Source organism: Vidua macroura, chromosome Z (assembly GCF_024509145.1).
Source record: "Vidua macroura isolate BioBank_ID:100142 chromosome Z, ASM2450914v1, whole genome shotgun sequence".
Classification (NCBI taxonomy): Eukaryota; Metazoa; Chordata; class Aves; order Passeriformes; family Viduidae; genus Vidua; species Vidua macroura.
In genome coordinates, this window is record NC_071611.1 from 56,259,840 (window position 1) to 56,404,018 (window position 144,179).

The window sequence follows — 144,179 nt, forward strand, 5'->3', positions numbered from 1 at the left end:
TCCTTGTATTCAAAATAATCTGCAAATTAAGTTGGCCTGAAATACTGAGTTTGTATCCTTTTAGAAGAAAAAGGATAATAATTGAAATTCAGTTTCTTTGTGAGTAGAAAACTGCTTTGATATTATTGCGAACCAAGAAAAATTTACAGTTTCTGAAAGAATCAATATTTATGCACCTAAACAGTCACCTTTTTGGTGCAATATTGTGGATATCCTGAAGCAGTCATTGTTAATAAATGATAACAACAGAATTTTGTCTCAGTGCAAGCTTTGAGCAAGACCTGTCATACTGGCAAACCAGATGATCTTAGTGTGATCTGTAACTACTTCCTTCTGTTTTATCCCAACAGAAGAAATTGAGAAATCTGGGCAACTTCAAAGCATCTGTGATGAGGATTCTTGGACATGCTCACAGGCAGAGCAGACATGCAGAACAGGTGAATCATTGCCACTTGGATTTTTGCCACGTAGTGCTCCCTGCCTTGTTATCATTGACCATAGTTTATCTACATATCATTTTAATGATAAATGCCATTAACATATCCTATATTGTCTTCAGCAGCTTGGTGAGTCATGGTAAATAAGCAATAAATCTCCATGCAATAGTTTGTTCCTTTATGTGTATTTCTTTTGCATTCATTCAGAAACTTTCATTACTAATTGTTCTATGAAGTTCAATGCAAGCAGTAACAGAACTTAGTTATATATTGAATTGAAACCTAGGATCAGTAAGTAAGAATTAATGTGAACTGTGCTTCAGCAGAACCAACCAAAAAAGTCATGTGGTATTTAGGGAAGGACTTAGAGAATACGCAGAAGGGAAGCTGAGAAAATCAAATCCAGGTAATTACATGAATGAAATTTGTTTTCTTATTCTATTGGATATTCAGGGTATTTGTCTTTACAAAACCAAAGAGCAAAAAATTGGATCCAGAACACTGTATATTAACAGTAATATTCTGGTAAATACTTCTGTGCATTCTCAGGAATGTGTTTTTAATTCCATTTACAGAAACATCTCAGTCACCAGCATGCAAACTGGGGAGGACCATAAATGAGTTTTCTTTATTTCCATTGGAACAATAGAATCTAGAGCAAGAATTTTCACAGAGAAAAAACCAATTCTCAGAACTGCTAAAACCTCATTGATCAAACAGAATGAGTAATAAATCTACAAAATAACCAGCTGTGTAGACTCTATTATTTTATATCTTGCAGCTTTCAAAGTCATCAGGAAACAATTAGCAATAGCATGCAGCAATAATTTGCAGCATTATTATTCACTTCCCACTTCAGAATACTGCGTTCAGCTGCTCACACATTAATGCACAGCTGGTTTGCAGGAGATGTGCAAGTTTTTGAAATTTAAGATAAGTGAGTTAATAAAAAGTTTGACTACATTAAAAAAACAACGAAAAATAAAACAAAAAAAAACTGTTCCCAGAAGTAAAAAATGTCAAATAACAAAACAAGTAACAACAAAAAACCCAACCAATCAACCAACCAACTAAAAAAAAAAAAACAAAACTATTAAAAACAACAAAAAACCAACCTCACAAAAAATCGCAGCCAAAAATCTGTAAATGAATGCCACTAGCCAACAAAAACTGAGGATATCATAAGAAGAGAAATTATGTGATATTGGTTGTAAACTGTTCCATTATACACACAAGTCACTGAGTTTGACTAATATATCTTAGAAATATTTTGAGACTTTTATTATTTTTGTAGTAGTCGATTATTTTGAATTTCTAAAGCACCCATATTAAGTGATTTCAATTTCTAGGAAACCAGTCATATAAAATGAAGATTGAGCCAATGACTTAATTCTAAATTTACAGTATGAAGAGGACAAGGCAAATTATTTTCAGGTCATTTATCAAATTCTTAGAAAAAAGGCATTATTATTTAAATTTACAGTATGAAGAGGAAGTGGATCATAATTGTGGACAAGTAAGAGCAGTACACAACAGATATGGTGTAGGTAAGTATGGCTGACAGGACCAAAGGGATTATACGAGGACCTTAAATGAGGAGGGTAAACTTTATAAATGTTAATATGTAAAAGTTATGCAAAGGTGAATGTGAGAGGCGGTATTTGAAAAATTAACATATTCTTGTGAACTTAATATTAATAAACATTCACATTATTTAGAAAAATTCTAGCTCTTGAACTTCTAGAAAAATCTATATATTCTGAAAAAACTAGAACATTATATAACATTCAGAGTTTTGCTGCCCAGGTAAATGATGCTGTATTTCTTTCTGATGTGTTCTCTTAACAAGGAATAAGAAAACCGACCCAGAGCACACACGAAGCTTTTCATTTATTTCCCAGGTTCTTTACACCACATAACATTTGGTAGGAATAAGTGTAGATAATATTTAACTGGGTTTTTTTTCAGAATTGACGTGAAAAAGATATCCATTTAACATTTTTGTCAAGCAGATGTAAGAATACATATGAATGAGGGTTGTTAGTCACAATAAATGTCAAAAACGATAGATCCTATTAAAGGAGTGAAACAACAGTGAATCACCTGTTCCTAATGGTGGTAGTGATGCAAGAGCTTGGGCTGCTAGAACTCTAAACTCTTGTCTTGTATTTGATTCAGGATTTCTTAGAAAAAAGCCTGAGAATAGTTGTCATTAAGATGTTCTTTATTATGGCTTGAAGTGCAAAAGATGTGAATACTGAAATACAAAAAATACCCCTTTTTAAATGCTTGCTTTGTCTCTTCTCACTCCTCCTTGATGTTAAAGTTAATGAGACATGGCTCAGAAGTATTTAAGATGTTCTCATTTTTCTTTTTTTGCTGACTACTTATATAACTAAATAACAACCATAAGGATGCTCAAAATTTGCAGGAAATAGAGATAGAGAAATTCGTTCTTGTTTGTCCCTGTACCCTGTATCTCCTGTCTTTGTTATCATCTAGTGCAGTTTCTTGAGTTGGCAACCCAGTTACATGTTGCTGATGTGTTATACAAGGAAAGTCACAGCATAAATTATTTTAAAATATGGGAGTATTGAAGGATTTAAATAAGAACAGTAGATGCTTAGGTTGATATAAGTAATTTAAGCATGTTTCTATGTGCTAAGAAATATAAGCTTGTTTTTTGAGATGCAGAAGGATTTTTTTTCTTCCCAGAAAAAAATTAAAGAATTTTAACTTTGAACAGAGAGACAGTTGTAATCTACTAATATTCTTGGGTATATTTTTCAGTTATTTTGGCAATTTATGATGGATTCAAGTTATAGCAGCAGTTGTAGATCACTGGTTGAAAATCTCTTGAATGTCACCTGTACCTCTCATACACATTAGAAATCTACTTCTAAAAATGAAAGACATCCAGCTTGAACCAAAGGGCGGTGTTTTAATTCTAATCACATCAAACAACACTCATTAGAAATTGCAAAATACCTCAAAGAGTGCTTATTATTTTTGTGTATCTCAGTATAATTTCTTACCTAAGTATTCACATGATATATTGGTTTAAAATGTACGTATATCATTAATCCTTATTATTAACTCTTCTAATTTAAATATATGTATAGATCTTAAATTTTAAATATTTTTTTTCTAATGAATGCTAAAAAGGTGAGATTTATACTACAACATGAAATGCAATTTAATCTATAAAATCCCGTCTTGGTAGTGTCTTACCATATGTAAATTAAAGTAAAACTAGGATTATGCAGGCAACACTAGTTTCCAGAAATTTAACCTTGGTGAGTATTAGGACCATTTTGTGGTGAATAGGGGACAGTTAAAACTGAAATAATTTTGGATATGGTCATAAGAGATATCCTGAGCTAGTACTGTTAAAATGTACCATAGTCTTTGCATCCTCCGACTTCCTAGCTGCTTCCTTCCCAGACTCTACAGAGCAGTCAGAATTTTTTCCCCTATCTAAGGCTGACTCTGGGGGCATTGTGAATGACTGGCACAGAAAGAAAAAGCAGAAATGCCTTTGAAGTAGTATTTGATGGTAGCATTGCAAGAGCTGAAATCTGTTCTGTGTCCTGATTCAACATGCATGTGCATCGCAGACTCAGTCCTGGGCAGCATCTAATACATGGGTGCCTTAAAGCTGAACATCACACACAAACCAAGGGCAAGTCCTGCCTGAACAGCCTAATGGCATTCTGCAGTGGAGTGACAAGTGAACAGTGGCAGGGCTAGGGATGTCTTTCATCTGGACTTCTGCATAAATCCCCAAAACATCCTTCATTCCAGATTGGAGAGAGATGGATTTGATGAGTGACTTGTGGGTGGATAAAAACTTGGTTGGATGGTCACATCCAGAGGGTGGTGGACAATGGCTCAGAGTCCCAAAGGACATCAGTAACAAGTGGCGTCCCTTAGGGTTCCATACTGGGACTGCTGTTATTTAATATATTCATGACATACGCAAAGAGATCATGTGCACCCTCAGCAAATCTGCAGAAGATACCGAGCTGAGTGATGCAGTGATGTTCCTGAAGGATGGGATGTCATCCAGAGGGACCTGGCCAAGCTTGAGGAATGGGCCTGTGGGAATCTCATGTGGTTCAACAAGGCCAAGTGCAAGGTGCTGCAGCTGGCTCAGGGCAACTCCCAGTATCAATCCAGGCTGTGGGATGAAGGGATTGAGAGCAGCCCTGCTGGAAGGACTTGGGGGTGATGGTGGGTGAGAGGCTGGACATGACCCAGCCATGGGCACTCACTGCCCAGAAAGCCAAACGTGTCCTGGGCTGCAACCAAAGCAGCATGGCCAGCAGGGTGAGGGAGGGGAGGATTTGCCCCTCTGCTCTGCTCTGCTCTGCTCTGGTGACGCCTCACCTGCAGTCTTGCGTCTGGCTCTGGGGTTCCCAGCACAGGAAGGCAGCTCTTGGAGAGAATCTAGAGGAGGTCACCAAAATGATCAGAGGGATGGAGCATCTCTCCTATGAAGAAATTGGGCTGAGAGAATTAAGACTGTTTAGCTGAAGCAGAGAAGGCTTTGGGGTCACCACATCACAGCTTTGCAGTACCTGAGGGGAATCTACAAGAAAGATAGGGAGAGATTTTTACAAGGGCATGTAGTGACAGGACAAGGGGGAATGGCTTTAAACTGAAAGACAGTAGATTTAGATTTCATTTTAGGAAGAAATTGTTTACTATGAGGGTGGTGAGGCATTGGATCAGATTGTCCAGGGAAGTTGTGTGTGACCTGTCCCTGGAAGTGATCAAGGCCAGGTTGCCTGATCTGAGGCAGGTCTGAGCAGCCTCCTGTGGAAGGTGTCCCTGTCCATGGTACAGGAGATGGAACCCGGTGATCTTTAAGATCCTTTCCAACTCAAACCATTATATGATTCTATGATATAAGATCATCTGCAATTCTGCCATGTAATTGCATGAATGGCTGGCAGTTTCTATATGGAGATCACGTTCTTAAAAAATATTATTTAATATTCACCCCAAAACTTTTAAAGTCCAAGGCAACACAAGTAGGAAGACTACTGGAAGATTAATGAAATGTCCCTGCTCTTGTTTTACACATGCAACCCTGCATTGCTCTTGAATTGCAACACATATGTAACATGGCACTCTTTAGTCCCCAGGGACATTGTACACTACTAAATCGAAGAGCCAAAGATACCTAATGGCCTGGGTTTGCATATATATAAACATTTAAGAAATTTCCATAGATGGATATGAAGAGACAAATCTCTTTTAACTAAATTGCAGAAGGAAACTTGTAAGAAGCTGTGAACTAAAGGGAAAGGTTTAATACCTCATTCCTCTTAACTAAATGTGTGGACAATAAGAAGCACTAGAAGTGGTACAGGAAGTGTCCATTGTGGGATGTTTTCTAATGAGTGTGATTATTCTTCCATTACCTAAAAACTGTTGTGGGATTTGCTTCTCAGAGGCTCTTATGCCCTTCAGCTTCATTTGCAAGTTGTTCCATATGGCAATTTCTTTATGCATAAAATCCATCTTGCACTTCCTGGAGAGAGGGATCCAGACCTCCTGCATCTACTGTGTTTAGGCTGGACCTGACTGACCCTCTGCAGGTGGAATCTGGACTTTTAATCTCTTGGTCATTCTGAAGTTATTCTTTATGCAGCTTCTGTGACAGCTCATGATAGTATAATATAATGTGACCTGAAGCTACACTTGCTGTTTATAAATCAGACATGTTAGATACCTAATATTAACTCTGATGTGTAAACAGAAGTTCATTAGAGAAATTACTGTTCATTCTATGCATAAATGAGTATTGCACCTTCAAAAGTTATGTTAGGCAAATTATTTTCAGGTCATTTATCAAATTCTTAGAAAAAAGGCATGATTATTTAAATTCATTATTTAAGTCATGTTAAGAAACAATAAATCCAAATTCTCCTAGTATATATGCAAAGACAGCAATTAGATCAGTTCTTACAGAAGAACCAAGTACATGAAGCTAAAAATATTATAAATTCTATACTCTATTTGCTATTCATGAAGGTATTCAAATTGCAGAGGTCTGATATGATTAGAACGCTGGAACTGGATGACCAAAACAGAACACCAATTCTGCAAATAAATGTCTTTGCGCTGTTTTAAGATAGAATAACTGTGATACCATTGTCACTTTCTTTCTCATTTGTGGTTAAAACAAGATATATGCAAACATAATGCAATTATATATAGAGAGAGAACAGAAAATTGTTGGGAATTTTACCTCACAAGGGTTGACAAATAATGGCAGACATTGTTAAAGCATATGCCAAACTCTTAAGTACATCAGAAGTAACAAAAGAAATGCCAGGGAAAGAAAAAGGTGGACAACACAAAATAATAAAATTAAGTAAATGGTCCAAGAGGAAAAAAAGCCCAAAACCAAAACAATCTACATTTTAATACTTTATTGCAGAATACTCTTGGACAAAGAGAAAATCTGCTGATTCCTGCTGTCAGGAGTTCCGCAGTGATGTTGCACAGGATTTGACAGACCAGCATTTCTCAAATACAGAGGCATTGTTTTCTAGGTAACATTTTTGAAATACATGAAATAAATATCTCAGTGTTACAGGAACAGTTTATAACACCAGGCAACAGACTTTACCTCTTCTACTTTTCATTTTTTTCTCAGTATTTTTACCTTCTAACATGCAGAAACAAATTTAGTAATTAGATGTCAAAAATACCGAGAACAAACCCTGGGGTCAAGTTCAATGCATAGATTATATGTACCTGTAATTGCTACCATCTGTTAAAAATTAAGAAACAATGACCTAGAAAAGAAAATATTCTGTAGGAGGTAGCACAGGTACCTGTCAGGTTGCATAAACATGTGTCACTTGTGAGAATTCAGAGCGTAAATTTGATGCTGACATTCACATAGGGTTTTTCATAAACTGATTCCACTGATTGCTCTGCTGAGACAAAGCTCATGTAAGATTGCAATTTTTCAGATTTCCTCTTAAGTATTTAAGTTATGAATTCTGAGACTTCCTAAAGAAAGATTGGATTTTGTCTGCATAATTTCCTCTAGGAATTGAAGCCATGACCTGAGGCGGTTTCACTGAAGTGAAGAACCTCAGAGTATCTCTTTCATCTGTAGACTTTTCCCCCCCATATATCTGCACATGAAAACATTCTATCCCTGTTTAAGGTGATTCCTGTAGCTTTTCCAAAATGAATTAGGAAATTCTTTTGTTTCTGTGTGTGTAATCTCACTAAGATAGTATTTGATTTCAAGATTGTATTCAGAATTCTTTTGCAGGGAATTGCTATGTGTCCCTGAAGTTTCATCAGGTTCTTGATTTACAGCAAGCAGAGCTGCTTTTGGGAATCTGTACTGACCATTCTAGTTATTTCTGATTAACACATATTGATTCCTTATTACCCACAGGAAATTTAGTTATGATATGAGTAAAGCTGCCTGTATTCTAGGATGTTTTGTGTGAATGCTTTCATTTTGGCTCTGATATACTCATCCTGCCTAATTGTATTCTATGTTAAATTATGTCATTTATGGGTTCAGCACTCTATAATTAATAAATTGCAATTTAAACCACTGTGTGAAACTTAAAGGTATGACAGTAGAGGCCAGAATTTATATTCTTGGCAGATGTGAAGTTAACGTTAGGTTCAGGCCTTACTCTAACCATATTTTCAGTAAGACTTGTACCTTGGACAATAGAGCCAACAGAAACTTAGAACTTCCTGATCTAACAGTGCTTTTTGAATTTTTATTTTTTACTTTCCCTCTAAACAAATAAGTACAAATAAGTAGCTCATGCTGTTAGGAAAAAATATTTTCCAAACCCAGGGGTCATTTGTGACATCACTTTTTAGCTTAAAGCAACAGATTATATAGTCACAATTGCTGATTCAAGCTTTCTTTGTTAATTTTGGTAGACTATAACTGCTTGCTGTAATAACCTCAATACTGACTCAGCTTAATTCAGAAAATTCATGCTGTCTTTTAGTTGCAGTAAAACCTTGTAGTGTAGGGTTATTATTCTGAATGAAGTTTATTTCAGAGCAAGCTGATCATAGCAACTCAGTAACTTATTTGGTTTTTGCAACAGCAAAATATCTGTGTTAATGGTTCAAAATCTTCCATTACATACTAAGCCTTTGGAAGGGAAAGCTGCTTATCAGCAGATTCTCAGCCTTCTTTTTCTAAGCTGTGCAAAACTCCCAAACTTTTATTTAAATATCAGTATGTGTTGAGTTTGATTTTTTTTTAAATTCTTTTGTGCTTGCAGTTGTCCACAATGAAGCATGACAGTCCTGGATTTTATGACTATTATACATTTTCCTGATATTTCTAATATAAAAAATATTTATGATGTCTTTTATATCTATTGTATTTTTCTGATATAGTATTTCATATTACCGATTTTTACTTATTTGGTGAAGGTTTTATTATTCAGTGTTATTTTCATGCATATTTCAATTTTAGCCCTACCTTTTTTGGAGAAGTCTATGATAATTTTCCAGAATAAAGTTCTTGAGGTTATCTCCATAACATATACCTGCTATAACCATAAGATAAGAACAGCAGAAGAGATTTCTAGCAACAGAATTCACTTTTATTCAGCAGTATTTAACAGATACATTAATCATGTCTTCTATGCACAAAAGCAAAAAAAAAAATAAATTGAAAGGATGAGCATTTGTCTGTGTTATAAACAAAAGGCTTTACTCTTTCCTGCTATTCACGTTTCTCTATATTCTTGAAAAGAAATGACCTCTTAACTGTCAGACCATCTTACATTTGGCAGTACTATAAACTTTTAAAGGTTTCACAGGATAAGTCCTCAAAAAAAAAAAAAAAAAAAGAAATTACTCCTCTTAAAAGAAGTTCAGAGAATCTTCAGTTTGATATATATTACTTCAGACAATATTTTACTCTTTTAAAAACTCATGTGTTTGTCTTGCAATCCATAATTTTCTGTATTAAGTCAATGTACAATTACTTAATTTGATTCAATTTGCCATAATTCTTCTAGACTTTTTATGTCTAGCATATTGTCTTCATCTCTCTACTAATTTGTTAAACTTGAAACTTCTAACTCATGTTTTCTGTTAGAAATTAGATTTTTGCCTCTCCCTACCTCTCTGAATTTTGTGAAGAAAACACATGTATTACAAGTATGTTTTTTTTCATTCAAATTTGAAATATTAATGGAAATAATTTGAAAATACTAGACTTAAAGTAATAGCAATTACATATACTGTGAAATTTTATCTATTCAGATGCTTAATTTTTAAAAAAAAGTCTTCAATGGAAAACTGATTCTAATCATGATACATATTAATTGGAAAAATTTAGTATAAATTTATATATTTTGAAAAAAATCTATACTTATTATTTTTTATGATAGTCTACAACAATTAAACTGAAAAAAATTACTTATAACCTCTCTAAAGACCATGCCTGATAGTGTTTATTGGTCAGAGCATGCTCTAGCTTGTAAAAGTCACATCCTAATTTATCAGTTTTCTCAGGGGTCTTTCTTTCTTCTACACAGCTGCTGCACAACACATGCCATGGTTTTATGTTCTTACACAGTGTATCAGTCCTTTTCCCTACTAGCTGTGCTTCAAAGATTTTAGATATTTCAGCTAGAACAATCTCTCCCTGTGGGTTATAAAACAGAGATAGAAAACCACAAGTGATGCCACTCTGTTTAGGAATGCCTATTCATCACCTTTATTCCCCAAACTCTATGGTGGCTGACTCTTTCATTTTATTAGTCCCTTCAGGAGAAGAATCAGATCACAAACTGTCACAATTATTTCAGACAGAATTTACTGCAGAATGTGGTTGTAGCATCAGAACTAGATGAGGAGAAATAGAAAGATCTTCAGCATTAGTTAAATAAATGGTAAAAGATCCTTTATCTCCTCTGGCACAGAAGTTAGCTACTAGAGGAAGAGTCTTCAAATGCGTAGTTAAAGCAACACACATACTCATGTCAATGTAATTTTGCCATCACAGACATAATATGAAGGAACATGAATAGGTATTTATTCCAAACAATTATTTACTTGCTATTTCTACACTGAACCCTGAACTTCACCTATAAATCAATTTTTTATTAGTTTTCTCTGGTTTTGGTTGTTTTTTTTTTTTTTCAATTTTTCTTTCCACACAATTAACACAGACATGTAACCCAACATGCTGGTTCAGTAGTGCATTTGTTTTAGCATAAAAAAGTTGTTTTCTAAAGAACTGATAAGCCAAACTTTGGAATGTTTCAATAGAGGATTTTGTGAAGAGGCTACCCACTTCAGATTAGGATTTAGACCAAACTGCATTTCAGGAGAGCACTTTTGCAATCAGAAAATTAATTTTTTGTGTGGTATATTTCACCTTATTTGATATTTTTGCAAGCAATGTATAGTCTAGCTGGTAAAACAGGGATGGAATTAATACACTCAGCTGAAGTGTGTAGCTGTCTGAGCAACAAGTAATTAACTTGTGGTGGGGTGTGTCTCTCTGCTTTCCTCACAGATATTTCTAGAAAGGTCTTGATTTTATTTTTTTAGGAACTCCTGTTTTCCTGGTCTGATGTATTTGAGTGTCTCAAACACATGAAGCCACAAACTGGTCTTTGAGTTTAATGGATTTTAGGTCACTTTCCACAAAAGGAAAGAAAGGACTAATTGTTATATTTTAACAAGGAATGAAACCAACTAACTGTTAGTTATTTAAGTCATTTAAATCATGTGATAAAAAATATTTTTGGACATTTGAATATCAATTGAAAAGCTGTCCTCATGTTCTACAGATGCATCTGTGTGCCTAAAAAGAAGGTGCTAAATATGTCCTTAGGAGATATTCATTTTACTGAGAGTATTTCAGCTTAAAAAGACAATTGTACAAGCTACTTAAGTAGATATGATCTTAATAATTGTATGTTGTCCCTTCCCTCCAGGGAGTCAACAGCTCTTGCCAATTTGGTGTTGGAAAAACTTACTGAGAGTCCCTTCCAGTGCTGTGTCCAAGCCATTTATGATGAAGATGATGAAGAACACAGGGCCAAGGATGGAGCCCTGCAGAACCCCACCAGTGACAGGTCTCCAGTCAGATGCCACCCCATTCACTGATGTCACCCTTTGTGCCTGACCCGTGAGCCAACTGCTCACCCACCCCATGATGTGTTTATCCAGCTGTGAGCCAGATGTTTTATTCAGGAAGATGCTGGGAGGGACTGTATCAAAATCTTTGCTGAAATCAAGCAACTTCTCTTGATTGATGAGGTGGATTACCTTGTCATAAAAAGAAATCAGATTTAACAAGAAAGATTTGAATTCCGTCAGTGGTTTAGGATTCCTGAGCTGATTTCTGGCTACACAAAACCATCTTTGTATTCTTCCAGGCTAAATAAAATGAACTTTTCTTTTTCTGATCTCTCCCCAATCTTCCTGGATGCAGGCCAGTGCATGAGTGGATGATCTTTAGTTGACAACCGGAGTCAAAATATGACACCCTGGGTTAGGAAGGAGAACACAATAATAGATAAATATTTCTTCCTCTGTAGTGTAATGTTTTGCTCATCTTGGGAAAATCTTTTTCTTCTGATCTAGGAAGTTTTGAAATTTGTAAATATCCAACCTTGGACAGATGTTTGCTTGTTGCAGCTGTGTGATTTCGAATATAAAAACTGTGAATCACAAGCTTCCTATTAAGGTCTTTAATAAACCTGATTCTAGTGTTGACAGAAGGCCAGACCTTAGGAGCAGCTGATGAGAGAGAAGTCCAATAATGTTCTCAACTTTCTTTCAAAATAGTGTTAAGTGAACATTTATTGGATACATGTTTGCTAGTGTCTTTGGTGACTTTGTCTAAGATTTTATCTTTTGCTTGGGTGCGCTAATCCAGTGGGTCTAGAAACATGTGTGATGACCTAAATCAAAATTTATGCGAAAGCAAGAGTTTGGAAAGGGTTTGAAAGACAAATGGAAGAAATGTCCTTTGAAGAACCGAATGATGATACAATTTGCATTTCTTTTGTCTTTTTTTTATTATTTTTTATGTGTGGCATTTTTTGCATTTATTATTTTTCCTTCTTATCACTGTGTTATTGTCATTAACTGCTTATGAAGCTTTACAAAATAAAGTCTATGGCTAATAAAATACAGAGGTTTATATATGGTTTTCAACACACAAATAACCCTACTGACTTCAGGAAGAGTGAGTCATGTGTAGTAAGGTTTTAATTTTGATTAGGAGTGCACTCCTGAAAACAATTTTCTAACAGTTACTATTTTTGATGCTGTACATTTTCACACAGCCTTGAGTGCATAAACTTGGTTCCTGGTGTAGGATATGGAATTAGAAGACAGATTTTAGGGATACATTTAGTAGAAAATCCACAGATCTACTGAAGTTTTGTGGAATACACTGATGTTAATTTTTATGTCAGTTTTAGTAGCTGCTGGCCCCATTATTTTTTCTCTCCTAAGGTGATCTTTGTAACATGTCTGTCCTACTTCCTGTTTTTATTTCAAAAATTAAATTTTCACCATATGATCCATAAAAATAATGCAGTCATGAGCTAGACTTTGAAGAAAATAAGATAAAATTAGTCTGATTAGTCAAAAATTTAAATTAAAAAAAAAGCACTTTATGTTGCACCATTTTAACTGTGTTTAAATAAAGTGGTTACTACATCTCTAGGTATGTCCAGGAAAAACGGGGGGGAAAATTTAACATAATTTCAAACACCGTGTGTTCATACAGATTTATTTTACTTCAGTGATTTTGTAACAGATTTATTTGTTTCAAAACAAAAAGTATTACAAGGTACATTTTAGAAAGGATAGCCTGAAAAAAATGCAATAAGCAATTTTGTCCCTTGTTTATTTTTTCAGCTGTAATTTCTTATTTAACTATAGAACTGAAATTAGTTAAATTGAGTGAGAATTGACAAAACAGTCACTTTTGGAAGAAATAGCTGGATCTCAATGTCTGTGTAAAAAAAGAACTAAAGAATGAATCTGATATCATACAATCATTACAGAAATTGCACATTAAATTGCTAAGAAATGGGAAAATTTTAATTGGCTTCAGTAATTTATTGCTTTCCAGTGATCTTTCAAGCATGCACAAAAAGACATTTTCCCAATTTCTTTTAAACTGCTAGGCCCAATGTTGAGTATTCTGTGTAACTGTCATAGTGTAATACATACAAGAACTCAGGTTTTCCTACCCATATATTTAGGCTGAAGCCCTAAGGCCTCCAGCCTCTCCTCACAGGGTCAGTGCTTCAGCCCTGACCACCACCATGCTGCTCTGCAGAGCTCACTCTGGTTTCTTATGTCTGTCTGGTACTTCTGGGTACAGAACTGCACCACTACCTCTGGTCTCAAGACAGAAAGTCCTCTCCTGGTAGCCACCCCTGCTGCAACATCACACCACTGGTTTGACAGAGCAGGAAATTCTGCTTTGTGACTACAGAGCAGGTTTAATCTCATGAGGTAGAATAGAAAAATACACCTCTGTCTCAAAATGTGCCATGCTTTCCTTACAGAGAATACAAACCTGACAATCAGTGCTCTCATGCTTGAAAAACTTGCCATGAAGGAGAACACCAGCACTCATTTCCTGTAGTTTGGACAGTAAAAGCTAAGTACATAACAGAGTGTAGGACCTTAGCTTTCAGAATATACCTATTGATTTTAAAGAGTTTTCTAGCAATATTACTGCTTGAGATTGAATCTTCTGCTTGCCAAACTTCATCCATTATCAGTAATGTTAGCTGGTTTTAAAAGTCAGTATATGGAATCTAAGTAGCATTGGCCCATGCTTGTGACCCATATAGTGCCTTAACTACTTGGCAATGCACAATTCCAGTTCTTGTTGTATCCTGAGATTTCTGAAAGGTTTACAGATATTTATGACATCAGAATGGGCGGAAATGGTAGCATATTCTTATATCTTGGCACAGTCTGGTTTAAAGTCAAATAGCCTGGGAATGGAATGCTGTATAAAATTGACCAGCTTCCTTGTGATGCCTAACTCAGACTTTATGTTTTCTAGAAGGCAGGTACTGTTTTCAGTGAACTAATTAGCCACCTCATTTCATTAAAATCTGCTCTGTAATCTGCATGCCATCTGTTCACTTTAGTCTAGGAAAAAAACCTTTAACTCAGCTCTGTAATTGTGTCACCATCAGTCAGGGTTTGTTCACTCCTTGTCGATTGTAAATCCTGTAACCACCCCCAGCTTCTTCAAGAAAGTTCTGCATCAATCACCCCACCTTAGCCTTTCTATTTGTCTCAGGATTCTGTACCCACCTCTGTTATGTTACCATTGGTTGTTATAATTGATGTCATTTCTCTCTCGTTTGTCCCCATTGGGCGAGTCAGGTTTCCACCCCTGTCCGCCCACTCCCTATTTAATCTGCTGCCATCTTTTGTTCTCCAGTATTTGTCACTGCACCCACCCCGAGAGCATCTTTGTTCCTGCCCCGCCTGGGGAAATAGACTCTTTGGGCTTGCAAACAAGTGTCCTTCTCTCATCTCTTCTTCTCCTCTCAGCGTGTGAAGCTACCAAAGCTGTGTAACCCATGCCGCAGCACTCAGCACTACCAGGGTGGTAGACGCCATTTCCCTGGAGTGCCCACACACGTGGCGGCCACCCGGCCTCACACGGACAGTGCTAGCCGGCGCATCTCGACTGCTTGAGGTCATGGCAGGTAGCCACCGCAGGTGGCCAGCAAAATTTATGTTAATTCAAAACACAAGGTGGCAAAAGTAAAATTATAGCACATTTGTCTTAGGCCAGTTTTGTTTTGACAGAAGCCAGTGGAAGCTACACCTCTCAGTGATTCATAAAGACTTTAAGTCAGACTCCTACAAAGACAAGTAGATTTGACTGTAGATGTTTTTCTTTGTTGGTCATAGGTCCATTGCTACTGTTCTTTTCATTGGCTTGGATTATGGAAGAGAAAGGGTTAATCAGTGTGCAAGCGTTGTGTCACTGGTGATATCTTGGTCGAGCTGAAGGTTTCGCTGCTCACCAAAAGAAGGTTGTGCTAGCTGACTAGCTGTGCTAGAGGTCCCTTCCAAACCAAACCATTCTGTGGTTTATGAATCTATGGTCCTTTCCTTCATATTTGCAAGTGAAATTCAAGATGATCCAGCCTAGGTCTCTCAAGGTGGTGATCCCTGCCAATCCTGGGGCTTGTTAACTCGGATTCAGTGTTGTGCTAACAAGAGTTGTATCACCTTTGATTTGTTACTGACTGATGGCTCAACAGTTTAAAATGTGAGTATTCAGTGTTCAGTTCTATCTGTCCAAAAAAATCTCAGTGAAATAGAGTTAATATTCTGAGTACTTTCAGCAAGTTTCTCAACCTTTTTTTTCTTTCATTTGTTTATTTTTATAGTTAAAAAGAAATTGCCTCAAACCTGTTTTAATTTCATCTAGGCGTTTTGCATACAGATTTTATTTTCATGGACCTCATCCTCAGTTACCTCCACTGATCCCAGCTGTGGCTCTCTGGTACCTTTTTTTTCTCTACTTCTTGATTTCTCGTTGAAGAAGAGGTTTTCCCTTTTGCTGGGACACTTTTACCTTAAATCACAAATGTGTACATACTTGCACTGCCACATGCATACACAGATGTAAGCATGCACAAACCCCAGATGCATTATAAATACTGTGACATTATTTTTTTTCATTTAAAACATTTACATGTTTATTTATTCCAGATAACTAAATTGATTAGAGGTCTCTTGTTCTTCTTTTATAGGTAACTCTTGTAGCATATTTTTGAATTGCCTCTCTTCTCTGATATAATCTCAGGCAAAATCTTCCTTCAAAAGTTTCCACTACCTTGCTAATAAAAGCATTGGTAATATGCAAAGGAAAACAACATCTTTTAAAGAGATTAGCTTAGAATAATTTTTAAATTATTTTAAAAATAATTTTTAAAAAGAGTGATAAGTAAGGCTTCTTACTAGGAAACTCCAACAAAATAATAAAATTATAGAAAAAGAGAGTGTCTAGCTTATGTAGATAATTCAAGAATTACATTCAACTTAAAAATTGACACTATACTGAGTGAGACAATTACTTCTAGCTGAAAAACACTGATGTGCCCAGAAAGTGTGCACAAGTTCAAAGCAAAATGTTTCACAGTATTTTTCATAAGAAGCTGCTTTCTTTCTTTTCTAAGTTTTAGTGTATATTTTTTTCAGTATTTAATAAAGAAAATTAGACCAATATGTTTCATTTTGATTATGACATTAGGAAATATCATCTGGATTTTATTTGTTTTAACATTTTCTGTCATGTCACGGAGGATTATTTCTTTTCAAAGAATTCTTGAGATGAGCCTTGGTAATGGCTTCTAACAAGTGTGTAACAAGTACAAAATAATGGTTAGCAAATACATGTGCTGCCAGCATGAAGTTCTGTAAAAACTGGAAGATTGAGTGCTGGGCAGAGATTTTTCTCTAGACATTTCATCTAACATTTGACGTTTTGAGAATAATGATGGTATAGAATTTTGGTCTTTAACAATGCTTCTGCCCTTATTTAGAATTCATAAGAGCTTGTGCTCTTATGCTCAAAAGAGCTTAATTGCCTTTAAATTTTTATTGAATTTGTAATTATGTCACTGACATTATCTAGTTTTAGATAAGAAAAAAGGACAAATGTCTTTGATTGCAGTGATACCTTTACATTAAAAGAACAGCTGATGAGGATTCCATACTTTAAAAAAACAGGATGAATATAAATGAACAATTGAATGTATTGCTTTAATGTACTGATTTTGAAGAGTCCCAAATTATTGGATTCCGATCACTGACTTCATCACGCACATCACATTTATTCAAAACCTCACTGAGTTTGCAAAACTGCATCCATCACTATAGCACAAATAAAACTGCTCTGGCAATGTAACAGCAAATGAGACTTTGCAGGTCATCTAAAAATGCTGCTGACCTTTATCAGAGCATGTCTCAAGGACAGACATTAGTAAGATTTCCTGATTTCTTTCAGATCCAAAAAGCACGTAAGGAAGGTTGAACAATCTGAAATTACTATATACTTAAATTCAGCAGGTGGGGGTTGAACATGCATTTCATGTATCAAATTTTATCCCTCAACAAAGGGCAAAGAAAGACTGAAAGTAAACATCCTGTATGGTTTCTGTCACATCTGACACATGCTCAACTCTTTTCTGCTTTCTCTTATTTAGAAATAGGGGAACAAAACACAAATGGTTGTCCAAGACAATCAAGTGACAGGAATTACATTTTTATTGTCTCAATGTTTATATCTCATAGGCTTTGTTTTTCCTGATTAGAACAGTGATTTTGGAAAATATGAAGTTTTTATCACAGGACACTTTTCTAGAACACCAGGGAATTAGTAGAGAAGCTAGAAAAGATAACATAATCCAATTTCCTTTTTGCTTAACAAAGGCAAAACAAAATTTAAGTGCTTCATACGGAAAGTTTTCACAAAGTAATTCTTTTGGCCTCCTATACTGAACAGGTACTGAACATCTTGATTTTTATTTTTTACCCTGTTGTTCTGAAAGCTTGTGAAGTGCTGTGGAAAAATGTGCTGTGGAAAGACATAGCTCAGCATAGAGGAGTAGCTGTGCAGGTAATAGTTCACCAGGGATAAAGTTTGTGCACACATTAGGATGAGGAACACCAAGCTTGGTTCACTGCCCTAAGAGAGGCATGAAACAGAGAACGGAGCAGCACTGATGTGTCGTGGTCATGGTCTGTTTAAAACAATGTAGATAAGAGAAATTAAGATGAAAGAATGACACAAATGGTGAAAGTTGAACTTTGCATCATCCACTTGATAATACATTTTCCTTTTCAAGCACCCATGTAGGGTAATGAAGTAAAACCTGTACATGTTTGACATGTATGACTGAAGTCACTCAAACTCCACCTGACCATGAAATGACATGAACTGAAATCTTTTCCCTACCCTCAAAAAAACCAGTATAACTTAAGAGAGGACGATGATCAGAGGAGACTCTACTTGGTACCCTGGGAAAGTCAAAGGGCTATACCCATCTCCTCCCACTGGAACATTGGGTAAACATTACTCTGTAAAAATGCAATTGCTTATGCTTTCTGAAATCAGTGGATTTATCAGCAGTGACTTCTGACCCTTACTCTGTCTTAGTAGTCAATAAATTGCACTATTTGTGAATCTTGAATCTTGTTGACTGGTCCCAGGCTTATAGTGTAACCCAAATTATTTGTGCACCTGGGATTGCGAGCATGGCAAAATTTACAGTGTAAATTATGCTCTTTGTGTATCTGGCATCTTTACAGATTTATACTGGAGAATTGCCTACTCTAAAATACTATCTGTGGAGGATCTGCTGAGACAAAAGCAAACACTTGTTTAAATTACATGTGAAAGAATCTTATAAACACCAAGGTTTGTTCTCTTTTTTTGGGTTCCTCTATTTTGAATCAATTTCTACAGGAGTTATAACTCTTCTAGCAATTTCTCTTACCTGACAAAAGTCCTGTCATTCTTATTTTCCTCCTCTTCATTTCTATCTCATTTGTCCCATCTGTTTTCAGACAGTATATCTACTAGTGTATTTTTATGCTTCCAATTCTTCTACTGTCCAGATGGATGTCATAATAGGCTCACTTGTCTTACATTTTACTGCCACATTTGTTCACCTTTCTCTGCGTTTCTGAAGCCCTTCTCTGCAACGGCTACCTGCCACCACGACCTTAAGCCGTCGAGAAGCGCCAGCTAGCACTGCCTGTGTAAGGCCAGGTGGCCGCCACGTGTGTGGGCACTCCAGGGAAATGGCATCTGCCACCCTGGTAATGCTGAGTGCTGCGGTGTGGGTTACGCAGCTTTGGTAGCTTCACCCGCTGAGAGGAGATGAAGGGATGAGAGAAGGACACTTTTTTTGTGAGCCCTAAGAACTTTTATTCCCCCATGTGTGGTCGGAACAAAGCACTCTCTGAGCAATGCAATGCAAAATGCCAGAGGGCAAAGAACTTGCAACAGATTAAGTAGGGGATGTGTGGACAGGGGTGGAAACATGGCTCGCCCAATGGGGACAAACAATAGAGAAATGACATCAACTATAACAACCAATGGTAGCATAACAGAGATGGGTACAGCGTTCTGGGATGAATAGAAGGGCTAAGGTGGGGTGATTGATGCAGAACTTTCATGAAGAAGCTGGGGGTGGTTACAGGATTGACACTCCAACAAGGAGTGACAACCCCTGACTGACAGAACCAAACAATGAGAAAACAGGGAGAGGTGAGAAGACTGACAGGTAACTGTGGATCTGAGTGGCAGGAACTTTCTGGGTAAATAACTTGGAGCAAACCACTGTGAGGGGAAAAATAGGGGAGTACAAGGAACAAACCTAACTAACATGAATAAAACCCCTAACTAAATCAACACAACCTACAACACTTCTCCTTAGCTTATACTGTAATTAGGCTTTGATCCTGGTTGTGAATTAACCAGTTTATGCTATTACAATTTTCATCTTGCTTGATTACAGAAATGTCTTTTTCATTACTGTTATGAAGATATGATACCAATTTAACATGAGAAGGTGGTTGGTGATTTAGACCTCCTCTCTCGATTTCAGGTGGGATGAGTTATTTTTTTTCTCAGCAGCTAGTACAATGCTGTGTTTTGGAATCAGAATGGGGATAATCTTTATAGCAAGCTGAAGCTTGCTCTTTTTTTTTTTTTTTTTTTTTTTTTTTTTTGCTAAGTCATGTTTATCCTAAAATAAGGACTCTTTTTTTTTTTTTTTTTTTTGTGAGAGAGCGTAGCTGGGACAAATGGCACAAACTGGCCAAAGGGATATTCCACACCATAGAACATAATGCCTAGTATCTAAAGTGGAGGAAGATACCCAGAATGAGGGCCAGTTGAGGTATGTGGACTTTCCTGCAGGAGACAGTTTAAATAACTCTATTTTTTTAAAAAGTCAGTATTTTGTAGTACATATAATAACTTCTTATACCATGTTTTCCTAATGAAAGTTTTACTTGCAGCTGGGTAACATTAAGGAAGATTTACCACTTGCAGCATGGGCTGCCTTATGTGCAAAAACAATCTGCAAATTGTTATTTTAAATCTGCAGTTATTTAAAAACATTGAAGTAAACTGTGAAGAGAGCCTTTAAAAGACAGACATTTGATTTGGACAGAGACTTTGTTCTGTACAGGCTGGATCAATGGGCTGAGGCCAGTTAGATGACGTTCAATAAGCAAAGTGCCAGATGTGCATTTTGGTCACAACAACCCCAGGCAGCAAGATGGGGGCAGGATGACTGGAAAGCTGCCCAGCAGAAAAAGGAGCTGGGGGTGTTGGTTGGCAACTGGCTGAACATGAGCCAGCTGTGCCCAGGGGCCAAGAAGGCCAGTGGCTTCCTGGTCTGTATCAGCATTATTGTGGCCAGCAGGGCCACGGTAGTGGTTGTCCTCCTGTACTGGGCACTGATGATGTTGCACTTTGAGTACTGTGTCTAGTTTTGGACCCCTAAATTCAGGAAGGACATGAAGGTGATGAAACAAGTCCAGAGAAGGGCAATAGAGCTTGGGAAAGGTTTAGAGAGTAAGTCATGTGAGGAGTGGCTGAGGAACTGGGGAGTGTTTAAACTGGAGAAAAGGAGGCTCAGAGATGACCTCATTGCTCGCTACAACTGCCTCAAAGGAAGCTGTAGAAAAGTAGGGGTAGAAACTCATGGCAGGACAAGAGGAAATGGCTCCAAGCTATGCTAGGGAGGTTCAGGTTGGACATCAGAAAGAAGAATTGGAACAGGCTGCCCAGGGAGGTGGTGGAGTCACTAGTTCCAGAAACATCCAAGGAAAGACTGGACGTGGCACTTATTGCCATGGTCTAGTTGACAAGTTGCTTCAGTCAAAGGTTAGATTCAATCATCTTGGAGCTCTTTTCTGACCTTAATGATTATATAATTTTACTAATTCAGTCTCACTAATTGAGAAATTATTAAAATAACCTGGTGGTTTCGGGTGCAACCCCATTACCGCCAAAATCAAAATTCTCATTTTCATCATGAGATGGGATTTTCCTGAAGTCTAGGATAAACCCAAAACGTCTGGTTGCAGAAGTTATGTTGCCTGAGGCCCTGCCCTACCATATGGTTATGCTCCTACAGTGTTTTAAATACATGCATATATAGTTATATCATCAATATCTGTCTAATTTATATAATCTATATCTATATCTACATATCTGTCATCTCCCAGAGCCTTGACTTCTTGCAAAGGTGCCCATTGTTAAAAGATTAGTTGCAAAACAATTCAAAAGATATGAATGGTGCTGAGATTGGGACTTTAGGTCGCACACTGCAGTGCACTGTGCCAGAAAACAGATGCATACATTTTTGAATCTTTTATGGGATTTGCCCTGTAGACATGCAAGGTATATCTCTCAGTGTCTTGGTTAACTCTGCTTTATCTTTCCCTTGGTTAACAAAGCATGTTAACATAACAATGCTTTATCTTTCCCTTTGTTGTGGTTCAAGCTATGAACTAAGAACCACACAGGCTCACCTTCCCCTGGTAGATTTGGGGAGACAGTCAGAGGAGTAAAAGTGAGAGAACTCATGGCTTGAGCTAAAGTCAGTATAGTAGGTAAGAGAAAAAGAAAAATAAGGAATTAATTCAATACTTCCTATGGGCAGGCAGGTGTTCAGCCATCTTCAGGAAATCTGGGCTCCACCATTTTTGACTTTGACTTGGGAAGACAAACACCATCACTCAGAAATTTGTTACAATGCAAAAAGACCATGATGTTTGTGTAGAATCACACAAATACTTGGCGTGGTTTACATTGCATTCAATAATTCAAGCATCATTTTGTCATCTCACTCATGAAGCTTTTTTTTTTTTTTTTGTATTATTTTACTACAAACTTTCCAGCTTCTTCAAAAATGAAAAGATTTTATTACATTTTCTTATTTTGGTGCTGACTATTTTAAGTTAATAATAATACTTAAAACGCCATGATTTTACTCCCAGACATCATCACAACGACTGTGTCTGACAGCAGGACAGAAAATTTTATTTGGTCATTTGAACTAGGAGAGAAATTTATAGCAATATATAATAGCAATATTCCTTCTTGTTCTTTTGCTATAATGAAAATTGCTTTTTACTTTAAACATGGTGTGCATAATCAAGGTGGTAATGGTTGGAATAGTGAGAGTACAGGGAAAAATATATTCCCTGTTGTTAAGTAAATGCCATTTTGTAGTTCAAAGTGAACAGGAAGAAACATTATACAGTTTGTTAAGTTTAGTCAGCTCTTAGCAAAGTGAGAAAATTTCTCAGGTGCCATGTAGCAAAAAATATTTTTGTGTATACAGACCAGGCAAATGGAGAAGCTATGAAAAACTGAAACATATTTGATTTTGCTGTGCGCACTGGACTTATGCAAGGTGGCACACATGAGATATTTGAGAAAACTCAGCAGACAAATGCAAACTATGATATCATTTTATAGACTTGTCATTAGGCAAGCACTGAGCATGGTTTGCATCTGCAGTGAAAACATATCACTGGTACTAAAAGAAACAAAACAGCTTAAAACCTACTCCTTGCAGAGGAAAGGAGCACTTTGTGCACAAAATGAGGTGTATTGAATTGTTTTTTCTTTGTCCCTTTATTTAGTTTCAATCCTGTTTCTATTAAACAAATAGACTCCCAGTAGTTGTACTTCATTATAACTACATTATACTTTCCATGCTTCACTGTGTTTTTTTTAGGTAAAGTGGAAAAAATCTGTTTCAAACCCTGACTAAATTTAATAGTAAGGAGTCTTTGCAGCAGCTTCAGATGCCACTTAGGATCAGTACCTTGGAAATTTAAATGTGTTCTCTTTTATAGTAAAAATGGAAATGTTTAATTTCAAATTATTCAGATTAGTTTTTATTTTTCAGTTTTATCTTATTAAACTAATTCTCAATTAAAAGAGTACTAGGGAAAAAGTCTTGAATGCCGTAATTACTGGAAGTTCATTATTTCCTTAAGAGAATTCGTGATTAAACTATGCTGAACTCTGCAAGAATCTTCCATTATTATTCTGGGATTTAGTCTATGCAGAGTATTTATATTGGTGACATTCAGGTTCTGAATGGTTGTTTCCCTTGTGATAATCTATACTGTCTAGCAGTCTTCAGTGATTGTTGAAAAACCAACTGAAACAAAAAACCCCTAGATATGTAAGATTTGCCTCCTGGCAGCCAAGTCAAAACCCCAAAAAACTGTTTTTAATGAAGTACAAATAGTTATTTTTATTGCTCAGAAAATCCTTATCCCCTTCCAAAAAACAGGGCTTGCTCTTCTTGCTCTACTGTTCATTCCAACCTACCTGAGCTTCAACATTTCACTGAAACGAGAATGGATAAGCAAAAAATATTTGTAAAGCTCACAGTGCAGGACAAAACATTTCTCATTCTGAAGTGCTGAGATTTTTTGATTATTTAGCCTAGGTGATGCTAAGAATGAGAGTCGCTTTTGCTGGAAAACTTAGATGTACCTGTGAACTGGGTTGCTTTAACAGTTTGGTACTTGCAGTGCTGTTTTGAAAAATGTGCTGTTTTACCAGCAGCTCTGTTGGCTCACTTTGGACAGTGGGGTTGGTAATTGGCTGAAGTCATTCACTTTGCTCTTTTTAAAAATAAATCTTTAGCTGGCTAGGGTCCTTTAACTTATGAAATACCTGCCTTGAACAATGAGTGCTCTTTAAAACAGCCGCTTGTGATTTGTGTTGAGATGTTTCTTGTTACACCTCAAAACAGAATGCCTGAAAAGATTGCGTTGCTATATTGGTCTCTAGCAGAGATCTGTGTCCTTACAGCAGATAGGCAACCCAGAGCAAGCTTTGAAAAGCGACACCCAAGCAAACAACAGTGTAAGTATTCTCTGATGTTATTGTTTTTCGGGTTCTCCATCAATGAAAACAACATCACTTTTAGGTTAATTAGCTAGTTGTAGGAAAAGATCACAGTGAAAAAAAATTATTTAAAAAAAAATTTCATTAGCGTTTCTTTTCCTGTCTGTGCTTTGAATAGACTTTTTAAAGGTAATGAAGACTTTTTATTGGTCAAACCCCTGGCAAATCTATTAAGTCATTCAGTTATTTATTTCTTATTTAAAGCTACTAAACCATATGATTTTATTTCACTTATTACTTTTTGAATCAATGTAGCAAAATTCATTAATTTAAATTTCTGTATTCATAACAATGTCCAGGTCAGATCAGTGAAGGATTCTCTTGCACTTGACTGTTCTTACCAAAGTAATTCATATTCATAAAAAAAACCCTCAGTGAGTATAAAATCCAAACAACTGATCAGTTCTTAGAATGATCAAGATCCGTCTGGAATATTTTAGTGGGAAATTAATGAAGACACACTAGGAAAATATGATCCATCAGAACACAGGTGTTCTACCTGTGATAAAAAGAGGTTCTCTGAAAGTTTGCCACCACTTTGATCCACCGGTGACATTCTAAAATCAAGAAAATAATTATGTTTAATTTGTAAGAAATAGGGCTCACTGTAGAGAAGCTGTGCAAAAAGATTCTGCTAGGATACAATAATGTGCGTATGACCCACAGATTTTTCCCTTTCATTCTTTTAACTGTTGGGGAAAAATTGTGTTCCAAGGAGTCTAAGCATTTTCATAAATCAACGATTAAAAAAAGCAATTAAAAATACTTAATTTTAAAAAAATTATACCCATTAATTTTACATTATATTATTATTAAAATATGAAATATATTTCTTGATATTTTAGAGATGAGAAGATATCACTTTGAGGAGGCAGATTTCATCTTGATTTAGATCTATTTTGTTGTATTTGTTATAAGCATGCAAATTTTCTATAAATTGAGATTTTTTAATGTCAACTTCTATGAAAAATTAACTTACATCATTTATTTTTTCATGTGCCTGTCATGCTTCTGCTTTAAAAGTAACTCTGAGGCCTAATATTTACACTACTGTAATCTCCAAGGATTTAAACTTTCTCAACACCATTTATGATCACAACTTTGCTGTTGCTGAAGTACTTTTCCTCTCAGAGAATGCAAATCCATTCATTTAAAACTGCCAGTAAGATTTTAAATTTTAAATGGTAGTTGTAATACTTCTGTTTTACCCAGACAATGGTGAAAACAGAGGATGAATTAATTGGTAGAAAGTAAATAGTTTTTTTATAGAATATTCATACATTCATATGTCTGGTGTTCAGTGCTGCTTCTAACCTGTTTCTCTGGCAGCTGACACTGTAATCTCCACTGAAGAATAAAGAGATCTCACTCGTTCAGATTTACCTGCTTTTCTTGTGGTCCAAATGCAACAGATTTGAGTCTAAAAACAAGATTATAAATTTGCAGATTTTTAAACTAGTGTCCTTGAGTCATAAGAAGTCAATTATTTTTGATATTATGAAAAAATAAAAATAGTTTGTATGTATCTCCCTGAAAAACTGCTTCTAGATAGCTTCAATTCTGAGATAGAATATACTTTTCAGATAGCTTTTAGAATATTATTGTATCACTGCTCCTCAAGCTGCGCAGAACACATACAGTTTGAATCATTGTTTTACTCCTCTTGAGTCTCAAGAAACAGGAGACCACAGACTTGCTAAGTTTTCACTTAGAAGATGTTCAGGCAACTAGCCAATCAGATATTGCTTTGCAAATCTAGTTCTGTTAACCAGATTACTGTGCAAAAATTTGGGAAGATCTCCACAGAAGCCCATACAGTCTCTACTTCAGACCTGACACCATTCTCATTCTCCTCTTTCATCTGTCAGCATTTTTGTCTGTATTTTCTCTAGACTGCTTCTGGTCTTCTGGCTCCAGCTCCATGCATGTTATGAAGCCTTACCCCAGAGGCTTTTCTCTGGAGGCCTTAAGTCTGCCACCCTTCTCTGTCACTCTGGATTGCAGTAGACATATCTTATGCTATGCCTAGAGGAGATATTTGAAGGTCTTCTGTGTACCAGCTGTACAGGAACACCCCAAAGATGAAGTTCCATTGTTAACAAGCCTCCTTTTCAGTTCCACCAGAGCAAGGAAGAAGATGGGGATGCAAGCCAGTAGAGCAAAATTCAAGTATTTTCTGGTTTGCGTGGGCATACTTCACTTATCACCAGGAGGGGATGTATGATGCCTGACAATCGTGAGTGTTCATGCTGAGCAGAGGCACGAATAAATGTTCTCATGCATCTTAATTGGTGATTATTCACCCCTGTAACAGATCCTGGCTAGAATACAGGCAAAGCAGAACCAATTGTTCTTCCTGGCACTGGCTCATTATCAGCCTTAGGTAGGAGCAGATGATCTGTAGCGTCTTGTGCCTATGAGACTGTGGGAAGCAGGCACTGAAATGTTTCCAAAGCACAGTGTATCAGGCTAAACTGGTCTCCTGTCCCTGTGCTGAGCTATTCCTGGCACTCTAGTGAGCACTAGTTAGAATCGGAGTACTGCCGTGCACTGTGTCATCCTTGGTTACTCAGAGCCAAGAGTCCATGGTTGTGTGCAGAGTTAAAACACCTGCCCAAGCGTTTATGATGCATGTAGCTGTTCTTTCCACTCATTCTTGGCAGTGAAAACCTTTGAACTGGTTTTGGTCATAAATGCTGTGATGTTAAAAAATTATTTCTACAGTACAGATGAATACCATCATTTTAAGCAGATGACATATAATAGCACATAGGATTCACAAACATTTGAATATCCCATTTAAAATTCTGTTGCATTAAAAGACATTGAAATTGGATACAAATTGCTTCTAACAGCTCACTATATTATCATATGTCTTCTTGAAGTGATTAATGAATCAGGTATGTTTGAGTCTTTTTAAAGTATCACATGAACTATACTTATTCTAACACAACTAAATTCAGATACTTCTAGTGTTGCCTTAATTCTGCCCTTGATAAATTTATGTTTAAACTTCTAGTGACTGGGCTAAAATACAACCCATAAATTTCTACTTCGAAAAAAGAAGAAATAAATCAACATTATAACAGGAGCATAAACAAGATGTTTTGAAGGACAGTTTTCTGTTTTACCTTTTGCTATTGATGTACCAGAATTTGTAATGTCTTTAGACATTGTTCTTTAAGTTGAGTGAAAAATGCAGTAGAGTCTACAATGGGCTAAAAGCTTTGAAGAAGCTATTGCATAATAAGCTACAATATGAGTTTATCAGATTCAAACTCTTTCATAGCAACCACCTGTTCACATCTGATACTCAACAGCAAGTGCAGATGGCTCACCCTTCTGTCATTAAAAAACAAGTGCAATTTTCCTCACATTTGTGGGAAACAAGCAGCTATGCCACAAGGAAGAGTTAATTGATGAAAAATTAGTTTTCTGTCCATACTTTGAACTCCATAAAGTTTTTTTATTTGTTTTGTTTTTGTTTATTCTAGCTGCACAGAGAAAAAAGTCCACTTTCTTTCTGTCATGCTTTTAAGCCCATTAAAGTTACCTTTTCCAAGTAAAATTATTATTTCTTTCAATGTTTTTCTACTGCAGCTACTCTGTATACTGTGGTGTGTTCTGCCTAACTGTTGTCTTTTACCTGTTCTTCATCCAAAAAATTTTGATTCTAGTATCAACATTGCTGAATATCTGTTTTATCTATGATGATCACCTATGTCCTCACTAGAATAAGACATCAAAATTCAGATTATTATAACTCTTATTTTACAAGAATTGTTAGTTGTTCAGAGCTTTGAAAAATGTATTTCAAGAGCTAAATAAATAAAATTATATAGTATTAATGCCCTCTAGTTAGCATGAATTATCTGTAACTGAGCACAGTAGTGTTCGAATCTTAATCATACATCTTTCAGTCATACATGAGAATATAATTTGCACAATAAATGCACAAAGGGAATGCAAGCAACAAAAATGTGCATACCTGAAGTTTATAAGTCCCTAATGCTTGCCAAAAAGCAAATCAATATTGAAATAATAGCTTCCAGCTATCATATGCTGAATGTTACAGACTATATTCAGAGAGTTAAATCTTAAATTTTTATGTCCTTTAAAAGAAAAGAGCAGGTATATCTGAGGCTAAGGATTAAGAATAAAGCTACTTGAAAAACTATTCTAATGTAACAAGATCACCTGCTGCCATTTTGGGGTTTGATTTCTTTTTCTTTAATGAAAATTTTTATAGAAGAAAGCTGAGTAAAACAGTATATAGCATTTATGTATTCAAAGCTCTGCAGTTTCAGGTATATTCTCCTAAAAAAATAAACAAAACCAAAAAAGGGTTGTAATTTTATTTAAAAGTATTTTGCTTTCCATTTGACCATTTCAGTAATTCCCTTCCATGCCTTGCCCTCTAAACTTATCACTGTACAGTGTGGGCTTGGGGTCTCTCTGAGAGGAGCAGTGAATTAGTTTAATGCAGAGTGAAATATCACAAAGCAAAGGATGCAGCTGGAACTCTAGCATCAGTGTGGAAAGGGGTGGCACTATAAGACATCTTGTCATTTATTTATCTCTACAAACAGAAGAATGATCTTGCAAGTTAAGTCACAAATTAAAAATGAAGGGAAGTAACAACAGCTAATGAGAAACCAAAATGTTTTTTGGGGTGGGCATGCACAGAGAAAAGTTTCACTTGTTTGAGTTGTACACGTCCTACCAAGGATGTCTTGTGTTTTTGAACCATGGAGTCAACTTGAATCATCACACGAGGGGGAACAGTGGATGGAGGAGTACCCTGATCTCCCAAAGGGGTGGCACCCACGCCCACAGAGAGGCAGGAGAGGCAGGAGGGGGTTGGGTCAAAGGCGGGGACACAGGGAACAAAGGAGAGAAAGGGATTATGGGAAGAAGAAGCCCCTCCACGTGGCCGTCCTCCATCTTGTGAAAACAAAGATGCCGACCACATGGCTGTGGATTCCTCAGGGAAGCAAAAGAAAGGATTCAAAGAAATAGAACTGTGTGTGGTAGCACCAGAACTGGGATTCTTAACTGGGAAAAAGGGATTGGAAGGGGGGTTTGGGGTCAGTTCCTCAGCAAAGTGGCCAATTTTGCTAAGGTGGGGACGCCAGGGGGGCTTGCGGGAACCAGGACTACAGTCCACGTTTGTGGAGCTGCCCTGTGCCTTAGAGCGGCAGAGTACTCCCCCCTGCCCACCCGGGTTAGGGGAAGAAGGGGTAGGAGAGGAAGGTGGGGAATGGGTTTAGGGGGAACAACAGTTTTGCCCAATGGCTTTTTCCTTTCCTGGCTCACGTCCTGCACAGACTCCGCTTTTACAACCTCCGAGATCAGCAAATGGAGGGTGGTAAAGTAGCCTTTAACAGAGGGATCCCTGCTTTCAATCCCCTCTGCTAACTTTGCTCCTACCCGCTCCCAGAACTGTTTTTTGAGAGCGTCCCCCGTGGTTACGCGGGGAAAGGAAAAGTACAGCCATCGGACAAAACTCTTGACAGAACTTTTGGGGTAGGGGCCCTTCACCGATAGGATATCCTTAACTTTGGTATAGAATTCCTTCTGTGGGGTGGTTAGCACGGTCCCCATACTATTTCCAGCCACCCGACCTCACCCCTTGTCAGAACCCAGAATGTCCCCTAGTGCATGAGAAGCGGAAAATAAACCAAAAAGGGTGAAAGACCCTGGTGGCTGCCGCTCGCGTTGTGCACCACGCATCCCCTCATCCTCGGGAACGTGTCAAAGCCCACCCACGTGAAGGAGAATATTAGCTGGGTCTGTCCCTACCACTAAATACTCACCAAACCGGAATCTCTGCAAATAAAAACTGCAGAATCCTCAGTTCCCGGAAACGGCATCTCTTCGGCTTTCCACTGCCGTGAAAGGTTGTGCTTCTCTTCCCACGCGGGGAAAGAGTCGCATGCTTTCCTCGGGGGTGGCGGAGACTTCACTGACCTACTCTGGGGAGTCTCTGCTCCCATTTTCAGTCCAGCATGAAGCACTGTTTCAGTGCGGCTCTGCAGCAGCGGCTCTCTGTGTGGACTGCGCTCGCTCGGCTCTGCAGCGGTGCTCACTGGTCGGCAGCATGGGTCCACGGCGGCAGCAGGGACTCTCTGCGCAGTTTCTGGGTGCTTCATGGTGAAATCTGCCTGTGCGGGCGGCTCCACCGGCCCTGGCCCCACTGTTGGGCACCAAATGCGGCATTGTGTTGTTTTCCCCGGTCCCGCGCCGCTCTGGGGCGCCTAACAGGTGCGGTTTCTCCTTGGAACCAGGGCGCCGCTTGCTCCTGGGCTCCGCTTCCGCAGTGCGCCAGTTGGGGCTTGCAGGGTTCTGTCGCCCACGCGACGGTCGAGGTAAAGAGGGAAGGAATTGTCTGCTCCGCCCGCGTAGTAGGCTGGGGAGATTTTATTTGCCGTGGGGAGCTGTGACGGAGAAGCTACGGCTCGCTCCCCTGCACCCACGTGGACGAAAATGACAACGGGACCGGGTAGGTGCGGGATTTTATAGGGGGTGGGACAAGGAGGGCAAAAGCCCTCCTGCCCAATGGTGACAGGCTCCGTGGCAGTGACATGAACCATGGCGACCAACGGGAATGTGACGGGGGCGGACTGGGCTCCAGGGCGAATGGGGTTGCAGGAACAGGGAAACAGACACTGAACTCTCCGGAGTGGACAAGGGGGTGGTTACAGGACTGGCAGGGTGAGCTCCAATGGTAAGAGACTGGGAGCGGACCACCGCGGGGCAGGGGCAATGCGGGGGTGCATGAGGGTACCCAGAACTGGCTAACGAACACAGATCAGAACCCCTAATCTGAACCCAAACCCGGGATGCAACACTCTCCCTCCAGGGAGAGCTTTGCCGTCTCCGCCCTGCTGCCTCAGGAAGGGGGCAGGCCCCGTCCTGTTCCCCACGTCCCTGCCCCTATCTTCCCATGGTTCCCGGGTATCTGGGGGGCAGGGGGAGGAGGGGGGTGGGCGGAGCGGGAGTCCCCACCCCCCCATTCTCATGTTTCCCGGAGACCCGGGAGGGAGGGAAGCAGGGGGAGGGGGGAACAGGAGCAGGTTTCTGAGCCTTTTGCAGATTCCACAGATCGTGTCTAAGTGGCTCTTGAGAATCATGTAGAGGGACCAGAGGTCCAAGACAAGCTTGTCCCAGAAATAACATCCATGAATGCTGAAACACAGCTTGAGATAAAAGAGATCCCTGAAAAGCCCAGAAGCCACGTGGTTACCTTGGCTGCTGTACCTCCAAAGAATGCTGTTCCGAGGCAGCCTCCATCGAAACGCCAATGGTTCCACTGTGATCGGAAGGGACATTTTGTAATCCAATGTCCATTTTTGGGGAGACAGTGGGAATGGGGGAGGGCGAAGGGAGACCCCACTTTCCAAAAAAACTGAAAAAGGAATGCGAATCTGCCTCGCGTAAAGATAAAAAATAAGGCAGGCCACAGCACCTCAAGGGGAGCTGTGATTTATCAAGTAGTGCAGTTGGTGAGTCACAACATCAGAGCACCTGTGGGTGCAGCAGATGACCCCACCAATTGGGAGGTGGCATCACACTGCAGGCGCTGCAAAGAGAAAAGATCCTACATCTCTTTAAAAAATGTTTTTTCCCCAAAGCCACGGGAAATACCCTTCCAGCCACCCCAGTCTGTTTGTGTCCCCAGTCCATGTGTTTGCAATAAAGTTGTTGTCCCAGTTCCCCTATCCCTAAACACCCAAGGATGAACCAGCCCCAACATCGTCGCAGCAAGCCCTCTCCATCTGCAAAGGGCAGCCATCACTGCAGCAGCAGAAGGAAAAGCCAGGAGCAGAAGCTGAGTGAAGAAGCAACAAGACGAGCAGTGAAGACCAAACAGCTGTCCTTCTTTATATACTGAAAAACAGGGATATGGTTCAGGGTTTGGGTTCAGATTAGGGGTTCTGATATATGTTAGTGAGCCGGTTATGTGTACCCCTCTGCACACCCCGTGTTTCCCCCCCTCCCTCCGCAGTGGTCTGCTCCCAGTCTCTTACCATTGGAGCTCACCCTGCCAGTCCTGTAACCGCCCCTCTGTCCACTCTGGAGAGTTCAGTGTCTGTTTCCCCATTCCTGCAACCCCGTTTGTCCCAGAGCCCCGTGTCTGCCCCTGTTGCGTCCCCGTTGGTTACCCCGATCCATGTCACTCCCCCGTAGCCTGCCCCCATTGGGCAAAGGGGGCTTCCACCCCCCTTGGCCCGCCCCCTAAAATCCCACGCACCCCTGGTCCTGGGGCCATTTTGTCCAGGCAGTTCTAGGGAGCAAGTCACACTTCTCTGTCACAGCTTTACACAATAAAAGCTTTCCAGCTAACCATGAGGATGAACTGGACATTCCTTCTCTCTTCATCTCGCCCTCGTGCCGACAGCAGAAGTGGCCAGCCCCACCCCGGTGCACGGAACGCAGTAGCGCCCGGGACAAGCGGTGCCCTGGTCCCGCTGAGAAGCAGTGCCTTTGCCAGGCTCTCCAGAGCTGCCTGGGACTGGGAAAAAACAAAGCAATGCCACAGAGCACCTTGTCAACAAGACCGTAGAACTAAGTGCTGCATGTTGTTGCTTCTTGATCACCTTCAGGGACACCCCACCACATCCGTGGGCAGTCTGTTTCAATGGTTAACAACCCTTTCTGTGAAGAAATTCCTCCTAATGTCCAACTGTTGCAGCTGAATGTCCCCTGGTGCAGCTTGAGGCTATGTCTTCTCAGCCTGTCACTGGTGGTCTGGGAGAAGAGGCTCTAGCCCTGTCTGGCTACAACTTCCTCTCAGGTAGAGAGGTATAAGGTCACCCTTGAGCTGTCTTTGCCTCAGGCTAAAGGACCCCAGCTCCATCAGCTGCTCATGTTGTCACAAAGAAAAATGCAATAACATATTGGCACAAAGAAAGTAATCGTTGATTAAAATTTGTTCAGGCTGTCAGAATCTCATAAGCAAGGATATTTTCTATGTTTCATTAGTCTGTGCACATTATCAACTGTTCTGCTTCACTGAATGTGAGCTGACAGTTTTGAGGAGCAATGAAATCTTCCTCCTATTATATTATTAATCACACTACAACATTTTTATGGCTATATCTACAGATACAAGTTCAGTGGCAGAGGTTACATAAAGATGGAAAGGCTGGGATTCATTTTGGTGCCATCAGTTATGCTTCTAGGAAGATTAAATTCATATCTGTGTTTAGCAACAGTGAGAGATTGCCTCTTTGTGATGCTAGGTTTGTGCAGCATACATGCATACATACTTGTGTCTGACTGGCTTCAGTACTGCCATTCCTGGTTTCCTGGCTGTTTTACAAAGGGTCATGCACTTATGGAAAGGACAGCACTGGGAGATCTAAGCAGAATGCTTTTCCCTCTCAAGGTGGGGGACCAGGTATCAAACAGGAGTTTAATATAGTCAAGTGTTAATGCTGTAGCAACATCTTAAATAAACCTCGAGTTTAGAAGAGTGCATGCGTAATAACCACAACACATCCCTCATGCATTTCTTTAGAGTGTGCTTAAAAAATGTATCCATCATGGAACTTTTGTTTCCTAGAACCTTAGTGCTGACTGGTCTCACTACAGTCTCTAAAAGAAGACCCAAAATGTCAGTGCCGTTACTAAATCCCAAGCTGTCTCACCACCAAAGATTCAATTTCATTGTGGCTAACAAAAAGCAGTTACATATGTAATCTGAATTACTGCATGCAGTTACAGAGGTGTAAAACTGCGAGAAGATAAATTATCAGAACCTCATTGATGGCAGAGGGACTGAACGAAGACTTTAGCCTTTTGGAGCTGTTAGGAAGGACACAACGGGGTTCTGAATGTTTGCTTCTCTTTATTGTTTACCAGCTATTATTTACTAAGTGAGAGAAATTTAAAAATTAGACAAAAACTCTGATTAAGAAGCATATGCAGTACTGTTTCCTAAACTAGCCACTGCTATTATTCTACTGTATGCTCAGCTTTAAAAAATGCAGTTGAAAGCTGTAGGTAATCCATAAGCTCTGCATTCTGGCTTTTGCTTTGTTTTGGTTTGGGCCTTTTTTTTAATATATTTGGGCCTTTTTTTTAATATATTATCTTTCATACAGTATGATGAAAGGTAAGATTTTCTGTCATGGAATTTATTTCCAAAAAAATAAGTACTCTTTCACACTAATTTATGATATTTATTAGGAAAATAAAAATTACATAGCCAACCTAAACAACATATGGCTTTGACTTCAGTGTTTAGGCATCTGCAGAACAAATTTATTGTAATAATATCTTATGTATTTTAATTTCACTAAGTTGAATAATGCATATCTTTATTTGTACTTGGCATTCTTTAATAGGAATTGGGCTTTTTTTCAGACAAACAAGATGAAAGGCTGAGTTTTCACAGTTTGATATTTGCCACTCTCTGTTATTTAGTGATGTCTGAATACAGCCTGGATTAATTTCATAAAAAATGCCTGTCTTGTATGTTTCCAAAGAGTACCAAACATTTAAGAAAGATGCTGCATTATGTTCTAGTAATTTTTGAGTGTTCAGTCCTACATCATTTTTGTTCTGTTCCATATATGGGCTTTTGTGTTTCTACTTTTGCCTGTGACAGATGCCAGAAAATATTGCAGCACAAAATGCCAAAAGAATTGTCACCAGGGAAGGTTTGAGGGCTTTTTTGTACTTAAAGAAATACTGTTTTTAATAAACTAGTCAGCTACACTAAGATTCATAGATTAATATAAAAATTGTTCTTTTTGCTTCTTTTAATAAAAAAACTCTTGTTTTTTTTTTTTTTTACTAAGGATTGTAACTGCAAAAAGTTTTGTTATATGATTAATTTTTATTTATTTATTTTTTTTTAATTCAGCTTTCCAGAGAAATGAGGATTTTTACAGTCACATCTTTTGGGCATTCACTACTTACCTCTGTCTTCCCTCACCACCCCAATAGCTTTCAAATCCTTTTTTGGTAGATGAAGACAAAGGGATAAATGTGCCAATCCTAGGTATTTGTGCAATTTATGGAAGCCATCACACAGATTTGGAGTGAAAGCCAAATGTATGCCAAAGAAAAACACTGAGAGTTGAAACTTGGGTATTTCTGTAGCTGGTGTTTGTTTTGTTTTGTTTGGTTAGTTATAACAGTCACTGTGTTGCACTTATAGAACAGATGAATCCTGAAATAATGCAGAGAACTGAAGGATTTTCTCCATAGCTGTAGTAATATCAGTGGTCAGGCTAGTTAGTTAAAAATAACTTCATGTGATGAAGTATTTATTTTGCCATTAATTTGCAGACATGTATTCTATGCCAGTTCTCTGTCCAAGGTGATGTGGTGCATTAGGGAATCTTGCGTCTTGGAACTTCATGCCTCCACAGTTGGATTATTTATATTTCTCAAAATGGTGTGCACAAACAATTAATAACTTGGAAGCAACTTTTGTTTATCAGTCTAGAAAGAATAAGCACCATTGACATCTCTCTAAAGCTTTTATGTCTTGAATAAATAACAACTACAAATAGCTGAGTTTCTCTTGTCACTGCTCTTGTAACTGCTCACTTTACCTGTGAATTCTTTCATATATTACATAATTTTAATCCCAGTCTACCTTTAATTTTGTTTCAGTAAGTATAAAAAATCTTCACCCATGACAAACACTTCTCTTACTGACCAACAATTTTCAAAATAGTGAATGGCTGATATCCATACAAGACCACAGACACACATCTTGTATTTAATTTTTAAAATCTTGCATTAATTTGTATGTCTGAAAGTTTTAAAAGATTAAGATTAAATTGAGTTCCATGAAAAATATATAGAATTTGAGTTAGGACATTAATTAATAAATTATTTTTCCTGATTCCCTTTTCTGCTTCCATTATTTTATCTAATTTCTTGTTCAGCTTTTAATTAATAAGAAAATGTCAGGTTTTGCTTCTGTTTTCTAAGGTAACAATTATAGGAAAGACCCAAAAAACTCTTAATCCTTTTTCATTAAGAACCAAGATTTTGAAAGTTCATGGCAGTGCATGACTGCATCCCTGAAGAAAGAAATTTATTATTAGAATTTTATTATTCTTGCTGATAAGTAATATCTAAAGGTTTTTCCTTCAGCTCTGATGTTTTTGCTGAATATAGAAAGCCAAATGCTTTTTATTTTAAGAGGAAGTTCTTTCAATGCTTTTCCTTGGTGGAAACAATGTGAACCAAGATGTTACTTGATGCATCAGCTATAAACTACCTTGCATTCCTACTCATTTCTACATCAGCCTCCTGATGTCATTTTATGACACTGTATGTACATAAATCTTATTTAATTTTAAAATGCCTGTTAGAATAAGCAAGCTTTCTTGATAATTTCCTTTATTTTGCAGTTTAACATGTTTTAATTATTATGGAAAGTGAATGGAAACTGTCAGGAATAAGTGGACTGTGCTGGTTTTAAGGCAGTTTGATCTTTCAGGCAGGTGAATCAAGCAGACAGAAACACATTACCTTTCAGAAATTTGAATAAGTAGGTTTTGCTTGTATTCATGTTATTTCATATCAGGAAGTTAAATATCTATATATTTCAGTTGCAATTTATTTATGAAAACAATTTTAACAGAAAAGGTCAAAGCTTTGTCAGGTGCCAAATATGTCATAGGAATACATAGTTACATTATTTTTTTATAATTTTTTCATTAAATCAGTGAAATCAATGGAAGAATCACATTGTTTGGATACTCTAAAGGAAAGAAAAAAACCACCTAACCTATGCTTTAAAGTGCTACTGCAATGATTCAGTCAAAGGCTAGAAAGGTGATTTAAACTTATTTTAGTCTTGGTTAAAAACTGTCACAGTATTTTGGTAAATACACATTCAGACAAGGCCAGTAGCTACAATTTTTACTCATTAGTGCACAAGCCATAATGCAACATTACCTTTTGATATTTATGCATGTGCGTGTGAACCTGTCAGGCTTACTTACTTCCATTAAATGTACTTGTGTATGAAGAACAGCATAGCCTAGAACAGAACAGAATATTTCAGGTGCAAGGGACCTACAAATCTCACCTTGTTCAACTGCCTGAGCCTGCCTGTACAGGCGTTAAAGCACATTCTTAAAGGCTCTGTCCAGATACCTCTTGAAAACCCAGAAGCTTGGGACATCAGCCTGTTCTAGTGTCTGACCACCTTCTTGACAAAGAAGTGCTTCCCAATCTCTGTCTGAACTCTTCAGCTTTGTGTTATTCCCATGTGTTCTGTCACTGGATCTCAAGGAGAAAATCTCAGCACCTCCTCTCCACATCTTCTGCTTCAGGAAGCTGCACAGAGCAACAAGGTTGCTCCTCAGCTTCCTTATCTTCAAATTAGATCAAACTAGAGTGAATGAATGAATGAATGAATGAATGAATGAATGAATGAATGAATGAATGAATGAAAAAAAGGCACTGAAAGTATTAAAAGAATACATCACAGGAATTTTTTCAAAAGCAGACTTCTTTTCTTTGATCATTTTTTGCATGTTTCTTCCTTTCGTAAATTCATGCAAATGATACTTCTGTGCACTATTAATTATTTTTCATCTCCTAAGAGCAGCATTTAAAAGCATCAGGAATAATGGATTGCGGGCATTAGTAGCACTATATTTACATTATGCTTGAGTGGATGATAAATGGTTTCATTGTAATAATTTAACATTTTATTTAATTTTTCTTGATCTAGACATAATTGTCTTTCTGTTATTATATTAACATTATAAGTTAGTCATAATAGACTAAGTTATTACTTTTCTTCCTTATCAGAACTGGACTGGGTTCACATAGTTTGTTGCTGGAATCCATGCATATGAACCAGGCTAAAAAAAAGACCAAAAAAAGGGTATATCTTTAAGCCCAGCCTTTAATTTGGTAGGAAAATTCTGATATGTGCACAGGCTTAGGACTCATCACTGGGGGAATAAAGAGAACAAAACATCAAAAAAAGTCAATATACTTTTCTGTGTCTACAAAATACAGTAGAAATCCTTCCTGGAACAAGATGCATAGATTCTTGGCTTGTGACGGGGAAGAGATGCTTGTAGTTTAGAAGATGCTTGTTTAGAAGAGAGTGGTTTAATGCATAATGTGGTATAATGCATAACCTCTTGTGTATAATGTTGTGGTCACCTGTTTCAACAGCTATTCTCTGAGGAGCTTTTCCTACCATGTAGCGGTTTGTGAGAGTATTCCCCTCATGTTATCTGAAATATTTTACTTCTGAAGTGCAAGATTATTAAATAGATATCAGTTAAAAAGTAGGTAATATTACAATTTGGAGACCATTCCTTATCAAATAGCAAAAATTGTTTGCATAACTTAAATCATAAGAAACATAACAGTGATTTTTATTTTAATGTTAAGTAAAGAAGTAGGAACTAATTAATAAGTTTTTACTATCAATTTACTTAGTTTCATAAACATGGCATGTAACTGAAAGACCAGAATTGCAGCTGTTATTCTTGGAGACTTGGTGGAAGTCTCCTGAGAGACTGAGAAAACAAGCAACTCCCAAGACTTCAAATGTACTTCTCCTCAGCTACCAGACAACGTATCTGCTAACGGTTAAACTCCAAGTATTGAACAAACGTATCAGTGAAACTGTGGATTTATGATACCTCTAATCTTGCACTTACTCCTGAGATCCATTACATGGGCCACTTAGTCTCCTGGTCAAGATGTAGCTTCCAGAGTTCTTTAACAAAGGAGCCCAAGAAAACTGAAAATTTCCCTTCAGCTTACTCCACTCTGTTGGACCTTGTGTCCAGATACATTGTTCCTGTGGAGGTAGATATTCTGGCCAAGAAAGGTTGATCTTTTCACACATTAGACCACCTTGTCAGTGCTGATCTGTTCTTGCACCTCCACATGCTTATTATGACTTTGCAGACTGTGTACCTGACTTAAAGTTGGATTTTTTGATTCCTCCTAGTTGCATACTGTTATTTTAGCTTTACTTTTTTTACAAAGTTATCTAAAAGAGGCAGATAATAAAAAATATTTCACTTTCTAGCTGCAACTGGATAATCTTGCAATGTATCTGTGTGCAAATCAAACATAATGATTTGCATTTAACCTTCAAATCAAACAGGTTTGTAGCAACTAGTATGTGAAGCAAAAAGAGTATATTTCTGAAATATGTTTCTCATACAGGCTTGTTATTTGCTATTTTGAGACAAACTCAAGACCTCTCCATTTCCAGTGTCAGCATTCCCATTACCAAGCTGTTTGTAGGTAAAACATCCACTTTAAATGAACAAGGAATTAAATCAGGAAGCACTAAATGTAGCCTTATAAGAATAAGCAGAGTGTTTTGGGGACAGGCTGTTTCATGTAACAGAGAGGTTATAAAATCAATAAAAAATATTCAGATCCAGAACCAAACCTGCTCCTTCAATTAAAAAAGGATTCAGTCCACTTATCAAACTTTTCTCTCTGTCAGGGAGTACAGCTTTGAAAATATTTTATAGGCTTATATTATTTTTCAGACCACCTGGCTTATGGTTATGTACACATAACCATAAACCAACTTATATGGGCAGGGAGATGGCTGTTATTTCACCTTATGCAGCAATCTCTACCCTCTTTAATAGACTAAAAGTATTTAACATAACTGCCTTAAATGTAGGATCAGGGACACTGGTTCCTCCAATTCCTCTCAAAGGAAGCAAGCTGGCTTCGCCTTTACATCACAGCGCGCATGTGGTGTAAGATAAGCTGCTCAAGACCAGCAGTTTAGCTCTGAACTGGTGAGGCAGCTCCCTGCAGACAGATGTCAAGTGTCATGCTCTTAACATGGGCACACAGACCTGAAGCTTTTGCTTATCCCCTGTTTTTCTCATCTTTTGCCTATGTGGGTATTTTTGTGAGTGACGCATGGGGGAGGAGCGTTTAACCATTTGGGGGAAGACACTTCAGAAGCTTTTTTAGAACAGTGACTCTGATTAGGCTGGCCAATATCTTGACAGTTCTGACTGCATGGTCAGTGCTATTATACCGCCAGTCTGTCATGCACAATGACGTTCTGCACGGGGCCAGCAAGCCTCGGCACAGCCGCAGCACACAAAAGGCACCCTCTGTGCTGTCCTTCTGAAGAGAAAGATGGCATCCTTCTGTGAATCGCAGCAGTCTAAGCCAGAATCTGATACAACAGGCCAATAGTTTGACCCAGAAAATAAAAGGGGAAAGTCCGAACAATGCCATTTTGGAATGACAACTGTAGGACCATTAGCAGTGTAATGTGTTTGTGCGATGTTTTAGGCACTGTTAAGAAATGATAGGTTGTATAGGGATTGTTGCAATCAGTTTGTGAAGAAGCAACATAATAAGAAAAAACCCATCTATAACTAGAATATTAAGCATCTGCATAATGAATCATTTAGGCACTTTTTGAAAAGTATGCATTGTGTAAAGAATACTATATGCACTAAAATGACATGATACAAAAGATGGTTTCGAAAGAATTTAGTACTTAAAATAATTGTGCATATATTCACCTTTTTAATTTCTATTTTTCATTTCAAAGTTAGCTAGTCACAATATCTAAGGCTGATCAAACCATCAATTGTGGGTTTTTCCTTAGCCAAAAATATCTGGGAGTTGATTTGTTGATTTCAGTTTCATCTGTGCAAGTTCAGTTTCAGTTTAAAAAATACCGCAAGAACATATTGAAATTTAGTTGAACTAAGAATAAAAAACTCAGGAGGGTACTTTAAAAACATACAATTAGCCAATTGTATATATACTACCATCAAATTCATTTTAGTGTCACAGACTGATAAAAGGGCTAAATCTTCTGTTTTCTCAATATTGAAGTTGTTTAAAACTGAGCTTTTTTGCCACATTTTACAACAGAAGTATGTTAAAGTTTCATTCAAGCAAAAAAAAAATCTCAAATTACAATATCTCCCAGAGATCAATGTGGTCAGATATAATAATTCTTTTTTTCTGGTTCTAAGTAATTTATGAACTAATATTTTTTTTTACATTAATTAATATCAGGTCATTCCTGTAAGAATTTTTGCTATGCTTAGCTGAATGTTTTCATCAATTTTAATAAAGAAACTATTAATTTTGAAATAGGTTAAAATAAATTATTGCAAATTATTTTTCACACTTTTAGCAGCAGGCAGTAAACTTGATTGTGCATTCTATAATGGAGTTAAAGTTAACCAGAAGGTATTGTCAAAAGTCCTAATTACTCCATAATATAGGAGGACTGATTACAATTTTTTAAATGAAGTTAACATGAAAGGCTTTAAAAAAGAAAAGAAAGTAAAATGCTCTGTCAATATTGTTTCCTTTTTAGCTTCTTCCTCATTATTAAAAAAAAAAAAAGAGGAATTTTTTAAATTGTCTTCTTTCCTTTGGTTTGGCTAAATAAAATAAATCAACATGATGGAAATTTTCCTTTTGGGAGAAGTTGGCTACTCCTTCCTGCATACATCTCTTAATACTATACAGCAGTGTCTATTTATATGGCACTGCAATTGTCCATTTATTATTTCTTTATATTAAGTGAGGGCTTTTAGCCACAGTAACTGGGGTTTTTTTAGCCACAGGTCATATTGGTGCATCACTCTTTCTAGACTACTGACACTTGTCCTTTCACAAGTTTTCCACATCTGCCTGGCCCTGGGACAGCAGGCAGAATTGGCACTAGCTTTCTCTCTCAGTGCCCGGTGGGGATGTGGATGTCGCTGTGTGTGTGCAGCCTGTTTGGTGGGAAGGGTATGCTGCGAGTGGCACTGCCAGTGTCTGGTGCTGAGCTCTGGGGATGCACACAGACCAAAGCTGGCAGGGATGAGGTTAATGAGAGAAAGAGCTGAGAAAACCCAAATGTTTGCTATTGGGCTGGCATAAGGAATAACAATAAACCCCAGCATCTCCAAACAGCAAGCATAGAAGGAAAAAGATGTGTATTTTGGAGTTAGGATGGATGTGGGGAAAGACCATCATGTCCATTCACAGTACATGGTGTGTGACAGGACACACTCTGAGCAAGAGCCTCTGTCCCTCGGCAGATGACAATGTCCAGGTACTAGACAGACAGGTGGGGGGTGGCATCTGTGTCCAGACCAACCATGAGGGAGTCCTTGCTTAGCAGAATTGCAGGTTGGCAGAAAAGCCACCGTGATCCTAGAGGTCCATGTGGGAACAGCTTGAGTCATTAGTCAGAGGGCACAGCATGTTGCTAATTACTGTGTTAAAAAGATACATCGGTTCACTATTTAAAAATGGGAAGCTAACATTTCTTCCTTCTGACAACTTCAGCAGTAGCTTTGTTTGGTAGATTAATTAATGAAATTGATGAAGCAAATGATCACAAAACCTAGCCACCTGAAAGAAAAGCTTCACTGTATGTTATTTTCAGTCACTTGGCTGCTATATTGTTTTTCTTTCAAAATCCGTAAATCAGTGATAAATGTGTGAGTAAAATCCCTGAGTAGCTTTATCTTCTCAGTATCTCTAAAAATTAGTTACCTGTGATAAAGCAATTTTTCTTAGTCTACATTCCAAGGGGATTTTTAGTTTATAAGAATTGATGCATTTTCTGCATAACCACGTCTTACTTCCTCCTTTCCAAAATAGTAGCTTAGAAACTGTTGATATTGTACTGACCAAGTAAACATTTTAAGGTTTAGACTTTTTTTTTTTTTTTTCCAGTGAACAAATTAAAAATGGTCCTATTGCAATTTGGTTTACATCTTACATTCTTTATCTGAGCCTTAGCTGCTCAGATACTGCTGCTTAAATGCAGAAGAACATATATAGCTCATTTTAAAATGATTTTATTTTCATTTTATCATTGATGTATTGAGTGGGCAGAAACATATACTAGTATGAGGATTTAATATAAAAATCAAGTAAGTTAATGAGATTTAACTGTGAAGTACTATGCTTTATGTAATAGAACTGAAGAAACGTTTGCTGAAACATTAGGGTACAAAATACTTTTGTGATATAGACTGTTGAGATCAATTTATTGAAATGCCAAGAAATGCCAGCTGATGAGCAAGCGTAGAAAGCTCTCATGCCAAGTGCTAAAAAAGGAAAATAAATGCACCTTTGATTAAAGAAGGCTGATACAATGGGAAGTAAATGCCTCATTTAGAATAGAAATATCATGAAGAATATTTTCTAAGAACTTCTCAAGCTTTCAGTATAAATATCCATAATTTGTAAAATTAGTTTTAATAATGTTAATTTCAATGGTTTTCATCACCCCTAAGTACCATACACTTTACCTGCATAGCAGCAGTACTTAGCAAATCTTCCTGCTGAAATTTTTTATTGTTAAAAATACATTTATTGTGAGATTTCAGATAAATTTGAAGCTCTTCCATACAGCTGAGAGCCTCAGATTTTATTGTTCTATTTTTTCCATAGAAACCTATTTTCAAAGAATCCTATCAAACATTTCATTTTCTCGTTAATGTGTACTATAAGAATGTGCTTTGATCCCTTCCAGTAACTGTGAGCCTTCTGTGAAGTTTTAGTCTTGAAACCTAGCAATCAGTTACAGCAAGAGGGTTCATGGAGCTGAGCCTTTCATGTTTGCACATGCTTAGTGAGCACATGATAACATTCATTCACGACAGTGTTTTCAACCTATGAACTATCTCTTAAAAATACTTTTTAAAAGCAATATATTAACTATTCCTGCTTAGCAGCATTGCTTGCTTCCCTAAGTCTTTGCTGGGTGCTCAGATGGTACATCCTTGTACCTACTACACCGATGCTTATTAATTATTGTAGTCAGTTTTAGTAGGGAATGTTTGTTAGGGGGGAAAAAAAATCTAGATAATACAAAAGAACCTTCAGAAAAGGCTGATCATGTACTACATTTCTGACAACTGAGCAACAAAATTATATTTTTATGTGAATTGAAGTATATATTTGTTATATTTGTAATAACTACAGAGCAAATTGAGCAAAAATCTTTATTTCGTTAAATCTTCTCAGCTGATTGTGATCTGTTTATGGCAAATCTGATATGATGCAGGCAGAGAAAAGATATCTTCTGAGGATGTCCTACTAGAGTGACAAAACAGCTGTGGTTTACAAACACAGAACGGTGTTCACAGGAATCACAAGACCAATTAAAAATTATATTAGTAGGACATCTGTTCAGAAAGGTTCTACAAGCCTTTGAGTCTGTAAGGCTCACTTTTCAATGGAGTATGTAGTCTTTAATTATTGATTAATTCTTCACTGGGCCTTTGAGGAAACATACTTATGTAATGTGTCTGTGAGGATGTCCCATATGTCTGACAACTTGCTGCAGAGGAAGAGGGAGAAAGAAACAGTAACTAAAACTATAATTAGTGTTAGTGGAGATGCCAACAAGATTTAGGCAGTGATCGTACTGCAATACAAATATTTCTGTAACTCACAAAATCATAGAATGGATTGGTTTGGAAGGGATCTTAACATTTGTCTAGTTCCAAACCCCCATCATGGCCATGGATGCTCCCCTCTAGACCTTGTTGCTCAGGGCCCCATGCAGCCAAGGGACACTGCTTGCCACCAGGCTCTCTCAAATACAGCCAGCTCCTCTCCCACAGAACAGCCCATTCTTCAAATCCACTTTGGAGATGAGGATGTCACATGGGATCATATTGAAGGCCTTACCAACGTCTAAGTAGATGACACCTGTAAACTTGTTTAGCCCCTGCATGCTTGAAGATCACCAAGTTAGTCAGACAAAATTTGCTTTTACTGAAGCCATGTGTCAGACCTCCTTGTCTTGCATGAGCCTTAACATTTCTGGCCCGAGGATCTGCCTTGTGTTCTTACCAGGCTCACTGGTAAAAACACTGGTCTGTAGTTCCCTGGGTCTTCCTTTCTACCTTTTAAAAAATTGCAGTCATGTTTCCCTTTGGTTTGTTTTTTTTTTCTGATTTGTGTGGACATTAGAAAATTTGGAAATGGATAATGAAAACAGACAAAATTAAAAATTCCAAAATAAAAATGTTGTCATATTGTTGTTATTGCTGTCCACCGACTGCTAAACACTGTTATGAGCTCAGTGTAGCAGTATTTTCTAATAAAAACTACCAAAATGCTAAAATTCTTCAACCTGCACTAAATTTTAATGTATTAGCATTTTTAAAAATTATACAGGTAACATCCAAAGCTTCATTAAATGTCTGAGTTGCCATAAATAAAGAATTCTACATAAGTTTGTCTTAAATAACATCTACAAAAGAATAATAAGAACTTCAGTATCCAGTATTGTGTGACTCCAAATACATTTTTCCTGCCTACTCCTACTGATGTCATGGCATCATTTAAGCAAGTGGTCCAGTTGCACAAGCCACAGGGGATCAAAAAAATTCATTATAACACTAGTTTTAACATGTCAGAAGTCTCAGAATGTGGAAACTTGGCATCAGTAGCATAAATTCTTACACACTTTTGACACTTAGGATGACAAGGAGAAAATGATGGCACAAGACATTATTTCTTTCATAAATCCATCACTTTGAAAATTAAAAATGTGAATTATTCTTCAGAGATATTTCCTAATAGAAGCTTTTTGATTTTTCTCAGGTGCTGCCTGAATGCTTGTAATTTTGTCCTTTTCTCTCTCTGTGGATGTGACTTTACATGTAAAGCTGTTTTGCTAGAAGATTATTTTTGTTACGAAAGTTAGTGCATTGTATAGACGACTAAATATTTTCCAGGGATCAGTGCTTAATCTCTTATTTTTGAAAATTAATATTCCAGCATAATTATGTTTTCTTTTTTTAAGTGATTCCAAAATACTCTCTCTTTAACCTTTGTCCAGAACAGGAAAAGAAACATCTCAGCTTGAAGAGGAAGCAATCAATCTCTCTTAAATTGAATTTGACTACTTTTTCCTTTATAAAATGTACCATTATTTTATCTCTTCTTCAGATGCTTGCAAAGTTTAACTGTCTCTCTGAGGCTGACTCTCTGAGTAACTTCCACTCTATTACTCAAAGTGTCACTTCTGAGTAATCTTGTATCTATTAAAATACTGCTTCTGCACAGACATCTAACTGTGCTAGTACAAAGTTCCTTATGAAGACAAAAATGTGAAGAAAAAAACAAGGACAAGGGCTTTTGCAGTGTTTATATCTTTTTCCCTGTTAAGATTTCTGAGAAAGTAGCAAACACATTTCAAAGGATCTATTTCTGTTGCTTTTTTAAAACTAGGCTCTAGCTATGAAAATCCTTATAACTCAGGATATGACACTTACAAATTGTCACTCTAAAGCATCCTCCTACACCACTTCAGTAAAAAGTCTTGGGGTCACTCACTACTCCCAGAGACTATTTTTTGTTTGTGTCACCATTCATTATGGCACTTCACGATATGGCTGTGGCTGCTGCTTCCTCCTGCTGCTTCAGAGCTTAATCTGATTTGCATTTCTCTTCTGCCTTTTTTTTTTTTTAACCTCATTAGGCTTTAGCTTTCCTCTTTCCACTTGAAGACAAATAAAACCTATTATATACTTGAAATATATTTTGTTTGTGCAAAAGAGAAAAAGAGAATGTAAAAGATATGGTGACTAAAGATAGCAGTATCTTGTGACCGCTTTTTAAAAAAGATAGAACTAAAATGGTCTTTCAGAACCACTCCAAGATACAAGCTAATTTTTTAAATGCATGTCATTATATTAGTTTGTCAAATTGCTCTTTACAACTAAGACTGGACAGCCTTCTGTACCAATGATTTTAAATGCCCCATTTTGGATGGGGTCTTCCAAAGACCAAAGCAAAATTATTACCTCAAACAACTGGCCATTTTTCTAGTTACTCAGATATATAATTGTGAATAATTCTGAATGTTTTTATCATTTTCCAGACGAATCACAAAAAAAAAAAAAAAACCATGCAAATTTTGCTTCAGTACTAGCATCACATGAAAATATTATTTTGGTAAAGTAATCAGTATACTGAAATCAGTATACAGCCAAAGACAAAATTGGGAAGTGAGTATTCAGAACAATGCTGCCTAATTAACAGTTGCAAAGATAACACATAATTACACTACTTTGCATGAAAAAAAGCAAGTCAGATGGTGGTTTATCAAAACAATAACATGAATATTTACTTAGCAACATCGAATTGTATGACAAATTCTATTCTCATAAGACTTGTGAGGAAGAACACTCTAAAAACCACTACTCACTACTACAAGTTTCTCAGTTCTGGGAAATTCTGATTATGCTGTGTAACATTGTGGATTGATTTTGTGACTTATTTCTGCTAAAACCAAACATGTCTACGTGCAGAACGACCTGCAGAAAGACCACTTCTACAAATAGACACGCAGAATTGGACCACACAGGAAAACAGGACTTTCTTTTTATCGAACGATCTATCAAAAACCAAGCAACCAACCAACCAAACCTCCCCTCCTTCCCCCACAAATAAAAAAAAAAAAAAAAAAAAAAAAAAAACCAGGAAAAATCAGTTGAGAACACATTGCTTAAAAAAGTTATTTCATAATAGGACTCCTACAACAAATGCTCACCCTTCAGTGAAACAGTAAAGGTGGATAGAAATGGGCCCTTTTGCCCATTTTTTGGCACATATTTTTTGCACGACTGAGTGCAAAAGGACATAAAGGTGGTGACAGCCATAAAATGCAGAGAAGAAAAGCAGACCCACACTGCTCAAAGACAGCTTGGTAGGGGTGTGATTGCCTTTCTTCTGCTACACTTTTCTCCTACATGGTAGACTATGCTGCCTCCAGAATCTCTTCTAACCTGGCTTCTGGAGCGTACTTTATAATAAAAACAGCAGGAAAAAAGATTGGTTTTGGACATTTACTTTGGTGTAAATTAGATCGTTTGACAATTGAATTTTATTCTATTGCTGACTCATTATCAAATTCTAACCCTTTTAATGTATCCACTGTTTCTTATTCTATCTATCTATCTATCTATCTATCTATCTATCTATCTATCATCTATTTGTCTATCCATAAAGCAATAAATTACATCAGGTCTTCTCTTGACAGATTCACATTGCTAGTTCAGCTGTACTGGCTCTATATAGTGGATGAAGTCTTTGAACTCTTTTCTACCTTTCTTGGCAAAAAAAAAAAAAGTGATTGTACTTTTTACTATATTCTAGTGAAGATTAGTGCAGGTCACAATGTGGTATTTAATTAACATGCTGCATAGCTGCATTAAATCACCACTTGCAGAATAGCAGAAATAATTTTCTGTATTTGTAAATATGATTGCTGTTTAAATATCTCCCATTTCCTTCCAAACACTTGTTCACCATTGCCTAACAGACATCAGCACAATTCAGCATTAAATTGTTCATTTGTTTTGACCTTACATAGGAAGATACATAAGTATATTTACTAAAGCATATAATGAATTATTTATATTTCTTTTGTAAGTTTAATGTGCAGTTTAAGTTAAGCTATCAATTAAATCCCTACTATTCTACAATATGACTTAAGAAGTCTGAATACTCAACAGTATAAACACACTTTAGGCAAGGAATTAACATATTCTGAGGCTAATTCTACTAAATAAAGGGAGCACACTGATATTTTGTTTTATCACCCATCTTCTGCAATCCAGTCTTTTGCAGGATTTTGAGAGGGGCAATGGAAAATAGTACACCAAAGAATATGGAGACCTTGTGTTCACTAGGATACCAGTGAAGTCAGGATTCCTGTATATCTCATACACTCTAGATTTAGCATTCTGCACTTTTTCTTCAAGAGAAACTCTCAGTAACTGGAAGTCTAAATGAAACCAATTAAAGAGACCCCACTTGGAGTACTGCATCCAGCTCTGGGGTCCCTAGAAAAGGAGCCCTTTTGGAGTGAGTCCAGAAGAGGCCACGAACATGAGGATGGAGCACCTCTCCTGTGTTGAAAGGATGAGAGAATTGGGATTGTTCAGCCTGGAGAAGAACAGGCTTTGGGATGACCCCATTGCAGCCTTCCATCACCTGAAGGGAGCAAAAAAGAAAGGTGGTGAGGGACTATTTACAAAAGCATGTAGTGACAGGACAAGGGGGAATGGATTTAAAAAGAAAGAGGGCCGGTTTAAGTCCCATATTAGGAAGAAATTCTTTACAATGAGGATGGTGAGGACAGGAAAAATTGTGGATGGCCCACCTGTGAAAAATTTTCAAGGGAAGGTTTGATGTGATTTTGAGTGAAGTGAAGGATGTCCCTGCCTTGGCAGGGGAATTGGAACTAGATGATCTTTAAGATCTCTTCCAACCCAAACCATTCATGATTCCATGACTCTATGAAATGTATTTTAACATTTCTCTTTGCCAAATTCCATATCAAAACCAACAAACTAGAAGAAAAACAACCCTGAATGGATCTGTTCTTTTACTTTCTGCCATTGACAAAGTACAATTACTTTTACATGTTCTGTAGGACAGATATGAGTGTGGGAAATTGACGTAATACTGCATTACATAATTGTTAACTGTGTTTCCCCCAAATCTATTGAAAAATCACCTTTATATAAATGGATTGCTGGAAGTTGAATGACAGAAATATAAAGAAGTTTTAATTTGCAATAAAAAAGTGGAAGTAATGCTATTATATACAAAAAGAAATAAATTTATTTTGTGGTAAATAGCCTTGCTGAATATAGTCTGATTTAAGTGAGTGAGAACTCAGGTTAAAATGGAGCCAGAGATTGTTGGAATACCATAGTTTGAATTATTTATGTAGTAAATATGAACTAATAAAATATTTCTGAAGTATTTTAAAAGCAGATAATAGGTAGGTATTAAGCAGCAACATTTAAAATGGTATTTTGACACTCTCTTTTGGTTGTTGATTTCAGTACCCTTACTTTTAAAAAAGCCTTCCTTTGCTGTACTCTGCTGTTTAAAAGAAAACCAGGCAGTTCAAAATTTGTTTGTTTTCTTTCCACATACAAGAAAAAACATTTGCTTTCGTTTCCTTTTTCCCCCTTAATCATAAGCAAATAAAAGATATCTTTTTTTTCCCTACAACATTGAACCAAAGAGATAATACTGCATAATATCCAATTTTTTTAAGAAATAAAAACACGCAAAATGTTTTTTATTTCTAATAAACTCTCTAAAAGCAAAATGTCACATGGAAATGTCTGTGCCCTATTCCTGCCTTGTGATTCAACTGTTTAAATCTTACTTCTTGAAATTCATAATTTTCTTAAAAGTCTAGAAGAGCAGTCCTTCTCAAATTAGAAGAAAAGATAGAGGATTTAATTATGACTAATGAAGTCATGTTTGCCAAAACTTATTTCTTGTTTCAAATTCTCCTTTACACAACTGTGTGCTTCTGCAAAAATCTGCATGCCAGTTTACTCTGTGAAGGTGACATATTAGATTAGTTTATATGGTTCTAAAAGCATCTACAGATCACACGGGATGATCAGAACCTTCCTTACAGCAAACTATTACCAATTCACTATTAGTCTATATAGTCACTGTCCCAAATTGTACCAATAAAGTTGCTTAGTTTACACCTCATCACATGTAACTTTTAAATATCTTTTGGAACAGTGGAGGTTTTATCCATTTTTCAGCCAAGGAGTTGAGTTAAAATCAGAATAAGTGGCTCAGCCTCTACTAGGAGGTAAACCATTATTGGTGTAATTTCTGTCACTAAGAAAGACAGAGAGGTTAAAAATCTCTCTGCACTTGACCCTTGAGAGTGTACATCAGACAATTCAGAATTTCCTCACTCATTAGGAAAATGTTAGAATACCTTAGTGTAGATGAAAATCTGACCTCAAAAATAATGGAAAAGGGGAAACCCAATTTTTTCTACAACTCCTGGGCCACACTGCTTTAGCCATTCCTCACCACTTAATCTGAATTAGAGCTAAAAAGTAAACAAGATTTTAACAAAATAGTCTTAGGAATGTCATTAAGAACAAACAAAAGGAAGCAGTTTATCATTTCCTCCTTGAGACAGTAGAAAGTTTACGGACTTTTAAAAATATTTAGCAAAGAAAGCAATACCAAAAAGTAGGCATTGGGCTCAGAGTTTCATTGGCAAATGAACACTTTTACCTGTTTCTGCAAATGGAAAAATTGGCCCACAAATTTTGACATGAGTGGGGCATTCAACTCAGCTGGTTTTCAGGTGCTCACCAAGCTGCTTTTTTACTCCCTCTCCTCTGCAAGACAAAATTAGAAAATGCAATGAAAAAACTTGTGGGTCGAGATACTGACCAGAAGATTGCTTATGAATTGCTGCCATAGGCAAATCTACTTCACTTGAGTAAAATTAATTTAATTTATTTCTAATTAGCAATAGAGCAGGATAGCAAGTAATAAGAACAAAAATTCCTCGTAAGCTTGTACTGTGTAGAAGATTCATCTTAATGCTGAACAGTCTTGTATGAGAAATTAGAACACGAGGAATCTAGAAGATTAACTCAACATAAACAGTGGCCTATTTTACAGATTTTCAGTTAGCTGACATTTTTGTAGTTTGTGAATGTAAATTTTCACTGTGTGCTCTACTTAACAGATGTGTTCAGGTTTGCAGGATTTTAGTGTCATAATGCTTAGTTAATGTTTCAGGCTACATGAATGTAAACTTCTCAGAGTTTGAAAAACACCTTGAAATAAACACATCAACCACTTGTTTCAAGAGTACTGTAGATTTATCTTCAGAAGAAAGGTTTATTTCCCAGGGCAAGGCAGGCTTGACAGAATTTGAAGTATATGTGGAGAACCTGGACAGATTGCTGTAATATCTCACAGCAATCAAACTTTTTGCAGTTGTGACAAAAATTATTCCTTTGCCAGCAAGGCACTGAGTGAATAACTGGAAAAGGATATTTGGTTTAACAACAAGGTTTATTTGTGCTAAATGATACAACAAGGCAAATGGTAAACCAGAAGTTTCAAGTGTAAAGTCCTTGTTAGTAACACTCTTAGAAAGCTTGTAAACTGTCAAATCAATAAAATGAAAACCAATCAGCAATTGCAATGATATAAAACTTAAGACATTTGTAAGCAATAATGCAGCATTAGCGACTGTTAGATGCTTAAAGTACCTCACATAAGTGTAAAGAATACTTAATAGTTTCTTACTGTTAATGAGTTGTCAAATTACCTATTTTGTTACTGTCTGCTTCCCTAATACTGTATACAGGTATCTTAAAATACATTAATCCACATTAACACAAGTGCTTTTCTGTAGCTAAATATATCTCAGTTTACAGTCTTCATGAGCCTAGTACAATAAAATACAGCAGCATCAAATATAGCAAAAATAAACTATAACAAAATTAGTGAGTTTTTACAATGCTTTTAGCCTCAAGTCTGTTCTGCCCCAAATAATCTTAATGTTTTATTTATAATTGATTTTAAGTAGATTTAGGCTTAAGCTAAATAACAGTCATATGGGATAAGTCTTAGTCCTCTCATCACATTACACCAGAGATGGTAATACAAATTAGTGATGCAGAAGCACCCCAAAAATTTAAAGCCAGAATTAGATCAACATAAATAATAATAATAAACCCCAAACAAAACAAAAGAAAACAAAACAAAAGCAAAACAAACAAAACAAAAACCCTACTAAAACCAAACCAAACAAACCCAAACAAAAAACAAACAAAAAGAAAACAAAAACAACAACAAAAAGCAAAACAAAGTAACCACCATTACTCTGAAATACAGCTGACGAAATGCCACTGGATAGTCTCATCTTGCCTCCAAATAATAAAGAAACTTTGAACAGTTCAGTTTGGCCATATTAGTTTACCCCTCTGTTTTTCTTGTCATGATAGCAGAGCTGTAAATTCATGTTGCAGCACTAAAGCAGTTAATTACACAAATCACCAAGATACCTGTGTGTTCTGTCAGATGTATTAGGAAGGAAGCAATAATATCTCTTTTAATATACCACTGCTCTAACTGGAAAAAGCAATTCATAAGCTTTACTAGAAACAGTTTCAAATCTGTAAAAAAAGGGATCTTTTTGAGGGTAGGGTTTTCTTTTGATTATTTGTGTTTGTATTTTGAGATGACAGTGGTATTTGATATTAGAAAGAAGAACTATTCAAGTTAATAGTAGTTGAGATTCATTTAGAGACAAAAGGTCCTCTGGAGGCAGTCAGAAAAATTTTGAATGCTATGGCCTCATCACTATGCCACAGTATCATAACTCAGGATGCATGCTAATGTAAAAATCAACATTATCTCATGCTGTACTAAGGAAGGTGACAAGGGGGTGGGAAGAATAAGCATACTTAATATCTAGCTCCTACTGGACTGAACTATAATAAATATTTTTACCGTGGACAGGCCAGCATAATCTAAAGAATGAATAATATTGAACAATGCCTGAAATGGAAGACCCTAATCCCCAGTATTAGTTCTTTATAAACAGCATCCCTGAATGCTGTTTATAAGACACCAGATGGAGATTGATATAGGGGTAGTATTATTAGTTTTACAACATTTTTGTTTACCTCTCCTTGCTTATACCCATATTCTTATATCCATAAACCAAATATTTGATTCAAGTGGATTCTTGGAAAATCAGAATTAATTTTATAGTCCTTATGCTTCTTTAGGATACATAACTTCTAAATGTTCAAAGTGCGTGCAGTGGCCTTTTTATAATAGTGAACTTTCTAGAGTGAAAAAACAGTAATGGCAGTATCACAAAAATTGAGAAGAAATAAAGGTTTTAACTTGTTTTTTCTGCCTCTATTAATTAGCCAACTATAATTAACTGCTGACTATCTTTATATATGAAATGTTACAACTACTTCACAAGTTCATATTTAGTCAGTTGGTTCTTACTAGTTTTAATAAAAATGTCATAACTGAATATGCATGCGTGGCTGTAAATGTAAACCACTTTATAATGTAGGATTTAAATAATAACACCTAGAATATGTCCTCCCTAAAACCCCTTTTAGTTCTGAGGAATTATTTATATGGAATGATGAACACTTTAATTCATCCTTAGACCTCCCAGAAATCTTTTGAGGAAATTAAGGGAAAAACCTAAAAGTAGAATTTTCTCAGTCTTTCCTTCTCTTTTTCTATTATATGAATGAAAAATCTGTTTTAGTTTTTGGGCAGGAGAAAATATAAAAACACCCCCAAAATTTATTAAAAATAATTTATAACTTAATACTCAACCTTCTAATACTAGAAGTGGCTTATTTTAAATACTTACTTTTCATTTTTTACTCATTGTTCTATAAAATAGCTGAGTAATTTTTAATTTTAATTCTAATTCTAATTCTAATTCTAAGTGTAACTATCATGTACTTCAATAAAAATAAACCAGTAGAAGTAACATAAAAATTAAACATTCATGTTCTACTCATTCAGATAATTCACCTTCTTCACACTGTAAACAAAACATACCTTTTGATTTAGGCTCTCTCAAATTACAAAAACTTAACATTCAAACTTTGTACAGGCCATTACAGAAATTAGGGAATAGGCCAGACAATAAATATATAGATGTTAATTGTCTGGCCTATTCCCTAATGAAAGATTGCACTCCTCTCTTATAACACAAGAATCACAGCAACAACAATGATAGTGTTTAAAGACTGACCCTGCAAAGTCCTGAAAAATCTGTCTGTCCAATAATATAATTTGATATAATCGTAATAATAGTAATAGTAATAGTAATAGTAATAGTAATAGTAATAGTAATAATAATAATAATAATAATAATAATAATAATAATTGGTATTGGTATTGGTATTGGTATTGGTATTATTATTGTTATTATTATTGTTATTATTATTCCATGTCTGCGTACTGTTTATTATTTCAGTCAGTTTGTAATATAATTATTTTTCTAACTACATCTACTCACCCTGAAACCCAAATAATAACTATTCTTATCTTGCAGTTAAGATATCATTACAATTTTCAAAGGAAAAAAATACATCTCTGAAACATCTTCTTCTACTACTTTTTGCAAAATGAAATTTCAAAGTTGAGCATTTACCAATTTTATTAATACAGTATTTTCTTTCAGTAACCATATTTTTCCACATATTTTAATTTGAATAGTTAATTGATTATTTGTTTAGAGAGATAATGAGTAACTACAGGCACATTGTCTGTTTTCTATAACTTAAGGGTACAGAAAACCTCTGAATATTTGAAACCAACTCATTTCAGAATTTCTAAATCTCAGTGTGGTTATTTCATTTTATTCCTTTAATATTAATTTTGGCCTGTCAGTGCATGTGGAAAAGTTTGCTGTATTTTTTGGTTTGCAGTATATGTACAAGAAAAGTTATGAGAATAAAAAAGCATCTATCCAAATGCCATCCAAATGGAGAGGAAAGATAAAAAAATATACAGGGTTTTAAAAATAATCTAGTTATAGCATGTGGGATTACATCTTCAATTGATATTAAAATATTGGAGTAACTTATTTTAGAAATACTTACCTGTGTAGGTTGAAAAATCCTTACTGGGCTTCTTTGAAAAAGTTAGTAGCTAATGGTTTATAACTTGGAATTAAAGAGCCTAGGGCTCTGAGACTCCTGATACTCCCTCATCTGCTCTGAGCCTAGCCTTGTATTTTTTTGTTTGTATACCACTAGCAAATATATGTTCTCTATACAAGTGGGATAAAGAAATGCAACAGGTTGTCAAAAATGCCTGATAAGTAAAGGATACTGAAAAGAAAATACCATAAACTTTATTCCTAAGTTCGTGCAGAAGGCAGGTCATCAGATCATGTACTTGGAGATGTGCTAATGGTCTGGTGATAAACACCATCTTGGGGCTCCATGAATTTATCAACTAAGATAAGACGTGACTAAGAATACAAACTGTACAGAGGTTTAGCACAGAAAAGTAGAACTATGACAACTATTACTAGAAATGTGCAGTGAAGCTGGCTGATTATTCCTCATTTATTTCTTTTTTTATATGTATTGTCTTTATAATTACTGCTGCTGTTGAGAATTTTTGGCTTTTAAGAGTTCCTTTCAAAGAAAGAGATTGTGTTTTTCTTCACATTTATAGTTACACCAGCATACTCAAATGCTCCTATGCTGTTAACTAGACTGAAAACAGTGGCAAGTTTTTACAAATTTTTAAATTATTATTTTTTCATAAGACAATGCACCTATATTTTGAATACTATAACTGCCTACATGAATTTACAAAAATTAACACAATGAGCATTGGTCCTCATAACTAATTTTTAACAAAGTCTAACATATGGATAAGTCAAAATTGAGTCATTTCTATTACCACCATCCCTTACAATCACTAAGGAGTGGCTACTAAATCTGGTTTTAATTTCCTTAGCTCAAAGGTGTTTGTTCTTCACTCAAACACATAATCTCTTACAAGACAGCACCACCCAATCCAAATCTTGTTGTCAATCTTGAAATTAATTTAGTATTTTTAGTTTTCAAAGTTGCATTCAACACCACAAATACAGGTTTAGACTATTTCTACTTACTAGAATAGGATCAGTAGACTTATTTCTGTGTCTGCTCCCTTGCATCCTTTTCTAGCACAGCACAAGAACATAAAACAGCTGGAGACAGACACATAAGTAAGCAGCCATCCACTTAATATCTAGCCTTATTCCTTCCTCTCTGTGCAGAGTAAACCCTAAACATTTTTTAAATACTTATTTGAACTGGCTTAACCTTAGAAATAAAAGGTGCATCCAAAGTCCACATAAAATTTATGTGATTATGACTTAAACAATTCTCCCTTTCAAATATTCGGAAGCTCTCATGATTAAATCAGAATCAGTTGTTAATCTTATAAATCAGATTTATATTTGGATGGTTCTAAACACTATTTATAAAGAGCTATTTTTTGAACTTGCATTTGAGGCAGAGTAAAAGGAAGTTATATCAAAACAATCCTTCAACTTCATCTACAATAAACCTTTCTCAAACTTTTAAGAGAATTCTGACTGTCATTATGATAGAGCACCAATATATTGGCTAAAGCAATAATGTGAAATACAATTGTCAGAAGGTATACAAGATTATTTTTGTCAAGCATTCTAGGTCTCAGTGTTTTGACATTTAATACTTCAAAATTAGAACTGTCAGTTGCGTTAATCATTTTGGAAGTAGCTTATCTGCGATATAAAGCTTTTAAAATTAATTCTTAATTCTCTTACAAAAGATTGATCCTTGTATATTAAAATGTATTATTAAAATATGTGTATTAAAATAGTTTTGATTAATTCAAAGGTCTAGTCTATTTGTTCCTACTCCAAGTAGGAGTAGACTCTTTTTTTGAAGAGGTTACACAAAGACAACATCAACCACACCATCTCCCTTTAGCAGTCATCCTCTATTGCCTCTGCCTCAACTATCATGTGTACCAAATAGTATTGTTCATTTTTTATACCCTGAGCTAGGGATGAATTTGAACAAGCTTGAGATCTCACTACCTGCAGGCCACAGAATGCAATTTAATCACTAGAGTGTTTTTGTCTAGTCTGTAAATACCACTTCAGCATTAACTGTGTTATAATTACCTTTTGTATTTTGCTTTTCTTAGTCTTGCAATATCTGATATAGCCTTTGGAGGTAACCTTTTACTTTCAGTAAAAATTTAGTCTTCTAGTAGCAAACCTATACAAAATCAGAATATGCTCGTTTTACTGATGTGCATTATTAGATGAAAACCAAAAAATAGTTACTTAATAGTGCAAAAAGTATCGAATGTTTGTGATGAAGAAAATCTGATATATCTGGTGATATCTGTGTGAAAGGTGAATGATTCTATGTCCTGTAGGTGCAGTGGTTTGTTGAATCATACCTCTACACTTAACAAGGACATTTTCTCTGGATATCATGAAATATATATGGTTTTGCAAATGTCTACAGAGAGGTGAGACTGTGCATTTTGTGGGGAGCTATAGCTCAGATCCTGTTCTTCATTATGAATTAGCTTCTAAAAAACTCATATTTGACTCATATTTGAGTTTTTCAGAAGCTAATTCATAATGAAGAACAGGTATCTGAGCTATAGGTCCCCACAAAATGCTATCATATCTGAAGAAGTAAATCTTTTTCTCAAAGGAACCAAAATTGGTTTACATTGAGATTTACTTTAGGAGGCACCACAAATTTTGAAAGGAAAAAAAAGTCCTTCAGATGAGTACTTGTCATCATCAGCTGAAATAAGACTCATGCAGAAGAAATATTGCTATTCATACTTTTAGCAGTCTCAATTTTCTACCTACTTTATAAAATACTTGACAATTAAGTATTTTGAAATATTTCTATATAAAATAATGTTTTTATATGTAAAACAGACAGGGGACAAAACAGCAATTATGAAGGTTTAAATTTCAAGGAGGTTTAATTAAGCAGTTTACCTTTAGGTTAACTAAGCCAGTTTATTCAGCTGTAATGTAGAATTGAGATGCTGCAAGACTAAAGTCTAGGAAAAGTATTTTGGTACACAGTCAGTTTTTCACTTTCCTTTCAGGTATGTGCTCTGAAGCAAGAATGATTTTCAGGTCTGATTTATGGAGTCCGGTCCTAATGTAGTGCTTGAAGAATAAATGTGAGCATTATAATGCAAATAAAAGACTTGAAACCTACACACCTAAGCTTTGGATTACTCAGATATTTTTTTTAACTAGGAATTACAGTAAACCCAGACAGACAAGTGCACTCACCATTAATGTATTCATAAATATTAAAATATATAATGCTTAAGCACATCACAGAAAGTTTTCTTGTAGTCATGGATAAGATACATTCCTGAGAGACAGTAGTTCTTTCAAGCATTTGTGAGCAAGGCAATATTTTTAACCTATCTCCTACAACCCATATAATCTCTTTAGCAGAAAGGCTGTTGGGCTCAGTACTTATTCCCATTGTGGCTTTCCAAAGCTCAACACAGCAGACATTCAGAGAGAAAGATTAATAGTCTGTGAGCTTGAGACAGGCATGGGAAATACCTATTTTATGGTGCTCAAAAAAACTTGCTCAAGAAGTAGGCAGCTAATTCTTTGGTGTCAAATCAAAAACATTTGGGGATTCTAGTAGAATCCAAGAGCAGTTTTTAGGATGCAGACTGGGGTCACGGCATCTATCTGCTTGTTTAGAACCATAAAGATTTCACACATTAATTTTCACTGTAATTTTTAAAATGTGAAATAATATTGAAAAATTAAACTCCTATAACAAAGACTTTAGATTTCCATCAAAATGGTAACATTTGTTCATAATTTAGCAAAATTTATTTGTTCAAAATTTAGCAAAATTCTTTGTTAATGCTTCAGCTGAGAAATTGAGACCCATAGTTCTGCTCACTGCGTCTCATAGTTGTTCAGTCCTGCCTAAAAAATCTGGCAGAAGCTCTGTTATTGTACATGCTATAAACTCTGAGAGAAAATAAGTAGAACATTACTTATCCATAAGTTTGATAGAGGTAGAAAATTTCAGATGTGGATTGAGATGCTAAAATCCTCTATTTACCTTTTCTCAAAGGCTCAATGATTGATCTTCTTAAATATGGAAAAATATATTGATTGTGAAAGGCATATCATACCAGCCAACCTTTGAGACCTGAAGAGCTGCCAAAGTTGCTACAAGTAATTTTAGTCTCATGAAAATAGTGAGAATTTTCTTGATAGTGTAGATTTTTTCATCTGAACGAGATGACACTTTACATAGTGGCCCCATACTTCAAATGTTATCCTCTGCCATCAGGCATAAGCAGTCATTCATCTATTTGATACTGACAACTTTGCTATGTTAAAAATAGTTTGAAGGGCTAGGACATAAAATTCCTGTATGTCTGGGCTCATTTAAGCATCTTCCTAATATGGTTAAAAATCCCCCAGCCCTAAGGAGTCTGAAAACTAACAGGAAATCACAGGTATCACTTACCTACGAAACAGAGCCTGGGAGATCTCTCTTCAATAATAATAGATTAAGAGCAGAGGAGATATTTTTTATTGGAAGATAATGGGTGTTAATAATTGCCTCTTTTTTTGCAAGACTCAGTTGGAGACTGAAAGTCCTGAAGTAGGTCCTATTTATTCCTTGTCTTAATGAGGACTTCACAAAGGAATCAGGATCAGTGGCAATTATGCCTAGGCTTAGTTCCTTCATCAATTGTTTCCCTGCAATTTAAATTAATGAGAAAGATGAATGGTGTAAGATCATCAGTGTTCTTTCAATTGTTTCATTTCACTGCTTGTGGTGTAAAGAAATTTGATACTTCAGGGTGTATGGTTAAGCTTCTAAGAGACCACGTGACAAGAAGTCCTGCTGTTTTTCATGTTTATATGTATTTGATTTCAATTTTTTTGAGTTTTTCTTAATTCTCTGTCCTGCAATAGGCAACCATTTGGTTTTTCTAACCTTCAAGGGTTGTTTTCTGCTTGAATTTTTTAAAGATATGTTTATATTCTCATTCCAAATGTCTCACTGAAATTTCTGTCTTGCTGAAATTTCTGTCTGGGTCAGGCCTCTGAAACTAATGCAGCTGCTGAGGTCACATGGTTTCCAAGTCTTTCTCTAACTGCACTTTCTGTGCAGTAAGTTAAGCTGTCTTCGCTACAGCTGCTGTGTACAGGCAGAGCCTACTACCAAATGAGCATGGCCTGTTGTCACTGAAATACAACTGAAATGCAGTAAAAATGTTATAGTGTTGCACTATCCATCTGACAGTGTTCTTACTCTTTTCTCACATCTCTGAAACAGAAGCACAGTTTGGAAGACAGCTACCCAAGGAAAGGAGTGCCATAACCAGTGGTTAAAACTTTATGACAAAAGGTACAATAAAATAAATATATTTAAACCACAGATTTTTCTCATGTTCAAGTAAAGCTGCACCCTACAATCTACATGTATAACAATGTAGAGTCTATGTCAGTAATAACTATAGAAGGACATCTTTTTCTGCATTATCCTCAAAGGCAGAATCATAACTACTTTTCATGCTACACCTGTTAAATACACTTATGTAAGCTCAGAAATCCAGCATATCACTTTCTAAAAATATCAATGAGGAAATTCCTGAAAATTTTGAAAATCAAGATAAGTCAAGTCTTTTTCTTTCACAGTTTGTCTCCTAGATCATTGTTCCTTCAGACCTTCTGCCTAACATTACACTAAGAGATGGAAGAGCAGCAGACAGAACTGAAGAATTTTCAAACCAAAATAAAACAAGTGAAAAAGAAAGTACTTCTCTATCTTTCTTCTAGCACACAATATAAAATATTTATGGTGCTGGAATATATTTACCCACTGTGCTACCCACTGCACAAGTATGAAATTTAGTATAGCAACACATTTCACAGGCTCACTCTGATTTTAAGTCAGTGAGAACTTTGCCGTTATTTTCTGGAATGCATGAAACATTCTGAGGGGTTCACTGAAGTTAATGTATGTACTCAAGTCTTGTGCTCCATGCCTAAGTATTTAGTCACATACATTTCTATATTAATTCTTTATTGAAAAAAAATGTTGCTCTTATGCACAGCACACAAATTTAGTCACAAAAAATTAATTCATAAAAACACAGTAGCTGACTGGAGCAGTTGTGCTTACTAGCTGTAACAATGAAAATGTACAAAACAAATTCTTTGTGCCTAGATAGTCAAAAAACATAGATTCTGCAGGTACTGATTATTTTGAGAGGAGCTAAGATGTTAAATATTGAGACACTGGGTTTTGGTCTTTGTACTGCAAAGGAAAACTCAATTTGCAATAACCGATATTTTCAGTGGCACTAAAACACCTGTATGTAAGGATCTGTCTTGCAAAACAATCCAGTTTTTCTCACAAGAAAATAAAAATCCTTATTGATTATTTCAATTTACATAGTATTTACTGAGGTCACTGAACAAGTCATAAGGGCAAGAATTCATCTGAGGTGTTGGCACTTAGATATTACTAATTTGTGGTCTAAATTTAGTGATATAAATTGGGTAGTGATTTGGATTGTACATATTTTGACTGTTAAATTTCCCAGAGATTAAATTTGTCTGAATTTTTAATAAATAAATTATGCAATAAACCTGTAAGGAGAATAGATTAACTAATTTGGATTAATCGCAGTTCTGAGAGCAAGAGAACTCGGATCTCCTGATTTTTCCATGTTACTGGCCATGAATAAACAACAAAAAATCATGTTTAAAAATAACAAATTAAATGAGATCCAAAGGCTTAGAATATGGATGTAGATGTCTACATCTTTTTCTGGTGTTCTCTGTTCACTAGCATTTTAATTTAGGAGTTAATTTTTTTTTGGATATGAAAATGCCCGTGAATATTCAGTTCTTTTTGTACCAGGACTTCTCCCCTGGATCCTTCAACTTTGTGACACAACATCTGAAAGTCTCAGTTTGATAAATCAGTTTACAATTAATTTAGTTCAATTGCAATTAATTTAGTTCATGCCAGCACAATAAGGGCCTGTAAATATTTACAGATTTCTGTAGATTAAATAATGACAACTTACATAAGTAGTGGTAGTTATGTTCTTTTGTATCATATGGTGGACATGTAAGGAACAAACATGTTTGTCTAGCAATTGCTTTTGCTTATAACATCTGGGCAGGATATTTGCAAAACACTCACATAATTCAGGAACAAACAGTTGAGACAAAATTAGTTGCAACATCAGTGTAAGTTTGTGGTGAAGAAAATCCGAACATAATTACATTTGTAAGAGCACTGGAGGCTTTGGTTTTGATATTTAATTCTACTGGCATGATGGAAATTCCCTATCATATGGACTTAACAAATGCATAATTAGCATTGACATGAACTCTATGCTAAAGAATTTTTTCATAGTCTATTCTAGGATGATTTATGATTTGATACAAAAAAACATAACTACCACTTTTTGTGTACTTCACTTCCAAGGCTGACCATCAAGGTTTTAGATTTTCATATGAAATAAAGAGCATTACAAGTAAGACATGGTTTTCAATTTATTGTAAAATTTATAGGTATAACATCAGGAAATGCAAATCATGGAATGATAGAATGTCTTGGGTTGGAAGGGACATTAAACATCATCTAGTTCCAAACCCTGTGCTATGGACAGAGGCACCTTCCAGGAGACTTGGTTAATCAAAATCTCCACAGAACCTTGCCTTAAACAATTCTAGGGATAGGACACCCAGAAATTCTCTGGGTAACCTGTTTCAGTGCCTCACCATTCTCACAGTAAAGAATATTTTTACAAGATCTAATATAACTCTACCCTCTGAGATGCTGAAAAAATTGACAGTGTTATCAGTTTAAATATATGTGTTCTCAGTTAGACACTTGGAAAGTGTTAATTATCATCAATTCTATGGAAGACAGGGGGTTATTGAATTTGCAAATTAGAAAACATTTCATCATGTTTCACAATAACAAAAATGGAACAAACAACCATTTCAAAAGGTACCTAGAATTAATTTTCTTAACACCAAATCAAGTGACCCAGAATTGATTTTGAGAAAACTTGCATTTTGTGACCACTATGGTAAAATGGATCGAAAGAACAACTTGATTTGAAGCTGTGATAAACTTCCCTGTAGTGCTTCTCCATTTATATTCATGAAGATGCCATTAAGACTCAAAATTTATTCAGTGCCAGCAGTCCTTTAAGAATGTCTTATGCTAAACATGCAATTATTAAGAAGGTCTCAGCTTTCTCACAAAGTTTCTTCATTTTCATTAATTCAGGAAATATTTGCAGGTGTTTCCCAGAAACACAAAACACAATCAAATAAAAAAATAATGTACTGAAAACAATATTCATGGTGAATTAGACTGGTATTTTATAGACCAGTTTGAAGGCAGGTTACTACAATTGGAGGTTGTTATAGATATCTCTATTAGAGACATATCGCTTGTATGCACTATTATAACTTATTGTGTATAACCCCAGAACACTGTGAGGAACTGAGCAGCAAGTGGAACAAAATTAAAGGGAAGGTGGGAAACTTCAGGGTCAGTACTGTTGCTGTTAGTTTTTGCTGTTTCATTCTGTTTTCTCCTCACTAGAGGAATTCCTACCCTCTCTGGGTATACTGTTACATGGTTCTTTTACTTTCCCATTTTCCCAGTTTCTGTGGTTTCTTCAACACTCTTCAACATTCTTTATCACTCTGTAGTAGATCACAGAATCACAGAATAATGAAGTTGGAAGAGACCTCTAAGATCATCAAGTCCAACCTATGCTCTAACACCTCAACTAGACTATAGCACCAAGTGCCACGTCCAGTCTTTTTTTAAACACATCCAGAGATGGTGATTCTACCACCTCCCTGGGAAGACAATTCCAGTACTTCATTATTCTTTCGGTGAAAAATTTTTTTCTAATATTCAACCTGTACCTTCCCTGATGTGGCTTGAGACTGTGTCCTCTTGTTCTGTCAGTTGCTGCCCAGTGGAAGAGACCGACCCCCACCTGTCTACAGCCTCCCTTCAGGCAGTTGTAGAGAGCATAAGGTCACCTCTAAGCCTCCTCTTCTCCAAGCTAAACAACCCCAGCTCCTTCAAACATTCCTCATAGGGCTTGTGTTCCAAGCCCGTCACCAGCCTTGTTGCCCTCCTCTGGACGCACTTAAGCATCTCAATGTCCTTCCTAAACTGAGGGGCCCAGAACTGGACACAGCACTCAAGATGTGGTCTCACCAGCGCCGAGTACAGGGGAAAAATAACCTCCCTACTCCTGCTGGTCACACAATTCCTAATGCGGGCCAGGATGCCATTGGCTTTCTTGGCCACTAAGGCACATTGCTGGCTCATATTCAACCAGCTGTCGACCAGCACCCCCAGGTCCCTTTCCGCCTGAACACTGTCCAGCCACACTGTCCCCAGCTTGTAACGTTGTAGGGGATTTTTGTGGCCAAAATGTAGAACTCGGCACTTAGACTTATTAAACTTCATGCTGTTGGACTCTGCCCATCCATCCAACCGATCTAAGTCTCTCTACAGAGCCCTCCTTCCGTCCAACAGATCAACACAAGCTCCCAGCTTAGTGTCATCTGCAAATTTACTAATGAAGGACTTGATGCTCTCATCCATGTCGTGTATAAAAATATTAAATAGAACTGGTCCCAGTACAGAGCCCTGAGGGACACCACTGGTGACTGGCCACCAGCTGAATGCAGCACTGTTCACCACCACTCTCTGGGCCCGGCCATCCAGCCAGTTCCTAACCCAGCGAAGAGTACTCCTGTCCAAGCCATGGGCTATTGCATCCTGGGTTTTGGGTTCAGATTTGGGGTTCTGGTCTTTGTTAGCTTACCAGTTCCATGTATCCTCGTGCATCCCTTGTGTTATCTACCCCCACAGAAGTTAGCCCCAGGCTGCCAGCCATTGGGTCTTCTCCCCTGCCACTCCTGTGACCACTCCCCCGTCTGGTCCCTGGCAGTTCCATGCTCGTCACCTCATACTTGCAGTCCCACTGGCCCTGAACCCCCGTGTGCGCCCCTGTCGTGTCCCCATTGGCTGTTGTGGCAACGTCACCGCCACGGCATCTGTGTTCATTGGGCGGAGAGCTCCCATCCTCCCCTGTCCCACCCCTATATCTCTCCGTGGCACCCCAGCCTCGGGGCCAGATTCGTCCAAGTGAGGCTGGGAGCGGCCACGGCTTCTCCATCACAGCTTCCGCAACCAATAAAGCACCCAGCTGCAACACGGACGGGTTTGGACAATTCCCTGCCTCTTTGTTTCCTTCCCTTGCACTGGCGACAAAGTGCAGCCAGCCCACCCCGGCGTGCAGCCACAGAAGCGCCCAGAAGTAGCGGCAGCATTGACCCTGATGAGGAGCAGAGGCACCAAGCAGCGTTCTCAGGAGCCGGTCAGGGCAAGAAAAGTGACGTGCCCCCGGAGTGGGCTGCCAGCTTCTCCAGGAGTATGCTGTGGGAGACAGTATCAAAGGCCTTGCTGAAGTCTAAATAGACTTCACAACATCCACAGCCTTTCCTGCATCCACCAGAGGGGTCACCTGGTCATAGAAGGAGACCAGGTTGGTCAGACATGACCTACCCTTCATAAATCCATGCTGACTGGGTCTGATACCCTGGCCATCCTGTAAGTGCTGTGTGATAGCACTCAGTATGAACTGTTCCATTATCTTACCTGGTACTAATGTCAGGCTAACTGGCCTGTAATTACCAGGATCCTCCTTCCTACCTTTTTTGTAAACGGGTGTCACATTGGTCAGTTTCCAATCATCTGGGACTTCACCAGTGAGCCATAACTCTTGATAAATGATGGAGAGCGGCTTCGCAAGCTTGTCTGCCAGGTTCCTCATCACTCTAGGGTGGATCCCATCTGGTCCCATTGATTTATAAATATCCAAGTGTCCCAGAAGTTCTCTGACTGCCTCCTCCTGGATAACAGGGGGACCATTCTGCTCCCTGGCATCACCTACCGACCCCTGAGGACAGTTGTCTTGAGGACAAGCTGTCTTACCACTAAAGACTGAGGTGAAGAAGGCATTAAGCATTTCTGCCTTTTCCTCATCTTTGCCTGCCTCATCCAATAAGGAACAGAGGTTGGTTATACCCTTCCTTTTACTATTAATATATTTGTAAAAACTTTTTTTATTATTTTTAACAGAAGTTGCTAAGTTAAGTTCAAACTGAGCTTTGGCCTCCCTATTTTTTTTCCTAGATGCCCTGGCAGCTCCCTTAAATACTTCCTGAGAAATCAGTCCCTCCTTAAAAAGATGGTACATCTTTTTTTTATTTCTACGTTCCTTCAAAACCTCATTGCTCATCCAGACTGGACGTTTGCCACGTCGACCCATCTTTCAGCACACAGGGACAGTCTGTTCTTGTACCCTCAGGATCTCTGCTTTGAAGCACACCCATCTCTCCAGGACTCCTTTGTTTTCAAGGGCTGTTTCCCAAGGAACTCTCTGAATAAGTCTCTTAAATAGGCCAAAGTCTGCCCTCCAGAAGTCCAACGTAGAGCTCTTATTGATATTCCTTCTTATTTCACCAATTATCGAGAATTCTATAATTTCATGATCACTGTGCCCCAAGCGGCCTCCAACTTCCACATCACCCACCAGTCCATCTCTATTTGTGAACAACAAAAGTCCCTCCCCTGGTGGGGACAAAAAGTTATCCTCCACACACTCTAAAAACTTTCTAGACAGCTGTTTTTCTGCTGTTTTAAGTTCCCAGCAGATGTCTGGTAGGTTGAAGTCGCCTACAAGAACAAGGGCTGATGATCCTGAAATATTATTCAGTTGCTTATAGAATAAGCTGTCCACCTCTTCATCCTGGTTGGGTCGACGATAGCAGACTCCCAGTAGGATGTCAGCCTTGTTGGCCTTCTCCTTAATTCTTACCCATAGGGATTCAACATCATCGTCATTAGTTTCAATACCTATGACATCCAAAACTTCCCTAATATAAAGGGCCACTCCTCCACCTCTTCTCCCTTTTCTGTCTCTTCTGAAGAGCTTGTAGCCATCTAGTGCAGTGCTCCAGCTATGTGAGTCATCCCACCACGTTTCTGTGATGGCAGTTACATCATAGTTCTGCTGTTGCACCATGGCCTCCAGCTCTTCCTGTTTGTGGCCCATGCTGCATGCATTGGTATACATGCACCTCAGCTGGGCTGCTGATTTCTCCCCTAACACAGTCTTACCATCCTTGGGCCTGCTTCCAGACAGCCCAGATGCATCCCCTTCCCCCTTCAGACCTAGTTTAAAGCTCTCTCAACAAGGTCTGCCAGTTCATGAGCTAAAAACCTCCTGCCCTTAACAAAGAGATGTATCCCATCTGATTCCAGTAGAGCAGGTGCTGTAAAGGTTGCCCCATGATCAAAGAATCCGAAATTTTGTTGATGACACCAACCCTTGAGCCACTTGTTAATGATGTGGGTTCTCCTATTTCTTTCATTATTTTTTTCTGCCACCAAAGGGACTGAGCAGAACACTACCTGTGCTCCTGTCCTATCAACCACTTGACCCAGTGCCCTGAACTCCCTTTTAATCGCCTTGACACTCCTCTTTTCAATCTTGTCACTGCCAGCCTGGAGTATCAGTAGTGGGTAATAATCAGAGGACTGAATCAGCCTAGGAAGTCTCTCAGTGATATTTTGTACCTGGACCCCAGGGAGGCAGCAGATTTCCCTGTGGGATGGGTCTGGCTGACATACAGGGCCCTCCGTCTCCCTCAGGAGGGAATCACCCACTACGATTACCCTTCTTTTCTTCTTGATGTTAGAGGTGGTAATCCATTTTTTAGACGAGTCATAATTGGGTGGCTCACTGGGCAAATAATTTTCTTCCAAACCATCTGGCTGGCTCTTTAGATCCAGGGCCTCATAACTATTGTGAAGTAGCACCTGGCTAGGGGATGGGGGGCAGGAGGGATTTTTTGATATTACCTCCCCGAGAAGGGACATATTTCCACTCCCCTTCATCTACCAGGTGCCCCTCTATTGCCTGAGAGTGAGAGGCATATAAGTCCTCTGACTCTTGGTGGGCCTCCCTTAAAGATGTAAGGGCTGAACTCCACCAGTCTATTTCCCTTTCACTATGCCTGATACTCCTTAATCTTTCAACTTCCTCCCTAAGCTTGGCCACCTGCAAAAAGAGGTCGTTCATTTGTTCACACTGTAGGCAGGCCTCCTCCACAGCACCCCCTGAAACCATGGATAAGGCACTCCAGGCAGGAATGGGTCTGTACAGACACATCCTTTTTGGAGGGCACCACGTGGTCACAGTGCCAACCACAGATTTAGACCGGGTTAAAACCATTGCTAGGAGAAAGCCCAAAATCAAGCAACCAGTTAAAAAACACCTTATCTAACTAGCAGGAACCTTGAACCCTGCCTGCTTGCCCTGCCTGCGCAAACTGCTGCGCAAACTGCTGTGATCCTGTGACCCTGTTTACCTGCTCCTGTTTGCCAAGCTCCAGGTCGCCATGCTCCCCAGAGGCCTCTTATAATGAATCACTCAGGAACAAAGGAAGCTCCACCTCCTGCTCCTGAATGGCTCACAATTTACTGTTTAAACTTCTCAGTGCAGTATAGTCCACATAAATCTATGTGGAACAGCCTGAAAGATCTCTCTACCAAGCCATTAGTTTAATGGCCAGCAAACTGGCATAAGTGACTACCGGAGGTGGAATATTTTACAAACTTATCTAGCCCAAAGGAGTAGCCATTTTATCCCCAAGCATTCATTTAAAATTTTTCTAGAAAATGGAGGACATCTTGGAGGGAACAGCAGCTTACTCAGACTAACCCTGCCCGAGCACAAGGTTTGGACCAGGAGATCTCAGGATGTCCCTGCCAACTTCAGCCATTCTGTCTCTGTAATACAGGAATCTCATGTATAATGCTGGATCAGCTTATGAATTTAGATGCTTCATTAAAACATTCAAATATACTTTCAGAAAAATTATTAAACACAGAAAAGACAGGCTAAAGGCTCAAACATACAGAACAGGTTATTTTAGATAATAATTGTGAAAACTCGCATGGTTTTTTAACTAGCTCCTCATAGAAGAATGGATTTTTTTTTTCTCTGGAAAGAAGCATACTGGACTATTTATTTGGTAGGTTTGACCTTTCGTTTTCTTTTTTTCTTTCTGCTGCAATGAATTCTCCATTTCTTTTCACAGGACTTCTTCATATCTTATTGAATAAATAGGATGTATTAAATTACTCAAAAATCTTTCTGCAGCCATAGACAACTCATTCTTAAATATTTTCTTCCCAGCTTGGATGCATTTATGAATTACATTCATGGCTTCTGAACAGGAAATCTACCCACAGGGATTTTAATATATTTGTTAAATAGGGCATTTCAGGTTCAATAAGTAAAATTATTCTTGTTTGTTTGTTTGTTTGTGTGTTTTTTCAGTTTCTGTGTGGTTGTGAGATATATCCAAAACAGTGCTATGTAGAAGAAATTGAACAAAACTCACATATAAAATAAGAGATGCAGCACACTGAGCAAATGAGATCTTCCTGCAATCAATCTCTCCTATTGTTTACCACTCTATTGTCACTGGAGTTGATGCAAAGATTCCAGACTCTCTGTAGTGTCATCTAAAGATTTTCTAACTTGCAGGTCATAGCCATGGAGAAATCATCCGATTTCTGCAACATAATTCTCTACTTCCAAGACAGTGTTTTGAGGCAAAACTGAATGTATCATCTTTTCCCAAGACTTTTTTTTTCCCATTGCCTTGTACACTCTGTTGCTATTATTTTGTAGAAGCCTAGTTTCATTCATTACTTAGAGCATCTGTAAAGAAAGATCATAGATATTTTAGTGAAGCATAGTATTTTGGTTTAGTGTCATAATTTTATTCAATGCATGAACTTTAATGTATATTTTGTATTAGTATCTAGATTTCACAACAAAATCAGATTTCTTAAGAAAAACTTAAATAAACCCCTGAAGTGGCTGTTCTCCACAAAGGTCATCATGTTCAATTTAAATTTCAGACCCTTGTACATTGTAGTCAGATGTATATACACTATATGTTATAGCATTTGCATTAAAACAATTACATATTTGATAATTATTTTTTAGCATTTGCAAAAGGGAAAAAAATCCTAATTAATTATATATTTTAAGATGATTTCCCAAAGAAAGTCCTTACTTGCTATGTACAGGCAGAAAATTGAGTAATCTCAAGCTCACTTTTCTACTGCTTAAAGAAATAATTTTTTTGGCAGGTTAAGAAGACTCATGTCAGAGTATGAAAAATTTGTTAGGGAGAATAACAAGCCTAATGAGAAAATAACTGTATGTGATATGAGAACTGACACCTAAACCACTACTTAATATATGTTTTATGCAATTCAGATAAATTAATGATTAGAGAACTTTGGATATGCTTGCACTGTTAAGATAAATAAAAATCTGACTCTCATTTTCTTCCCAGCTGCTATAACTGCAAGACATTTATCACAACACTTCTCTCTCTCTCTCCCTCCATCTTTTTTTTTGTTTGTATCCTTCTCTTACAGCACACCTGGGAAACAGTACATACCAACAGGTCTCTCACTTGCAGAAATGTTTGGTTACCTGCTCTTCACTTCCTTACTTATTGAACAAAGATTTCCAAACCATAATCATAAACTACCCATTGAAAATAAATCCAAAGGGTTGTAAACTGCTACAAGGAGATGTTTGAAAGGCATTGCTACAAGCTTCATGTGCAATTCACATACAGTACATAATCTGGGGCTTTTGCCTCCTTTACCACTTTGATAAGCTTGCCTTCTCATATCCTGATAGAAAACTAATGAATAGTAAATTCAAATTATGTGTCACACCGATCACTTGTATAAGACCACCTGCTTCATACAAAAAGTATTAGAATGGTAAGTTTTAAAATAAATATATAAATAGCAAATACTTACAGAGGTCAGTTTTTAAAGTGTAAAAATGATCCAAAGTGTTTACATCTGGCTATAAACATTGGGTTGCACCATTTTAAGTTCTAATATATGTATTAAAAAAGAACACCATATAGTAAATGTTTCATAAATTCCTCTAATGTATTAGGGTACACTGCCTGAATACCTCCATAGTTGTTTGGCATATTCCTGGCTGTGATTACATGTTTATACAGTGAATTATATAGATTTTAAACAGCGGTTCATTGAGACAAGTTTTCAAGAAAATTCAGCAGTAGTAAACACTATGGGAAAAAAAAAAAAAACTTAAGGTGTCTTTGATTAAATGGCCTCATAAACACTGCACCAGAAAGATTGACATTGGAGTTTAAAGGTTTGAACTTGTCTGTGAGAAATGCATTTTAAAACAAGCATCATAGCAAGGGGATCTTCAAAGACTGCTGCTAATAAAAGCTAAATTCCTTACTCCCTTCAAAATAATAAAATAACCCATGGTTATCCATTTTTTTCTTTTTGGCAGAAAACTAATCTTCATATATACTGAAAGAGTAATTATTAATTTAACTCACATAAATTTTCTGTCAATAGAAGTTCCATTTATTCACTTTTATTCTTTTGCTTTATTCTATGTACTGCTTATCTTTTAAAAGTTGTCATTATTTAATAATGCTGTTTAGGAATTCTAAGCCCTCTAAAAAATATTGTGAGTCTAATGTTCCTGTGTAAGTACAAGATCACTAAATAGGGTCTGAGAGCAGATTTTTTTTAGCTCAGCATTATTATTATGACCAAAAAAAAAAAAAAAAAACAAAACCAAAAAAACCCCATCAAAACAACAAAACAGAAAACAACATAAGGCGCTAAAGATTTCATGATCTTTTAATGCAGATTTCTAAATAGTTAATGAAATAACTGTAGTTGAAAAGGATCAAGTGCCAGACTTCACTTTCTGAAAGTTTTGTTACTAAAGAGTTTCTCAGGCATTTTTCTCTGTAAGTCTTTTCAGAAAAGAAAAAAAAGAAAAAAAAAAAAAAAACAAAACCAATGCATTTTCCTCTTCACTGCCTAATCAATCTATTTATAGGCTTGGAAAAAACCCGAAACATACTTTTTGTTCTTTGTTTTCCAGTTTTCAATAAAATGTGCTGAGGAGTAGTTGTAATGGAGAATATGTACAAAATTTTACCTGCTGGGGCCATTGCTGGGAACCATTGCTGAATCAGATGGGTTTCTTGGTGATGGAAGACACAGGGAAGGCAGAACCACTGAATGTCTTCTTTGCCTCAGTCTTCACTACTGGCCCTCAGAAGTCTCTCAGACTTCTGAGGCAGGAAGCCTGGGGAAAGGAAAATGTGCCCTTGGTCACAGTGTTGAGTGAAAGAACTGTTAGATGGACTTAACACTCATAAACCCATGGTACCTAATGGGATGCACCCACAGATGCTGAGGGAGTTAGCAGATGTTGTTGCTAGGCCACTCTCAAGCATCTTTAAGATTATGGAGAACAGGAGAGTTTCCTGATGAATGGAGAAAAGCCAGTGTTACTCATCTTCAAAAAGGGAAAGGAGGACTCGGGAAAGTACCAAGAAAGTAAATATCACCTCCATCCCTGGAAAGGTGATTCTGGTCATTCTGGATGTCATCCCCAAGCATGGGAAAGAAAAGGTGATCAAGGGTAGTCAGCTTCACCAGGATTCACAAAGGAGCAAAACATGCTTGACCATTCTAAAGCCTTCAATGATGGCATGGCAGGATGGATTGAAGAAAGGAGAGCAGTGGATGTTGTCTACCTTGGCTTCAGGTTTTTGACATTGTCTTCTACAGCACCCTTGTAGGTAAGCTCAGATAGTGTGGGTTAAATGAATGGGCAGTGAGATGAATCAAGAACTGGCTGAATGGCAGAGCTAGAGTAGAATCCAGTTGGAGGGCTGTAGTCAGTGGTATTTCCCCAGGATCCATAATGGGTTCAGTCCTGTTCAGCTTGTCTATCAATGACCTGGACAAAGAGATAGAATGCATCCTGTGTGGGTTTGCTGATACAAAACTGGGGGGAGTGGCTGATCCATCTGAAGGCTGTGCTGACATTCAGCAGGACCCTGATAGGCTAGAGAGCTGGGCAGAGAGAAACCGTATGAGGTACACCAAGGGCAAGTGTAGGGTCCTGCACCTGAGAAGGTATAACCCTAAGTACCAGCACAGGGCTGGCCTATTGGAGAGCAGCTCTGCAGAGAAAAACTTTGGATTTGGTGAAACATGGTGTTGCCCCCTGAAAGTACCCATTCGCTTCCCATTCTAAGATACCTAGCCTTTCTAACACAGATTTCCATTTCCATCTGATATTCAACTTATTTTAATTTTTTAAATTTTTATTTGGGTTTTTTTTGTTTGTTTTTTGCTGTGTATAGTCTTGTTTTGTTTTCTTTTGTTTTCTTTTGTTTTGTCTGCAAAAAGTTAAAACCCATGTTCTTAATTATTTTAATTTTGCAATAGCTCTGACCTGGACATTTCAAAAGGGAAGAAAAAGAGGACACTGAAAAAAACTGTACAAACCTTAGTCAACTAAATCACACATGGTCATCTTAGGACATTACAGAATTATTTTGATATGTTGAAGGAAATTATAACCTTTACAATGGTAATAATATAAGAAGAAGTAGAATGTTTTCACATAGTATTGTCATTCTGAGATGATAGTTAAAAAAAAAAAAAAAAAGATAATATAAAGAATTAGGGGAAAGCCCATACATTACTTGACCTGTTCCACAATGTAATTAACAAAAAGGCTTGAGAAACAGGCTGTTCCTCAAGTTAAAGCAATTCAAAAAGAAGTAATTAAAAAAGAAGCCCTAGAAATGCAGTAAAAGGATCACACCATCTGTGTGATTCTAACAGGGAAGGAACAGCCAATAAATCAGTCACTGGGAAAAAGGAAATGACTCAGCCTTCTGAGAAAATCCAGTGAATAAAAGAGGCATACTTAGGTCAACATGGTGAACCTTTCTTTTTGCCCTAATATCTAGCTCATGTCAATAACATTTAATATGTTCTAACAGCCATTTTTGAAAACTGATTATGAGAAACTAATTTATCAGTTGCTAAGAAGCAAATATATTAAGAAAATGTTTTTCTCTTTAGTAACCTTATTAGTGTCATACACTCTAAATGATACCTTTTCAAGACACACTGAGACAGACGATTCCTGATGTTTTGTAAGATTTTATATAATAAAAAAACCACAACTTGTAACCACAGCTAAAAATAATTCATAAAGCAAAAGAGTAATTAAAAAGAGGAGAGCATTGTGGCCAAAGATGATAGAAATTATGATTATGAGGTCATATTTAAAATCAGATGGTAAAGTTTATAATGAAGCCTTCAGGATTTTGCAGCAAAAATGCCTCTTGATTCTCTAGCAGAATTCCTACTGGAGGTTTCTGATCCTCATATAGACACAAGATGTTATTGTATTTACAAAAAGCAAAAAAACACCACCCTTATTAATTCTTGATCCCAGAGGCTCAGGTTACAAGGGAATTAGTTTGCAGAAGACAGTGACACTGAAACTTAAGACTGTACAATTCAAATGAGGAACATTTTAATACCTTATACACACCTGAAACTTCCCCAATCCATTAGGAGCATCAGATTTTGAGCTTTTTTTTATATGAATTACTATGGCAATTACAAATTAGGAAAGCTGACTTTTAATCAGCTTTTTGACGCACATGTAAATAGTATTTGCTTGCAAGACGCATAGGGACACTAAATACAAATTAAAACTCTCAAGGTACTCTCTCCAGATTTTTTTCAATATATTCAAAAAAGCAGAATGGAAATACGAGAACAGCAGACAACAAGGAAAGTGCACTCCATATTTAGCAGGTCTAAAAGGAGTGACAAGAGCCACACCAGTGAGGAGAGGAACTGCCTCATTCAGGTGGTTTTGGATGCAGTATTCCAGAGAGGGACTGTTCTGATATGCCAGCTGTGAAGCACTTCTGTTATGGTATAGTTATGACTGAGGCTATCCTTTGGTGTCCTCTACACAGAGATTCTGTACTTGGCAAAGCCTCTTTAATACCATGAACAAACATTTATTGAAAATGAATTATATTCTTAAATGAAACACCAGCACACGCATCAGATCTGAAGGCCCCCTCTAAAAGAAGGCTCCCTCTGATGTTCTTATAGACTGAATGAGCATTTCTATGTTATATACTAGTCCTTCCTCAATACATAAGAAATCCGTGTTACTGTTCTATATTTCTTAAAGTTCCAACACCTGCCTTAACTAATCTGATGGTTTGATTTAATTTTAACTAATTAACTAAAAGAAAAGAGAAATCTTTGAGGGTAATAAGCAAATTTGGAAACACTTCATAAGCCTGAACTGTTTTGTAAACTAAATGTCATTCACTGAGGTTATGCCTTGAGGAGTCTGACCTAGACTGATCTAGAGGCTAGACAGAGTTAAAGAATAAGATAGGCATTTACTAAAAGGCCTTAATGGATATACCTTAGGCAATACAAAAGCCTGGCCAGAGCTACATAAGATGAACCCAAAATGGTCACAAAAGGGTCAACCGGTCAGAGGGTCTCACACTTTTATAAGTTCTGGTCCATTTGAATATTGGAGTTAATTGTCCAATTATAGCTTTACTTTATGAAGTCCCATCCTTCTTGTTTTCTCTCTTCAGTCCCACCATTATTTATGCTCTTGGGCCTGAGATCTGGATCAGCTGTCCTTGGGTCCCTAGCTAGAGAAGGAATTGTTTTGTATACCTATTCTGTGAAAAGACCTTACCATCCCCTAGTATGAAGCTCAGAACTACACACTAAAGCAGCAGAGAATCTGAAAAATATAAAAGCTAAAACTTAAGGCATCAGAAGAAAGAAATTACCATATCAAACAATTTCCCAGGAGCTCAGATCAGGAACTAAACTGCAAAAGGTAGCAGGAAATTACAGTGAGCCACAGAACATAATTTTCAAGACAATCCTGTTGCTCTTTCTTAAATAACAAGTTTTTGGAAGTGAATGCTCAGTTAGAAATCATGTATTATTAGAAGTTTAATCATAGTGATACATGAAAGTTTCACTGTATTAGTGTCAAAGTGTCAACCCCCCAAATTCATCAGCAGGTGTTAATGATCCAGATGGTAAATTCTACCATCAGAAACCGAATAGTTCACTTTTCCAGATACAGAGTGAATTACTTTTTCATCTAAAGGGAACATAATCTCCAAATCTTTCTTTTACACAAATGCTGTCTGCTAAAATATTTTAAATTTTACCATGCCTTATTCATCAAAAACTATATTTTAACAAACTAAAAGCTGAATTACTTTTAAATTTCTGAACTAACATTTTTGATGCACATACACTATTGTTGTTCAATTCTGCTTATTGTGATGCTTCGGCCATTGAGCTCCACTCTGCCATCAGAAAGAGATTGTCATATTTTATGAAACAGATACTGTGAAAATAATACATGAAAAGCTAAGAGGAAAGTATAAAGCAAAAAAAGAACAAGAAGAAATATGGATTAATGCTGCCTAACTTATGAACAGGATATTAAATAACTGGAACATAGCAATTACCTTTAAAAATGGCTCTGTCTCTATGTGCAGCTAAGAATAGTCAAGAGACTTCACTAGGACTACTTCCTACATTTATGTATCTGAGCAGCACATACAATATTCATAAAGAAACAATGAGATTTTTTAAATATCTCCAATACTATTTTATCTTTCTGGAGTCAAAATCAATATTCCATACTATGTGAAGTACCAAGTACTTATCTTGCTGATATTTCACTTATTTGAAAATGTTTTATTATGTTCAGTTAAAACATTTTAAACATGTTATTCTTAATATATGTAAAAGAGTTAAAAGTACTAAAAGCTCTTTAAAACATAAAAGTTTTTAAAATAAATATAAATAAAACTGTTTTGAAACTTGATCTTTCTTAGTGCTATTAACCAGTAAGCTTAGTAAAATATCAGTAAGTAAACAATCAAATATGCAACTTTCTATTTTTTCATTGCATACCCTGGATCTAAGCAACTTACAAGAAGATACTGTTTTAACTGCAAAGTTACTGCTTTAACCACAAAATTAATTTAATTTTCCCAATAAAAAAGCTGAATTTAACTAAAATTATTTTTCAGTCTTTACTCATTTTGCTTAGAAATTTAGATGAATTTTCCCAATACTTACACCGATAAGGGAATATATAAAATATATCACATTTATTGCTGCTGGGTAGGATTAATTTCAATGAAATACGGTGTTTGTGAAACAGAGCTCTAGTTCAGTGCTCTATGTCTTATTCAGGTCTTTACGATGTACTAGTGTAGCAGCAATAAAAATCAAATAATAAAATAAAATTATTTTCAAGATGTATCTCTCATAAAAGCCTTGCCTTAGAAGTACTGAAAATTGAAAGTCAAGTCCTCTCAGTAACTGGGTAATGGCACAATAATTTAGTAATTAAATAATTTTCTTTTTGTACAGATGTGACCTTTTTCAAGTTTTTGAAATCTACAGATCTCCAATAGAATAGCAGAGGAATTAATTAAAATTTGCTGTTTTTCTATTACTAGGAAAAAAAAAAATAGGGCACCAAAAATGCAACAGTGAGTAGACCAGAAAGCTATATTAAAAATATATTTGATCACACCTGTGACACTTTCATAGAGAAATTAGTCATTTTGTGACAACATACAGTAAGTGCCTCAACATATATATTACAAATTTACAATGAACATTGATTAGTGTTCAAAACTGAGAATTAATGAAAACTTGAAGGAAAAACATGAAAATAAATAATGCACAAAGAAAAAGAAATTAATTTTTCAGTAGAAAAAACAGAAAAGAAATTACCTTTTAACTTCCATGGATAGCTGAAAGTTTACCATTTGAACAAACAAATATTAGAACTATTTCTGAGAATAAGACAAAACTCATTTTTTAGGAAGACTAAGTCTCAGCTAGAACCAAAACTGGCCAAAGATTTCAAGAGTATGAAAGGGTCCTTAAGGTAGGGAAGCAGTAGGCAGAAGCACAGGAAAAATACTGGCTCAGTACAAAACAGCTCTGGCAAAATATTCACTGGGAATGCTGTCCGGGCAGAGGGTCTCAGTACGTTCTTTGACTGTTTCACTGACATTGCTGTAACCACATCTCAGGATTAAGCAACCACAGTAATTCTGTGTTGACCCAGCGGTAGTGGAGGAAGGGCTGCTCTGCAGCCTTTTGCAAGTGCTCAACCCCCACACACTTATGGGCCGGGGTGTATCCACTCCAGGGTGTTAAGGCAAGTGGCTGACTTTGTTGCCAGGCCACTGTCTTGATATCTGCATAGCTGTGGAAATCAGGGAACATGTGGGTGATGACGGGAAGAGGATAAATATACCTACTGAAAAGGGCACAAAAGAGAAATCAGAAAAAAAAAACTAGTGACCCATTAGTTTACCTCAGTCCTTGGGAAAATAATGGACACAGTCCTCTTAGAAAGTATTGCAAGTCAAATAAAACAGGATTAGGAAAAGCTAAAGCAGATTTACCAAAGGAAAGTCATTCCAGAATGACGTGGTCACACTGTACAACCCAATAATATGTTCTGTTGGCATGAGAGGAGCGGCGAATACTGTTTGGCTGGCCTTTATCAAAGTGTTCAACACCATTTGCCACGGCTTCTTGTGAACAAAGTTGCGAAAATATGGACTGGGTATAAGTCTATGAGATGGGTGGGAAACTGGCTGAGTATTTTATTATTCTATCATCTCTGTAGGTCAGAAAATTGAGACTGAATATGCATTTGGTCCATGAATTAGAATACAGCACAGAACCATAATATTCTTTAATTTTGTCCCAAAGAATAGAATCATCTCTCTATCCTGTAAAACAGCTTATGTAAAGGAATGTAAATGCAAGTTCCTTGCTTATTCTGGGCTATGTTACCTAGAAATAAAGGAAATATTGCAGACCAGTTTGCAAGTTGTGCTCTGCATTTCTTTTTTTTTTTATTTCCCATTGTCCAAATATGCAAAGGAAATTGGAAGATTGTGTTACTTATGGAATACAAATTCCTTCTTTCCAGTAAATTCTCAAAACTTATTTAAAAGGGTGTTGCACATTTATGTCAACCTGGTTTGAAAACATTGTACATATATGCTGAAGAAAGAAGTCAATTGCAACTAAAGAACTGTACCCATACTATTTCCATGTGGAAGGCCAAAAGCATTTCTTCACTCTTCATCAAAATAGAATGACTTAAAGTCAAAGCAGTTTTGGATTGCAATTATACAACGATATAAGTATTTCCAAATTTTTAGTGTTTTACACCATTTGAAGTAAGAAGAAGAATTACTGCCAAAATTGTAGGTGTACCACGTCAGAATCTTAGAATGACAAAAAATACTCTCTTCATGCTCTTGAAAACCTTTGAAGATGTTATTATTGCCAAGGACATAGTGAAACTTAAAATAAGTACTAAAAACACCATATTTTAAATCAAAATGTAAAACCAGTATTAAAAATGAGTATTTTTTTTTTTCTATCTTGCTAATGTTTCACCAACATCAATACCATTCATCTAAGAAATGAAAACGACAAATTAAACTATGTACAAAACAATTGACTCAAACAGAGCATGAATAAAGTTGCCCTATGGATTTTTTTTCTGAACTGAATAAAATTCTATACGATGCAAAGAGGTTTTGCTCTTTATTTTAATGACCTGCATGCTTGGGGCACATAAATAATTTATTCAGACAAATCCTCAGCTCCTGCACTTTAACTCATACAGCCATAAAGAAAAGAGTCAACCTCCCACACACACATATGTATGTGTAATGCAAACCTCATGCCCCCCTGGTAGTCACAGCACTGTGGAAGGGAGCATAAGTCTCCTGTTATTAATTATCTGGACACTGCAGAACCTAATGGATGTCCTATTTGTGAATACAAATTATTAAAGTCTGATAAACTTTTCTTCAAAGTAGAGAAACTTCTGAGTAGAGATGAGAGAAATCGCCTATTCCTTACTCATATCTCACTTCCACTTTCAAAATTTTGATAATGTGTTTGTTTTCCAGATACAGGTTTTTTTTCAGTTTTCAAGGAAAGAAATTTTATTTTTTTTGTTTGTTTTGTTTTAAGAGACAGAAATGTTTCTGTGTTGTCATGGGTTACCTTTGATCTACAGTCAAACACTCAGCCATTCACTCACACCCTGCACCAGTTTCCTGAGCTTAGCTGATTATTCCATAAAAATAAGAATATAAACTTCCAAAAATATAGCAGTTTGTTCTCAACAAAGGGCTAAGCTGTGTTCTGTTGTGGACTCATTGGTACTGGTTATGCCAGGGCATCCCCTGGCTATGTCCCCCAAATATTGTCTCAGCAGTGTCCCCCAGCAAAATCCTACTATTTTCATGCCATTTTCATCTTCCTTTCTATGTATGCATTATTCTAATAAAAATTATTTTGTATTGTTTTATAAAATCAGATGCAAAATATCAAAGCTCAATTGATATTTTTACTTTCTTTTTTTTTCAGAACAGGTAACAAGAAAATTTTAATCTTAAAAATAGTTTCTGCAGGAAAGTGTAAAGGACTATTGACCTATCTGCTATCTTCATTATTCTAATGATTTCATTAAAACAATACCAAAAGAAAGGTTTTTTCCCTAAACATTTTAAAAGATTAAATTAGCACTCAGAGAAAAGACAACTGAGTTTCTGTTACATTGTATGGAATTTCAAAACAGGGTGGATTATTTATTTTACTATTTTGAGATGCACATGTAATATTTTTCTAGCTTGAACCCCAAAAACTCAGAAAACAATTTATATTTTTATGTGGCATAATTTATATAAAATAATCAAATATTTAAAAATAATGCAATTAACTAACTTATACAAGAGAAGACTTACTCTCTCACTGCTCAAGTTTTAATTTTAATACTATTTAAAATTAAATCAGTATTTATTTGATTTTTATCTGCATACAGATAAATTGTGCATAATTGGTGCTAAAGCAGCAAAACTGAAGATGCTAATGGCTGCTAATTTTGTCTTTCGGTTTGCAGTTTACATCTTATAGGTACCAGTGAGCAATCACAAGCAACACCAGCATGCTAATCTGACTCAACTAAGTTTGGAAGTATTTGTAGTAACTTAACTTAAGTCCATAATTTTTACCCAGTCTTCCTTTGTGAGACAAGGAAAATAAAACCAATCAAAAATGTATATTGAAGCATATAAAGTAGGTGCAGGTAAAATATACACATAAAACCCATCTCTTTTTTTAAGATGCATTTAACAACAACAAAAAAAAAGGATGTAGAAGAATATTTGAAAAAGGGGAAACAATTTCATAGAAAATAGCTGTGTGCTGTACATACCATGTTCTTTCCCACTGCCCCAAATGTGAAAAAAAAAATGTATTATTGGCCATTTAGTAAAGTTAGTAAAGGCCTATCCTTCATAATAGGCCAGATGAAACAAACAAAAATCCCCTGAGAGCCTAAACTGGAAAAAAACCCAAAAAACCTCCTTATTCAAACATAATCAGTGAGATCACAGCATAATGCAGTGACAGAAAGCAGGGTCAATCATTAAATGTTCCTTTCATCTTTTTAGAAAGATTAAATAAATATCTGAGACACATAACTGACTGTCATTGTTCAAGAAAATTTCTTTCAGCATTAATTTTGGCAAAAATACCTCCTATTTTTCTATGGAAAGAATGCGCCAATTTCATTTTTGTTATTGTCTTATAAAAAGGGAGGACCATAGATCTCCCTTGCCTTTTGCAATTTATTTCAATTTCAGTAATAACACAAAGTAAATCAAAGGGATCCAATTAAATTGCAGATCATGAAACAAGATAATGAAATAAGATGTCAAGAAGCTGTCAATTCAAAATGCTTACAGTTCTTTAAAGGAAACTTCACAAGGGGTAAAATGTGATTTACTTCTTTATTTGTTTATCCAGCAAAACCCAGAAATCCTAATCCTGAGACACAAATTTGTAACCCACTGCTGAGAAAAAAATCACAACCCTGCTTTCCTTTGGAGACCATTCAATTTATCTTTATCTTCCCTCCCAGTTTTTCTGTATTGGTAGATGTTGACTTCTTGGTAGGGTATTAAAACCAACAGTTGTGAAAGTGCTGAGGTGAAAGGAGTCTCCATGGAAACAGTAGTTAAAATTGGGTAGTAAAATATGCTAGTATAAAACTGCATCTCTCCACAGCTCATAGTAGAAATAAATAAATAAATAAACAAATAAATAAATAAATAGCCCAAACTATATAAAATATTATATAGCCATATTTGTGACCACACAGGTCTCCAGCACCATCTGTATTACATCAAATGTCACACTGAGATGATAATTCTGGACAAAAGAGCTTACCCTCAGGTCTTTTTTGTTCTTGTTCTCCTCTTAAGCAAATAATTGTAATTACCAAAGCATACATTAGGGACAGAATGCAACAGAAAAAGGAAAAATAAAATTTTTCTCAAATCCAAGCAAATAATATATTGCAATTAATCTATCAAATCTCCCTTTTGTAGAGGGAATAGTGAGGTAGAGGTACAAAGAATAAGCAAGAAAAACCAAACATCCAAAACCAAAAATATTTGAAAGGAAGAATCATATTCACACAAATTATATTAAAACAAAGAATAAATGGATTAGCACTTCTAAAGCAACAAGACATATGAGAATAAATCCTTTCTATCAAAGGGAACCTAATTGAAGTCTAGATGTTCTACATGACAGCTGACACAATGCAGTAAAATCAAAAGCTGAGGCTTGACAAACTGAAAAAAATCCCCCAACTTAAAGCTTTCATTGGTCAGTCAAGCTGACCCAGAAAAGTAATTCCGTAAATTAATTCCATGGTTTTCTCTATGTATATAGTTTTACAGTTCACATACTCTTTTTCTGACATTTTTGCAAACTACTTTTCAACTTCTCAATAGAAAGTCAATAAGCTACCAGTATTCTCTCTAGATGGGAACTGAAGTACAATGGGATACAAATGGGACACAATGGGACACAAAGCTCAGCAAAACATTGGCTTTTCTGCCCAGTGTTGTAACAACCAAGTATTAGAAAATAACCCTATTCCTGCAGTCATTTACTGGCAGTCTTGAAAGCTGCTTGGAATGACGGATTTCTCCTTGTTACACCGAAGTATGAAGTACAGCTAAATTCAAGTCACTGACATTTACAGAGCAATCCTATTCTCAGTCATCATGAAAAGTAAGAGTGGTTTAGATGCCATTTCCTTTACCTTTGTTATTTCCAGAATTTCCTCCTTGGGAAGAATAAAGTAGCCTAAACTTTCCATGTCTCTTTCATACATTACAAAACATGGCACAGACAGTCTTTAAGGCACCACTCACTTTTTGAAAGACAGCAGGTACTAGGGAGGAGTAGCTCCCAGTTCTCAGCTGATTAACACTTTCTGTATTTCTTTGTGAAGTTTTAAGAGCAGGGTTGCATACTGTAGGTTTCTGTAGTGATTCCTTGTAATAAACATTAGTGATCTACCACTTAAGAAACTTAAAATAATTTAAAACAAGATTCAATTGTCAGCTCATTGGTAAAAGGCATCTTAACCTCTATTTTGAAGCTGGTTTAAGCCAGTGAATACAAATTAGTGTAAGTGGAGTTGTATAAATGTTTAATGTGAATGATAAATGTATGTGAAAATTAGTGACATGAAATCAATGGTTACATATTAAATTTCAAGCAGTACATTTTAAAATTTATAGATATAATTTACTGGAACAGATTATATGCCATTTTATGTTCAAATACTTACTTTTACAATATACCGCTGCATTAACATTTATCTCTTTCTTACTGTTTAAATCCTCTGAGTTTTATTTGTGCAATAAATAATACTGGGAATAAAAAAATCAAAAATATATTGCCATTTTCTCCCCATACTCTCAGTGAACTTCAGTTGCAGGATTTGTTAACAAAAATGGGATTAATCTGAAGAAGGGATCTGGACTTTGTGCCATAGCTTTCCCTTACAATCAAGATTATGCCTGGTTTGAGATTATTTTACAAAGTAATTTACATAAAGATGCTGGAAGTCAACAGATACTGTTTGAAGGACTCTAAAGTAGAAAAGAATCAATAAATCATTATAAAATTTCCTCTATCAACCAGTTAGCTCTAAGACGGTTCTTGTTCATTTTTCTGATGATATCACCTGTTTTCTCACTTTATAAATTAATGATGTATTACTTCTCATTCCTATTACAGTCAAAGATACTCTGTCACTCAAAAAACTGCAAGTAGAAGAGATTGCAGCTACATAAATGTAGAAAGGAGTGGAGCAGTGGGGACAATACTGCATTGAAACAAGTCTGTTTCCCACCTTGAGACAGGACAGGAAACTTCCAAACTACTTGCTCACTCACAACCCTCTACTTGTAATAGTGCAGTGCTATGGCCTCTAACCCACTGTCCCTTATGAATCACCACCTTCAAAGCTGAACAGGAGCAATCTCTTCCCACTTTGAACTCTACATAGCATTAAAACCTCTGTTTCAGCTACCAGCATGGCATGGATGTTACCTGGTGTCACCAGGCAACAATGCTGATTACAATTGTCTGACCCACCATCACCCACAGCATATTTCTGTGTTTCTGTGAGATAATCAGCCAACTGATGATGGTTATCCTTAGGGACAGCTTACACTTACACTGAACTGACCTGTTTACTGACCAGAGAGGCCACATCTTTGTGACCTATATCCATCCTCTTAATCTTCAAGAGATTGGGGAGAAAGAAGGGAAGGGCAGGCTCTCAACTGAGTATATGTAGCAAGTTTTTGCTATGAGGTGGATGGCTAGGAAGATTGCAGGGATGACCTGTGTTAGTAGAGAGCAGGAGCTGGCCCTGTGTTGAACAAACCCGGCACCAGCTGGCTCCAAAACATGGCCCATGCTGGCCAAACACAACCCCATCAGCAGTGTTGGTGGTGCCTCTGTGTTAACGTGTGTAAGAAAGGATAAAAAATGTGCAGCAGCTGTGAGAGAGAGAAGTGAGGAAAACATGAAGGAAACAGTCCTTCAGACACCAAGACCATGATGAAGGAGGAGAAGCAGGAAATCCAGGTTCAGAGCTGAGATTGCCCTGAAACCCTTGGAGAAGTCCATGGTGAAGCAGGTTGTCCTCCCTGAATCCCATTAAGGACCACACTGGAGCAGATATCTACCTTGCAGCCCATGAAGCAAATTCAGATCTCAATGTTTTCTGCAGGACTATAATAGCATAAAGCTACTTTTCTGAAAGGAACTCTACAGTAATTTTACAAAATTTAACCCAAGGTTTAAGGAATCTCCAGTAGAAATTTAAATTCAAATTTCTAGTCTCAAAAGGCAGAGAGATCTGCTTGATGTGATAGTTTCTAAAAGATCAGACTCGAGGAGTAAAGAACCTTTCTCCAGTAAAATGACAATGTAGAAGGAATGTAATGAGTGAGGAAGTGTATTTTGACAGACAGACACTGAAATCAAAGGCAAAGTCCTCTGCGGTGGTACTCTTGACACATCATTCACATGTAACACAAAGCAGCATTTCATAATACTTCTGAATTATTCAGATAAAAAATATTCTGACAAAATTATTTTTAAACTCTAGAATGTACTGAAGATATGTGCATCAATAGCCTTCAAGGGAAATCAACTTTATAAAACCTGCCTTGTTGCGTGCTCTTTGTGCAAGTTTCGTCAGTGCATATATCCGCTATAACTAGCCTCAGTAACATGTGTTTACTATCAACATGCAAACACTCACAGAAAATCTATGTTTATGCCAGTGTTTAAAAGTTTTCTCCCAGAGAATAAGTCTTCTGCATTTCCATGGTGCAGGCCTTGCAAGATTAGTAACTTAAGATTTTTGAGTGTTATATCTCACTGTGATCTCTAAATTAGAACTTCAACACTGCAAGTTACTATGTTTGGTTTGTTTTTCAAATGTTGACTTTTCTAAAAAAAGTAAAATATGCTATGAAACAAAGATAAGTAAAATTTACACTCTTCTCTTCTGAAATATAATTATCTCCACACTTTTAAAAAATCTTTTAGAGAACAGAATTTATAACTTTTTATTATTTGTATTTTCAAATTCATGTGATTAACAATATGAGTTAGCAACATGGTAATTTTCTGTTATAAATAATATAACTTGCGGCGTGGGTTTTCACTCTCCCTGGCTGCACGCGGCTCTTGGGAGCCCGGCTGTGGCGTAGCTTCCACGTGCTGCCGGGGTTTGCTGCCGCGGGTTCCCGGACACGGCTCCGTGTCTCGGGTGCGTGGGCTGGCCAGCCTCTGTTACCGTGCGCTAGGGGTCCGGCAAAGAGGTAAGGAATTTGTCCATTTACTCCGTGCTTGGCAGGAACAGTTTATTGGTCACACATGGCACGGATCGATGGAAAGACGCGACCGCTCCCGGCACTCGCATGGGAGAAAATGGCGTCTGGGTGCCGGCGGGATAGGGCTTTATAGAGGGGCGGGGCGAGAGGATCCACAGCCTGCCGCCCAATAGGGGTGGCTGCCGTGGCGGTGACGCCAGCAACAGAGACCAACCAGAGAACCCCGCAGGGGCGGGCACCGAGCCGCGGGCTGAGCGGGATCGTGTGGCTTGGGGTGGCCAGCACGGGATTTCCCGGGGCCGGACGGCAGGGTGGTTACAGGAGCGGTAGAGGGGTAAGAATCCGGCAGCAGGCAGCGTGGGGCCAGAAACTGCGGGGGGGAACAACACGGGGGAAACGCAGGATTACAGAACTTGACTTATTTTAACATAAATTAAAAACCCTAATCTAAACCCAAACTCCGGGATGCAACATAACTAATGAGGGGAAATTTTCAGTAAATACTTATAATGAGAAATACTGTCTGTGACATATTCTGTCCCCCCCCCACCCCCATAACTTTTCTAGTGGAAAAATACCACTTTATTACTACAATTAGTAATTAATAGTGAATTGTAATTGCTACTATTACATTAATTAAAATTAATGTAAACATATTTTTCCTGCAGTTTTCACTCTTTATGGGTCTTTTTGATTATTGGTTTACTGTGTTGCTTGCTATGTAGAAAATTTCAGAACATTTTCAGGGCCCACAAGCAATTTCAGAGCACCAGGCAACATGTTCTCAGCAAGTTGCATGTCAGAATTTAAATGCTCCAACATTTGAAGCCTAAGGACTCTGCAGAACCACTCCAGGCAAAGCTATAATGAAAGAATCAACATCTGCTTCAAACCTGGGCAAAACAGAATGGATTATTACCTTATATTACCATTTATGCACTGAATAAAGAGCTAATACTTTTTCATGTCGCTTGTTTCTCTTGCATATTTTGAACTCACAAAAAACACTAAAATGACATATGGTACCCATAAAAAATAATTTGGCAATGTATTTTGAAGAAAAAGAATTATGGGTGTAACTTGGTTTAATTCTAAAACAAAGAAAAGAAAGAAAATTGAAAGTGAAAACATAAGGTTACCAGCCTTTTTTCCTGATTTTTTTTTTTTTTTTTTTTTTTTTTTTAATTGATCAGACTTTAATACTCTCCAAAAACCACTTTGCTTATTTTCTGTAGTGATTCTGGTAAGGTTTAGTGGAGACAACCCATTCTGTAATTTCTGTCCCTGTGAGAAGTGCTCACTGTATTATTGCCAAACCTCAGCATATGTCTCTTCACAGACTGTGGAACAGTGATATTTCCATTTCCATAGTTTTTCTTTCAAAAGAAATTTTGAAAAGTGCAAGAGAAAAACATAAAGCAGATTCATAAATGACTCTTTAGTTTGGCTGCTCATTAGCATTTCAGCTATTCTGTAATATGAAATGCATCAGCATTTCATATTACATAATATCAGTGCCAATTCTGATCTCACCAGTCCTATATTTTAAGTGTTTACTAATTTTTCATATTTTTTTAGGAAATACTGTAAGTGACAACTCTTTGTCCATCCCACTTACAAAGCACAGCATGATGCTCTACTGAAAGTAGAGGATTAATTTTCCTAGGATGTGCAAACATTTTTTTAGTCTGCTAAATAAAACTTATTCTAGATCAGTAGCACAGATAAAAAAAGGTACAACCCGAGTTATAAACTCAAATACTGTCTTTGAAAGGGATTTTTAATTTATTTTCAGTAGTAGAAATATGGTTTTTTGCCCACAATTTAGGGCATGGAGTTTACAGATTTAGAATTATTGACATCAGCGCATAACTAAGTGAGAAGTAATACAACAGATTTAAAGTAAGTTTGCCTTACACACAAAAATGTTAAGAGTCAAAAGAATATGTTAATAAACTTGTTGTATGACCAAACCCCTAATCTCCTTTTCATTATTGAGGAAATACTGGCAGTCTCTTCAACTTACTGTCCATTAGGAAGAGATATACATGTCCATAAACAGATGGCAAGAACATGCTGAGATCTTAATAATTGTGTGCTGTTCTTTGTTGTAATGTCAATGGCTTATGACAGTGCTATAAAACCACTATCAGCTGGAGGTAAAATTCTAACTGCAACTGCTCAGAAGCCATAATTTGTGAGGGAGGGATGATCTGGCATAGAAGGCAAGAAGGCCCAAATACAGGAGATGGTTGAAGAGGAGAACTTTCCTTAATTTTTCTCTGCTATGTAACTTTGCTGAGATGACACTGTGCATGACTTGTTCTGAATAAAGAAGAATCTCCTGATAGAAATCCATCCACTGAAATGTATTTAACAGGGTAGGCTAAAAAGTTAATAATATGTCAATCCTGTTAGATATGTGCAACTGAGGGGAGAGAGTGAGTGGCTTTGTGAAACTGAGTTGATCTATAAAGACCTTTGGTAAAACATCATGTGCTAAATGTCCTGTAAAGATCAGAAAAAGTCAGATGGGGAAAAGCAGCCCATTTTTCTTCTCTGAACTTGTCATCTCTGCCCAGATTTATAGTAATGTAGAAATGGGTGACATTCAAAAGATATAATTTCTGTTCTGATGCAACATTTTAAACAAGTTTACTTCTAACTTAACAGCAGTTTTCAATATTTTGGGCTCTATTGAACATACCAAACGGTAGTAAGTTTAAAATTAGGACAACAGCAAAATTTCAACGTCTACATATTCAACCTTGAGTTGTCTTTTTTGTCCTTTTTACTCATCTTTGAGACTCTGATGCAAATCTGGATGAAGGAATGACAAACATTTATAGCTAAAGAGACTCTGAGCAGTGAGAACTGCCATGGCTCCTTGGTAGGTGGAGGGTGTAGGATGAAGACACCGAGTGCTATAACACCACTTCTCAGCTCCTACCTCACATGCAAACATGTCTCCTTGTTCAGATCTGAACTTTCATATTGACAACGGGAAAAGTTCAAAAAGGAGAATTCTTTGAGAAAGAAAAGACTCAGTACAGTAGCCAGAAGATGCACCATTCAGCCAAATGACCCACTGGGCCAAATGATCATCCCTTGTAAGTAAAACGTGCATTTCTTATTTTCACTCCTGCTTTATCATGCTACCAGATGCTAACACTTGAAGCAAAATGTCCCATTAACACACCATAATTGAGAGTTTATTACCAAAGGAAAACTGTTTAAAGTCTTAGTATGGCTTTGAAGCTGATATTTGTTTCCATTTAAAAGTAGTCATGATACAGTTATAAAGTAACATTGTTGGCTTTGTTGCTAAACAGAATACAGGACAATTTGGAAAGGAAAAAAAAATGTATTTAGAGTGTCCTTGTCAGTTTGTGTGCGTGTGTGTAGTGCTGGTCTTTAATTAACTAAATTCTGTTTCTGTTGAAGGACCTCTGCCTAACTTTCAAATAGCTGCCTTAAACTGGCAGATTTTAAAATGCACATTTTTGCTTCAGACCTTGAAATCCTTTGGCATTTCAAAAAATCTTAATTTTTCAGCCCTTCATAGAATTCTGTAAAATTCATCCATTGTACATTTTTAATAAATTTGGGGCAACTATTCTGTTTACACTATGACTGTAAACAGACGGACAATAGCCCTGGAAAATACTGATGCCTATAGCAACATTAAGTCTTCAGTAGTGTCTGGAACTGCCGTCTCTCCAGCACAGCAGGAGATTTAGCTGCTTATAAATAATATTTACTCCCTTGCACTCATACTAAAATTCCTCTCACACTTGTCTGTTCCTAAGTCAGTAATGCTTGAAAATATAGGTTGACAATGCCTTCTTTAAAGCCATCAGACTGTTCCTAAACAGCAGCCCTAGGAATTCTCTGCTAAGCAAAATTAAGTTGATATACACACTATTCCGAAAATACTTTTTCTTTTTTTTCTTGTGAATTTTTATATGTAGCATCTACTTCCGTAAAGAAAAAAAAATATACTTTCTTCAGTTCCTGGGTCAAAATGGCTCTGAAGGTAATTGCATGGGGCTTACGAAAATCTTTACAATATTGTCAATAAAACAAAAATAATTATTTCTTGCCACTGTTTGATGAATTGCAGTAGTCCAAACTCAGTTTTAGTATATTGGAGTGATATGTCTTTTGTCATTTTAGTGAATAGCATTTTTACTAGCATACTTCATTTTTTATTTCAATTCATTTATATTTCATTAAAATGAATAGGACACAGATATTCTTCATATAATCTGTGTAAAAGATTAGGTTTTTACCTTTCATACTTAGAGCAGTGCAGTGCCAAAGTGATGAAAAAGTTAAATTTTTTCTGGAATTCACAAGCTAGCAGAACTTGCTTTAGGAATTATTGAAAACTGAAAAAATATATTCTGAAATTTCCATGGGGTGTATTTAGACCTATACTAGGATCTCTCCATATTCTCAAATTAACAAAGACCTAGAGTAGACCTTTTATGAAGCAGGTGTCTTCTTTTGTATATGAATATTTCTGTCTGAATATGACAGTGGAATGACATAAATTTCATGAGAGGATAGGAAATGTATTAAAATCGAACAATGTGGCACATTTTGCTTTGTTCAGGTATAGTGCTGGATGTCATAATAATAGTTGTGCTATCCTCTCTTCATATACATGGCCAGAGCTGAACCCAAAATGATTACTATTTTTTAAAATTTAAGTTTAAAGATAAAAATGTATTATTTATATTCAATATTAATAATCATAGCATTCTAGAGGGAAATTACATACTGTGTTGCATTAAAGAAGGTATACCGTGTGACACAGGATTGATGTAAGTTTGGAGAAAATTGCATAATTTTGGAAAACTTTTATTTTAGTGATCTTTTCACCACATTTGGAAATTGTGGACAAATATTGTGCTGGAATCAATTTTCTGCAGCTAGTAAATTTTTTATGCACCCTCAAATAAAAGTTGCATTTATAAAAATGGAAGGATTATTTTGTAGAAAAATATTTCTAAAGCAAAAATCTCAATATTTTTGTTAATTGGAAGAGCAGTTTGTCATAAGACAGATCTTTGAATTACCCAGAGTTGGGCTAATATTGATAAAGTGTTATAACACATGAATTAATCTTTTCAGCAAATTAGGCTTAATATAGTTTTAACTCATCTTTTGAGCTTTTCCTCACAAATAAATTAAGTGGACAAGTGCTTGTCATGTAGAAAGGCATTTAGAAATTAATTCAAATTAATAAATTCTATCTTTTCATCCTACATCATTTTGTGGTTGCCACATCAGAAGATATAAAGATGGGGGTATCAAAACATTGAGTATATTTAAATTGAGTTATAATTCCTTAAAAAAGCTCCTGAAAAGAGAGATGTATATATAGAGATCAAATGCTTTTAGAGACAGTTGTTACTGATCATTTATGACAGAAGAGGAATCTTTACAGCTGAAATAACTGCAGCAAAGTTGCCAAGCCATCAAGTTTTATTAAATGCAACCCCAAAAACCGAAGTACATCAGTGTTTTCTCATATGACAACATAACATCTTGCTCTGAGTGCATCACAAAGCACCAAACAATGAATATGTGAATGGGAAAAACTTTGAGAAGTTGCCATAAAATTAGAATTCAATCACAAGATCTGCAGGCTGACAACTTTCATTAGAAATGGAGAAGCAAAGCCAGTGTGTAAGCTTTATGTGTTTCTCACAAACATTCTATCTTTACATTCTTAAAATACTTCAAAAGTGTAGAAGGAAATACAATCCATTGAGGAAAACACTAGATTGTCAGGTGTCATGCAAATACAATCATGCAAAAATATAATTGGTATAAAGCTAGTTCCTGGGTGCTGGGCTTAGAATCACTACTCCAGAAGAATATAAGAAGTTTAAAACAAAGGTGGACATGTCTGAAATGTCTAGACACATTATGACTAGGAAAGTTTTGTTCTTCATTGAGCTGAATTACTCAGTTGGTTTTGCTTGTGTTTGAGAAAGGTTATGTCAAGAAATTAGAAGTGAGGTGGCTCTGGAAGATGTCTTGAAATAACAGAAATAGCCAGGGGTGACAAGGAGTTGTTCTTTTATTACACTGTGAAATTGCTTGAAATGTAGCCCATGATACATCAGGGAGAATTCAGGCTTACTGATCTTTTACCTTGGCTGAAATTTGCAAGTTAAAAAGACACAATGGAAGCATTAGATTGTTTTCAGGGTTACAAGCTACTGCATGTCAGAACATAAGATAACGGTACAAGCATGTGTCATTCCTGCCTCTTTTGTCCTTCAGTTCTGTCCAGCCTACTTCTGAGGTAAAAAGTATCTCTGACTGTAGTTTTACTGAGGCCATCCTTTACCCATGGTGATAGCAGTGACATCCTCAATGTGAACTGCTACCTTGGCATCTGACTGTGAATGTGAAAGCTACACCAGTGGGGGCTTGGAAGAGCGATGAAAAAATGACACAAGATTTTGCATCTGAAGTCTCATCATCATCATATTCACATATCCTTTACTCTTTTGTAAGTGTATAAATAAGAGAAGGAAAATGAGATTACGCTAATTAATATTCTTGTAATTAATGTACATCACACAATGGTAGAAACAGATATTTGTGTGTTCTACTTTTTAAACCAAACCAATGAAATGCTATCCCACATAATTTTGAAAGTCAGTGAAACATAAGCTTCTAAGTAACTGATGTTTCTAGCCTTTGAGCTTTTCAGTGTTTATTTCCAAGTTCATAGCATTTAATTATATCTATATACTCAGACCTTTCTGCACAAAACCAACATTTTGGTTAGCTGGTCCATGGTTTGCAGCAATAGATTTCTTAAATTTTGTTTTAAATCTCAAGAGATCAGATTTTTTTTCTTTGTCTCTTGAATTGCATACAGTAAAAAATTTCAATGCTTTGTTCATCCGACACAATGAATATTCACTTCAAGATTTTTTTTTTCTTGGGTAATGCCACAACATGAGTTAAAATTCATTTTGGTTTTTCAGCTGTTACTTTCCTACTAGATGAAAAATTCTTATAATGATTTTTTATATAATAGAAAAAAATTCAGAAAAATAATATTTACTTGAAAACTCTTTATATAATTTATGTTACCTACACTATTATTGTCTTACAAATTTCTTCTAAAAAGTCACTTCTACTAATAAACTTGAAAGAAACCACTAATAAAAAATATAGAACTATCGGTATCCTGAGGGGAACTTCAATTGTTTGATTGTCATCCCCTTACACTTGCAGATAGAAAAGAGTACATTCTTGATGAAAAATTTCTACCCACCTCATAAAAGTCAACTTTCTAAAGTATGGTGAATCAGCTGGTTATCATATATCTTATTTATATATTCTCTATTACTTTTAAATTAATCTTTTTTTCCCTATCCTCTCCCTTTTCTTATGCTCACTTCATATTTGATTTGTTTTTACTTTTTTACTTTCATGGTGGTACATCTTAGCTCACCTCATGTTGTTCCCAAGCTTACCTGCTCTCTTACTGAAGAAGACAGAAAAATTATTAAGAAGAGGAAGTGAAATACTTGACATGGATAGCAAACTTCACAGCTAATTCCCAAATAACTCCACAAGCAGAGAAGCCAAGTCTGTCCTGTTGCATCCCAGGTTTGGGTTCAGATTAGGGGTTCTGATATTTGTTAGTTAGCTGGTGCTTTGTACCCCTTTGTACACCCCTGTCCCGCCCTTCAGTGGTCCGCTCCAGGTCTCTTACTATTGGAGCTCTCCATGCCACTCCTGTAACCACCCCCCTGTCCACTCTGGGGAATTTTGTGTCTGTTACCCCATCCCTGCAACCCTGTTTGTCCCGGAGCCCTGTGTTCGCCCCTGTCGTGTCCCCGTTGGCTACCGCAGCCCACGTCACTCCCCTGTAGCCTGCCCCCATTGGGCAAAGGGGGCTTCCGCCCGCGCCGGCCTGCGCGCCCTCGGCCCCATCACCATTCTGTCCACGTGGCGCTGGGGAGTGAGCCGTGGTTCTCCATCGCAGCTCCCTGCGGCAATAAAAGCCTTCCAACTAATCACATGGAAGATTGGACATTCTGTCCCTCTTTGTCTTGCCCCCACGCCGTCAACAGAGCACGGCCAGGCCCACCCCAGTGCGCGGAACGCAGCAGCGCCTGGGACAAGCGGCAGCCCGGGTCCCGCTGAGAAGCAGCACCATTCCAGGCTCTCCGGAGCTGCCCGGGACCGGGGAAAACAATGCAACGCCGCATGTCCATCTACAGAGCTGGGTCTCCTACATTTCTCCAACATGTTAATTTCTTCTCCAGCCTTTTACACACCTCCTCACACCCTGACTCCCATCTGTCTCCTTTTTTGGATGAGTAAGTGGCAGTGTGTTTTGTGACTGATTTGAATTTATCAGTTTATTTGCCAACTACTGCTTGTGGCTGCTGCCTTTTTCAGGTGATGACACAAGAGTCAGTCTTGATGGGAGCAATTACTTTGAGTTTTTTGAATTAATCTTTTGAGTTCTTTAAGAGAGGAAAAACTTGATAATTTAGTTTCAGTGAGAATTTTTAATTTCATTATCAAGAAGATGAGAGAGTATGATTGAACAGACCCATACTGCTTTAGGCTAAGAAGAGTCCTCCACTGGGGAATAACATTTTGTTTTGTCTGTCAAAAGTAAATTAGTAACAAGAGTTTTGTTTTGGTTGGGGTTTTTGTTGTTGTTTGTTTGTTTGTTGATTTCTGGGGGCTTTTGTTGTGTTTTTTGTTGCTTTTTTTTGTTGAGTTGTTTTTTTAAAATTTAATTTAAATTACTTTGACATTAAAGAGAGTTGCAGAAAGAATGAACTGATAAGGGAATTGGAGCCCTTTTAGGTACCAAATCAAAGATAAAGTTTTCTAAATAGTTACAAACAGAAAGTTTTTTGCTAAACAGTATCAAGTATTCAATAAAAATAGGGGCCAGAAGGATAGGAACAAAAAAGTGAATTTATTTGAGAAAGAAAAGACCTAACACAAAGTAAAATGAAGAAGAAAAGTGAAGGCAAAAAACACCTGGCATGGCAGTAGTTAAGGTCAAGGCCAGCTGATCCAGAAGCACCTTGTAAATAATAGGTCTTTGGAACACTGATAGCAATTTACAAATTGATGTTAAAGAAAGTGACACTGAATAAATTAAAGCTCTTCTAAGCAAAAATAGAGGCAAAAATTCACTATTGAACAAAATGTGTGGTTTAAATGCATTTTCATCTAATCAGGTACATCTAAATTAGGTACAACATAACAAAATAAAGGGGCTATGAATAAAACACTATGGTTACCAGACACTCAATGACAGTCCAAACTTAAGCTTGATTTGCAGGAAGCTGAAAAGGATTGGAGAGGAAATAAATCAAAGCTATTACAGAATTTTTCCCATCTACCTGAAACAAGTGCCAGCAGGAACAGCTACCTGACTATTTTATCCAGAAAAGATTACTTTGGGCATCATCACATGCACAGGAAGGGGCAGAAAAATAGCTGGAAAAAAATAGCTTAAAAATAATTTTCTCATGGTTAGACACAATTACATTTGTTAGATATTGGAAATACAGATCCAGATCTTTATTTGTGCAGAAAGCAAAATCAGATGGAGAGACTCATTAAACTAACCTAAAGCCAAATCTGCAGGGATTCTTACTATGGATAGCATTGTCACCATCAAGGAAATTACTCACATCTTGTTTGATAGATTTTGTTCCCCTTGGGAGAGCTACTCTATTGCAAAAGAACTCAATACATTATTTTATTTCATTATTTTTTTTTTAAAAAAGTTCTCCTTCCCAGATAAAATAGATCAATTGGGAAGACTTGTTTTACATATCTAAGTTTAGATGAGTAAGGGTTGGGGTTCAGGAAAATCAGATAGCAGATATCAGACATTTATTGAAAAGTGAAGTAGATTCTATTCCATCATGTGAAAGGGTGAGCAATATAAGACATGTACAGTCTTAAATGCAGAGAATGCAAGACAACAGTACAGAAGAAGGGAGTCATCTCCAGTCTCATTCATATAAAAAAGAAATCATTACCAGAACATTCTGAATCTTATGGACAGGAATGGTGGATACTGGCTTGTACACAAGACATTATTGCATGCAAGAAAAAATTGCCATTTTTAAGAGTTTCAACCATAAGTTCAAATTATCCACACAAATTCCCAGGGAAATGTATTCCTGCACATTTTGTCTCCTAGCAGCTGTCTTCCAAAAAAAAATATTTCTTAGCTGTCTATAAATATATCAGTAGCCTGTAACCTGATGTCAGCAGACTCCTAGAAGTCTGCTGGCTACTTCCAGTTGTATATTTTTCTTGGCAAAGGCTTAAAAAAACCAACCACGTGCCTCTTTAACATACTAACTTCTGCTGGTGTGGGTAGTGGATGTTAGTCAAATGATACGGAAGGTTTTTCGCCTCAGGTATTTTTTTGCTTTGATTTCCATCCCTTCTGATTTTTCACTGCAAGTTTTTAGAGATGTAAAGTGTTACATGAAATATTTTCTAAGCTGGTGATTTTATATCGTTTGCCAGTATCATAGAAAATATGCTTCTGGGGGCAAGTGTTCCTCTGAAATATTTTTACACCAATTTGAATTACTCATAGATTTCATGGTATAGTTGACTCTTTTGGTATTGATTACAGTATAGTACGTAATTGAGAAGTTTATGGTTTTATTATATTAGCTTAATAATAGGTACCTCTGTCCTGTTGCAGCGCGCTGGAGGTTGTAGTGTGTTTTGTTTGAAGTTCATGTCTGCCCCCTGTTCTTCTCCTTAATCCCCTCCTCTCCCAAGCTGCCAATCTTCCCCAGGTCCTCCCTAACCCCCTCCATTCCAAGTTGTCAGTCCTCCCTTTCCCCACCCCTTTTCTCCAGAATGTTCCTTGTCAATCCTCCCTATCCCTACCCTTCCTTCCAGAGTGTTCCCTGTCTATTTTGTTATACTCGACACCCTATTTGTTACTTTGTGTTATTCCACTCCCCTACTTCTCCTGATAGGTTTATAATAGTTTAGTCCCACCTTAGACCACGCCTCAGTTTTACCCACATTGGTTAATGTTCCTGCACCCCTCCTCCTGAGTTAGTGTATAAAATCTCTGTTCACGTCCCGAGTCTTGTCTTGGGGCTCCATCTTGTCCATCCCATAAATACACTCTGGTTTATCCCAAGACCTGTGTCTTCATTATCTGTCCCTGTGCCGAACCTGCAAATAGCTGGGATTGCAGAACTCTCAGGGGGACGGTCGCACCCCTGCACTTGCTGCCCAGCATGCCCCGTGACGGCGCGCTGCAACAAATGGTAGCAGAGGATGGTTCCCTTCTTTGTCCTCAAACACACTACAACACTGTCCCAGAAAAAAAAGTGGATAAAGCAAATGCAATTGATACAATTAATTAGAGAAAAAGAAAACTAATATTCTATTATAATATTTATTGGAAAAAGAAATGTAAACGTCAAACCTCAAGCTATAAAATATTGGAGAAGTGAATGCCTTCCAGAATTCAAGAAATGTTTGGACAATGCTCTCATCACATGGTGTGATTCTTGAGGTTGTGCTGTGCAGGGCCAGGAGTTGGACTTTGGGTGATCCTTGTGTGTCCCTCCCAATTCAGGATATTCTGTGATTATATGATTCCGTAGGCATGTAGCCAGGTAGATTTCTTGGACATGGTTTGTTAAAGTGCTTTCTCAGTTTCAGCACTGTCATTCCTGAACTCTTAACTTGGTATTGCCCATCCTAAACTGGTAAAGTTCTGGGAATAACAGTGTTACTTCATGTGGCCAAATATAGTTTCATCTCAGTTCAGTGACCAGTTGCTCTGGGTTGAACATTTTCAATTCCTACCATACTGGAATGTATACAGGCCTGTGACCTGTCATGTTACTGTCCTCTTAACATACTAAGTTTCACATTGTTTAGATTGCTGAAAATAAATTGGAAACCACATGGCCTTTCCAGTTAATAAAGTTCCAGGTAATTTTTTAAGATGAAGTTCAGTAGAGAAATCGTGGATATGAATGGGACTTCAAGAATTACCCACTACCCCACACCATTAAAAGAATCCATGTATAAGACGTGTAAAAAAGTGATAATTTGAAGTATAAATTGAATTCTGTATTAATGAAGTGTGATGGATTTTGCCATTCTGCAGGTGATGCTTTCAAAAGAGGCAGTACTTCTAGCTGTATGAGTCCTCCTATGAAACGGTGGGTGTTTTAGGCAGAAGCATGAGAAAACTCTGGAAGAAGTACAAGCACTGAAACCAAAGGGAATACTTTCTTTCAATATAACTGCTAATCAGATAAACAAAAATAGCTATGTTATCCTTTCATTTCTTTACTAAGATGGAAGCAGATGGTCACACAAAGATGCAATAGAAATGTGGCTGCAGTATAACAACCAGGTTAAACAAAAAGAACAATTATTTCTTATTATTTTAATATTTCCCAGTCAGTCACCCTTTGATTATCAGGAAATAGAGATGACTTTTCATTTCTTTGTAGCTTATGAAATATTTAGGTCTTCATTTCTTTGGTAGAGCTGTACTGAATTTTCAGTGTTAAGAATTCATGTCACAGTTGTAAACATGCATGAGCTATAAAGAGAACTTTTAACTCACAGTAAATACCATTAGAAAACTTAAAGTATATCATATTGTTGATGATTATAATCAACATCATCAGGTAGAAGAATCTAAACAAGGAAAATAAAATGGAACAACTTAAAAAGGAAATTAACAGGTGTCTGTGCTTAGGCAGTCTCTACAAGTACTGCTGGGTATTTTCAGCGACAAGAACATGACCAATCCACTAGCTTACTCAGTTGTACTGAAAAAAACTCTCTGTTACAGAAGGGTAAGTCTATCCTCTCAAGACTGATACAGCTTCTTGTGCTTTGGTACTAGATATAAACCTCCGTATTCTTATGTTTTTTCATATTTCCTTGTTTTCCTTAGCCATTGAATTATAATGTCACAAATAAATTAACAGAAATCATTATAGTAATAAAATATATACTCTTTGTACAGACTGTATGTTGCAGTTGTTTTAGGGTCTGTAACTTAATTACTCTAATGTTTTGTGATTATCCCTTAGGCATCAATCTCCTGACTTTTTGCCATTTTCCCTGCAGATAATCCAGCTGGCATGTGTAAGTAGAATGTGTCAACAATAAAAATTGAGAAAGGAAATTACAGTATTTATGCTAAGTATGGGTATGGTAAACCCATCTTCCACCTCCTTTTATTTCAAATTCCCTTTTTCTTTTGCTGCATTCCACAAAATACTCTGTCCTCCTTGTAATCTCTAATTCCTGGCAAACTCATACCCTCAACTCTCATGTGACAGAGTACAAAATTCAAGAAGATTTTTTTTCTCTCCATGATAATTTTTTACCATGCCTACATACAACACAAGGGCAGTAACTTCTGCAGTTAAATAGGAAAATTTGTAACAAACAGAAGGTAGTTTGACCATACACAATTGAACATCTTCCACTAGTGCAGTAAAATTTAACACCCAGTATTCAGAGACATAAGGCATAAAATAATTGCAATTGCAAAAGAATATACATTTTAGAACACACATTTATATACATTTTAGAATAAAGGTCTGTACTTAAAAATTGTATTTCTGCACAGGCTACTCTCTTTGAAATAATTTTGTTTCTTTAAAATTTGATGCTTTTCACAAACCTAACAACTTAACTGTGTGCTAGAGTAGGACAGTAACACTTTCTGTTAATGAACTCTATTGAATACTCAGAGGAAGAATGGAACATTGTCCATATAATTGTGCATTGAATCTTCGAAAAACTTAATTAAGGCACCTAATACTTCTTTTGAAACCATGTAGTCAGTTTGTTCTCTGTATGTCCATTAATTTGTGGACCTCAAATAATAAGAAATCAAGATTTCTCTGGCATGCAATAGAATCAATACTACTTAAAAAAAAAAAATCTTTATCAACTCATTTTTTTCTGGTTCAAGTATACCACACAACTGTTGAAATGAAATCAATTTATCTGAAAATCCCTCAAAGGAATTCAAATAGCTCCACTGTATCAACCCATGCCAAAGTACTCTAGGCTAAGACTCCTCAGGAAAGAGACTAAAACATGAGAAGAGAGGAAGGGAGGGACATCTGCATCTGAAAAGTATTAACACTTCATGTGCCTCTTGCATTGCTTTGGAGGGCAAAAAACCCACTTAGAAAGGCATATCTGTGACAATGCTTTTTCCTCTTGCAAACAAGATATGCACACCCCAGCAAAGGGAAAATAAAATATAAACATTATAAGATGCTACAGAGAAACCTGTGGGGATGGTGCATTTTAGCAAAAGCTAAATATATACCTAAAAATGTGCAGTTAAATATCCAGTTTGGACTTGTTACATCTTATTCATAGTGCATGAAAAATTTCTTATGATTTTAAACAATAACCAAAACCCCCTGTTATCTATTTTTATTATGTTACAGCAATAACTTACTTGTAGATGTATTTATTTGCAAGAGATGCTTTAGTTTTGCTTTTGAAGAAATTCCACAAAAATTTATCAAAAATATTGTGGAGAGCACAAAGAAAATGCTTTACTACAAGAAAGTCTGGTTTTTGTAACCTCTTATGTGTACAAGTATATACTTTTCTCTTTAAAAAAAAAAATAGCCAGCAACATTCTAAAACTTCATCCATTCACAACTTTTGTCTTCCTGAAAGCCCTAGTGCCATATATACCATAGCATTTTAACTACTGATAACAAAAACAGGGAGGGTTTTCTTAATGAATGAAAAACTTGTAAAAAGAAACAATCAGAGTTATAATAATGATATCAGCCAAATTCACTGACATTTCAGCGAGTAAGAGAACATTGTCCCAGCTATAACCACAACATTTATTTGTTCAGGTCCTAAGCTGAAGATACCTGCACTGCATTTTTCAGTGAGTACCAAAACATTAAGCAGATATTTCAGAATATTCACCTAGAAGAAAATTTTATTTAAAATACTTGCAAAATACTGAAAATTTGACTCTATAAGTTATTGAAACAGGAAACAAATGCACTATATTATCCTTATATCCAGTTTCAGTTGACTTAACACATAAAAAAATATGTAAATAATTGTACTGAATAGATTTTAACATGTTTATAAGGTGGTTTTGACCTTTTCATTTGGGGAAAAGAAAAACCAAACAAAAAATAACTAATCAGAAAAAAAAAAAACAACCAAAAAAGCAAATGGAAAAATAAAAAGTAACAACCAAAATCCCGACCCTGAAATTGCAAATAACAAGCAATTTTGCAGAACCAATATGTTCCATGAAGGAATCAAAAGCAGCAAAGAAATCTCAGTTTTGTAAACCAATTGCCTGCTCTAAATAGGTCAGGCAGATATGGTCACAAGTCCCAGCACCTGTTCCCTACTACTTGAATGTAGAACATCATTTTCTCAATCTAGTCTAGAACTATAGCAATCAAGCTAGACTTTCATATATGTGCAGTACTTATCAGTGCCATTTAATAAATTCAGTGTCTGTGCCAATCCATGCTTGAATGTCAGCAGTTATTTGTAGGGCTAATGCTGAGATATAAAGGATATCCTATAGCCTTATCCTATATCCTATATCCTTAAAGGATATATAGGATATCCTATTTATCCTTTATCCACCTATATCCAGTGGATAAAGGTACCAGTGGATAACTGTGGACCTCTTTAGCTGAAGCAAAGCTGGGTCCTCATTCTGCGTTTTAACAACTTTTACTTGGTGAAAGGAAGAGTTTTCTACACACTTTTCAATTATTATCAATTAGAAGTTTAAAGTGCAAGTATGTTGTTCCTTTCCCATTCTTTCCTCTTTGTTCTCAGTATGCTGTGCTTACTGTTACTGGCAAACATAAAATAGGCTGGGAAAGTAATTTTGTATTTAATAAGAATGAAGAGTTGGGGAGAAGCTATGATGACAACAAAGTACTCAAGCAACAAGCTTTTCAGAAAGCCAATTCCTATGATAGATAACCTGATATTTAATTATAGAATAATGCATTAATACTGTTTTCATTTTTTACTGTAGTTCACTTTCTACGCCCCGTAGAGATTTCTGAACACCATTAATCCCAAAGTCATGTCAATCTATTAGACTAATCTATTAATTATCACTTAAGCTAAAGCAGCTAGGCTAGAGCAGACCTGCATTTCGTCAAGGGATTCACTTAAATCATGTTAGTCTGAACATGTGGCTTTCTCTTCTGTATTTAAGATTATTGCTCATAACCAGTCTGCTCTGCTGGACTGCAATTTGGAATTTATTGTATGCCCTCAAGAAAAGAATTATGTTTTCCAAGGCTCTCTCCTGTTGTTGTTAAGTCACAGCAGACAAGAAAAGTCTTGAAGTACCTGTTAAACAGACATGCTGATTTGTGTTGCCATCACACTGTAGTTTTAAAATACATATATATCAGCAAATTTTATTGTTATGAAAACAAAGGCCAACCATAACAGGCACTAAATTGGATATAGAGAAGTCCAAAGTTTCAGTACAGTATTTGTACAAAGCTATTTGGTAGAAGTAAACTTTAGTTAATTGTCCTCCAAGTTGGTTGTATTACCAACTGAGACCAAACAACTTTTGGCTGTTTTTATAATCAGAGATGTAGAAACAAAAATAGTGAGAGATGTTTCCCTGTACTATTCACCTAACTCCACTTATGTTTTCTCAATTCTTTATGTGTCGATGTTAGTGCTACTGAAACCCAGAAATTAAGAGGTTCAGGTAAATACAACCAGCACATGGTTCAGCAGTTTTGACAGAATATACTCAATATGAAACTGAACTAATGACTTTATACAATGAATCTCCTTAAATATATCATCTTTAGTATCGCTTCTTAAGAAAGAGAAAATTCTCTCAGTAGTGGTTCCTGCACAGATTCTTCCCCTATGAATGAAGTATGAAACGAAGCTTAAATGAACCCCAGCTACTCATTGCCCAGGAATGACATTAAATTAGCATGAAAAAGTGAACTCAGCACTTGAAGAACAGAGAAGTGTGCAAACATTAATTCTCATAATTGTCTTATGAGTTCCATGAATATTTTTTAAGAGAACTAAGGTATAGTATCAAGATCTCTTCCATTACATTAATTTATGAACGTTTACATATTTTCCTCTCAGTTTCTAGTGCTGTTTTACAGGCCTTTAAAACAAAACTTATTTCACAAAAATATAAGTAACTCATGGAAATTCTCTTGAATTTAATTTTAGAGTTTTTTTATGAGAAAATATACTTCAGAGATATTATGTCTTGACTTATTAGTTGCTTAATAATGAATTTTAAAATAAGAATTGAAAGCAGTTTCAGGCAGCAGTGAAGAGTCAACATGTTGCAATAATAAGACAGTGTTTTTTAAAATCTATCTCCTCCTTTATTCCATGTTTAGGAATTTTGTTCTACCTCTTTCCTCCTTCACGCCTCCCTCCTCCCTCTCCTTCCCTACTTCTCTTCTAATTCCCTGCTTCTTTTGTGATTTGTTACTGAAGGTTGAAATAAATTTATATTACTTACACAAGGACATTTCTCTGGGTCTAAAGCATAAGCACTTGTAAAAAAATTTGAAGCATGCAGGGGGGAAAAAAAAGCATCTTCCAGATCATTGTACCAGTCAGAAACAAAGGGATATACATGCATTTTTGTAATTTTTTGAATCCACCTGTACATTTGAAAGCTGTTCTGATTTGCAGCATTTATAGACATCCAGGCTAATTACCATGGAAAGGAATTGATATATGTGGCAATGATACAATGAATTATACTTGAATTTTTCAGGGATGTGAAATATTACTTTAATGATTTTAGACATACTGATAGCCTCAGATAAAAGAAAATAAATGGTCAAGGAGCGTATTACACAAAGCTATATGGAAAAAATTCCTGTCTTTTATGTGCCAGTATTCTTGCCCATTTAGATTTTAGCTTTGCAGAACCATAAGCAATGGTAGCTGAAAAAGTTGTGCTGACATCCGTTAATTCTGGAAAGAATTCTAGTGTGATTTTTCTCCTTTCTGCAGAACAGAGAGGAATTTAGCAAGTATCAGGAAGCAATGCATTCAATCAGAATTGAATAACAAATGGTTATCATCTTTCATTACTTCATTATTTTAGTAGAAGACATATAGAGCTTTCCCTTTTTTTTTTAGTCTGTATTTTTAATTTAAATTTTCTAATTGATCTTAAAAAAAGGTAAACACTGATAACATAATTCTTACATGGCTTCAATGTGTTTCTGCATGTTTTATACAGGGAACACAAAAATAAATTCAAAAATAACCAGATAATTTCTGTTTGCATATAGTACCCAAGCACTAGAGGAGTTACTTCTTTGCATTAAAAAAAAATATATATTATAAAGGAATGTAGTGAAAAAAGGGTTCTATTCTACATGTATATACAAAATGCCACAGTGCATGCACAGAAAATATATGGAAAAAAGCCATCTGAATCAGCTTTTTACAGACAGATACTTGAAACTGTGGTGTCGGAAAGTCTGTCAAGCCTGAAAAGAGAGCAACTGTACCCTATTTGAAAGAACACACACATACACACTAATATGTGATAATATGCTCAGAGGCCAATCTCAGGATAATCATACACTAGTTAGTAATAACTCATATCTTTAAAACATAACCACTAATTCCACCTGCTGTATGTCTATGACAGTAAGTAGAATTAATGGTGACTTAAAATAATAAAACACATCTATGAAAAGATCAGGAAATGCCATAAGTTTTACATCACCAAAACTATATTTACTTTGCAAGAATGAGCCACAGACAAGTAGCAATGCAAATTAAAATCCCAACAAAACAAAAAGATGTGTTTAAGACAATATAGTGACAGCTTATCCATTCACTAAGAGAAAATTATTACCCTCTTTCAGCTTTGAACACCAATCATGGTGTTCAAAAAGAGAGGGCTTGCAACAAGCCCAAAATGGACGTAGAGTTTTATTATCACTTTACTGCGCTGAGTAAGGGATTGCACAGGAGGAAACCATGAGAGGAGGTAACAGCATGAGAAACGGAGAATGCTAAATTGTTTTGTCATTATAATGAAAACATTTATAGAAACAAATTCTGGTCAGATCTGCCTCCAAGACCTTTTTTTTATGTAGTCACTTTTTTTTTGATTCTTTGGGTTTTTGTGGGGGAGTGTTTTGTGTCCGTGTGTGTGTGTGTGTGTTTGTTTGTGTTTATTTTTTGTTAGGGGTAGTTTTTATTAACTACAGCTTCACATCGCAACGCATGGAAAGACTTCAAGGCATCAAACAGATGAGTGTGCCATATATGTCTGGAGTTACATTGCCCATTTTTACAAGAACACAGGAGGCCCTAGAATTTCTAAATACAGAAAATTCAAAAATCAGTAGCACAATCAAAAGATGCTGGGGAGAAAAATATAAAAATACTCAGTCTAATTAGAATCACAAAATTAGTCTTCTATTCTCTAAAACTGTAAATGCTCAGGTACAACAGGAAGAATAGTTCTTTAAACGTCAGAATATTGTATAATTTTTAAAAAATTCATTTATCAATTTATTTTTAAAGAGGATTATGATATTCCATTATGAGAGAATGGAAACATAATGATATTAATAACAATATAAATCAGTTTTCTGCCCCTTCAGTCTAGCTACTTAAATAAGTCTTTAACTAAGAAAATTATAGTATCCTGAAAGAGTGCTAACATTTTCCCCTCATTTAGGAAGGCTAACACTACAACTAACTCTATGTCAGCTAGTCTGACAATTCCTACAAAGCCTGGGCAGAAAGGCAGAGAAAAGAAGGATGACAGAACTTTGTCTCTGGATCCAACTCATTGTTGCATCCTGGGATTGGGTTTTAGGGGTTCTTATTTGTGTTAGCTAGCCGAGTCCTGTGTACCCCCACGCTTCCCCCATGTCATTTCCCCCCCCCCCCCCCCAGCGGTTTCTGGCCCCAAGCTGCCTGCCGTTGGACTATCCCGCTCTGCTGCTCCTGTAACCACTCCCCCGTCCGGCCCTGGGAAACCCCGTGCTGGCCACCCCAATCCCCACGATCCCACTCAGCCCGAGGCTCGGTGCCCGCCCCTGTTGGTTCTCTGGTTGGTTGCTGTTGCTGGTGTCACCGCCACAGCAGCTGCCCCTATTGGACAGCAGGCTGTGGATCCTCTCACCCCGCCTCTCCATAAAATCCTACCCTGCCGGCACCCAGGCACCATTTTCTCCCATGCGAGTGCTGGGAGCGGTTGTGTCTTTCCATCTAACTGCGCCACATGACCAATAAACCGTTCCTGCCAAGCACGGAGTAAATGGACAAATTCCTTACCTCTTTACTGGATCCCTAGCACACGGTAACAGAGGCTGGCCAGCCCACGTGCCCGAGACACGGATCCATGTCCGGGAACCCGCGGCAGCAAACCCCGGCAGCACGTGGAAGCTACGCCACAGCCAGGCTCCCAAGAGCCGCGTGCAGCTGGGGAGAGCGAAAGCTAACGCTGCAACTGATGACTTCACAGAGTAAGAAAATTTAAAAGTTAAGCTAGAATCAGTGAAAACAAGTTTGCCATATAAATGTGATACTACTCACTGAGATAAGAAATGCAAACACTCTAATTAATTTATCTAGCATTTTTTTCAGTATATCACTGCAAAAGCCAGTGTGCTGCTATCAGCTGGGGTAGAGTTAATTTCTTTCACAGCAGCTGGTATGGGGCTGTGTTTTGGATTTGTGCTGAACACAGGGTTGCTAACACAGAGATGTTTTGTTATTGCTTAGCAGGTCTTACACAGAACCAAGGCCTGTTTTGCTTTTTTATTTCCACCCTGGCAAGGGATTTAGGGGTGCCTGGGAAGCTGGGAGGAGTCACAGCCAGGACAGCTGACCCAACTGACCAAAGGGATATTCCAGAGCATCTGACATCAAGGTCAGTACATGAAGCGGTGACTTAATTCCTTCTTTTGCTTTGCTTGTGTGTGCAACCTGTTTTCCCTATTAACTGTCTTTATCTCAACCCACACTTTTTCTGGCTTTTACCCTTCCAATTTTCTCCCTGACCCCACTGATGGGGGAGTGAGTGAGCATCTATGTGGGGCTTGGCTGCTGGCTGGGGTAAAACCATAACACCTAGCTTTACAGAAATTACTAGCGTGGAAACTGTCTGGTAGTCAAGGGGATTTCAGCATTTGGAAGATAGGCTCTCATGCAATTGTAAGGTGAAATAATATTTTGAAGTATTTTTGGGTAATTTGAAGACCTCAGCAGAGTGTGAGCATGACAGACGTAACCAAATCAGTGTTCACCAATAGTGCTTCAGAGCAGGAGAGAACAGGCAGTTATTTCTGCAAGAGAAATATCTCTATTTGCTCCTTGCAGCAGTGATACACCGGCTTTCTATTATGAGTTAAATTCTCATGTTAAGTTTATTTCTGATACAATTTCCCCACTGCAACAATTACCTAGTTCAGATGTTTCAAAAGAAGAGGAGAGTAAGTTACAGACTGCAACTAGAAATAACCAGCCCAAACAGAAAACTAATTTCAATACTAGTGAAAGGTGGCTTTAGTCCCAGACACAGAGCATATGCAAAAAGATATGGCAGAAAAGCAGACAAATTCATGCAGAATATCAGAATAAATATTTCCTAACAGAGCACTCACATTACCTGAGGGCTTGGCTCACTTTAAACCAACACAGATGCTTTTCCTTGAACTTCCCCTGTGCATTCCCACATTGTTGTGTTTTCCAGCAACAGTATTCATGCATCCAAACAAAGAGATAGATTTGAGGATTAATCTCACTGAAAGGTCTTGTTTTTTTTTCTTTCATCAGCTTAGTTTATGACCAAATCAATTTCCTATCAAGCTCACCCAGCAGCTGCATGAGCTCCTTTTAATGGCAACATACAATTATGCCAGCATAAAGCAAGGGCAGAGCCTTGGAGGACTAATCCCCCTTTATAAGTGAAGAAAAGCAGCACCAATGAAGACCTGGCATCTCTCTGTAGACTACAATAATGGAAAATAGCCCAAGCTCCTGAAATGAATGCCCTCTTATAGACTGCATGAGTGAGTCTCTCTCTATATATATAAACATCTCTTCCTCTTTTTTGGACTCCAAGTGGTTGACTTTAAAAGAGGTAAGCATTGATCACATCACTATTCCATTTCCACATTTCAAAGAAAAATAAATGCCTTCCACTTTATCTGTGTGGGACCTTATTTTTAAGTTATAAAAATTAGTGAACAATACAAAGTTTACAGCTGTTCATTACCCTATTTAGAGTCTAAAAATATTTCCTCAACAATGAAATCAGTCTTTCTTTACTTTATAAACAAAGATAATTTTCCCAATCTTTCTTCCCTCCTTGACCTACAATTTTCTAGGAAAACTCGGCCTTCGACTAGGCTAAGTCCCCGTAGATAGAGGATTTTGGCACTCTTTCAGATTTTCCAAATCTTTTAGCAGTTGTGCCAAGCTGCTTTCATAAAAAGAGTGTATTGTTCTGTACTTGTGAAAAAACAGGAAAGACAAGTAACACAACATCCTTACATATAAATTTTTAATCCATTAGTATTAGACCTTTAATTAGTCTATCACAGGACTACCTTGATCTAGGTTAACAGTTTTCTACTAATGAGATCCTCTAGATCTTACCCCAGACTAATCCGGAGAACTCGTCTAAATAATACACAAACACATGCACAGGAAACAATCCATATCAACCTGACATGAAAAACCTCTGAAAAAAAAGAAATAAGCAATGGTCTAAATAGGTGAGCACGTATTTTTTACTCACAGCAGCATTATCACTAGGACAAAACTACTGTTAGCCTATACCTGGACTGCAAACAGTAACTTAGTCAACCTTATTTTAAAATTATTATTAAATACCGAAATACTTTTAAGTGTCAGAACTCATAGGTACAGAAAAGTTTGTAACTTTTTAAAATACTTTTTATCTAAGGTTGAAGAATAGAGCAGAAAGCATAAGTTAAATTTAGCGATTAAGTAAATATTTTTATTTGTAACCTTAATTGTAATCTCTCCTTTTTGTCCAGATCAAAGCAGAATCTATAAGCAAGACCCCTGGGGAAAAAAAAAAAAAAAAAAGAACAGAAAAGCAACACATAAAATACAGGTACATTGGTTTTTAAATAGTTAATAAAATAAATAATCAGTGACACTACCACACACCTTGTCATAAGTTCAGCTTCTACACCTAGGAAGATCCTTCTTTCTGGAAGAAGGAAATGGAATACCTGGTTACCCAGGACATGGAGAAGGCTGAAGTACTCAGTTTTTTTTGCATTACACTTCACCAGAAAGTGCTCCAGCCACCCCACCCAAGTCACAGAAGACAAGGACAGGGACTGAGAGAGTGAAAAACCTCCTCCTTTGGAAATCAGATTCAAAACCACCTACAACAACCTGAAATTCATGGAAGCTGATAAGATGCATCCACAAGTCCTGAGGGAACCTCAGTCTAAGCCACTATTCATTATCACTGAGCAGTTTTGGCAGTCCGGTGAAGATTTCACCTTCTGGAAAAGCAGAAACAGAACTTATGGTTAAAAAGAAAGTCCTGGGAAACTACAGGCTGATCAGTCTCTCCTCAGTGTGTGGCAAGAACAAAGAATAATTCAGATTGCAAAAGCTCTAAAATGATGGAGTCCCACTGTTTACCCAGTATCATTCTATTCACCACTAAACCATATCCTCAAGTGTCATATTCACATGCATTTTGAACATTTCCAGGGATGATGATTCCACCACTTCTCTGGGCAGTTTCTTCCAGTGCCTGATCATCTTTACAGCTAAGAGCTAATTTTTCCTTATATCTAACAACCTGAGGCCATTTCCTCTCATCCTGTCACCTCTTAGTTGAGAATAACCCCCACATTGTAATAACATCTTTTAGGGAGTTGTAGAAAGCAATGAAGTCCCCCTGGCGGTGTTCTCTCTTTCTCCCCGGTCCGGGACAGCTCTGATGCCCTCCGGTGCCGCCTCCCCCCGGACTTCCGGGTTCGCCGCTTCTCTCCCGTGTGCCGCTGGCACCGGCACGCGGGTGGGGGTCTGCCGGGTTCTGTCGCCCGCGCAGGGATCCGAGGTAAAGAGGGAAGACATGTCCACATCACCCATGAGGAAGGCAGGAAGGCTTTATTGTCACTGAGAGCTGCAGGGGGTAGCGACCCGCGTTCCCACTCCATGTGGGGGAAATGGCACCGGGACCCAGGAGGGAGCGGGATGATATAGGGGATGTGATAGGGAGGGCAGACGCCCCCCCCCTCCGCCAATCCGTGCGGGTGACGTAAGACAGCAACCAACCAGCACACCGCAGTGGCGGGCACTGAGCCTCGGGCTGAGTGGGATCGTGGGGATGGGGCGGCAGACACGGGGGCTCCCGGGGCTGGATGGGGGAGTGGTTACAGAAGTGGCAGAGGGGATAGTCCAACGGCAGGCAGCTTGGGGCCAGAAACCGCGGTGGGCGGGGAGGGGGTGGGGAACGACACGGGGGAAGCATGGGGGTACACAGGACTCAGCTAGCTAACACAAATAAGAACCCCTAAAACCCAATCCCAGGATACAACAATTCCTCACCCCTGAGCCTCCTCTTCTGGCTAAACCCCAACTCCTTCAGCTGCTCCTCATGAGACTTTCCATCATGGAGCAGATCCCCCTGAAAATTATGCTAAGATACATGGAATTAAGGTAGTGATTGGTGACAGCCAAAACAGTTTCATTAAGGGCAGATCCTTTAGGTTGGAAGACACCTCTAAGATCACCAAGTCCAACTGCTAACCTAATAGTGCCAAGTCCACTTCTAAACCATGATCCTAAGTGCCATATCCACACATCTTTTAAATACTTCCAAGAATGGTGACTCTGACAATTCCCTCCGTAGCCTGTTCCAATGCTTTAAAATACTTTCCTTGAATAAATTCCTCCTAATGTCTTTGTCATGTTTGAAAAACACTGTGGCTTTCTTTAACAGGGTTACAGAGAAATTGATGTCATGTAACTGGATTTGCAGAAAGCATTTGATGCTGCCCCGTGCACAGCACTCTTGCCTCTAAATTGGAGAGGCGTGGGTTTGATTGGTGGACCACTCAGAGGAGAAGGATTTATCTGCATAGTCACACTCAAAAAGATACACTTTACTCAATATCCAAATGGAAGCCACTCACAAATGACATTTCTGAGGGTCATTACTGGGACTAGCTGTGATCAATATCTTTGCCAGAGACACGGCCTGTTGGATGGAACCCACCATCAACAAATTTGTAGGTAACACCAAGTTGCTTGTTGCAAGTCAACAACCTCAAATGAAGCAATTGCAATCAGAAGGACCTTGACAGGTTTGAGAGGTGAGCCTGTATGAACCTCATGAACTTCAAGGACAAGAGGTCCTACACCTAGTTAAGGGCAATCTAAAGCCCAAATCAAGCTGTCAGGAGAATGAATTGAAAAATGAGTTGAGAAATGGATCCCTGGAAAGGACTTAATAGATATTGGTGTTGAGAAGCACAGTCAAGTGCACTCACAACCCAGAAAGCCAACTGCATCCTGGTCTGCATCAACAGAAATGTGACCAGAGGGTTGAGTGTGGTCATTCTCCTTATCTGCTCTACTCTCTAGAGACCACACTTGTAGAAACACACCCAGCCCTGGGGGCCCCTGCATAAGAAGAACTTGGACCTACTGAAGCAAGTCCAGAGAAGGCCACAGAGATGCTTGGAGGCTTGGACTACCTCCCCTACAAAAACAGGCTGAGAGAGATGAGGTTGTTGGAGATAAGAAGATGGTTGATGGGGAATAGAAGGCTTCAGAGAGGCCTTAGAGCAGCTCTCCAGTACCCAAAGGGGATCTGCATGAAAGATGAAGAAGGACATTTTACAAGGGCATGTAGCCACAGAATAAGAGGGAATAGCTTCAAACTGAAACAGAGTAGGTTTAAATTAAATACAAGACAAAAATTTTTGACTGTGAGGGTGGCGGGACACTGGGGCAGGTTACACAGAGATCTTGTGGATGACTTATCCCTGCAAGTGCTCAAGGCCAGGCAAGATGTCAATCTGAACAACTTGGTCTTGTAAAGGTTCCCCTGTCCATGGCAGGTGAGTTGGAACTAGATGATCTTTAAGGTTCCTTCCTTCCAACCCTGCAGCAATCTGACCTCCCACTACTTTGGAATCTTTGGCCAAAGTTAGGTTAGCAATAATAAGGGACCACTCAATAGATTTATCCAAAAAGCAAAAGGTTTAATAATAACAAAAATAACAATCACCAGAAGGCAAACAGCAGATGAACAACCATAGTATGGGATAAAACCAAAGGACCTCGAACTGGGGTAGGTAGGTTATATTTATAAGGTTAGAGAAAAGGTGGAGGTTAAATCTGATGGTCTAACAAGAGGTGAGTATTAAGACTACGTAAAACATTGCAGAAGGAGTACAACCAATCGGAACAAAGAGAACCATGAACTTTCCAGAACTGTAACCTTACAGAGACCTCGATAAGCATTTCTTCTCCCATGAATCAATGATGCAGGAGCCTTGCTCACCCTAACATGAATATTAGTTTTGTGGACTACATGCCCATTTCCCAAAGCCTGAGATTGATATCCTCAGGCAGCTTGAATCCTACATCTCTCCTGTTTGTTTTTGATATGAGCATAGCACTTAACGAATTCTTAAACATTTTCAGCATGTAACCAAACAAACAAGGTAATAAAATTAGTATGGTAACTACAAGTTTTAACAATAAGAGTTTGCTCTTGATTATGGAAAGCATGTAACTTGGGAGTTTCCAGTCTTTTCCTTGAACTATTTGTAGTTTCTTAACCCCTTCCTTTAGCATGCTTATGCTGCAATGAATGGACTCACTATGATCGGAGACATTCAGGCAACACATGCCTTTGAATTCTTCACAACCATGGCCACTTGCTAGCAATAGGAAATCAATGGCTGCTCCATTCTTTAAGGTCACATGCCTGACGCTGTTAACATCTGTTAGCATCTCACTGAGGGTGATTAATATAGTGCTGGTTTCCTACTCAGCTAACACCCAATTCCACCTCGTTGTTTTAATGCTTTGGCTCCAGCTACCCATGGCAGTAATGCAGACATTACAATTTTAGTTGACCTGGTCCAATAAGTAATTTTATCATCACTATCCTTTTCGAATTTTAATCTGGCCAATTTTCTTTTATGTGCCATGGTAATGTTGGGTGTTAGCATTTTAAGTTGCCCCAAGCTGCATGGCCCACCTTTGATGTGTGATGGGATTGCTGACCAAGCTCTATCCTTGTAGATTAAGAAGATGCCAGGTGAAAGTTGGATGGGGTGAGTACTGGACCAGGACAAGATGGATGAAGTGTTATTACATCACAGACTTTGATTTTTGTACAGCTGATTGTGTGGGAAAACATCCCATCTCATTATTTTTTCATCCATTAGATTTTTAGGTTTCATTTATTTTCTAATTGGTTTTGTGTCTTTCATATAATAAAATTTCACAAAATAATTCATTTTTGTTGAGCCGAATAGTTCAAATTCTTGTGGCTCCTGTAGTGCATATGGGAGTTTCTGGGTCCAATAGTCCCAGGCATCTACAGGATTATATATTTTTGTGGTTTTAGGACTATTTTTCTGTAGGGTATAGATGGCATCCTTGGGTATTGGCCACACATCCATAGGTAACCCAACTAGGTAGGTAGAAAAAGGGTTCCCTGGGCTGGCTATTAAAAGGCACATAATTTCCTGTTTTGTTATGTTTGCTAGCATGACAAAAAATGTTTTGTTTTGGTTGTGGAACAACCCAACTACTTCCGAGCATGACAGCATTTAAGAAACTACAAAAAATGAGCAAAGAATTTTTGAACATCATGTCAGGTCCTTATCTGGTCTTGTTCTGGTATTGTCTTCAGAACTGACTTCTGGAGGCATAGAGGATTCTCTTAGCAGTTGGAGAGGAAGCTTGATGTTTTTAGCTGGAATCCATCTGGATCCTTTATCTGTGAAGACACAAGTAAACCCCCTTCCCCAGTTGATCAGGGGAAGGTGGGAAAGGTCCTAGGATTTGACTAGTTTCTGGGTATTTAATTAACACAGGTGGTCTCTCTTTTAATTTTGCTTGTGTGGTATTCAAAAAATGCCTCATAATTAGTGAATTGGGCTCCATTAATGAATTATTTAGAAAATTGAAGACACACACTGCCTTACTAAGCCTTTCAGATATTGCTAAGGTTTCCATTCCCCTTTTTAGTTTTTATATAAGTGTTTTAAGAGACTTATGTGTTCTTTCAATGATGGATTGGCTTGTAGGGCAATATGGAATTCCAGTAGAATGTTTGATACCCAATGCATTAAGAAATTGTTGTAATCTATGTGAGGTACAAGTAGGGCCACTATCTGTTTTTATTTCTTGGGGAACCCCTAATGTGGAGAGGGCTTGTAGGAAGTGTTTTGTAAAATCTCTGACCTTTTCTCCACTATAAGCTGAAGCAAAGACTGCACCTGAAAATGCATTTATGGATACATATAAGCATTTAAATCACCCAAAAGATGGATAGTGTGTATCATCTGACTGCCACAGTTGCAAGCTGTTTAGTCCTCTAGGATTCACTCCTCCTCCTATTGAAGGGAGTATTTTTGGCAATCTGGGCAGGAGCTTTGCTTGGTCTTTATTGATGGTAAACATGGGCATTAGTGCAGGGGTATTCTGATGAAAAAATGGGTGGCTTAGATGAGCTTGTTTGAAAATGTTTGGCAGTGTAATTGAATGCACATTGTGAGGTGGTTTGCGCGGGTATTACCTTCTGCAATGAAACCAGGTAAGGAAGTACAGGAACAAAGGTGCATTATAAAATGGGGTCTAAAAGAAAGGATGAAAATTAGTTTAGGTAAACTATACAATTTATCATTGGGTACAGCCTTTAAAAGAGAATTTTCTGCTCTCTCCACAACACCTGCAATAAAAGGAATCTGTAACCAAATAAAAAGGAAATATAAACTTGGAAAATACTCAGACTACAGCAGCCAATTCAATGATTTGCAGTGAGCCTTCTACAATTTCGATGTCAGACTCCCATTCTTTGGGGTTGGATTCTGCCATGTTATTACAGAATTCGGGGATTTCCCTGAGCCATCTGTAAAAAATGTAATAGCGTTAAGAGGAACAAAACTTCTAGGTTTAGGATTAAATCAAAACATGAATGTAACAATCTATGCTTTGGATAATGAACCAAAATTTTTTCTGTGAAATTAACTAAAGCATACTGTATGTGATCAGATTGTTGTATTAACAAATTTAAATAATTAGAAGTTGTAGGTAAAAGGATAACTGAGAAATCTTTTCCAGAAAGTGAAAGATCTAGCTTTCATAATTAATTGAGAAATAATTTCAGGTGAGGTAGTTATTGTTTTTCCTAACTGGTGGGATAGAAAAACCCATTCTAAAATAATCAAAGGATCGTTAACACTAGGGTCCCACTGGAAAATTAAATCATAAAGTCAGGGGCTTTCTCCTAAAATAGCAAAAACATAATGTGAATCAGGGTTAATCTGATGGGCTTGATGTGTCTGGATAGCCTGCAAGACTTTACTAGGTGCACCTTGAGCTTGTGTTTTTAAATGCCTTGGTGAATTTAAAGCAGTGTCCCCTTTTAACAATTCAGATAATGGTGCAAGATCTTCATCTGTAATTCCTAATAATGGTCTAATCCAATTGATGGTACCTAAAAGCTTCTCATATTGTGGAGTGTCTTGGGATTGTTTCTTAGTTGAATATGTTGTGATTAAATAGTTTGTTCTGTTATTTGGAATCCTAAATATTTCCATGGTGAAGCTCATTGGATTGTTCCTTCTGCAATGGTGAATCCTGCATCTTGAATGGCTGCAATTGCTGCATTTGAAATGATACCTAGAGACACATCATTTCCTACGGCCACAAAGATGTCATCCGTGTAGTGATACACCAATGTTTGAGGATATCTCTTTCTGATGGGGAAAGAATCCTGGCAACATACCATTGACAAATTGTGAGAGAATCTTTCATGCCTTTGGGCAAAACAGTCTAGTGGTATCTTTGTAAAGGGGCTTGTCTATTTTAGGATGGTATTGAAAAGGCAAACCGTGGAGCACTGCTTGGAATATTTAAAAAGGAATATTTAAATATTTAAAAAGCAGTCTTTTAAATCAACAATGACTAATTTGCAGTCTCTGGGTAACATAACAGGGTTAGAGAGTGCTCATCTCTTCAATGACATTATTAATTTAGTCCACATGGCAAAGGTGCTGGTATGATTTGGTTGTGGTAACAAAAATGTTTGAGCAATAATCAGTCCTTTAGGAATAAAACAAGGGGGAACAGAGCTTGTGGTGAAAACATCGATCTTCTGTGATGAAGTGACAGTGAGGACAGAAGGCAAAACAAAAAATCCTTCAGTTGTAAGTTTGATTTTACCAAGAACTAACCAAGACTGTTGTTCTGGTCCTTGCTGACTTGTTATGATGAGATAGGTTTTGGAGCTTGGAAGCATCACTGATTCTCCTATGGCCAGCTCAAGTCTGGTACCTGGAGGCAGACTGGTTGGGAGATTGGAAAAGATATGCTGCAGCTCTGGACTTCCTGGCTTGCAGTGGTTTCTAATACAGGTGGCAGGGGTCCTTGTGTCCTTGTGTGCCACTGTCCGGCCCTCTGCTGCCTGCAATTTCCCTGTTGGTGGTTGCTTCCTCCCTGCCTTGGATAAAATCTATTATTACAGTAAAATTGTTTCCCACAGACACAAGTCTTAAATGGTGGTTTTGGCTCATGCTGAGAACAGTCTCTTGCAAAATGTCCTTCCTTCCCACACTTATAGCATGCTTTGGAGGATCCCTGGTTTTGTTGTTTTTTGGAATCCATCTGAGTGGCAGCGAGTGCTTGAGCAAGCGCTTGTGCTTGCAACTGAACTGCATGCTCTGGGGTGGCAAGTCTGTTGCAGGCTTCGATCATTTGTGTGATGGTGGGCTCTGGCTCTGATGGTCAAGAGCACAGGATCTGTTTGCACTCGGGGTTAGTATTTACAACTGCTAGTCTCTTTAATAGCTCTTCTCTTGCCCTGTCCAAGACAAACTGCCAACCTAGGGAGGGCTTTAGCCTGTCCAGAAATTTCATGTAGGTCTCAGTAGGCCCCTGCTTTATATCAGCAAAAATCTAAGCTAGGTTTATTGCCATCAGGCACTTGTAAAAGAGCCTTTCTAGCTGCATCCTGGATATCACTGGGGACTGCTTGAGGAAGATTTTCTGCCTGATCATTCCAGTTTGTGTAAGCCTCTTCTCCAGCTAGATGATCTATAGTTAAAACTGCTCATGTAGCTACTTGTGTTTGGTCCCCTGCATAATCTTTCAGTAATTAATTTAACAGTATTTTCCATCTCATTTCCTATAGGGCATATAGGGCTGGGGACAATAATGTGGTTATAATGTATTTCATGTCACGTGGTGCTAACACACGGGCAGAAAAGGTGGCTAACACAAAGCTACTAAACTATGATGAATCCCTCCCATGCTCTTGTGAGTCTTTGCATAGCTCTTTTGATCTCCCCATAGACTATGGGTTCTTATCTAGGGTTGACACCTCCTTCCATACTGCACAGGCATCACAGTGAATTTTGACACCAAGTCCCAATCCCCCTCCTTTAGTGCAGCCCTGTGGATTTTCTCCCAGTGGTCATCCCCAGATATCATTGGTCTCAGGTCCTCTTGTGATGACAAAGTTGAAGAGAAGGAGGAGGAGGAAGAATGACTCGACACCATTAATATTTTTTTATTAGAATTGTATTTAACAGTATGATTAGCATGGTGATGTTTTAGCGTGGGCTTCAGCGCTGACTGCCTGGGTGCCGCCATGTTGGGAGCAGGCCCTTCTGGAACTCAGGTGGGTGGAATTCCAGTCTCCCGGAGAGGGCTGCGGCCTGAGGCGCAGCGGGCACTCAGGGGAGGTAACTCAGTGGTGAGTGACAGCAGAGTCATTGGCGTCAGCAGGAACTTCAGGATGATGGTTAACTGTATTTCTGACTCCATTTATTGCACTTCTGGTGGTCAGGAAAAAGGTGGAGAAGGGGGGACGAGGAATAAAAGGTGAAAGTTAAATCTGAGGGTTCAACAAGAGGTGAGGATTAAAGAATATGTAAAACATTGCAGAAGGAGTTGAACCAATAGGAACAAAGAGAACCATGAACTTTGCAGAACTACTTATAAAGAGACCTCAATTAGCATTTCTCCTCTCATGAATCAATGATGCAGGAGCCTTGCTCGCCCTAACATGAACATTAGTTTTGCTGGCTACAGGCCCATTTCCCAAGGCCCGAGACTGATATCCGTGGGTAGCTTGACTCCTACACAACACAAAACATTCTATGATTCACCCAGTTTAAGACACTATGGAGTGGAAAAAGTTTAACTTTTCCAAAAAAGTTGTATTTGATTACTAATTACCTTATGCAGAACTTTGAGAAATATGCAGAAAGTGAATAGTGTCTGATTCACTACAGGAAGGCCCACATTAGCTGTTTTCAGAAACAGTAGGAGAAAAAAACAGACAGCACTTGAATAAATGGAAAGAAAAAATTCTATGTTTCTATCTGAAGTTATTGGAGGAATGCATTTTCCCTTATACAGCATGTTGTCCCTTAAAATGACACATTACACACATGTGTTTGTGAAAATAACTGGCATAGTTCATGATTCATGGTTGGATGTCTGTATCCTTCGATGTCTTCAACTGAATAACACCTTATTCCATTGATAGTCCTACTGCAGAAAGTCAGATTACCCATTTAGTGTGAAAAACAGGAGTTAGGGCACGAGAATACCTCACTTATTAGCTGTGAAAATTCCATATTATTTTACTTTATATTGATTTCATTTGGTAATTCTATGCACAAAATTAAAAGGCAAGCATAAAATCTATATTTCTTTTGAATACATCATAAGTATTGCAGTTTAAGATTTATATTTGGGTATGATTTGTTACATAGAGGTGTATAGACAGTATCTACCATTCTTCTCTACAGAATAAAATCAGTACTAACAGAAATCCATTCTATTAGAAAAATCCCTGAACGACTCAAGGATTTGAACTTATTCCTAAAACAATATGAAATTCAGCTTAAATATATACCTCAGTTCATAAAGCATTTATATTTTGAAACAATTTTGTGGAAAACATAACATCATGCCATCAGTGTTCAGAAGTTTCCTTACTAAGAGCCACATAGACAAGAGCAACAGCATGATTGGGCAAGAGTTATTCATCACATAACTAAAAGAAACTGAAAGTAATAATTTTCAAATGTATATGAAAGCCATTATACAGCTATGACAAATTGTAAAGCTACCCGTAAATACACTGAGCAGCTTCTCTATAAACACAATCTTTCAGGAAATGTGTAATCAGACATTAGACCATCTGAAATAATAAATATTATTAACAAAATTCTGCTTTCTAAAAAATTCATTAATTTACATGAAAGCTTTAAGGCACATAGAGACTTTCCTAGTGTTTTCTCTTGAAAGGAAGTGGTTTACATTTGCATTGAAAAATAAAGTTACTGCATTTTGAAAAATTATCAAATAAAATAAAAATTTAAAGAAGTTTTTAAAATTTTTAAACACGTGCATAGTCTTTAAATTTTCTGTACAACATAATGATTTTTAGCATCCCTTGTATTACAATGTTAGACTGACTTTATTTCAAATCATGTCTATTACAGAAGAAATACCAGTGAACGGTCATTTCTCACTGAGAAACACAAAAGACTTGCAGTAAAATGAAAAAACAACCCAAAATTTTTCATCATATATATGAATAGCAGTAGGAGTTCTACATAATTTATAACAAGACCACTTGCAGTGTAAACCAAGTAGGCATGGTGCTGTTGAATCTCAGCATGTCTATCAGGAATTCGATATATTCTGAGCATCACCCTGACACTGCAAAAGAATACTCTAGGGATATATGCACTCTTTTAAAACACAGCTTTAGAAATTCCATCACTAACAATAGTTTGATATGCAACCACTTATAAAGTATGTATGGCATCAAAAAAGATGTCAGCAACTCTGCAAAAGGAAAATGGATAAACAATTAAAAGGAAAATGTCTTCACTATTAGGTATTGCAACAACGTAATTTGAGGTGCTAAATATTCCACTTACAACTCCTTGGAACCGGATCCACTATAAACCCCAACTTTTTAATAGTCTGGCCTCCAAGTTTAATCTGGTCTCTTCTACACATTTGCCTTTTCCTGTCCCCATTGAAAGCACTGTCATTTAAAAGCCATCTACATTTCATTTTTCTCTTTATGAAACCTCGTTTTGGAAGTTTAACATTTATTTATATACACTAAGCCCATAGTTTTGTGATTAATGGTTTGTAATCCGAATGGTTGCCATAATTCTGATCACTATAAAAACAAATAGAGAAATGTCGGTGGGGCTAACACACCCTTCCATAGATTTTTTTCAACCATTTTTTTTAAAAGAAGAAAAAATGAAGAACACTCTTTTTCAGTACACTACACTAGATACCAATGTAACATATTAATCACATCACTTTTAAAAGCAGGAACACATCTTTATTTTCTCTGCACTCTAATAGAGCTGACAACGCAGCTTTTATTTTGTATATGTTGATGTGTCAGTGTGATGACTGTTGAGAGAACAGAGCTTGTAATAGATAATGAAATTTATCAAGGAAGAAATTAAAGAAATTAAAAGAAATTAGAAACTCAGTAAATACACATGAAGTTGATGTAAACTGCTGTAAAGGTAAAAATCAAGCTACCTGAAAAATAAAAATACCGTAGAAGTAAATAGCCTTTTTCTGCAATTATTACCATAGAAGAATCACTTCAGCACTTGAAAATTTACTTTGCCTAAGGTTTCTTTTCATGCACTTCCTTTCTGTAGACTGTCAGAGTAGGAGTAGATAATACTCCAAAGTATTATCTGAGGTCCAAAGACCTCAGAACGAACAGCTTATTAATTTATAGTGGACGGTTGCTTAGAACTGCATATTGTACACAAGAAATGGTATGAAAATCCTTCTATTCCATAGATGAAAGGAAGAAATGTATATTAAAATAATGACAAAAATAACAGTGAAAACTAATACAAGATACCAGAAAGCAAACTCAGAAACTGCCAATAAATTACTTTGACAGCAAGAATCAGACACATAAAATTGTACATCAAATTTTAAAATATTTTACAAAGAATATCCTGTTGCATTACAAGAGGACAGAATTTTCAAATATAACATGGAGCCTGAAACCCCTATTTTTTTTATGTTTCAGGAAATGTAATGAAATTGCAGTCCTATAAAATCAGTAAGAACCTGCATATTTCCACACTCCCAGATTCTCCAAACCCATGGCCTTGCTGGTAGTGTCTTGTATATCTTATATTTTGTATACTGATTTATGTAGCACAACTCTGATTTTCTGATTACAGAGAATATGACAGGCAGCAAGCAGTCAGTCATTCTTTTAAAAACCCCATAGAATTTTTGAGAATTATTTACTCAACAGAATTTTCTAGTAAGAGTTTAGTTAAATAATGTGCACATTCTTTTAAAATACTGGTTGGGTTTCATAAAATTATAAAGAAGAAGAAATAAAAATTATCACTTTTGACAAGTTTAAAGCTGCAATTAATTAAGTTTTTTTATCATCCTCTGTTAAATTCAAGATGTCAAGATAGATGTAGGCCCCAATAGACTTTTAATCAAAGATAAGTTGCATATTCCCTTTCCATAATCTTAAGGATCCACTTCTTTTTTAGAAAACAAAAAAGGTGGGATGAAGAAGAAATTCTGACGTCCTCTATGAAAGCTAAGTCTGTATGTTGCTTTCAGATATATATTATTTGTCAGAATTTTGCTCTCCAACTTTATCTTGGGTTTTTTTTTCAATTAAAAATTGCAAAAATTTTTAAATTAATTTTAAAATAAAAATTAATTAATTTTAAAATTAATTAATTTTAAAAATTAATTAATTTTAAAATAAAGCAATATTACCTTTATATTCTTATCCCCTGTATGGAATCTACTGCTAGGAATATGCAGGACTGCTTCTGTAATAAACTTCTGACTAATCAAAGCCACAGAAAATTAAAGGGGAGATGGAGTTCCTTGGACACATAAATATGCCTGCAGCTGAAAGAAAAATGTTGGATCAACTAGCTGTTCAAACTAAATTAAGTTAGACAGAAAAATACCTTAACAGAAGAATCTTTAAAACCCTAAGAAGAACACTAGTATAAGGAGAAGATCATAACCCCAGCTTTATTGTGCATCAATGAGCTAAAGACAACAACATGCAACACGTGGACACTCCTCAACTCTTTCAAACAGTCAGGAGTACAAGACCCAGGAAATAAGGAAATAAAAAGAGCACTCTATTCTCAAGATGGCCTGTCTAATCATCACAAAAACTGGGAGAGTAGTGAAGTTATCAGACTCTGAGTGAGAAAAGTTAGCTGTCTTACTGAAAGCAGGCAACAGCTCATGGGTTAATACTAATTGGAAAGGGTGGTGAATCCAGGAGAGATCATATTTCCCCATACAAAAATACTTGACACCAGACAAAGAATTTGTTCCTTCTCCAAATATCCTTCTTCATTATTATATAGAATTACTTTCAGAGTGATTCAGAGGTTGACGCACTATGAATCCTCAGCCTTGAGAACAAAGAGTCTCACAACAGCCTTCCATTCAAGACAAAAAAAGATTCCTAAACTTCATGTTTTTCTCATGTTTTTTAATAGAAATGAGTGTACAGTCGTTTGGAAATTACCTCTCAGTAAAATATCTGACTTCTCACAAGATAAGATCATGATTTTGCTAAAAGTATGGAACATGCAAGGTTATTGTCTTATGCAGCTTTGTATAAGAAAATTTAACTGCAGGTTATTTATCACACTGTAAGAGCTGTAGATCCTATTATCAGACCAATGACTTGTCTCATTTTAGTTGTATGAAAAAGAAGGTTTCTTAAAAAAACCCCCAAAAGTTGACTGTTAGGGCTTAGGAACAGGGAGAAAGAGAAAGTGATCTGTAATGAAATCAAGTTTTTTAGCTTACAGACGAATTAGGATTTCTTATAAAAGACTTAAGTTTTTACCTGTTACGAAAAATTCCCTGCTGCTGTGTCCCAGCTGCATGATCACTTAGCAAAACATGCATTTACCATCTGCTTTCTATGCTGACAAGGTCAGTACTATAGGTTATAATCTGTCATTTAATATTGAAGTTCATTTCCTAAGTTGCAGAGAAAAGTGGCAGACAAGGCCATTTTAAGCATATACTACACTGCTCACATTGTAGTCTGGGGCTAAGAAAGCACTTCTCAAAACAGCTCATCATCCAAATAATGGCATATTAACTAAATCACTGCATGTTAAAACACATACCAGAAGCATTAACTATTAATTCATAGAAAATTCCCTTTGTTAAATTTTTTGACCATACTAGTTTGGCTTTATTATTTTCTTCCCCTATTATCACAGCAAGAGGACAGAATATATACAGAGGGGAACAGACCTTTCTTGGCAAGGCAAACCAAATAATGTATTCCTTTGACACATCTCAGACTTTCCCCATTTCCATGACACTGTCTCTTTGTTCATTATCTCTTTATTTTGTCTCCACTACAGGACAAGGACATAAGTTTCAGGTCCTTCAAGGGTGTATTTATCTGAAACCTTAATGAGCAAGGAAAGAAATTTTTGCTTCCATTACAGTACTTTACAGCTCTTACCTGTGTTGAGAATTTCACTGCTATTCCTGTGAGAAGTTATGGATAGAAATCACTCACACAGCGCAGAGTGATTGTAGTTATGTGTACAAACTTTAAATTTTTTAAAATATTAATTAAGAATGCAGATTCACAAATTAAAATAATGATTCAACATATGTAATTGGGCATAATATAATAATGATGTTATAATAACATAACATATATGGTAATAACATATAACCTAATATATATAATATAACAAAAATACTCTAGCAGAATAGTTGAAAGAGGACACTTCATATTTCACCTGAATGTCACAGTTTAGGGGGTTTGGGGTTATTTTTCTGTCTTCTGGGGTAAGTGCGTGTGCATGTGTGAGTGTAGTTGGTTGGTTGGCTAGTTGGTTGGTTGGTTGGGTTTTTTGTCCAGAACCCAATCAAAATAAAACTGTATTCTAGGAGATCTAGGGTTTTTCATGCTGTTCTGTGTATTTTTTATGGACCAGAAATGAATAATCATAAAAAAAAAGCATTAGAACATCTCAGCAAGGGTGACAATGAAAAAGTGTGGCATCATTCTGCTCTCAAATTACAAACAAGTCTATGAGGTTTTCAAAGCCATCTTTGATAACAGAAGCACAAAAAAAGACTGTGTAGTACACTGAAACCCTGAGCAGGTAATGAAATGTCTTTTCAAGAGCTTGAGATAACCACTGAGACCTTATACATGAAAAAATTTTACAATGTCCAAGTTTACACTGGGATTTTAGTTTAAGCATTACAGTAACTTAAGAACTGCAAACCCTTCACAATTTTGTCTTTACAATTTGTGATTTGTGTTGAGCCAAGAGCCTCTGCAGCAAGCAAAGAGAACCAAAACAAATACGAGAATGTTTGTTACAGTTTTAATACAATACAGAATTATTGTAAACAATGGAGATCTCTAGCAAATTATATTTCTCTCTGGGGAAGCTGGGGATATTCAGCCTAGTTGAAGGGGGATGATGGGAGCAAAGGAAATGGCCTTGAATTTTACCAGGGGAGGTTTACTTTAGATAAAAGGAAAAAAATCTGCACCCAAGGGTAGTCTCTAGCTCTTGGAACAGGATGCTTAGGGAAATGGTGGTGTCACTATCCCTGGAAATGTTTAAAAAACCTGTGGATGTGGCTTCTGATGTTGCATCCTGGGTTTGGGTTCAGATTAGGGGTTCTGATCTATGCTAGTTAGCTGAGTCCTGTGTACCCCCGTGCACCCCCTGTGTTCTCCCCCCCCCCCCCCCCACGGTGGTTAGCTCTAGGCTGCCTGCCATTGGAGATTCCCCCCACCACTCCTGTGACCAGTCCCCCGGCCAGTCCTGAGAATTCTGTGTCCGTCACCCCATTCCCATGACCCCACTCGCCCCGAGGCCCCGTGTCTGCCCCTGCCGTGTTCCCGTTGGTCGCCGTGGTCCATGTCATCACCACGGCACCTATATTCATTGGGCAGGAGGGCCCTCGCCCTCCCTGTCCCACCCCTATATCATCCCGCAGTTCCCCAGTCCCGGGGCCATTTTCATCCACGCAAGGTTGGGAGCGGTCTGTGGCTTCTTCATTGCGGCTCCCATGGCCATTAAAGCCTCCAGCCACCACACGGATGGATTTGGATGATTCCCTTGCCTCTTTATTTCCTCCTTCCCACTGATGGCAAAGTGCGGCCAGTCCGCCCCGGTGCGCAGCAACAGATGCGTCCGGGAATTGCGACAAGCGCTGGCCCCGACGAGAAGCCGAGGCGCCCAAGCCGGGTGCTCAGGAGGCGCCGAGGGGGCATAATGCATTGTCACTTTCTGGGAACACGTTTTAGCAGTGAACATGAAAATGGTAGGTTAGTGGTTGAAGTCAATGAACTTGGGGGTCTTTCCCAACCTTAATGATTCTGTAATTCTATGAAATATCAAGACTGCATTAGAAAATAGGAATGTGATGAGGACAGACTTTTTCTCAACTTTTCACCCAAAATAATCAAAAGTAAACTTTCCTTATTTCCCATATTTCAGAAATGTTAATGTGATGAGTTTTCTAGTGCAAAACACTAAAACATTACTCATTAAAAAAAATCTGTAAATATCTAGGTAGAGATATAATAATTTACATTTTCTTGTTAACTAAATATAACTAATTTTTATCTAATGATATCTAAATTTCCTTTGCTTTACATACCTTTGAAATGTGGCCACCACATTTCTTCCCATTGTACAAGAATAAATTCATTTAAAACTCACTGTTTTCTAAAAACTGGAATCAGAACTTCAGTAATAAAAAAATCATGAGAAAAGCCATAAGAGCAGAATTTTATTTCAATTAATAGCTACTTTTGAGGTTCAGTTGCCAAAAGAAAAAAGCTACTTAATAACTAACTGAAATTATTCCAGTTAAAAGCCACATGAAAAAAATTGAAAATATGAGAGGAAGGCGGTCCGATATTCTGTAACTATTTAAGGTCTATCTTTTAAACATTAATCTTACTGCTTGTTTACATTTCTGAAAGGAAGCACCAGAAAATCTGTTTCCTTTCAGTCCTTAATTTCTCTTTATTTAGATGATGTAATTATTTCTGCATGTATATAAAAAAAATTCAACATATTGCCTAACTTGGGATTAGAGCATGCACACTATGCAACTTCTTTGCAGTATATTATAGGTTAGCTCCTCAATGAGCATCTTCTACTATCTTATTCAAACCTGGTTTAGTTTTTATTTTCCTGTAACTGCTGTTTTTAAATTATGCTTCATATATTTGACCAAAAAAATGCAGCTTGTATTTAAGGAATTCAACTAGTGTCATTTTTCCTAGCTTAGACATCTTTCACATCATTAAAGTTATTTAAAATAAGGAACAAGGTTAATAATACACATCAGACCTTTCTCTAGTACTTTTACACGTAAGCCAAGACCACTTAAAGATACAACTTCAGATTAAATCTCCTTTGGCTTCAGATCCTGGTGAGAATATTTTCCTGGCCAGATAGCTCTTGACTGTGATTAAAATGCAGGAATACCTGCAAATGGAATAACGCTCTCAAAAAATAACCTCAAAGAAAATTAATTCTCCCCAAAATAATTTTAAAGCATATTTAGAATGTCTGGACAGGTAGAGCTGAAGATGCAAAAGCTTTCAAAGTAAACAGGTTGTTCCTGTCCCCTCATCTGGAACCATCAACTTCACAAAGAGTATTAATAATGTACTTTCACAATGAGTAATAATAATGTGAATTTTAAGTTAAAATAAATTTATCTAATTTCTTAAGAATACGGAACTGAAGTGCAAAAACTAAGGCTAGAACATACAACACCACAGAAATTGTATATAAATTATGAAGAAGGTTGCCTATTTGAAAATATTTGCTTCAGTCCCTGCCTATTCAGCTTGTCAGAATTGTTGAGGGTAAATTACTCTCCTACATTTTCCTTTGTTTTTCTTTCTAGTCACAAGAAGTCAAGATGTCTTCACATACAAAAAATGTACTGCCTCAGAGGCTCTCAAAAAGCTGTTGCTACTCAGTGTGTAGAAGTTTAGAAGAAAAAATTCTTCAGAGACAATATTATCTCTACCATATTCTGTACTATCACTGTATTCACATATTTTACAGAGGGAAATAAACAAGCAGGGAAAGAAAAGTTCTCATGATTTCTCCTAATTTAAAGATGTCTAATCCAATGTGTTTCTTTCTTTAGCTGGTTCTTGAGTACAGATTCATTCCACTCTTACTTGACCTTTTCTGTTTGTTTACTTGTTAATTTAATTTAAAAATAATAAATGGGTTGATTAATTCTTAATATATTCTTAATACTTCTTGATCCTTATAGCCATAAAAGTCAATATTGGTCCATTATCAGGGTCAGAAAGGAAGGAATGGTGAGAAGAAAAGTTGTTACTTGCATGGATAAATTAATGAAAAGGCATTAAATGCAGAACAAATATACAAAGGAAAATATGTTTGGAATATATACAGAAAAAATTTGAGGATCTTCAAAGTAATTCAATAAATTTAAAAAAATCAGTCTTTTCAGATAAAGACTGTATAGGTTTCACAGAAAAGAAAAATACAAATTTCAGCATCAAATCATCCTAAACAAGTGTATACTTTGGTGTAATGAAAGCAGAATAAGACTAATAAGGGAATAGATTATATCTTTTCATACTTCCTGCATATTGATTAAGAAATAATTATTAAATAATTAAAAAAAATTTAATCTATTTTCTTCTCAGCTTTAGCAAATTCAACAAATACTTCAGTGATCTGCTACTTACATATTTCATTCTGAAAAAAAAAAATTTGAACACCTTAAGTTTTTGAAGACAAGATTGGCTGCTGACATACAGCCCGAACCACAAGCACAGTATTGATGACTTCTCAATTTCTTCTTTCATCCTCAGGAAGGAGAGAGGTTAGAGCTCAGAAGTCCCCCTAACTGCAGTTTAGTACAACACCTTGACAGCTGTTGTGGTTGAATTAACGTTGTAAATAGCTTCACACAGAAAGCAATCCAATAATCCATTCCGTCCCCTCCTTGGGGTTATCTGAATCTTCAGTCTCTGACCCTTTGAACAAGTTTTCTCCACCTTCTTTCTGCCATTGACATGCTCATCTGCATGAATGTTAGTTAAGGAGCTAAACTAGTAGAAAATTAACCCTATCTAAACCACTAACTCATTCAATATCAGTTTATCTACTAAAAACATCTTTGTTAAGCACCAGCAGCTCCACAAAGAAAGCACTGGGAACGTGCAGCTGTCTCCAGGGGCACATGAACCTTCCTTTAGAAGGTGCATGAACCTGTACCCTGAGCAAGACCGTTATTCAGGAGATTGCATCACATGTGGGATCAAAAAAGGAGTTGTACAGTCGAGCCAAAGCTCATATTTCACTGAAATTAAGATCTTGAAAATGGCCAGACACCTTAGATTAGAAGGAAACAATTTCTGTAACAATTCATCCTTTTTTAATAGGTGGGATTAATCTTTTTTTAGTCAGAAAGTTAAAATTCACACCACAAAAATACTCCCTTATTCAAATTTTAGGTCAGTTTGTAAGCAAATCTGTAATTTAGAAAGACTTCACTGCATCATCTTATTTCTTGTGTTTAATGCATGCATCCTTCATAAAGAAGGTGTTATTTTAGAGTATGAAGTACGCTAAAAAAAACAAGAAAAATTTATTAATCACTGCTGCTCTTCCCCCCTTCCCCACTGCTGTAGTAATACTAAAGGCTTATCTCTGCTCCATTGCACTATTGAGGTGCTCTACTGCATTTAAAGACTATAATGAGTTCTGAAAGCAGTGATGTTTTAATGGAAGTAAAACTATGACATCTTCCATATGATCTTGCTTATAAGTTCGACTTCAATTTTAAACCTCCCTCATCTGAAGTAGAACATCTCAAACAAATAAGGTAAAAAATATTAAAAATGAGGCAACAACAGTTCCCTTATTTTTTGCTTTTATTAGAAATGAACATATTGAAAACATATGTAAAATATATTTAAAAATAATGTTAAGTCAAACTAAGAATTTGGTTTTAAGACTGGTCAAGCAAATCTATTTGATGTTCTAATAGGATTAAAGTTAGGATATTCATGGTGCTCTGATCTTAGTATCCAATAATTTATTAAACACCTATATCACACAAATTCTAATAAATTAAAATAATTTTTAATAATTTTTACTCTATATGACTGAGGACTTCATATCAGAATGAGTTTGAGTAATGTTCATTAATAATAAGGTTGTGAATAAAGTTCAAAATAATGCTTGGCTCTGTTTTCTGCATGTAAAAAATTCTGTCAAGGGAGAAAAATTATGAACTCCAGATGCACACTCACACAAACAAATGCAGTGGAGAAATCTATATCATTGCCAGTTATGTCTCACATCAATTTCAAGTCACTGCTGATCATGAAAATGACAGCAAGTATTACAGTAAATGGCAGTACTGTGGAAATGATGAGATGTAAAACAGTCTGTTAAGGGAAGCTTTTTCCCAAAAGTGCTAATTTTACATATTGGGGCTTTTTTTTGGGAACTGACATCCAAATACACACACACTCTTCCCTTCCTGTGTGATTTGCATGGTGTAAAAAAAGAGGAAAAACACAAAAGAAATACAGGAGTGAAGGACAAGTACCGCCTTCCACCATGAAATTTGAAGTGTAATACAGCACAGATTTTATATGGAAATTTGCTGTTCCTCTGGAGTCTGTTCTACTTTTCCTCCCTTAAGCCCTCTAAACACTATGCTAATGAAGCCATGGTCTCTGGTTTTGCAAAACAGTATTTACACTTTATTAAGGAACTCCAAACAAAAATCTATAATGTTTTCTATCCCACCTGTATCTTTGCAGTGTTCATTTCTTATCAATGCCCTAAATGGATTGTATATATCTGTCAAGATAAAGAGAGCATATGACTTGAATTATGTCAAATGTACTTTGACAGAATAACATATACATATAAATAAGTAGTTGGTAAAAACTAATACAAATAATAAATATATATCTGTCATCAGAAAAAGTTAATTCCATCTCAATTTCTCCTCATCATGAAGGAGGAAGAAGGGGAAGAGGGAAAAACCATTATACAGTAAATTACTCAAGATGCTTAGGACAAGAGGGGGACAGAGCCAGAACATACAGAAGAAGGAGATGAGTAGTTTGCCCACTAAACTGGTAGCCAAGGAGTTCTGAATTCTACCCCCCAAAATACTTCTAAGTTTTTTTGCTCCTGAAATTAGTATAATGAGAGTTTAAGTTAGGACATAAACTACCCTGAGAGCAGCTGGAATAAACTCTATGTCCTTCCCAAATGTCCTAATTACCAGAGTAGCATCTCAAGAGAAACCACACATCTTAAATCCCTGGCAATTTCTATTTTATGGCGCAATACAGAGCCTTGTAGCTTGCTTTCATTCAAACTGAACCTACAGTATAGTTATTAGGACATTTTAGGAGAAATGATAAGCCCATATCATGGCTTTAACCAAGCTATCCAAGCAGGTGTCTTATACCTACCACTACGTCCTTCCATACCCATACTTAAAATGAGCGACTGAGGCCCTGCTTCATGATTACTTGCAACAACAGGAATTATGGACATGGAGAGGAGATCCATGCTTGGAACTGCAGAGGTGGGAATTCTTCCAGAAATCCTTAATCAGAGACCAAATCTACAGTAGATTGTCAAAGATGAGTAGATTTACAATGAAATTCTTCTCATCAGTTTAGAAGTCAAAATTCATGCAGCTATCATTCAGTACATTCCATGCTTGGGAAGGTAAAGGTTTTATGACTTTGGAACAAAATATGTAAACCCTAAAATCAGTACTGCTGAGTCTGAAAGTTTTTAAGCTCAAACTCTAGGTCATATTGATTAGGAAGGGTTGTTTTTTTTTTTTTTTTTGAGAAATATTCTGTATAGAAATAATTTGTATATATAAAAAAACAATTTGCCCTGTAGATTTATATTACATACTCTATCTAGTACAGTGAGCATGTTCAGTACTCTTTACATGAGAAGTGTTTATTTTTTGTACAGTTAAATGTAAACCCATTAATTGTATGGCTGTTGCTAATTGCTGTTCTCCTCCTTCACTTACAGTGGGTGTTCAAGTGTTCTCCAAACCTCATTAGATCTAGAGCCCCTATCCTCCAAAACCAAAAAATTGCCTTTATATTTCAGATATGTGCTGCTGCTATGCTAATAGCTTCTCTTATCATATTTCAGAGTATACGGCATATTCCCAACTAAGCAACATCGAAGAACAATGTTAGCATCTAGAGAATGCCTCATGGGAGCTTGACACAGCAGATCTCTTCTGGTTCTTGGGAGATTTTAAGTTATCGATAAAAAAAAGAAGGAAAACTGAAGCCCAGCAACTTTCACATCCAGTGCTTACTGCCATTTAAAATAGGATATTTTATTTATCTATTTAATTACAACAGAGGAAGAAACCAAACCAAGATTTTCATCTTACCAGGTCCTCACTACTATTCCCCTCCATTAAAATTTCCTGCTATTTACTACCTTTGTGGCTTCTATTTCGCCTTGATCTTGCCCTGATGTGCTCCTCACACCAGACTGTCCTTCTGCAGCACCACCAGCTGCTGCCCCTCAGGCACCAAGCCACAGGCAGTTCATGGCTTCTACCTGTCTGCTGAGGTGGGGCAGATGGAAAGGGAGGAGTCAGGGTGCCTGGTACCTCTTACAGATCACTGCCATGGCAGTGATTTCTGCCTTATTGTGATGATACTCCTTTTTTTTGTTTGTTTGTTTTCTCTATACTTACAGCAATGCAGACGTAAAACAGTGCAAGTCTTCAGCTGTATGTGATTCTTAATAACTTGTAGCTACAAAATTATTACTGGGCTTGAAATCTTCTCCTATATGCCAGTGTAGCAAAATAGCCTGAGCTGTTAGAACAGTCATGATAGAAATCTGACCTAACATTAATGGCTTTATAATATTTTTAGGGCTTAACCCCAGCACAACAAAGGAGACAGTGGCAAAGAAAGGAGCTCAGACTGAAGTTTTCAATAGAAAGAGGAGGAGAATACCAATGGTAACAGTAGGAAGAATTTACCAGAAATTTGAAAACAGTGAAGGAAACCATAGGAAACATAACAAGTCTTTAAAGTAACTGCTTTGTACTTCAACATATTTTGTAGTCTGACTACTTTGATTACCATTGATTTATTATCATGAATTTTAGTCTGAGTACATAGTTGATACATGCTGTTATTGTGTCTTGAATATCTCATTCCTTAATTATTCATGAATATTATTTAGACCATTATTGGTTCCCTACTGGTGCAACAAATGGTCAAATCATGTTGTACATACTTTTCCCTCTACTTCATAAACAGTAGCAGTGACCTAAATTAACTGCATTAAGATTGGAATTCTCAAACTTCTTCATAAAGTAAATAAATTTTTCTAAATCAGCTATAATTATGAAATTGCATCTTTATCTCCACTAATTTTATACATGCCATATGCATGTGATAAGATGTACAACATTAATACTTCTTTCCAGCTTCTTCCATTTGTCTGTCTCTCTAGTCTGAAAAGTGCTGTATTAAATTATAAACCATATGGTTTTCTTCAGGCTCAGTGTAGTCTTTTGGTAACTTTTATGGTAATACAGGTATAATAAGTATCTGAATTCCTAAATAACAGCAGGACAAGCCACAGTAATGATGTTTATTTTACATTTTTATAACTCTTTTGTTTTATGGGTCTCCCTTTTCAGTTTTAGCCTGGTCTTTAGAGATGCCATACATGCATTGTCCCTGTTCACTTTATAGTGCAAAACTTGGTGGTACCACCTTCTATTAGGAGCTTTCAAAGTTCCCTTCATTCTCTTTCAAAGTTACTTTCATCAATTTCAGGGCACTTACAGAATAAAAGGAAGATTTAGACTGAGCCTGACATGTAGAAAATGAGAAAACAAGAACACTTAATAGAATCATAAAATCATGGAGTTTGGAAAAGACTTCTAAGATCATCAAAATTTAACCCAGCACTGCCAGGTTCACCACTAAACTGTGTTCCCAAGTTCCACATTTATGCAGTTTTTGCACACACATCCCTTACAGGGATGCTGAGACCACAGTTCTCTGAGCAGCCTGTTTCAATGGTTGAAAACCCCTTCAGTGAAGAAATTTTTATTTCACATCTCATCTAATCCTCCCCTGGTACAACAAGGCTGTCATCCTGTCACTTACTGATCCTCCTCAGCAACACCCTCCTTTCCAGTAGTGCTAGAGAGTAACAAGGTCTCCCCCAAGGCTCCTATTCTGCAGGCTAAACACCTCCAGCTCCCTCAGACACTCAGTTCACTCTGAGTGAGAATGGGCCAAAACTAAACATGGTGTTTGAGGCATAGCCACACCAGTGCCCAGTACAGGGGATAGTCACTGCCCTGGTCCTGCTGGCCACACTGTTGCTGGTACAAGCTAAGATACCCTTGGTGTTCCTGGCCACCTGGACACATGGTGGTCTGTATTTCATCTATATTTTTTTTTTTTTCTGAAATGAAAATAGCATATTTTTTAAATTTCTTTTAAAAGTTTATTGTTATCTGAATACTAAATAAATAAATTTAACAGATCTAAATTTGCGAAAAATATGCTGTCATGTTAAGTAGGTAAGTTTGAAATTCAGTCAGGTAGGTGAAGAAATCTTTTAACTTTCATCTTCTCCCACTTCTAATTATGCAATTCAAAGACATAGTTCATTATGGATTCATGCTGCATTTGAAAGGAAAAGTTTGTTATATCTTTGTTCTTTTAACAAAGATATAACATCTAGACTTTTTAAGAATTCACATAACGATGATTTTTTCATTTGTCAGTTTTTACATGCTCTCATTGCTAAGGGGATAGTTAACAATAAACTTAGTACAAAGAATCTAATGAAGCTCCAAACTCAAAGACTAACAATTCTTGGGGAAAGAACAACCACATGACCTTCTTCTCACAGTCTTTTTTCTCAGTGAACTACAGCGTACCCTTCCTTTATTTTTACTTCCAGTCTCAGAATTCAAGCCTTAAATGTATCTCCAAATTTACACTTCAGATTTTTTTTATCATTTCACTCTTTCTTTTATCTAATAAATACCAAATCCTCTGTATTGTGTCAGAAATAGAAGATGAATATCACTTATGTTTTTAAAAGTCTTTATGTGTGAAAAATTGGATAATAATGGTTTATTGGAAGTGACTGTGGAGAAAGAAGGAGGAAAAATGAAACAATATGATTTATCAAATGAGATAACAGATTTGTCCCCATATGCAAATTAAAATTTCAAATAGTGCATCTGATGATACAGAAGTTCAAGAAATCTTATCTGTAGACCAAGTGGAACTCAATCATCTTAAAAAGGTCTCAATTAAGACATAAAGCTGGAGTGTGTTATACCTATATAGGTATAGTCAAGATATAACATAGTCAAGGATGGAAAACTTAATTTCCAAGATCCTCAAATTAAAAAAGGTTTTCATATTTTTTTTAATAGTAGATTTTGGAACTATGTTGCCAAGACTGGATAATGATACAATAAGTTGTATCATCAATCTCTTAACTAGAGAGTGATTCTCAAATCTGGCCCTTGGAAATAGCAATGAATAGAAGGAGATTTCTGCTGATTTGAGAAATCCATCTGGATAGTTTGTATTGGTTCATAGGACAGTTTCATATATCTTCAGATAAGCTTGGAGCTTGGGATTCAGCAGAAATTTTGCTGTGGAAGACCCCCTAATTATTGGTTTCTGTCTGGGCATTACTTTTTAGCTTCCACTGTAGTAAATCCACCAGCCATGAAGATTCTGAGGTTGTCAATTTTTGTTCTCTAAAAATTACTCAAAGACCTATAGTCTTATGAACAGCAGAAGCCATACAATGTTCTGAAGGCTGTAAGTTTTGCAGAGTATTTCCAGCGCAAATGAGCAATTGATTCTAAATCACTCGACAGTGTTTTTGGGGTAGTCACAATGAGTAATTTGATTACAGTATTGTCACTGGCAGTATCAGATTGAGAAAATAGACTGTCAAATATACAAAGCTAGATGTTCTCAATGGATATGAACTTTAACTTATTGTTACAGTTCTTTAGATATTTGCTGTTGGTCCATGTCTGAAATGGAATACTGACATGGTGTATCGTGCCCATCCTCTTCCAAGTGACAGTTTGGTTGGCTGAGATATGCTTTTCTCTCTGCAGCAGGAACCAGAACATTTTTAGAAACTGAGAGACAGAATCATGATATTTATAGAAATAGCAGATGTAAACCAGCAGTAATGGTGAAAGTTCTTTGTGTCAATTTGGTTTGAATTTCAATGAGATTTGTTTCCATTCCTTTATGATAGTACCTGACATACCAGTACTTTGGTTTGACACTAATTTTTGTCTTATTTCCATTCCTTAGTGTTGTCCTTCTTGTTTCCTCTACTGGAATTTTTAATCTGGTTTTCCTCTCCCTCCTGCGGGAAGCACTCTTCAAATCTTCATCCAACAAATTGAACATTGGACTCACAAGAGAACTGGGAAGAGCCTGGACCAGTTGAATATGGTCACTCAAGTAGAAGGGAATAAACTACAGAAATAGGAAAGTCATGCCAGGATTTAGAGTCGACTGATATGACTAGTGCATTTCTTCTGACAGCCGGTGTCAGTGCCTGACTTCCTAATTATATAATTAGGGAAATTTTGTTTTGAAATGTTTTAGACCTGAGAGAAAATATAGAAAGTAAATAATGTCCAACCTATGTATCTCACTTGCTTTGTCATCTTTTGTGATGCAGCTTAGGCTGTTAGCATGTTTTTCTCCCACAGAGGAAAGTATTTCCACAACATTTAGGAACTTCAGCAAGTGACAGCAGTGTGTTCACAAAAAGGAAGCTGAAATAGAAAATGAAGTTATCAAACATGCAGAAGAACAGAGCTGATAGTCGTCAATGACAGCAATGATCATTTATCAGGAAACCAAGTCTGGTATTGGTCAGTGTAATTTAGAAGGTAAGATTCAGAGTGTGTGCCATGTGTATGTGTCTGGGCTGTAAATGTCCTAACTAGTGGCAGGTCACTACCAGCCAGCTAGACAAAATTTTCTTTAAAAGGAGACCAAATGTTGTCTAAACTAAAACTGATGTGCAGGATTAACAGTGATGGGCAAACCTTGAAGAAAGCAGGCAGACATCATCCTTGACATGCACACAGCTTTCACACTGGCTTTTAGTGATGCTTCACCGTGTGTGAAAAACTGTGGAAAGGGACCAAAGTTGACAATGGTAGGATATGTTGCTCCTAGAAATAAAATGACAAGGCATATACCAATATGCCTGAAATTAAAAGAAGTAGTTTGTCTTCCTATTGCATATCACTGCCCTTCTCATTCATCCACCGTGTTTGTAGTAGAGATCATAGATATATAATATATATGAACACATTCATTAGGCAGTTTTCACTCTCACAGAAAAAAAAATCCAGTAGTAAAATTCTTTAAATAAATTATATTTATGAAGAAAGTAGTATTGCAGTCTTTCTTAAGGTTTCCAAATGAACTCAGAGTGTTTATCAATCTATAACTGATACAATTTTTCTCCTATAATAGAAGCTATCATTCTATAACCTTGATGTAGTTTGGGTGCTTATGGCTAGTTGCATTTATCTGGTCTCTCTCTTCTCTCTAGAAAATTCACCCAGAATCAACCACTCTAATAGTTTCATTCCTCAGGGTTCTGATATGGTAGTCCTCCCTGGGTGCTAAACAGTTCAGAGATGTTGGGGTAGATGTTCAGCAGTCCATATGTTACCCTGTTTTATTCACGATTAATTATGAAGAGTATCTTTCATGCAAATGTTGAAGTTACATACTCATATTATTTTGTATCACCTGTTTCTAATCTTAAAATTAATATTAAAATTAATCTTAAAATCTTAAAATCATACCAGTTATTAGACATTAACTGGACTTTTGATGCTATTTGGAGACACTGAGTCAGCTTTCTTTCTTCTCTTCAGGCAACAGAATGTGTATTGAAAAAAGTCCCTTTGGGAAAAACGAGTTTTCACATCACATTTTTTCTTCAAGAAACTACAAGATAATTTTATAGTGATCTGTATTTCAGAGCTTTATCTAGTTGACTAAAATTATTTTTCTTTTATTTTCCAAAAAAAAAAAGATTATTCTGACTTCAATCAAACTGAAGTTCAAAAACATTGAAAATTAAATGTATTGAAAGATCAAGTTAAGAAGTTGAATTCCTTTGATTCTTTGCCAAAATAGACAACTGTTATTACTTTACATACTAAATATTGTCGTAATTTAGCCTGGGAGATATTTTCTGGTTTGTCACACACCAGGAAGTACTAAAGGAGTCTCTTCAATAAAAACACACATGGGGAAAAAAATTAATGTAATTAAAAAAAACCCCAAAACTCAAACCTGTGTTAAGAACGAAACAAGATTAAGAGCTTCAAAAACATGACTGAGGTACAGAAGAGGAGAATATATAGGAATTATTGAAGTAACTGGTGTAATTAGTTTTTGCATCCACACATGATTTTATATAGTTGTAAAGATTTGAAAAGAAATAACAGGACAAAAACAGCAGAAGAGTGCTTTGCTATGGATTATTATGGTAAAAGTAATGGATGAAATAACTTTTGAAAAAGGATAAAGGGTTGTGATATTCATTCTGTGATGATGTAGATTACCTCCTGATTAATAGTGAAATCTTGATGCTTAGGAAAAAGGGAAAACTTTCCCATCTGCAAAAAAACAGGTGATCCCTTTTTAGGTCTATAATTTGAAGAAGCATTACAGTTATATTAAAGTTTTACAGTCTGAAAATTATATATAAACATTATTGTACACAATTAGGATGTCAAAACTGTGGTAAATGTTTCTTGTACTTATATGAATCCAAATTTTTCTTTATAACAATGTTTTACTCATTAGCCTTAAAAATTGACTAAGACTTAATATACTACTTTTGGACAACTTAAAACTGATGATTGTATTAAAGCAACAATTTACCTTTTTGTACCAATGTTCTTTATATACTTTGTGTCTCCAAATGATGGAAATCTAGATTTGAAGTGAGGATATTAGGGAGTTAGGAGTTAGGCAAAATAAATACATCTGTAAAAATCTTTTTGACAGACTCAGTTACACTTTATTGGGAAACGGTTTGGGAAGTTGTCATTACTCCTTTTAGCTCGCTCGATTTTGATGGTACAGGGTACTGCTCTGTTGTGCTGCAGCTAGAAATGAAAGTGAAGGAACCATTGCATAAGCTTCATGAAGAACAGAAATCAGATGTAATTTTCATATATTTTACAAAATTTTTTAGCGTATTAACTTCACTGTTCCTGTTTCTAATGGACTAAAATGTATCAATGCACCATTTAAGTTTGTGGATAATAGGGTATGCCTTTTATATGAAAGGTGCATTTTAAATAAATCCAATCAACATTTTAAATGCATTTTTTCTCAAAATATATCAAACTGTACATGAGCCTTTCAGGAAATCTAATGTACTAGATCCTTTTTAATGCTTCACTGCATCTTGAAACAGTCATGTAAGAATATCTCTACTGCATTACATAACTTATTATAGAGATAAGTTACACCAGCCTTCAATGTTCATAAATATGAGAAAGAATAACAACTCTTCTTGCAAATTATTTAGATTATTTTTTCTGGGTTGTAGTTTTTAAATATTTAGAAGCCCCAGAAAATTAAGTATTTGTTTTACATATGACTGAAGTAGGCAGCTTTGTGTAACTTTATCCCTCACACAATCCTGAGCATTTTAATAGAATCAGTAAAATTTAGCTCCCCAAGTGAATTTTACATCAGAAATACAAAATATCTAGCAGGCACAATTACAAGTTCTATCATGAAAGTTGTTTAAGATGATTTTATTTTAAAGCTACTAATTTTACGAAGGAGTTTTATTTATTCCCCAGACTTGAACAGTATCTTTTACATATGCTCTTATACTTCTTAAATGTTCAGAGTAAATACTTTCCATATTGGAGTCAAGAAGTAACTCACCACTCTTCCTAGTCCACATAGTGGAAAACAATTGCAGAAATTACCTGGATTACATTCCTGTTCCTTTCCCGAATCTGATCTCCTTCATTCAGGTAGCCTTTGCTTTTTACACAATTATGACTGTTTCCAACATGGTATATATTGTGGAAGTAAAATCCTATTAACCGATCCCATCTGTCCATTTTTTATGTTTGGGTTTTTTAGAAGACTTTATGATTTTGAAAAAAAATATGTATTTCTTCATTCATAGCATTTTTGTCTCAAAATCTGTCTCTCAGGTCTTTAAATTGCTAGAAAGAAAGCACCAAGTGTCAGTCCTCAAAGCATCTTCGATAGATTCTAATTTTTTTGGAGCTAAGAATGTTGATTTTAGTACATTTGTTCTCCAAGTCACCTTACACACTGCAGATAAAACAGAGAAACAATCCAGACGTACTGGCCTCCCAGCAAATAAATTATCTAAGGTGACACATTGTTTCAGTAATTCATAGTGTTTATCTGGATCAAGAACAAGATATGATCTAATTCTCTTGATGAGGAAAGCCTTGAAGTTTCATTACAGACAGATCAAAGGATAATCTTAACAGCAGTGATGAGGGGAAGCTGTTATGCTGAAAACAGCAGCTACTGCCAGGCCAAATGTGATTTTGATGTAATGTCAAATATTTTGGAAGGTGAGATGAAAAAAGTTATTTGAGCATAGTCTTCAACTTTTTTTTTTCTGGTTTTATTTTTTCTTTGGTTGTTTTTTTATTTGTTTTTGGCTTTGTCTTTTCTTTGGTTTTGGGTTTGTTTTGGTTCAGTTTTTGGGTTTTTTTTGGTTTTGTTTGTTTGGGGTTTTGTTTAGGATTTTTTTTTTATTTTTGGTTTTTTGTTTTGTTTTGTTTGTTTGTGGGGTTTTTTTATTTTTTATTTTTAAATTTTATTTGGACAAGTAGCTTCAGCAATTGTGCAGTAGAAGTTCACCAGTGCTGTTTATTCAGATGAAGATGGTACCTACTTGCTCATTCAGTACAGAGACTTCAGCATTACTCTTTACAATTTTTACAAAACCTGATATAATTTTTAAGTTGCCCAAATTTTCCTCTTTTCCTCCCAGAGAGTTATAGTGTAAAATTTCTGTAGTGGTAAATTCTTTCTAGGAGTTTCTTCCAACAACAAGTGGATTAACTATTTGAGAGTTTTGAATTTGGGGGCAGAATTTCTTTTCTTAGAGTGTGTTTCTTTAGTGAATATTCCGGCAAATACCTAAGGTAATTTTGAAATGAAAAGTCACAAAGGGAGCCATAAAATATATGATTTTCTCCCTTTGTATTACCACATGCATTTCTAGTACTTTCAGACTTCAAAGATTATTTTAGTTCATGTTGTATAGAAGGGAATTTCTACATGCAGTTTCATAGAGAGGAGGTGTAAAAATGTCTCCAAACTATTTCCAAGAGTTTTCATGCTGACTTGTATGCATATTTTCAAATTATTTTGTCACAAAAAATATCAACATGAGTCAGCAGTACTGTGTTTAGCTAATATTTCTCCTTTCCTTATATAGGCAGTGGATAAGTATCTTCAAGGAAAATTTTCTGTTTATCCTCAAGGGGTTTGATCTGTTTATTTATATTTTATTATTTCTACTTGTATGTTGAAATCTTACTGGTCTTGCAGAAGAGACAGAATTTATGGAAGTTTCTCTAATTAATGCCTAAAGTACTTCCAAATGGATATAAAAAGGTCTGAGGAGCCTTTACTAAAAAACAGAAACTAAATTATAATTTCTGAAGTGCAGTGCTTTAGCAATTTTCAACCATAATTTTTGGGGAAGAAAAAAGTTCATTATAATATGCTTGTGAGGGTAAACAAAAAAGGCCTGGCACTAGGTCACAATTGCAAAGATTTAATTCTACTTTTTTAAATGCTTAAGCTTCTGCCCTCCCTCACTGAGAATCTGCAAGAGAATAAACCATAATCTCACATTATGGGCAAAAAATTGAAACATCTTTTGGGCACAAAATATGATTAAGAACTCTTTGAAGAAAATGTGGTGAGTCTCATATATTGTATTTACTGGCAATACAGACATTTTCTTGACAGATGAAATATTTCCTTTTATATATCCTTGAATCTGACATGTAAATTACTTAAATGCTTGTTTGATTTTTTTTGAGCCATTTGTAGCACCAGCTCCAATACAGTGGTTTTAGTGGTATTGTGTGTGTCATAAAGAAATTAATAGAGATAGAGATGAATGATTAGCTGGAAGTTAATTTTACAACTAAAGTCCATAAATATATTAACTAATATATAAACTATTTCTCATATTATTTGCAACTGTTTTAGAAACCCGTATTTAGTTAAAAAAACTTGGCTTGTATTCTGTTACCTGATTGGGTAACATTTCTTTAGCACATATTTTGGAATTTTATATTCAGTTGAGTAGTCTTACTTATAATTCCATTTCAAAAAGTTTTTGTGAGAAGTAGGGGCCTATAACAAAACATATATCAGCAGGTGCCTAAAATCATGCTTTTTAATTCCTATAAATTATTTTCAAATCCATTACCCTGTAAAGAACAGTAAAATCAAAGACATTGTTCTCCAACAATCTACAGGAAAACTAACAACTGTGTAGAAGAAAGTATTAGGAATTCAAGCCTTTTATCAAGAACCCAAAAGTGTAGGGAACTGTTAAAAATAAGTTTAAGTGGCCTTGACCAGAACTTAGTATTATTTATTTTAAAAATCTGACTTTAAAAGATTTTTGTAGTTACTTGAATTTTGCAACTTATTAACTCAGAGGACTCTCTAGCAAAATTCCTATTAGTAGTCAGCAAGTGAACTATCCAAAGAGAAAATAAAAATTAACTTGCATAGGAACATAATGCAACCTTTAATTACATAATTCTGACCCTTTAAGGGAGGAACACCATTTGCAATTATTTACCACAAGTGGTTTGATATCACAAGTTACATTTGACAGTACTTTATTTAGCTAAAATTGGCAGGCTATGAAAGGTTTCATCATCATGTTAAAGACATAAAGAGGGACCAGGAGCTCCATAACTTTAATCTTAAAATAAAGGAAAAGTAGACTGTGAGGACTGGAGAAATCAATGAAGGTTTGGAAAGCTTTGCACATAAGGATACATTTATCTAAGATACTCTAGTAGCAGATGGGAAAGTAATTTTTCCTTATGTATCAGATGTGTGATGGGTTATAATTACAAAGTGACAAAATACAGTGTGGAATTCATAGAGTTAAAAGAAGAAAGAAATTATTATACAAAGTTAAAGAATAATATTGTGGGTGGTTTCAGAAGTCAATTCTATTCTAGGGTGCAGATCTGGTTAAGGAGATTAAATACAAAAAATATATTTCAGTTTATTATCAGGATGTCTTATTATTAAAAAAAAAAAAAAAAAAGAAGCTAGACAAAATAAATCCTTGAAATAATATACTCACTAGCCAGAAGGAAATATGTCTGATAGAAATTAGGAGAAATTATCATAATTTTATTAACCTTGGGAAACAAAAGC